Source organism: Osmerus mordax, chromosome 21, assembly GCF_038355195.1.
Source record: "Osmerus mordax isolate fOsmMor3 chromosome 21, fOsmMor3.pri, whole genome shotgun sequence".
NCBI classification, from domain to species: Eukaryota; Metazoa; Chordata; class Actinopteri; order Osmeriformes; family Osmeridae; genus Osmerus; species Osmerus mordax.
The window spans coordinates 5,281,072-5,398,792 of NC_090070.1; the positions used below are offsets into that span (position 1 = coordinate 5,281,072).

Consider the following 117,721-nt stretch of genomic DNA (forward strand, 5'->3'; position numbering starts at 1 on the left):
CAACTGTATACGTGCAGAGGGACTCGATTCTCCTGAATATGTGCCAGTGTTTACCAGGCAGGTGTTCCACTTAATTTAATAATAATCCCAGTGTTTTATTGCAGGGTGCACTGGAATTTCAGGGAAAGGTACACAACCTTTCACCAATCTCTATGTTAACTGGGTGAGTGATTTATATGACAGTGGTTCTTTGTTCCAAACTAATTAGATAACTAGTTTTGATCACATTATCGATTTATATTAGGTGTCTATGGTATGGGACCATAATAATGTAATAGCCGTCTGTAGGCTATAACCAGATTTCATACCAAAACAGACCTACTGTAGTCTACAAATGCCTTTTGACCTCTTGATTATGAGAGCACTGTATTTAATTGGCATTGTGACAGTTAGGCTACAGATTACTGTTTTTTAAATGTCCGTTAGGTCTTTTTAAACGGTGGGCTTGCAGTATGATAACACTGAACACACATCAGTCTAAAGCCTCTTTTCAAATTGCTGTTATTTAAGATTAAGAATGGGTCCAGTGGCACCGAAGCTTGCCCTGCCCTCGTTGTGCTGACGTCAGGGGCTGGGTTACTTTGGACTACGTGTGAACCGAAGTTCAGGGGAAAAAGGGCACGGCGCCATGCGACTCGTCCAAATCTTCACTATGCGGCCGTGCTACACAACTATCCGGCAATTAGGTGTATGGATAACGAAACCCGAAAGAAGGGTGGTTTAACATGTGTGATGAAATTGTTTGACTGGAAAGCAGGGAGACTCCGTTTTTGCATGCACTGTTTTGGACACTTCTAAAAGTGCACTGTTTAGCAGCGTGTGAGACGAGGTAACCGTCTTTGGCCATGCAGAGGGACAGTGCTAAGAAAAGCGGGGAGGATATGGATCGGCAGTATTGTGAGCTTTGTGGTCAAATGGAAAACCTCCTCAAATGTGGAAGGTGTCGAAACTCTTTCTATTGCAGCAAGGAACACCAAATACAGGACTGGAAACGGCACAAGCGGATGTGTAATGAGGCCAAGAAACCTCTATGTCAGCCCCGACCACCCGATCCACAATTGCCAATTGGAAATGTTAAGGCAGAGCGAGAGCAGTTGTCGATAGAGAAGAGCACTGAGCAGAACAGTCTCTCACAGAACCCCGCGAACGCTGGACTTTCGGAGCTGTCTACTGACGGCGAACCAATGAAAGATTTGATCACATCAGAAGCTTGCTCCGGTACCTACAGCCGAGAACCAGAGGAAGATATTAACCACAATAAGCCTAACGGACGAACTAAACCTTCTCCGCAAAAACTGGCAATGGAATACATAGTGCCATGTATGAATAAGCATGGCATATGTGTTGTTGACAGTTTCCTGGGAGAAGAAACAGGACTAAGTGTATTGAAGGACGTGAGAGCCCTTCATAAGACTGGTAAATTTACTGATGGCCAGTTGGTCAGTCAAAGAAGCGACTCATCTCAAGATATACGAGGTGACAAAATAACTTGGATTGAAGGAAGAGAGCCTGGTTGCGAGAAGATAGCTTTCCTATTGAAACGCATGGACGAATTGGTCGGACACTTCAATGTTAAACTGGGAAACTACAAAATACACGAAAGAACGAAAGTAAGTAGCTAAACCCAAGTGAATGAGTTTCGTAAAAAAAAAAAAAGATTTCTCAAACTTTGCTTTCCTCTTTAAATGATATATTTGCTGTCATAAGCCTATGTTGTATAATAGCCTATCATTCTTCATTATAATCGATATTTTGAATGGGCTAATTGTCATTATCCCTGTTTATTTCCAACAGATTTCCAAATGTGCAGTTAGATTATAATACTTTCAGTCTCATAATGGCAATCATTGTGCAGAAGACTAGCCTACTGCATCAGAATCAGAACTTACAGAACTTTTTAAGTTTCATTAAAAAATATATATATATATATATCGTGAGCACGATATATATATATATATATATCTCGTGTATCGATATTTTTTTTTAACGTATTGATACGTATTGTATCGTACACCCTGTATCGCGATACGTATGGTATCGTGAGCTGAGTGTATTGTTACACCCCTACCTTTAACAGATAAATACAAGTATTGTTTTTCCAATACTTATAATCAAAAAGTCGAGTGAAAGTAATCACACTACATATTCACATTTGGACACTTGGCAAACTGGTATATCTAATTTTACAGATAGGCCTACTAGAATCAAAGACACTAAAATAGCAAAAGCTCAAACTTAACAAAAGTTGCCTACAATCAATGTATTGTCCATGGAATTGGTCAATTCCCATAATCAATTTGACCTCAAATTTAGTTTATTATAGCCATCTTATAGATTTATGTTTTTTTTTTTACATTTTGGATTTAATGTTAACAATAGAAGGTAAAAGTGAATTTGTAGTTTGATATATATCCTCAGGTCAGGTTTAATGAAAACATGGAACATGACCTTAAGGCCAAAACATACCAAGAAGTTGGGAAAAAACATTAAGGTCGAATTGTTTTGCCTCCAGTTTATCATTTGATTGGGTACATTTATGGGTGAAAAGGAACCTTCAGACTCACTTTCTGGCCAATGTAATGTGTCAAATCATTTTCGACCTTATGTCAGATTTCATCACGTCAATTTTGAATCAGGATATTTGTGAAAGCTATTAAGATAAAAAGTAAAGCTCAGTTAGATTTATAAACAATTCATTGTTAATACAAATATGAATACAATGTATTTTCAGAATTTTTTTAAGATTTTTTGCTTTTGTTGTGAAAATGGTAATTTGCTGCCTGGCTCTCGTCCCACCACTGAATCAGAATAAACAAGTACTGTAGTAAAAGGCATGAATATGAAATTGAAGCCCTGACAATAAGGTAAAAACATATAAGAACTGGCAAGCAGTATTTGAATGAAGTGTACAGCTGCCTGTAGGACTGTGAGCGATGCATCTTTCTGAGAGTGACGTGCATGTGAGAGTAAAGATCAATTCTGGCCAATGAGTAGACAGGAGTAGTCAAGAGCTGGGTTGGTGTGTTTTGGACTCCTATTTATTCCTCATTAACCCTGTTTAGTACACATCCATCCCAAAAGAAAATTATTCATGGATAGTTGTTTCACTAATAGAACCACTGACATGCGTGTTCTTAGGGTCATAGCATTGTGTTCCATCTGTTCCGTCTTTTGACTGTGGCCAATTTTTAATTACAGTTTTAGATAACCATACCATATGCACTGCTTTTAACTTGGTTCAACAAGTATAATTTGCTTTCATTAAATACAATGGAACTATATTGCCTTTATGAGAAGAAAATCAGCATTTATTCCACATTAATGAAGCATACATGTACAAAAAATAGCTTGAATGTTTGCCAGTGAGGAGGCAGATCTAGGGGTTTAAAGGTAGATACATAAAGCCCTGCACTGCTTTCTATTGTTTGGAACTCATAGTAGATTTTCAACATTTGCTTCCTAGTAGAGAAAACCCTATGTCAGTGAAAGGCCGTGTTTACGTCAAGTGAGCAACACCCTCCAACCCTAACTTTAGTGACACTTTTTTTTTTCGAGAGAAAAAGAAAGTCCTGGAATGATGTTTGTTCTTTTCTTTATAACCAACTGCCTGCCATGTTCTTTTGGGATTAAAGTATGTTGTCTGTTGCTGTTTTCCTTCTCAATAGCCTACACACAGATTTCTCATAATGTGACTTAAGTTTCTTCTGTCACACCTGATAAGTAGGACAACAGTTGATAGTTCAATGACTGTCTGGACTCATGTTTGAGATTCTCTCTTATCGGTTTACACACATACACAAGCACACACAAAGCTAAACTTTGTGTTCCACGAATACATGTGCTTCGAGACCCTTTCTGGTCACGCAAGCTCGACATTCAAGGTCCATGAACCTGATATGCATTTTCTTTATAGGGAAATCACTCACCAGCTCCTCTTGGAAATAGCTACTTTCTTCTGTGATTTATAAGACACTTTTTAAAAGTGCTGTTTACATTATGAATGCAAATAATGTTTATTTTATAGCTCGTTCAGGAGTGTAGACAGACAAATTAGAATGGGTGTTTTTTGTAAATCTTTTCCCAAACTTTGGCTGACATTTTTGAGACACACTGACTTAGAAGAGGTATTTTCAACTGAAACAACTAGACGTATAGTTTATCCAGAGTATGCTGGCCATTACAAATGTATTGGACCTAAGAAGTTCTCATAGCACCTGGTCAGTTTTGTCAGCCTTTTAGTTTATCTCCATTTGGCCAATACTCTAAACAGGATGGAGGATTAGCAATGAAACTAATTCCACTGCTGCATCAGCTCAGATCAGAAACACAACTGCACCTAATCGACCGAAATGATGACACGGTTTTATGTTATTGACATGTGTTGTGCCTTTTCTGGTTTAAAACATCCTGCATTTATACCAAAGAGACTTGTATAATTTCAAACAAAAAGCTGACTGATAACATAGATAAATACATGTACACAATTACTTATTCATAAAAAATGACTTTTAGACCTTAGTTGAGATCAGCATTTTCAGGTACCTGAAATCATTTCCATATTGGTCATTTGAATACAAACATTCCTTTACTCTGTTCAAAAGGCCTAGATACTTGTTTTCCCAAATAATATTGTTTTACTAAGGACTCATTAAAATTCCAGAAGTCTTTTGTTCTGATTTTTCTCAAAGACTTTTCAAAAAGATTTATTGTCAGTGACTAATTGATGTAGAGAACCATGTCCGGGAGCCATATAGATTAATTATGCCATTCTGGCTTGGTCTGGTAGCACTGCTAGTAGGTTGACCCTGGCAGGCTCAAGGAGTTAAAGGCTAATGGGCACTAAAATGGCCATTTAGGGGATGTAAACAAAGCAGACTGGGAAGAAGTTCAACTCCTAATGAGGAGACAGGCAGACACCCAAGTAACTTGCACGTTGCCTTTTCCTGAAGATGCCAAAACCTCACACAATACTCACATAGTAATATTGTATTCTATTCCAACATTCTTGTCTGCATTCTCGTGCTTTTCTGCCAAAACCAGGACAGAGGTCTTGAATATCTGGTGTTGTGATTAATTGGCTGGAGTTTTATCCATCAATGGTTTCATAATGGGCCCACAGTGGGGTGGAACAAATTAAGCTTAAGATTCAATGCCTACTGGGTACATGTGCGTTTGCCAAAGGAAATAACAGCATGATAGCTTACCATGCATCCATACCTTCTGCATTTTTCTCTAAGAATACTACAGATTGCAGTGTTAGAAGCATCGCCTGTCAGTCCCTTCAGGTTCAGCTTGGAGTTGAAGGTCAGATACCGTTTGAATGTAGTGTCAGCTATCTCAGGGCTCTCAGGAGACCTCTTGCTCACCTCCAAAACAATAGAAGTTTGTGCATGGGTAATGTCATTAAATAAATAGCGGTCGCGTTTATATTTTGTTGATTGATTTGGACTTTTTAAAATTAAGTTAACTGGTGATTTTCATTGTTTGTATTGTTCACCTGCTAGCTAAATTGCACGTGGCTGTTGATTCAATAGCGATTGCTGAACGCCCTTTCTCACCTTTGTATTTTAGGTGCATTATTATGCTGAAGTAGTTACACTGCATTAAGATAATGTAATTAATAGTGGCTTTATTGTTATTATTTACTAAAGAATGCTTAGCCTATATGTCAAGATCAAATTAAGCAGACTAAGCAGGGGTTGTTGTTCGGACAGACCTGCCCCCACTGCTAAAAAAAATCCTAAAGGAAACACTGTGGCCATCTAATCGGTTTGCGACCCCCCCCCCCCCCCCCACTACCACCACCCCCACCACCCCTCCTCCCTTCTCTCTCTCCCCGACTGGAGCAAAATGTGTTTACTCCTCTTCCAGCGGTCTTCACTACTGCCGGGGTCAGTATACGAGGAGCGCGCAGACAGCACCACGCACCACACGTAGCAAGATCATTAAAATACAGCCTGTCTGGATGCACTCCAGCTACAGCCCAGTTTAGCTCAGTCTTGTTTCCAGCTCTCTAAAACGGCCGCAGGGTTATAGTGAATGAAGGACATATATACTATTTCAATTCTGTCTGTACTGTGTATACTAACTATTTTGTTTGCCAACACATAGTTGGATGGAAATTGGAAAATTCCATGCATGAGATGACAATGCCCAGGCTAATCGGTGGGAGGTGGAGTCACTTCGATTCTTTAACACAGCACTCACACAGTGCGAAGCACATCTTTTTTGCAGACTCAGTTCCCTCTCTGTAAAGTAAATAGAGGAAGGATAGGAGATACACAAATAAATGTAAGGTTGTAAGGTTGCTGAGTACTTTTAAAGGGGGTGTCAACTTTCTGAGAGCACGGTAAGTTAGGACACATACGACACACATGCAACAGTATAACATACAACAGTGTATGTTGATTAAAAAAATATTGAAAGAGAATTGGTGGAAACTGCTCATATTATATACTATATTAATGGCAGGGTAGGCAATGTGGTTGAGAAGCATTTTTTGTCATATTTGCCAAAAGTAACTTCACATCTTGATAGCAACCAATATATCTAAAGGTTTGACGGTAATATTAAATTCCGACATCTGTGGGCGTCGCAGTACTGTAATAAACACGACCAATCATTAAGGGGTACCTTGACTATTGATTGGTCGGGCTACCTATCTGTGTACCTACCTGCCTGCACGCACTCTGCCCCTCCACTCAATGCTCGTTACTGTAGTTTTGTGGGAGTGGCTTTGAAGGGAGGAAGTGGGATATTTTAGTTTGAATTGTGTCAAAAATAAACTAATAAATAGCTAGCTTTGCGCACCTTGCCTACCTTGCCTTTAAGTCTCAAGCTAAATAGACCTATCTTTTTTGTTTTTTAACAAAGAAGTTCTTGACAGGTCAAGAAAGCCCAAAAGGACAAAAATATTCAACACATACAGTACTACACAATATACTAGCAGTGTAATGTACATGTATTTCTACCCCAAATTCACGGTACGGATGTCACGATTCAGTGCATGTCACAGGTGTTTCTAATTTATGGAAATGGGCTAAGAGGTTGATCAGATGAAATAAGCAAAAACGCTGCAAAATTGTTCCTCATCTGTCTGTATTTTATTGCCAGGAGTTGGAGAAATGCTCGCAGCAAGCTAGCTAGATAGAGCGAAAACATATATTTGAAGCTTGTTAGCCATCTCATTTTTTTTTCACTGGTCAAACTACATTCAAAGCCTAGTTCCGAAACATAGTGCTGTTGTATCGGGTCACCTGGACAGCGACATTTGTTGTGCGTTGTCAAAAGATTGAATGCATGCACATTTATTCATTAACATGTTGATCAATGTCACTGCATCTCTACTGAAACTAAAGTACCCACTTTATAATGTATTGTTGCTTGTTAGCTAGCCAGCATTTAATCCATAAAGAAAACTCTTTGAAACTAGCTGATTCAACAACTGTGTCAGTTCTATTTCGTGCAGCTCTGCCCCATAGGGGAGCTCTGCTCTTAATAGTTTACCCACTGTCTAGTGCAACCAGTGACTGAACATCAAATGTATCAGCATTTGTCTCACACAGGTGCCCTATATAAGGGGGTGATAGCTGTCACTCATCCTCCCCAAAAATGAAGAGGGGCTGTTGGTTATTCTGATATCCCCTGATCAATTTTGATTTTGCTTCTGTACTGCGTCTGGGCTAGAGGTACGTAAGTCAGATGTCTCCGGTTTACTTTCTACCTGTCCAATCAGCGAACAGAGGGAGTTGCTGAGAACGATGACGTTGTGCGCTAGTTTGTGTTGTAGTTCCGTAATGGTTTTCTCTTCCGTTCTCACCAGCCTGAGTCCCTTTGCCGAAAGTGCGTCAACACCCTGGGCTGCTGCTTTGTCCTGACTCGTCTTTGTTTTTGTCTGTACGTGTGTCTGTGTTTTTTTTCACCCTCGCACCTGCTAGTAGGAAAGGGCTAATGGCTGCAATCATGGCATGTTGATTGGGGTCTGTCATCCATAGCGTGGCATGACAAGCCTGTGTTTCGAGGTCACATTCACTGTTTCGGAATCTAAGCGGGCCCCTGTGTTGTGAGGGCAAAACGATCTTGATGAGTTCAACAGAAAAGGAAAACAATAGCGGTGTTGTCCTTATTTGTCCCAAGGTTCTATCCTTGGAATTCTTGTTCACTGATAACTATTTACAGCTCAAAGTGTGTGGGCTATGGAAAGGTTGTACATACTGTCCATGGTGTCCTTGAGCACACACATGAGTAACACACTCTTATTCTTTACCATTTTGTCACCAAACACAACAGAAAGACATGTTCATTCACACAGTTGGACCCCAGCACCATTGACCCATTTTGCACATCCTTCCTGTCTCTTGATCTCCCCATTTTTGCGTGCAGGGACTCTCTTAAATAACAGCCGGGGGATTTCCATACCCCTCCCGTCCTCCAGGTTGATTTACACCCAAAGGAAGTGGATCTCGGCCGTGATCGCAGAGCGCTACGCACGACATCCTGGAGGTTCCATGCCCCCCTTGTCCTCTTTCTCCTCTTTCTCCTGTTCCCCCTGTGGCTACTTTTCCATCACCTTTTCCAGATTTAAAAGAGATCATAGAGGGGCTAACAGGCCACAAATAAACAAGAACAAAGCCAAGCATTTGGGAGGAGGGAGGGATAAGGAGGCTTGACACATTCTGACCCTAGCAACTGTAAGAAATGTATTTTTCTGAAGTATGTTTGTTCCTTCTTTCCAATGGTGTGAGACAATCCTATTGGGGAATTTTCCAGAATTGTCACTCAAGTATGCCGCAAAGCCGCAAAGCACAATATTGTTGTTGGTTTATACAAAATTAAGATGTTATTATGTTGGTTGCAAGACAGTATATTAATTATGACAGAGAATGTTTTACTTTTCTTCTATTTCCTGCCTCCAGTTGAATAGTATGTTTTTGTGTATAAAAATAATGTCAATGGTTATCATGTTTTTTTCCCTTTTGACTCACAATGGAGGGGAGAAAATTACTTTATGCCAATGGTAGTCAGTCTACTGTTTCTTTACACTTTTAAGGGTTGAAGTGAGTCCATTCCTAATAGATAAATCAAACATACCAGTTGTTCAGATAGTATAAAATGTAGAGGGCAACAGTCTATTTTGTTAACAATGGACTTGTGCATAAGCAGCAAGTAACAAGAAAATGCTTGATTTTGCTAATTTGGTTGATGACTAACGTGTTTTTGCAAATAAATAATTGTCTGCAGGGCAGATGTAACCAGAACAGACTCGGATCCAAATGCAGAGGTATTCCCACCCACATATGTAGATAGATTCAACAGGGTTGTCCAGGAACAGGCAAAAGTCGGTACACAGGCAAACAGGGCAATAGAGGTTGTTCAGAATCGTGGTCGGATGACAAGCAAAAGATCGATATCAGAAATGGACTGACAATTCAAGAAAAGAATAGACTTCGCAAAGAAGCTACGAATTACAGGGGTTTAAATAGCAAACTAAAATGGGTCAAACAATCAACAGGTGAAACCAATAAACTCAAAACTCGGGGAAGCAGAGCGCAGCCTCTTTGCAGGCTGCGCAGAGTGCGGAGGCATGACAGCTGATTTCTTTATCCTTTGGCTAGACCTCTTTCATGACCTCTTCTAGGTCACACATCTGACATATTTTTTGCCAATCAGTATGTAATGCACATAGGAAGACTGAGCCCTTCCGTTCAATTCAGTTTGATTGGTTTGCTCCTCTCCTGTACTTCCGTCAATCTTATCAAAAGAGGGAAAAACTGGTTATATTTAGCGTGAGAATCAGACAAATCTGCAAGCTCCTGTTTGGTCTGTCGATGTCAAGCTATATGTTAAACATTAAGACAATTTGTTCATTGGTGTTTTAAGGAAACACACTTTTCAAAAGTATTTTTTTAATGATTTTCAATATGTACATGATGTCAAACATCATTATTTTGTGATTAAGCACTTGGACTGATATTTAGTTAAGATATCAGAATCAGAATGGGATTTATTCTCCATGAAAGTTAGCACAGACAAGGAATATAGATTGAGATATGTTTCTCCATCTTTTATTTTACAGTAATGCTACTATTTAAACAAACCCCAATTGTTAACCAAACCTCTTCCTCTTGCTAGGCGATGGTGGCGTGTTACCCTGGCAACGGGACTGGCTATGTACGGCATGTAGATAACCCCAATGGAGATGGTAGATGTGTGACATGTATATATTATCTCAACAAGGACTGGGATGCCAAGGTATGTAAACAGAAAAAATACAAAACAAACAATAATGCATTACTTAGATCAAGTGTGACCAAACTGACAAAACTACAAAATGCAAACACTTTCCTTTTCCACAGCCAAGTAAGCCAACAAGTTAGATGGAAAGCTATTGCACAATTTGATGCAATGTTTGTATGTATAATCTTTGAGATTTAATCACACCTTATTCTAAATGTAATATTTAAATGAAGCAGCGCCTGTACCCCTCACTCAAATATTACAAATCAGTGGATTGGTGTGAGAAAGAGCAGGTATGAGTTGTTCCCCAAGATTGAAGGATGTATTCACCAAAGAAGCCCATTTAAAGTACCCAAATCTGAAACCCACGTCACTTTGTTTTTGGCTGCCTTAATATTCCAGGCTAGTACAGCGTACTTGTCCTTGTGAGACGTCAAGTCCCAGCAAAAGATAATAATACTGGACAGATCATGCTTTTCAGATTGTTATTATGTTGCTATTTGTTGCTGAGTGCACATTAGTTTTGAGCATAAGGGTTGTCTGAAGAGCAGACTTTGATGTGTCAAAGAAGTCCTAGGGTTGTTACACGATTATGCTCATAAGAAATTAGGTACTGCTTATTGAGGTGTAACCTAGCACATTCTCACTATTAGCTATCTGGGCAACATCTGTTGTCAAACACCATTATTCTCATGAAAACTATGTTTTAGCAGGCAGATTTTTTTCTGTTGGATTATCAGTTTTTATGTTTTTGTGGCATGATTGCAGTGAAATCACATGAAACGTGTATGATGCAAAAACAAAACAAAAGTACACGTTATTTCAAAAATTTTAAGTAATTTGTAATGTGTAAAAGCAATGAATGAAAATCAAACTTCAAATTTCTCAATACTAAACTAATCAGAAAGCTCACCAAATACCACCCAAATACCTAGAATAGAGCAGAGAGCACAACAAAGTATATTGCCACATTTCCAGAATTACATATCACTTTTTAATCCACAAACTGATTTTATCCCCCGAAGGTAGATAGTGGTTTATCCATGTTGCCTACACAACACAGCCTGAGAAATTAGCATGCACACACCCTAACCAACAGAAGTACAGGTGCACTTGATTTATTTCCCCTAATGCAAATCAGTGCATTAGGAATCATCTAGACTCTAGGTTAGCAAATCTTGTTAATTATGTCAGGATTATGGAAACAGTATATTGGATGTTACAGTGTTCTGTATTTTTTATATGAGTATCTGTGCTCCAGAAAAGAGGGTTATGATTGTCTCTGAAAATATTTAATTCAGAAAGATCAACATTTGAAGTGTGTATAGAGTTAAGATTAATTGAATGAAAAACAGGGTTCCTATCAGATTTTCCCATCTCATAATTTTGGAGAAACCATAATCTTACCTCACAAAAATGTGGTCCTTGGTTATGGTTGTGCAGATGCTATAGTCCTCGGAACAGGTCAGACCCTTCACAGAAAACACCCATTCACCTTTCCACCCAAACATTCCTGTTGTGTTTTTGTAGAGGGGCTTATTTGATCTACATATGTGTTCATCTCACATTCCGTTATCTTTTTCATGTGTGTGTGCACATGTCTTTGTGTGTGTGTGTTAGTATATTGGTGATCTTTGAATGTGTCCTGAATGCATGTGTGTGTAGAACGAAAGAAGGGCTGCATTAATGGTTTTAGCAGAGCACTCTAGAGAGATACGGGTGTTAATTGCTTTTGTGTTTGCTTGTTTTAAATTCTTGGCAAACAAACAACGCCCCTTAGGTCTAAAATACACATGGTTCTCATTCCACCCAGGCCCGGTTCCAGCCCACTTTAGTAGAAGGGTTAATGAGACATTTTGGGGGGGGGGGCAAAGAAATATTAGTACGGGGGTCGGGGGGCATCCTCCGCTGGAATTTATTTTTACATTTTAGCAGTTTGAAGCTTCAATTTGGTGCAATCTGAGGGAACGTACACTATCATGTACGTTTTAGATGTTTCCCTGCTCCAACACACCTGATTCTAAATGGTCATTATCACGCTTCAGGAGAGCTTGAAAACATCCCATATATTTGAATCAGCTGTGTTGGAGCAGGTAAACAAGCCCTGAGGGTTGAAGACCACTTATCAATGTGATGCAATGTACACCAATGGGTTGAAACCTAGGTAAGAATACCTAGCTCCTCTTCAGAAAGAAGAGGGAACAAAATTAATGAACGGATACAGGACGAGGCACAGTACAAAGCACACATACACGGTGTGCTTTGTACTGTGTACAAAGCACGAATTAACACCACCAACACTCCACCAAACAGGTCTCTCAAGCATTTTCTCGGTATGCACAAAAAAACAATGTTTCTGTTTCTGATTTATTCAGGTACTTGGGTTTAAGGTGGGGGGTTAGAAGTGGTGACTTTCTATAAGGTTTCCATTAATGTACAGACATAAATCAATTAAGATGAATTAATCATATTTGTGCTGCAGGAACATGGAGGTCTCCTGAGGATTTTCCCTGAGGGTAAGGCTCAACTTGCGGACATCGAGCCCAAGTTTGACCGCCTCCTGTTCTTCTGGTCAGACAGAAGAAACCCCCACGAGGTGCAGCCATCTTACGCCACCAGGTGAGCCTTTTAGGCCCACAATTGCACATTTCAAGGAGTTTGAATGGGTTCCATATGCATGGATATGGCAGAATCCATTTATTTCAAAATGGTTGTGGCCGGTCCGGTGTATTTTGTGAATTTTGGACCAAGGACTAAGAGCTTCCTCCAGACCAAAGTCTTTTTAAGAATAACCATCTTTGGGAGGAATATTGTTTGTGTCACAAACAACCTATACATGACATTTAGACATATTACGAATTTGGTCTTTGTCTGTGCAGATACGCCATTACAGTGTGGTATTTTGACGGTGAAGAACGAGCACGAGCCAAGGAGAAATACCAAACAGGTAAAACCTTGTTGGTTTTTAATCCTGCAGATAACATAAAATAGAACAGACATTTACTCAGAAGTTTTTCATTCCTGAGATTGGAAATTCTGTTCGTTTTTGTAAGATTGTAGTTTCTTTGAAAAGCTTGGTTATTTGATGCATGTTAAATAAAATTTTGGGGATGCATGATAACACGGAAAAAGGTTTTGGTTATATTGTTCATGGTAGCATGCATTGTGTGAGCACTGTACAGCTGTTGTATGTACAACAAGAGCTACTTACAAGTTGTTGGTTGTAGTTGACTTGTTTCGTTGCCTCCTTTTTGTAGTACATACTGTTATGAGCATTGATGTAAATATGTCTGCATCTGTTCCCACTTCAATGTATTTTTCTATGTAGGTGCTGGAGAAAAGGGAGTCCAGGTGGAGCTAAACAAGTCTTCAGATCTGAGCTGATACAATAAAGAGAAAACGAGTGTGGGTGGTGGGACACCGATGGACCTTACTGCATACATCTGCTGAGTGGGACACACTCGGAAGGATGAGAAGAAGAGACAGAGGAAGTGGAGAAAGGAAATGAAAACTAGTTTGCTTTCTGAAACCTTCATGTTCCACATGGTGTTCCACACACACACACATAGTGACGTTTCTGGCCATTTTCGAGATCTGTACCTATCTCCCAAATTGTCCCTCCCAAAGGGTCATCTTCAGGGGAAATAACTCATTTTAATTTAACTATTATTAACACAAAATACATTAAAGCGTAACAGCAGATGTGCAAAAAAGGCCTCATGGCCTCGCCCCCCCGCACCATCTAATTTCACTCACAACACATAAATAAATGTTAATGTGTGTGTTATTTGTTGCTTATTTATTTATAAGGGGCGGGTGGGGTGACCACCTAGTTTGCCTATGCCTAGAAACACCTCTGTACGCACACACACAGATCCATAATGACCCTGAATGTTCCATCATTGTACAGCAGGGACTCATTATTGCCCAAGCTTCTCTATGGTTTATTTTTTGCTTTGTTACATAAAGAATAATTGCAAAATTGTGTGTAATGGAAAAAATATAGGTAGTCCCCTTAAAGACAGTGAAATTTGAGTATTTTGAGTTAAGTATCAATACAGAGTACAAGGTGATTTTCTTGAATTAAAAGGTACATATGTCTTTAACTCAAACAGTTTTGACACACTTCAGACAAATAATATGATTATGGAGGTTTTGTGGTGACTACTTGACAAAGTCACCACATTAACCTGACTGACTTTCACATCTGTACACTTTCTGTCTAATGCTGGCACGTTAAAGTACAGTGCTGATGCCTGGTAACGGAACACAGGGCCAAATCATACTGACCTGTAATTGTGATCCATCTGTTTTTGCAGACATAACCTCAACCGTCACTGTTGTAACTGTCACTGTTGTAACCGTTATCGTTGTAAAAACCAAAAGCTGATTCCAACTACAGTACCAACTGTGAAGTGGGTTTTCTGTGTAAAGTAGCTTTTTAATTAAATCAGTCAGGTTTTATATGAGCAGTTTGAGTCAGATATTGTATTTGTTGTGTGAATGTGTGACAGAGCGACAAACAGCATACACAAAAAATTGCCATCCAGCTGTTCTGAATCTGTTGTCAAATTCTGGCCAGCAGTATTTGTCTAGCATCTATAAAACTGATCTAACCTAGATGATCCGACTCCATATCAGATACCAAATAGTACATTTTGAAGTTCATGTGAAAAAAAATCTAATAGTAAGTGGTGATTCATTTATTGGGATTTAACAAGAACATTGACAAAAAAGAAAACAGGATTGTCACCAATTTGATAATACATAAATTAATCCTCTAGCTTTTGGGAAAAGTTATTGGGAAGCAATATACTATACATTCATTGAACATATTTGTTCTCCTTTTTCAATGTATTGTTATTGTTACTGTATCACTGTTGGTGTTACTGTAGATGGAAGGTCTCTCTTAAATTAAATTAAAGGCCCTCTTAACCTTCTCGAAGAAGCCACAACATTTCGGGCGAGAATCCATTTCCAATCTTCCTAATTCACCCTTTTTCTCTTCCTTTTCTTTCTTCTTCAGTTCCTTTCTTTCCTCTTCTGCTAACCTTTGCATCTCTTTCCTTTCAAGATCTTTCATTTTGCGTTTCTCCTTCTCCAACTTTATTTTAATCTCCATATTTCTTTTCTCTGCCTGCTCCAGTTGCTTCTTCTGTTTCTTCTCCATCTTCTCTTGTGCCTGCTTTTCAGCTTTCTTCTGCTTTTCTATCAACTCCCTCTCTTTCTTGGCTGGTTTCCCCTTTTCAGCCTTAACCTCCTTCTCCATTTTCTTCAACATCTCACTGTTTAATCTCTCCTCAATAGATGGATCCCGTACTTGCATCTTTGGCAGTCCACTCTCTGATCTTTCCTCCTCCTTCCCTTCATCCCTGAGAATGATCCTCCCATAGTCAAGTCTCTCAGCCGCCTATCAGGGCAAGGGAGATTGGTTATATTGATGGGAACAAAGCTTTGATGCAAGTCAAAATAACGACTATTTGATGAGTTAACCTTTCATGAGTATATTAAACGTATTATACAAATGTTTGCTTTTTTGCCTGAAGACTCACCTTTGTTTGTGCAGCAGACCGGAGGCAAAGCAAACTCTTTTGCTGCTGAACGCTGCTTGCTTCACAAGCCAGGGGAAGTGTTTCCACAAACTCTGAAGTATGGTAGGGTGAACGCTCCTCATCGAATGTATCTTCTTCCGAGGTTTCCTCATCTGATGTATTTTCAGATAACTGCAGGCCCTGGTTGGCCAAGGGGGGGATGCAGCTGTGAGTGGCCCGAGGAAGAGGTGTACAGGTGGGCTGCTGGTCCCCGTGGGAATGCCTGGCCTTAGCTTCCAGGGGTTTGGTGGTGAGGCCCATGTAAGATGTTCCATCTTTACCTAGTGGGAGGAGTGGGGTGGTTGGGGAGACTGGCTGATGGATGGGGGACATGGACGGAAGTTTGATATCCGCTGTCTGTGTGTGACACAAGGAGACTGTTAGCACTGTAGTGGAATACCTAACACAAACTATTCTGGCATTTGTAAATCCAGAAAACTTCGATCTTAACCAATGAATTAAACTTTTGTTTTGCTGGCCTTTTGCTGGCATATAGTCTTACCTCCTCAAGCAGGTCATCCATCATCTTCAACTCTTCCAAGATGGTAGGAGACTTAAGCACCTTTGTGTGAGGTGTCCTGGTCTCTTGCGGATCTCGTTTTTTCTTGGAGGTGTTGAACTCCTCCTCCCGTCTCTGCTCTAACTCCCACTGTGCTCTCTGCTTCTGCCTCCACTCTTTCCACCTCTGCTCAGCCTGCCTCTCATCTGCCTGCTTCTTCTCTGCTTCCTTTAGCTCTGCCAGCCTTTGTGCAGGAGGCTTCTGTAAGGCCTTTCTCTGTTCCACCCATCTTTTAATTATAAACCTCCGTTCTGCATCCTTCTGTGCTGCCTGCATCTGCTGGGCCCATCTGTGTTCTGCCAGTCTCTGTGGCCAGCTTTTTTGTGCCTGCTTGCGTTCTGCCTTTCTCTTATCCACCTGCTTCTTTTCTGGAAATCCGCTCATGTTCTCCCTGTTTTGTTATTTGGAAAAGAAAGTGAATGCTACACAGACGTTTATCATACACAAGTATGTTACTCATGTCGACCAGCAGATAGGACACATTAGAAATGACACATTGCTTTGTGACATCATTGCTAGATTGTGACAACATTCTGACCCCTACGCTCGACATTTCAATCTGACGTTTTTCAAACATGCAATTTCATTTCAAATATGTAACATGTCGCATTTACCGTCAAGTGACATAATGACTTGGTTTACGCCATATACCCTGCCTGAACTGCCTAAAAAAGTCCCTGAAAAGGCCATTCATTTTAACGGAAAAGTTGAAACGTCGCTGCCTGAATTTGCCTATAATCTATAAATGTACGAATCACATAGGGGAACGCATACTATAACCAGAGATGGCGCTAGATTGTTGTAAAACTGAGGCGCACACCGACAGAAGGATCACTTTTGCGCTTGTTCGCTTAATGAATATTAACTTTTTTATCAACGTTTTTTCAATCGATCTCAAACGTTGTGCTTAGCCTAAACATATTTTCTCGTAATCGAGTAACACAACGTGTAGGGTAGGCTATACGGATCATACTCAATCTGAATACATTTACATGATTAGCACATATCAAATTGATTATTTTAGCGGGACAATTATTTGTTTATGATGACGGTTAGCATTTTATCCATATTTTAAATATCTAATCAATTATGACTCAATGTTTGAGCACAACTCCTATGAATCAGTGGCATGTTAACAAACAAGAGCACATGAAAAAGGTATAGGCTTACTTCTAGATTCAGAATAGCATCCTGCTTGTAGACGTGTCTGTACAAATCGTGGTACAAATCTATAATGACATGCACAGACATTCAACTGTACTCATCTACTATGATGATGTCGTCATGGACCCCATTTGTGACATCATCAAAACAGGCAGGAAGAAGGAACAGAAAACCCATAGACATATATACATAGACGTCTATGTATATATGTCTATGCAGAAAACCTGCATAGTGAAACTGTCAATTAGTTAATGGCATTTTAATGGTCCAATAGAACAACAAGCTGTTTTGCCTACATCTTTCTACAGTAAACACTAGTGAACCTGTCAACATGTATAACAGAACCATGAACTTTCTGAAAGGAGTTGTGTACAAATAATATCAATGTTAGACATTGATGGGTCTCTTATGGCCTATATAATCTGGTGTGTATTTTTAAAATTCTCATTATGTTTATTGTATGCACCTGCCCCGCCATAGTAAAGTCCTTGTTTGTGTACACTTACTTTGCAAATAAAGCTGATTCTGGTGTTTGCTGTACCCCTTGAGGACATGGTGAGCACCACCCTTAATCATTTATTTTAGAAAGCTGGATAAAAATTTAGAAAAATACATAAAAGGATAAATTGCTAAAACATAAACTTTAGTAACTGTAAAGACTTATTGCAGCATTCCACACCATATCAGACAGTATACATAACTTGAACGTTATCAACAACATCAAACTTCTTTTTTTCTGTGCCTGCAAAAGCTCAATTCAAAATGAGAAAGAAAAATCGTTCCTCATTCGCCAGCATCAAAAGAGTATCGAAAGTGTATCTATGAAGAGGCAGCTGAATAGCCCAACCAAGTAGCAAACAAACCTTAAGCATATGATTGCTCACAACACAAACTTGCACACACACACTCGCCATTCTTGGGCCCTCTGTTCTCTTCTATTTCTTTATTTTACATTCTGAGTGTGTTGAGAGCCGGTACTAGAGTAGCAGGTTCTGGTCTGATGCTCCTTTGATCTGGAGGACCTTCTAGCGATGTACTTTCTCTTCTTTACATGCTGCTGGTCTTTCCGTTGCTTGTTGGACACCTGAGACTGAGAGAATTGAAAACTGGAGTTAGGAAGGTTGAACTACAGAGGATCAAACAAGGTGTTGGTGAAACTCTTCCTGTCATTGCTTGGTTGCACTGAACAGGAATAAAACTAAATGCAAAGTAGTCTACATTTACTTTATCTTTGTGGGATTTTCTTCACTCTGGTGGTTTCTTTGGTCTGCATTCTATTGGTCACCCTGACAGTTAGGGCAAAATCCCGAATAGGGTTGGAATTTTCCAAGAATTTTCACAGTTGAAAGTCCCTTTCCATGGGAACTAACAGGAATAAATGGGAATGAACTGGAAATTTGTCAAATTGCGAGTCAGCCTATAACTGGGAACTGAAATGCAGGTGATAAAACCCATCTTGCAGCATGATCTTGGTTAAAACAACCAGATTTAATGCAAATTTGGTCGAATTTCTACCGTGTCCATTCCTCAATCACATGCACACAACACATTACTTACTGAAATGTTATTGAGTCTCAATAATAATGTGAGACACCCCCTGCATGGACAGTGTATTCCAGACTATTGAAGCCACACCACTGCAGGTGAGCCAAAGGACTACATCCAGCCAAACAATTTTCTTGTCAATGAAATAATGGATTCAGGTTCTACTCAGAAAATACATCTAAAAAAGTAATTATATATTTTTTTACATCGGTATTAGTTTGCATGCATGTCTGCTTATAGCCAAACTAAATGTTTTAATTTATGTTTATCAAACAGTTTGTATAAATTACCCCGAATTTGAAATTAATTCCCCTTGAATTTCTTTTATTTCCTGTATTCCCGCGAAGTTTCCAACTTTTATTATTTCCTAAATTACGCTGCTTAATTAACTTCCTATGGAACGTTTCTGGTAATGTACCGGAAATGTTCTGCCCCTTTGCAACCCAAATCCTGAAGCACACTGGCCTTGGCAGGACTGGGCCATAAGCTCAGCTTCCACAAGCCACTCTGGTTTAACGATGGCAACACTCAGCTGGAACAGGTTGTCCTCTTTACCTGAAAGATGCAGTACAGAGAAATAAATTAATACACACTGGATTACCTGCAAATTCTCCATTGTGAGAGGAGTGGTCTTTGACCATAAGAGCATTCAAATAAGAGGTTCCCCTATCCCCCTTCAGTAGTTCAAAATGGATCCCTCTATTCTTGAGGGAGCTCAGGATAACATTGTCCTCTTCAGAGGGGCTGGGTGAAGAGGGCTTCCCCCTGTCCCTCTGACTCTTCCCAAACTCACACTGCTGCCCTCTTGCTTCCTGGATATTCTGAAAGCAAAAGATAGAAAATGAATTGTGCTTTTCTCATTTAAAAAAACAAAACATGCCGAGAACTCCATTCCTGAACCGCTAACTTGACATAAAAGTACTAGTAAATTGAAGGTCCACCTAGTTTTTAAGTTGTAAAAAGAACTACATACAGAAAATAGCAAGCCACCGAACATTCGCTGAGTCATGTAGTTTTATGTCTTAAACCAAATATTAGCATCATTATAATAATGGTGCCTCAGTGGAAGTTTGGAGTCACAATTACAGTTTATCTTGAGTCTTTCGAGATTGTAAACTTTTTATTATTGGTACATTTGATTACCATTTCTTATATAGGCACTTCCAGGCCTAACACGAAGCACTACTTTGTTACATCATGAGTTAGAGGGCCTACCTCAAAGTGCAGCAAAGCAGGGCTCTTAGAGTTGTCACCAAAGAAAGGGATGGACCTTCTGTAATAACTGGCCAGATCTAAGTACTGAGGTCTTGGTTGTGGGGCGAGGCCAGTTCTTCACCACCTCTACCTTCTTACTTTGGGCCGTAAGGAGCCCACGGCCAACAGAATAGCCCAGGTATTGTACCTTCCTTTGATCCGCAAAACATTTCCTATGATTGGCAACCAGACCCGCTTCACGATGGGCACTCAGAACTCGTCGCACCTGGTCCCGATGATCCTCCCAGTCCTTCTAGTGGACTACCACATAATCGAGATAGGCTGCCATGTTCCGCTGCTGGGGTCTAAGGACTACGTCCAAAAACTGTTGGACTGTGGCTGGGCTCTATGGAGGCTGAAGTGGGGTGCTTCCCTCCATGAATGCCAATTCAAAAGTAGGTGTGAAGCAAAAACTAAAGATCATAATCACACTACAAAGCTACCAAAGTCAGTTTGGATCATCTGGATCTGGCCAAATTGTCCACATCCAGAAGAAAAATAAACATATGGGGCTATCTTAAATGAATCACTGGTATGAAATGATATGGAAACTTGACTGAAAGAGAAAGACCCCTTGTCAGTAAAATTTACATTGTCATTTAGCAGACGCTCTTATCCAGAGCGACTTACAGTAAGTACAGGGACACCTCCCCGAAGCAAGTAGGGTGAAGTGCCTTGCCCAAGGACACAACATCAATTGCCACGGCCAGGAATCAAACTGGCAACCTTCAGATTACTAGCCTGACTCCCAATGGTCCAACTCCCACATTACCACTCAATCCTTAGCGCAATGATGAAGAATACGTTCAAAACTGGTAAACAAATCGTATTGGGTCCAACTACACATTGTAGGCCTATGTGTATCCTATGCTCAAAAACAAAATCAACGGCAAGCACCATGGAACATCCATCTTATAGAGGAGTGAGTGGCTCTGAAAAGAGCCTTTGGGTTGTTATTGAACTGTCAAATTGCATCCGTTTACTTGGAGCTGGTGTACTTGGTCACCGCCTTGGTGCCCTCGGAGACGGCGTGTTTGGCAAGCTCACCCGGGAGCAACAGGCGCACGGCGGTCTGGATCTCCCTGGAGGTGATGGTTGAGCGCTTGTTGTAATGAGCCAGACGGCAAGATTCGCCGGCGATGCGCTCAAAAATGTCGTTGACGAAAGAATTCATGATTCCCATCGCCTTGGAAGAAATGCCGGTATCAGGGTGGACCTGCTTCAACACTTTGTAAACGTAGATAGCATAACTCTCTTTCCTAGACTTTCTACGCTTCTTACCGCCTTTTGTAGCGGTTTTGGAAACGGCTTTCTTGGAGCCCTTCTTGGGCGCGGACTTCGCTGGCTCTGGCATGGTTTCCTATGAACGCTTCTTAATGATATAAGGGTGTGGAGGCTCAGTTCTCACTTTATATAGAGGGAGGATGTAAATTTATAAGGCACGCCTCCCGCTCTTCACAACGTTGAGGCGATAACTCTTTCTGGACTAGCCATGTAAGTTAAACGCGCATGCGCTTCACCTCCCGCCTCCTCAATTTACCTTCCCCCGGTCGGTCTTTTATCATCCTACTGAACCTCTATAATGTGCTTTAGCCGCTTAGGGCTGCTAGCTAAGCTCGCCTTCTTTCAACACTGCTGTTTTTCAAAAGTTGGGCCCTCTTATATTAGCATAGGCGCCAAGGGTGACGGGTGTTGTCTTGGGTCTTGACTAAACCGTCTGGTGTGTGCGGTCTTACGATTACATGGTCGTGATTGTGGTCTCCCACGTTTTAAAAATCGGTTAAGATTTGAAAATTCTCAAGTCTGCACCAAGCATAAGAGCGCGAAACAGTCGCAAAGGAAAGGGAAGTCGGTGACAAGCTGGCTCATGAATGTGCGCGCGCATCGACACCGGGAAAGGCGGAAGGAAGGCATAACCTTTCTCCGATTGGATAGGACCGCACCGACTTAATGGCCAATGATATTCAGTTCTGGGGGAGTATATATTTGTGGTGCGACCAACAACTTCAATCTAGCTTGAAACTTACTGATAGAACATCATGAGCGGAAGAGGCAAAACCGGGGGCAAAGCCAGGGCGAAAGCAAAGACCAGGTCATCTCGCGCCGGGCTCCAGTTTCCCGTGGGTCGAGTGCACAGACTTCTTCGCAAGGGCAACTACGCGCAACGTGTTGGAGCTGGCGCACCGGTGTACTTAGCCGCTGTTCTTGAGTATTTGACTGCTGAAATTCTTGAGTTGGCCGGCAATGCTGCCCGCGACAACAAGAAGACTCGTATCATCCCTCGTCACCTGCAACTGGCTGTCCGCAACGACGAAGAGCTGAACAAGCTTCTCGGAGGCGTCACTATCGCCCAGGGTGGAGTTTTGCCTAACATCCAAGCAGTTCTTTTGCCCAAGAAAACCGAGAAAGCCGTCAAAGCAAAGTAATTGAGGCTAGAACTCTCGCCGTCAAATCCCAAAGGCTCTTTTAAGAGCCACCCACTTGACTTAAAAGCGCATTATGTCCTATTGTGTAGAACCCTAAAGTAGGTCGACGGCGGACATGAGTGAAACGTCATGACACTTGGTCTACTCAAGGCCGCGTCCAAAATGGTTTACCCCAGTCAGGGAATCCCATAAACGTCACTCAAAGTCATGGTGGAATGACTCACCCCATTTTCACGAATCTCTTGGGACGAAAGGGAATTGTAGTGTACAGGTGTATTATTTAAAGTTACTTTTATAGTGCCTATTCGTTCTCCCATATTGGTATTGAATGTTGTATCATTAGTCTTTTGAACCGCACAATAAACTAATGCCAAAGGCATTCATTGATGGAACGGCATTAAACATGGATCCCTCTTTAAACTGTTGATGGTTCTGAAAAGAACCGTTGGGTTGTGCAACTGGAGGAGACGGACGGTAACCGCCAAAGCCGTGCAGAGTGCGTCCCTGGCGCTTCAGAGCATAGACGACGTCCATTGCAGTCAGTCTTCCTCTTGGCTATGGCGAGTGGAAAGGGACATGTAGAACCTGCCTAAGGAGACTGTCCTGTGACGTCTACTTATTGTCAGGACACAGGCCAAGTAGGCATATGTATTTTGGACATACGGTGAACCTCAAAGTCCATTGACACCTCTTTCCTATCTAAATCTCACTTGAAACTGCAGCTGTAAAACAATTGGTTTTGAAAACGCTGTATTTGTGACGTCACAAATAAGGCATCACCTTTGTCACGCCCCAACATTTACATACAGACCAACCCTCTGGTGTTCTGGGCCAGGATCTCAGACACTAGTTTAGCTGCGCGCTGCTCTGTGTACTTCCACGCGAACAACAAAGGAGAACGTTTTTAAAGTATATTGAAAATGGACCATCGTAAATGCAGTGTTCCAGGCTATTGGGAATGCTAACACTTTTCATAATCTTCCCAAGGATCCAGACACTCCACGGGCATGGCTGATGTGAACGTAAGGTCGGAACGCACCTCTTTTCAGCAACAGCTTCATAGCAAATCCTGCTTTAGCTACATTGTCCCAGGTTTTCAAAACCGTCCTTGGTGAAATGGTTCGAGCAAATGTGTCAAGGGTCGAACTGCACAGGGATCTTCTACGCTACGGTATAGACAAACATTAGCCATGCCCGTCTAGTCAATGATAGCTAGACTCTAGTTCATCTGCTTTTTAGTCAGGCTGATTTGCAAGGAATGCAAGAACAGCTAGATAATATGGAGGACTAAAAGTGCCACAATTAATTAAATAAATAAATGTGTTCTTAAATGTGTCATGAATTAATTAAAATACCAACTCATTTAATGTAAAATACATATATAATTATTTCACTATTTAAGTATTTCATGCTACATTTCATGCTACATTTCACAACGAGTTGTGTTGCAGAGCTTCATTAATTGTGTTAAACTCGCCCATCAAAGTCAGTGGGTGGGGCTAGCGCGAATCTAGTCTGATCCATTGCGTTGGTCTGAAGTAGAGTGCCTGGATAGAGACGATGGAGGATCTTCATGAACTTTCTAGGGAGTTGGTGAGAGACATTTTAGACTTAGCGGACGATGTGGAAGCAGGACCTGCTGACCCAGAGCATGTAGCGAGTAAAGCAGAGGAACTTCTTGAAGTTTGGAGTTATTTCCGCACTTTCCGACCAAGATAGTGACTGCAAATTTAGACTCTGGTACCGGGGTGCATCAGCATCTTCCTTCATCAAATTCGCTGCTTCTCTCAGCAGCTCCGGGCAAGTTTTAGACATTTGGTCCTGCAGCGTGCACCTCGCACGCTGTCTCAACATGGGGGCTAGCAGGACCGAGTCTTCCCCTCGATTAATATTAGCCGTAGCATTGCAAAGTGCGGAAATAACTCCAACTAGAGAGGGTACAATTTCTGGGGAAATTGTAGGGTGTGCTCGCTTGCGTCGGTTGCAGGTGGGTCCGTCCCCTTAAGTTTTTCCCATCTAGTGATATTTTCAAGCATTTAGCCTACTCGTAAGAGCGTCTGCTAAATGACTAAATGTAAATGTACTCAAGAACCCCCTTTGACACAAGCAAACCCCCTTTGAAACAAGCTACTGTAACAACGTTGTCACCGGCAGTATTTCCGATGGAATCGCGATTCAAACAGTACCATCTGCTAACTGAAAATATGCCCCCAAAAACTTTAATAATCTTTACATCTATTTAGGGAGAAATGTCTCATCCAAAAGAAGGCTAGCCAAACTTGACTGAGTGAGGGGATTGTTTTAAGCGCCGGAAATGAGAAAGTTTCTTTTGACAAAGTTTAGGCTGTGGCACTGAAGCCAGCGACGCACCACACAAGCTTGAGTTTAAATACATTCTTTAATGTGACATTACTTACTGTACATGCAAGTCTTGATTTGCTTAAATGTACATGTAATCCATGCGTCGTTGCTAACGTAGCTAGCAATGATTACCCTTCCTTGACTAAAGGCACTTTTTTGCCACAAAAATGTTGTAACCTCCTAAACCGTGCAACGGAACGTAAATAAAAATACAAGCAACGCAATCGAGACCAAGACATCATTTTGACACAGGCGTTGTCTATGTAGTCCAAATATAGACGGATCCTTAGGGGGGCGAAAATAAACAATAATATATACAGTTAGGTCCATAAGTATTTGAACATTGACACAATTTTCATCATTTTGGCTCTGTATACCACCACAATGGATTTGAAATGAAACAATCAAGATGTGCTTTAAGTGCAGACTTTCAGCTTTAATTTCAGGGTATTTACATCCAAATCAGGTGAACGTGTAGGAATTACAACACATTTTATATGTGCCCCCCCCCTTTTTAAGGGATCAAAAATAATTGGACAAACTAACATAATCATAAATCTAATTGTCACTTTTAATACTAGGTTGCAAATCCTTTGCAGTCAATGACAGCCTGAAGTCTGGAACCCATAGACATCACCAGACGCTGGGTTTCGTCCCTGGTGATGCTCTGCCAGGCCTCTACTGCAACTGTCTTCAGTTCCTGCTTGTTCTTGGGGCATTTTCCCTTCAGTTTTGTCTTTAGCAAGTGAAATGCATGCTCAATTGGATTTAGGTCAGGTGATTGACTTGGCCATTGCAGAACATTCCACTTCTTTGCCTTAAAAAACGCTTTGGTTGCTTTCGCAGTATGCTTCGGGTCATTGTCCATCTGCACTGTGAAGCGCCGTCCTATGAGTTCTGAAGCATTTGGCTGAATCTGAGCAGATAATATTGCCCGAAACACTTCAGAATTCATCCTACTGCTTTTGTCAGCAGTCACATCATCGATAAATACAAGGGAACCAGTTCCATTGTTAGCCATACATGCCCACGCCATAACACTACCTCCACCATGCTTCACTGATGAGGTGGTATGCTTTGGATCATGAGCAGTTCCTTCCCTTCTCCATACTCTTCTCTTCCCATCATTCTGGTACAAGTTGATCTTGGTCTCATCTGTCCATAGGATGTTGTTCCAGAACTGTACAGGCTCTTTTAGATGTTTTTTGGCAAACTCTAATCTGGTCTTCCTGTTTTTGAGACTCACCAATGGTTTACATCTTGTGGTGAACCCTCTGTATTTACTCTGGTGAAGTCTTCTCTTAATTGTTGACTTTGACACAGATACGCCTACCTCCTGGAGTGTTCTTGATCTGGCCAACTGTTGTGAAGGGGTTTTTCTTCACCAGGGAAAGAATTCTTCTGTCATCCATCACAGTTGTTTTCCGTGGTCTTCCGGGTCTTTTGGTGTTGCTGAGCTCACCAGTGCGTTCTTTCTTTTTAAGAATGTACCAAACAGTTGATTTGGCCACACCTAATGTTTTTGCTATCTCTCTGATAGGTTTGTTTTGATTTTTCAGCCTAACGATGGCTTGCTTCACTGATGGTGACAGCTCTTTGGACTTCATATTGAGAGTTGACAGCAACAGATTCCAAACACAAATACCATACTTGAAATGAACTCTAGACCTTTTATCTGCTCCTTGTCAATGAAATAACGAACTCCCTTTATGAGGGAATAACATACACCTGGCCATGGAACAGCTGAGCAGCCAATTGTCCAATTACTTTTGGTCCCTTAAAAAGGGGGGGCCACATATAAAATGTATTGTAATTCCTACACCGTTCACCTGATTTGGATGTAAATACCCTGAAATTAAAGCTGAAAGTCTGCACTTAAAGCACATCTTGATTGTTTCATTTCAAATCCATTGTGGTGGTATACAGAGCCAAAATGATGAAAATTGTGTCAATGTCCAAATACTTATGGACCTAACTGTATGTGAGAGAACAATGGTTGTGCTCGCCGAAGGCGTGAGCACACCCAATAACTTCAAGAAGTTCCTCTGCTTTACTCGCTACATGCTCTGGGTCAGCAGGTCCTGCTTCCACATCGTCCGCTAAGTCTAAAATGTCTCTCACCAACTCCCTAGAAAGTTCATGAAGATCCTCCATCGTCTCTATCCAGGCACTCTACTTCAGACCAACGCAATGGATCAGACTAGATTCGCGCTAGCCCCACCCACTGACTTTGATGGGCGAGTTTAACACAATTAATGAAGCTCTGCAACACAACTCGTTGTGAAATGTAGCATGAAATGTAGCATGAAATACTTAAATAGTGAAATAATTATATATGTATTTTACATTAAATGAGTTGGTATTTTAATTAATTCATGACACATTTAAGAACACATTTATTTATTTAATTAATTGTGGCACTTTTAGTCCTCCATATTATCTAGCTGTTCTTGCATTCCTTGCAAATCAGCCTGACTAAAAAGCAGATGAACTAGAGTCTAGCTATCATTGACTAGACGGGCATGGCTAATGTTTGTCTATACCGTAGCGTAGAAGATCCCTGTGCAGTTCGACCCTTGACACATTTGCTCGAACCATTTCACCAAGGACGGTTTTGAAAACCTGGGACAATGTAGCTAAAGCAGGATTTGCTATGAAGCTGTTGCTGAAAAGAGGTGCGTTCCGACCTTACGTTCACATCAGCCATGCCCGTGGAGTGTCTGGATCCTTGGGAAGATTATGAAAAGTGTTAGCATTCCCAATAGCCTGGAACACTGCATTTACGATGGTCCATTTTCAATATACTTTAAAAACGTTCTCCTTTGTTGTTCGCGTGGAAGTACACAGAGCAGCGCGCAGCTAAACTAGTGTCTGAGATCCTGGCCCAGAACACCAGAGGGTTGGTCTGTATGTAAATGTTGGGGCGTGACAAAGGTGATGCCTTATTTGTGACGTCACAAATACAGCGTTTTCAAAACCAATTGTTTTACAGCTGCAGTTTCAAGTGAGATTTAGATAGGAAAGAGGTGTCAATGGACTTTGAGGTTCACCGTATGTCCAAAATACATATGCCTACTTGGCCTGTGTCCTGACAATAAGTAGACGTCACAGGACAGTCTCCTTAGGCAGGTTCTACATGTCCCTTTCCACTCGCCATAGCCAAGAGGAAGACTGACTGCAATGGACGTCGTCTATGCTCTGAAGCGCCAGGGACGCACTCTGCACGGCTTTGGCGGTTACCGTCCGTCTCCTCCAGTTGCACAACCCAACGGTTCTTTTCAGAACCATCAACAGTTTAAAGAGGGATCCATGTTTAATGCCGTTCCATCAATGAATGCCTTTGGCATTAGTTTATTGTGCGGTTCAAAAGACTAATGATACAACATTCAATACCAATATGGGAGAACGAATAGGCACTATAAAAGTAACTTTAAATAATACACCTGTACACTACAATTCCCTTTCGTCCCAAGAGATTCGTGAAAATGGGGTGAGTCATTCCACCATGACTTTGAGTGACGTTTATGGGATTCCCTGACTGGGGTAAACCATTTTGGACGCGGCCTTGAGTAGACCAAGTGTCATGACGTTTCACTCATGTCCGCCGTCGACCTACTTTAGGGTTCTACACAATAGGACATAATGCGCTTTTAAGTCAAGTGGGTGGCTCTTAAAAGAGCCTTTGGGATTTGACGGCGAGAGTTCTAGCCTCAATTACTTTGCTTTGACGGCTTTCTCGGTTTTCTTGGGCAAAAGAACTGCTTGGATGTTAGGCAAAACTCCACCCTGGGCGATAGTGACGCCTCCGAGAAGCTTGTTCAGCTCTTCGTCGTTGCGGACAGCCAGTTGCAGGTGACGAGGGATGATACGAGTCTTCTTGTTGTCGCGGGCAGCATTGCCGGCCAACTCAAGAATTTCAGCAGTCAAATACTCAAGAACAGCGGCTAAGTACACCGGTGCGCCAGCTCCAACACGTTGCGCGTAGTTGCCCTTGCGAAGAAGTCTGTGCACTCGACCCACGGGAAACTGGAGCCCGGCGCGAGATGACCTGGTCTTTGCTTTCGCCCTGGCTTTGCCCCCGGTTTTGCCTCTTCCGCTCATGATGTTCTATCAGTAAGTTTCAAGCTAGATTGAAGTTGTTGGTCGCACCACAAATATATACTCCCCCAGAACTGAATATCATTGGCCATTAAGTCGGTGCGGTCCTATCCAATCGGAGAAAGGTTATGCCTTCCTTCCGCCTTTCCCGGTGTCGATGCGCGCGCACATTCATGAGCCAGCTTGTCACCGACTTCCCTTTCCTTTGCGACTGTTTCGCGCTCTTATGCTTGGTGCAGACTTGAGAATTTTCAAATCTTAACCGATTTTTAAAACGTGGGAGACCACAATCACGACCATGTAATCGTAAGACCGCACACACCAGACGGTTTAGTCAAGACCCAAGACAACACCCGTCACCCTTGGCGCCTATGCTAATATAAGAGGGCCCAACTTTTGAAAAACAGCAGTGTTGAAAGAAGGCGAGCTTAGCTAGCAGCCCTAAGCGGCTAAAGCACATTATAGAGGTTCAGTAGGATGATAAAAGACCGACCGGGGGAAGGTAAATTGAGGAGGCGGGAGGTGAAGCGCATGCGCGTTTAACTTACATGGCTAGTCCAGAAAGAGTTATCGCCTCAACGTTGTGAAGAGCGGGAGGCGTGCCTTATAAATTTACATCCTCCCTCTATATAAAGTGAGAACTGAGCCTCCACACCCTTATATCATTAAGAAGCGTTCATAGGAAACCATGCCAGAGCCAGCGAAGTCCGCGCCCAAGAAGGGCTCCAAGAAAGCCGTTTCCAAAACCGCTACAAAAGGCGGTAAGAAGCGTAGAAAGTCTAGGAAAGAGAGTTATGCTATCTACGTTTACAAAGTGTTGAAGCAGGTCCACCCTGATACCGGCATTTCTTCCAAGGCGATGGGAATCATGAATTCTTTCGTCAACGACATTTTTGAGCGCATCGCCGGCGAATCTTGCCGTCTGGCTCATTACAACAAGCGCTCAACCATCACCTCCAGGGAGATCCAGACCGCCGTGCGCCTGTTGCTCCCGGGTGAGCTTGCCAAACACGCCGTCTCCGAGGGCACCAAGGCGGTGACCAAGTACACCAGCTCCAAGTAAACGGATGCAATTTGACAGTTCAATAACAACCCAAAGGCTCTTTTCAGAGCCACTCACTCCTCTATAAGATGGATGTTCCATGGTGCTTGCCGTTGATTTTGTTTTTGAGCATAGGATACACATAGGCCTACAATGTGTAGTTGGACCCAATACGATTTGTTTACCAGTTTTGAACGTATTCTTCATCATTGCGCTAAGGATTGAGTGGTAATGTGGGAGTTGGACCATTGGGAGTCAGGCTAGTAATCTGAAGGTTGCCAGTTTGATTCCTGGCCGTGGCAATTGATGTTGTGTCCTTGGGCAAGGCACTTCACCCTACTTGCTTCGGGGAGGTGTCCCTGTACTTACTGTAAGTCGCTCTGGATAAGAGCGTCTGCTAAATGACAATGTAAATTTTACTGACAAGGGGTCTTTCTCTTTCAGTCAAGTTTCCATATCATTTCATACCAGTGATTCATTTAAGATAGCCCCATATGTTTATTTTTCTTCTGGATGTGGACAATTTGGCCAGATCCAGATGATCCAAACTGACTTTGGTAGCTTTGTAGTGTGATTATGATCTTTAGTTTTTGCTTCACACCTACTTTTGAATTGGCATTCATGGAGGGAAGCACCCCACTTCAGCCTCCATAGAGCCCAGCCACAGTCCAACAGTTTTTGGACGTAGTCCTTAGACCCCAGCAGCGGAACATGGCAGCCTATCTCGATTATGTGGTAGTCCACTAGAAGGACTGGGAGGATCATCGGGACCAGGTGCGACGAGTTCTGAGTGCCCATCGTGAAGCGGGTCTGGTTGCCAATCATAGGAAATGTTTTGCGGATCAAAGGAAGGTACAATACCTGGGCTATTCTGTTGGCCGTGGGCTCCTTACGGCCCAAAGTAAGAAGGTAGAGGTGGTGAAGAACTGGCCTCGCCCCACAACCAAGACCTCAGTACTTAGATCTGGCCAGTTATTACAGAAGGTCCATCCCTTTCTTTGGTGACAACTCTAAGAGCCCTGCTTTGCTGCACTTTGAGGTAGGCCCTCTAACTCATGATGTAACAAAGTAGTGCTTCGTGTTAGGCCTGGAAGTGCCTATATAAGAAATGGTAATCAAATGTACCAATAATAAAAAGTTTACAATCTCGAAAGACTCAAGATAAACTGTAATTGTGACTCCAAACTTCCACTGAGGCACCATTATTATAATGATGCTAATATTTGGTTTAAGACATAAAACTACATGACTCAGCGAATGTTCGGTGGCTTGCTATTTTCTGTATGTAGTTCTTTTTACAACTTAAAAACTAGGTGGACCTTCAATTTACTAGTACTTTTATGTCAAGTTAGCGGTTCAGGAATGGAGTTCTCGGCATGTTTTGTTTTTTTAAATGAGAAAAGCACAATTCATTTTCTATCTTTTGCTTTCAGAATATCCAGGAAGCAAGAGGGCAGCAGTGTGAGTTTGGGAAGAGTCAGAGGGACAGGGGGAAGCCCTCTTCACCCAGCCCCTCTGAAGAGGACAATGTTATCCTGAGCTCCCTCAAGAATAGAGGGATCCATTTTGAACTACTGAAGGGGGATAGGGGAACCTCTTATTTGAATGCTCTTATGGTCAAAGACCACTCCTCTCACAATGGAGAATTTGCAGGTAATCCAGTGTGTATTAATTTATTTCTCTGTACTGCATCTTTCAGGTAAAGAGGACAACCTGTTCCAGCTGAGTGTTGCCATCGTTAAACCAGAGTGGCTTGTGGAAGCTGAGCTTATGGCCCAGTCCTGCCAAGGCCAGTGTGCTTCAGGATTTGGGTTGCAAAGGGGCAGAACATTTCCGGTACATTACCAGAAACGTTCCATAGGAAGTTAATTAAGCAGCGTAATTTAGGAAATAATAAAAGTTGGAAACTTCGCGGGAATACAGGAAATAAAAGAAATTCAAGGGGAATTAATTTCAAATTCGGGGTAATTTATACAAACTGTTTGATAAACATAAATTAAAACATTTAGTTTGGCTATAAGCAGACATGCATGCAAACTAATACCGATGTAAAAAAATATATAATTACTTTTTTAGATGTATTTTCTGAGTAGAACCTGAATCCATTATTTCATTGACAAGAAAATTGTTTGGCTGGATGTAGTCCTTTGGCTCACCTGCAGTGGTGTGGCTTCAATAGTCTGGAATACACTGTCCATGCAGGGGGTGTCTCACATTATTATTGAGACTCAATAACATTTCAGTAAGTAATGTGTTGTGTGCATGTGATTGAGGAATGGACACGGTAGAAATTCGACCAAATTTGCATTAAATCTGGTTGTTTTAACCAAGATCATGCTGCAAGATGGGTTTTATCACCTGCATTTCAGTTCCCAGTTATAGGCTGACTCGCAATTTGACAAATTTCCAGTTCATTCCCATTTATTCCTGTTAGTTCCCATGGAAAGGGACTTTCAACTGTGAAAATTCTTGGAAAATTCCAACCCTATTCGGGATTTTGCCCTAACTGTCAGGGTGACCAATAGAATGCAGACCAAAGAAACCACCAGAGTGAAGAAAATCCCACAAAGATAAAGTAAATGTAGACTACTTTGCATTTAGTTTTATTCCTGTTCAGTGCAACCAAGCAATGACAGGAAGAGTTTCACCAACACCTTGTTTGATCCTCTGTAGTTCAACCTTCCTAACTCCAGTTTTCAATTCTCTCAGTCTCAGGTGTCCAACAAGCAACGGAAAGACCAGCAGCATGTAAAGAAGAGAAAGTACATCGCTAGAAGGTCCTCCAGATCAAAGGAGCATCAGACCAGAACCTGCTACTCTAGTACCGGCTCTCAACACACTCAGAATGTAAAATAAAGAAATAGAAGAGAACAGAGGGCCCAAGAATGGCGAGTGTGTGTGTGCAAGTTTGTGTTGTGAGCAATCATATGCTTAAGGTTTGTTTGCTACTTGGTTGGGCTATTCAGCTGCCTCTTCATAGATACACTTTCGATACTCTTTTGATGCTGGCGAATGAGGAACGATTTTTCTTTCTCATTTTGAATTGAGCTTTTGCAGGCACAGAAAAAAAGAAGTTTGATGTTGTTGATAACGTTCAAGTTATGTATACTGTCTGATATGGTGTGGAATGCTGCAATAAGTCTTTACAGTTACTAAAGTTTATGTTTTAGCAATTTATCCTTTTATGTATTTTTCTAAATTTTTATCCAGCTTTCTAAAATAAATGATTAAGGGTGGTGCTCACCATGTCCTCAAGGGGTACAGCAAACACCAGAATCAGCTTTATTTGCAAAGTAAGTGTACACAAACAAGGACTTTACTATGGCGGGGCAGGTGCATACAATAAACATAATGAGAATTTTAAAAATACACACCAGATTATATAGGCCATAAGAGACCCATCAATGTCTAACATTGATATTATTTGTACACAACTCCTTTCAGAAAGTTCATGGTTCTGTTATACATGTTGACAGGTTCACTAGTGTTTACTGTAGAAAGATGTAGGCAAAACAGCTTGTTGTTCTATTGGACCATTAAAATGCCATTAACTAATTGACAGTTTCACTATGCAGGTTTTCTGCATAGACATATATACATAGACGTCTATGTATATATGTCTATGGGTTTTCTGTTCCTTCTTCCTGCCTGTTTTGATGATGTCACAAATGGGGTCCATGACGACATCATCATAGTAGATGAGTACAGTTGAATGTCTGTGCATGTCATTATAGATTTGTACCACGATTTGTACAGACACGTCTACAAGCAGGATGCTATTCTGAATCTAGAAGTAAGCCTATACCTTTTTCATGTGCTCTTGTTTGTTAACATGCCACTGATTCATAGGAGTTGTGCTCAAACATTGAGTCATAATTGATTAGATATTTAAAATATGGATAAAATGCTAACCGTCATCATAAACAAATAATTGTCCCGCTAAAATAATCAATTTGATATGTGCTAATCATGTAAATGTATTCAGATTGAGTATGATCCGTATAGCCTACCCTACACGTTGTGTTACTCGATTACGAGAAAATATGTTTAGGCTAAGCACAACGTTTGAGATCGATTGAAAAAACGTTGATAAAAAAGTTAATATTCATTAAGCGAACAAGCGCAAAAGTGATCCTTCTGTCGGTGTGCGCCTCAGTTTTACAACAATCTAGCGCCATCTCTGGTTATAGTATGCGTTCCCCTATGTGATTCGTACATTTATAGATTATAGGCAAATTCAGGCAGCGACGTTTCAACTTTTCCGTTAAAATGAATGGCCTTTTCAGGGACTTTTTTAGGCAGTTCAGGCAGGGTATATGGCGTAAACCAAGTCATTATGTCACTTGACGGTAAATGCGACATGTTACATATTTGAAATGAAATTGCATGTTTGAAAAACGTCAGATTGAAATGTCGAGCGTAGGGGTCAGAATGTTGTCACAATCTAGCAATGATGTCACAAAGCAATGTGTCATTTCTAATGTGTCCTATCTGCTGGTCGACATGAGTAACATACTTGTGTATGATAAACGTCTGTGTAGCATTCACTTTCTTTTCCAAATAACAAAACAGGGAGAACATGAGCGGATTTCCAGAAAAGAAGCAGGTGGATAAGAGAAAGGCAGAACGCAAGCAGGCACAAAAAAGCTGGCCACAGAGACTGGCAGAACACAGATGGGCCCAGCAGATGCAGGCAGCACAGAAGGATGCAGAACGGAGGTTTATAATTAAAAGATGGGTGGAACAGAGAAAGGCCTTACAGAAGCCTCCTGCACAAAGGCTGGCAGAGCTAAAGGAAGCAGAGAAGAAGCAGGCAGATGAGAGGCAGGCTGAGCAGAGGTGGAAAGAGTGGAGGCAGAAGCAGAGAGCACAGTGGGAGTTAGAGCAGAGACGGGAGGAGGAGTTCAACACCTCCAAGAAAAAACGAGATCCGCAAGAGACCAGGACACCTCACACAAAGGTGCTTAAGTCTCCTACCATCTTGGAAGAGTTGAAGATGATGGATGACCTGCTTGAGGAGGTAAGACTATATGCCAGCAAAAGGCCAGCAAAACAAAAGTTTAATTCATTGGTTAAGATCGAAGTTTTCTGGATTTACAAATGCCAGAATAGTTTGTGTTAGGTATTCCACTACAGTGCTAACAGTCTCCTTGTGTCACACACAGACAGCGGATATCAAACTTCCGTCCATGTCCCCCATCCATCAGCCAGTCTCCCCAACCACCCCACTCCTCCCACTAGGTAAAGATGGAACATCTTACATGGGCCTCACCACCAAACCCCTGGAAGCTAAGGCCAGGCATTCCCACGGGGACCAGCAGCCCACCTGTACACCTCTTCCTCGGGCCACTCACAGCTGCATCCCCCCCTTGGCCAACCAGGGCCTGCAGTTATCTGAAAATACATCAGATGAGGAAACCTCGGAAGAAGATACATTCGATGAGGAGCGTTCACCCTACCATACTTCAGAGTTTGTGGAAACACTTCCCCTGGCTTGTGAAGCAAGCAGCGTTCAGCAGCAAAAGAGTTTGCTTTGCCTCCGGTCTGCTGCACAAACAAAGGTGAGTCTTCAGGCAAAAAAGCAAACATTTGTATAATACGTTTAATATACTCATGAAAGGTTAACTCATCAAATAGTCGTTATTTTGACTTGCATCAAAGCTTTGTTCCCATCAATATAACCAATCTCCCTTGCCCTGATAGGCGGCTGAGAGACTTGACTATGGGAGGATCATTCTCAGGGATGAAGGGAAGGAGGAGGAAAGATCAGAGAGTGGACTGCCAAAGATGCAAGTACGGGATCCATCTATTGAGGAGAGATTAAACAGTGAGATGTTGAAGAAAATGGAGAAGGAGGTTAAGGCTGAAAAGGGGAAACCAGCCAAGAAAGAGAGGGAGTTGATAGAAAAGCAGAAGAAAGCTGAAAAGCAGGCACAAGAGAAGATGGAGAAGAAACAGAAGAAGCAACTGGAGCAGGCAGAGAAAAGAAATATGGAGATTAAAATAAAGTTGGAGAAGGAGAAACGCAAAATGAAAGATCTTGAAAGGAAAGAGATGCAAAGGTTAGCAGAAGAGGAAAGAAAGGAACTGAAGAAGAAAGAAAAGGAAGAGAAAAAGGGTGAATTAGGAAGATTGGAAATGGATTCTCGCCCGAAATGTTGTGGCTTCTTCGAGAAGGTTAAGAGGGCCTTTAATTTAATTTAAGAGAGACCTTCCATCTACAGTAACACCAACAGTGATACAGTAACAATAACAATACATTGAAAAAGGAGAACAAATATGTTCAATGAATGTATAGTATATTGCTTCCCAATAACTTTTCCCAAAAGCTAGAGGATTAATTTATGTATTATCAAATTGGTGACAATCCTGTTTTCTTTTTTGTCAATGTTCTTGTTAAATCCCAATAAATGAATCACCACTTACTATTAGATTTTTTTTCACATGAACTTCAAAATGTACTATTTGGTATCTGATATGGAGTCGGATCATCTAGGTTAGATCAGTTTTATAGATGCTAGACAAATACTGCTGGCCAGAATTTGACAACAGATTCAGAACAGCTGGATGGCAATTTTTTGTGTATGCTGTTTGTCGCTCTGTCACACATTCACACAACAAATACAATATCTGACTCAAACTGCTCATATAAAACCTGACTGATTTAATTAAAAAGCTACTTTACACAGAAAACCCACTTCACAGTTGGTACTGTAGTTGGAATCAGCTTTTGGTTTTTACAACGATAACGGTTACAACAGTGACAGTTACAACAGTGACGGTTGAGGTTATGTCTGCAAAAACAGATGGATCACAATTACAGGTCAGTATGATTTGGCCCTGTGTTCCGTTACCAGGCATCAGCACTGTACTTTAACGTGCCAGCATTAGACAGAAAGTGTACAGATGTGAAAGTCAGTCAGGTTAATGTGGTGACTTTGTCAAGTAGTCACCACAAAACCTCCATAATCATATTATTTGTCTGAAGTGTGTCAAAACTGTTTGAGTTAAAGACATATGTACCTTTTAATTCAAGAAAATCACCTTGTACTCTGTATTGATACTTAACTCAAAATACTCAAATTTCACTGTCTTTAAGGGGACTACCTATATTTTTTCCATTACACACAATTTTGCAATTATTCTTTATGTAACAAAGCAAAAAATAAACCATAGAGAAGCTTGGGCAATAATGAGTCCCTGCTGTACAATGATGGAACATTCAGGGTCATTATGGATCTGTGTGTGTGCGTACAGAGGTGTTTCTAGGCATAGGCAAACTAGGTGGTCACCCCACCCGCCCCTTATAAATAAATAAGCAACAAATAACACACACATTAACATTTATTTATGTGTTGTGAGTGAAATTAGATGGTGCGGGGGGGCGAGGCCATGAGGCCTTTTTTGCACATCTGCTGTTACGCTTTAATGTATTTTGTGTTAATAATAGTTAAATTAAAATGAGTTATTTCCCCTGAAGATGACCCTTTGGGAGGGACAATTTGGGAGATAGGTACAGATCTCGAAAATGGCCAGAAACGTCACTATGTGTGTGTGTGTGGAACACCATGTGGAACATGAAGGTTTCAGAAAGCAAACTAGTTTTCATTTCCTTTCTCCACTTCCTCTGTCTCTTCTTCTCATCCTTCCGAGTGTGTCCCACTCAGCAGATGTATGCAGTAAGGTCCATCGGTGTCCCACCACCCACACTCGTTTTCTCTTTATTGTATCAGCTCAGATCTGAAGACTTGTTTAGCTCCACCTGGACTCCCTTTTCTCCAGCACCTACATAGAAAAATACATTGAAGTGGGAACAGATGCAGACATATTTACATCAATGCTCATAACAGTATGTACTACAAAAAGGAGGCAACGAAACAAGTCAACTACAACCAACAACTTGTAAGTAGCTCTTGTTGTACATACAACAGCTGTACAGTGCTCACACAATGCATGCTACCATGAACAATATAACCAAAACCTTTTTCCGTGTTATCATGCATCCCCAAAATTTTATTTAACATGCATCAAATAACCAAGCTTTTCAAAGAAACTACAATCTTACAAAAACGAACAGAATTTCCAATCTCAGGAATGAAAAACTTCTGAGTAAATGTCTGTTCTATTTTATGTTATCTGCAGGATTAAAAACCAACAAGGTTTTACCTGTTTGGTATTTCTCCTTGGCTCGTGCTCGTTCTTCACCGTCAAAATACCACACTGTAATGGCGTATCTGCACAGACAAAGACCAAATTCGTAATATGTCTAAATGTCATGTATAGGTTGTTTGTGACACAAACAATATTCCTCCCAAAGATGGTTATTCTTAAAAAGACTTTGGTCTGGAGGAAGCTCTTAGTCCTTGGTCCAAAATTCACAAAATACACCGGACCGGCCACAACCATTTTGAAATAAATGGATTCTGCCATATCCATGCATATGGAACCCATTCAAACTCCTTGAAGTGTGCAATTGTGGGCCTAAAAGGCTCACCTGGTGGCGTAAGATGGCTGCACCTCGTGGGGGTTTCTTCTGTCTGACCAGAAGAACAGGAGGCGGTCAAACTTGGGCTCGATGTCCGCAAGTTGAGCCTTACCCTCAGGGAAAATCCTCAGGAGACCTCCATGTTCCTGCAGCACAAATATGATTAATTCATCTTAATTGATTTATGTCTGTACATTAATGGAAACCTTATAGAAAGTCACCACTTCTAACCCCCCACCTTAAACCCAAGTACCTGAATAAATCAGAAACAGAAACATTGTTTTTTTGTGCATACCGAGAAAATGCTTGAGAGACCTGTTTGGTGGAGTGTTGGTGGTGTTAATTCGTGCTTTGTACACAGTACAAAGCACACCGTGTATGTGTGCTTTGTACTGTGCCTCGTCCTGTATCCGTTCATTAATTTTGTTCCCTCTTCTTTCTGAAGAGGAGCTAGGTATTCTTACCTAGGTTTCAACCCATTGGTATACATTGCATCACATTGATAAGTGGTCTTCAACCCTCAGGGCTTGTTTACCTGCTCCAACACAGCTGATTCAAATATATGGGATGTTTTCAAGCTCTCCTGAAGCGTGATAATGACCATTTAGAATCAGGTGTGTTGGAGCAGGGAAACATCTAAAACGTACATGATAGTGTACGTTCCCTCAGATTGCACCAAATTGAAGCTTCAAACTGCTAAAATGTAAAAAATAAATTCCAGCGGAGGATGCCCCCCGACCCCCGTACTAATATTTCTTTGCCCCCCCCCCCAAAATGTCTCATTAACCCTTCTACTAAAGTGGGCTGGAACCGGGCCTGGGTGGAATGAGAACCATGTGTATTTTAGACCTAAGGGGCGTTGTTTGTTTGCCAAGAATTTAAAATAAGCAAACACAAAAGCAATTAACACCCGTATCTCTCTAGAGTGCTCTGCTAAAACCATTAATGCAGCCCTTCTTTCGTTCTACACACACATGCATTCAGGACACATTCAAAGATCACCAATATACTAACACACACACACAAAGACATGTGCACACACACATGAAAAAGATAACGGAATGTGAGATGAACACATATGTAGATCAAATAAGCCCCTCTACAAAAACACAACAGGAATGTTTGGGTGGAAAGGTGAATGGGTGTTTTCTGTGAAGGGTCTGACCTGTTCCGAGGACTATAGCATCTGCACAACCATAACCAAGGACCACATTTTTGTGAGGTAAGATTATGGTTTCTCCAAAATTATGAGATGGGAAAATCTGATAGGAACCCTGTTTTTCATTCAATTAATCTTAACTCTATACACACTTCAAATGTTGATCTTTCTGAATTAAATATTTTCAGAGACAATCATAACCCTCTTTTCTGGAGCACAGATACTCATATAAAAAATACAGAACACTGTAACATCCAATATACTGTTTCCATAATCCTGACATAATTAACAAGATTTGCTAACCTAGAGTCTAGATGATTCCTAATGCACTGATTTGCATTAGGGGAAATAAATCAAGTGCACCTGTACTTCTGTTGGTTAGGGTGTGTGCATGCTAATTTCTCAGGCTGTGTTGTGTAGGCAACATGGATAAACCACTATCTACCTTCGGGGGATAAAATCAGTTTGTGGATTAAAAAGTGATATGTAATTCTGGAAATGTGGCAATATACTTTGTTGTGCTCTCTGCTCTATTCTAGTTATTTGGGTGGTATTTGGTGAGCTTTCTGATTAGTTTAGTATTGAGAAATTTGAAGTTTGATTTTCATTCATTGCTTTTACACATTACAAATTACTTAAAATGTTTGAAATAACGTGTACTTTTTTTTTGTTTTTGCATCATACACGTTTCATGTGATTTCACTGCAATCATGCCACAAAACATAAAAACTGATAATCCAACAGAAACAAATCTGCCTGCTAAAACATAGTTTTCATGAGAATAATGGTGTTTGACAACAGATGTTGCCCAGAGAGCTAATAGTGAGAATGTGCTAGGTTACACCTCAATAAGCAGTCCCTAATTTCTAATGAGCATAATCGTGTAACAACCCTAGGACTTCTTTGACACATCAAAGTCTGCTCTTCAGACAACCCTTATGCTCAAAACTAATGTGCACTCAGCAACAAATAGCAACATAATAACAATATGAAAAGCATGATCTGTCCAGTATTATTATCTTTTGCTGGGACTTGACGTCTCATAAGGACAAGTACGCTGTACTAGCCTGGAATATTAAGGCAGCCAAAAACAAAGTAACGTGGGTTTCAGATTTGGGTACTTTAAATGGGCTTCTTCGGTGAATACATCCATGCTCTTTCTCACACCAATCCACTGATTCAGTCACAGTTGTGACAGGTGTAAAAGTCACTCCTGTCTGTACAGTCGTTGTGGGCCCAGGCTTTACATGACCAGCATTGAAGCCAGACTTCCCTTGACTTGGAGTAGCTCTCCAGGCATACGATGCAGAATTCCTCTTCATCAGAGGAGTCCTGAATTTTCTGCTTCTCGCTGGGTTTGGAGTTTTTTTTTTGTAATTACTTTTTCTTTTTGGTTAAGACCTGATTTTCTCAACATCCAGTTTTTCTTTTACAGGAGTATCTGTGAGAAAAGCAGTTTCTCTTATTTTCCTGAGCCTTGATCTAAAGGTTAAATTGGTAATACATCGGCAAAGAAAAATGCTAGACAATGAACTGCAACAATCGTCGAATGACAATGTATTCGTAATATCGCCCAACCCTACTGTGAAGCCCTTGAATGCGACTTCCTCTGAGGAAAGTATACCTTTTAATGTCCCCTAAAACTTTACAGGAACAGCAGGCTGAAATCAATCCAGAGACCAGCCCACTGGTGAATAAACAGAGAAGGGTGGAGAACCTCAAAGAGAGGAACCTAGACGCAGCAGTGAAGGGAGGGTCTACAGGTAGTGTAGAGGCCCAGCAACATGTCGAAACCCTCCTTGATGTTGAATCACAGGATGGGGTCAAGATACAAGGGAAAGCTCTCAAAGATATCTGTTGTCCACCCTGGGACTGGAAAAGAGTTCCAACTCATCATTGAGGCCCTCCCAGTGATTCCCAGCCCTCCGTCTGCAGACTGGGCCGTGCTCCATGTGGAGACCTCTGAGAAGAAAATCCTGTGTCGCACAGGGGATATGTTTCCATCCGAGCAACTCGCCCAGGCGTTTGCTTTGGAGAACCTCCCTCCATATCAGTTCATGGAAACAGAGTCAGAGTTAGGAAATGGAGAGGAGCTCTGTGATGGGGCATGGAAGTGGGAAACCATTCCCCTGGATGGTGAGTACATCTAGCCCCTGTCCAGCTCGACTAGGGTCTTCACCGATGAGATGACTTCAATGGACCTCTCAGCAAATCACTGAGCTCTTTTCCAATTGGGTTTCTCTTTCCACCAATGGTGCAGGCACAAGTAGTTCACCATCTTGAGGTATCTTGCTCTTTAATGTACAGCACTGAATAACCTCTTGGCTCCCCGGCAAAGTACTCACTTAAGTTGTCTTTACTGGGTTTACTTTGTTAGGTGTTAATGTTAACAGTCATTATTCAGAATAACAACAAAGCAGGACTGACATTCCAATGCTTTCTGGATGCGGTCACCCTGCTTTATTTCTAACACGTGATTTTAGTCACGGATACCAATTTTGTGATTATTGAATAAAGTTAAATCTTTGTCTCGATCTAAATCAACTATATACATTGACTCAGTAGTGCTTCAGTGTGTGGTATTCCATGAAACAAGGAGCAGCACACAGAGCTACGTTGCAGGCTTCACAGACATAGTGAGTAATTTTGCACTGGTTCTCACACCTATTCGTGTGTGCACATACTGTGCAGTGACGCCTTGTGTTTTTCCCCTGCTGTGCCGTTTGAGGAATCACACTGGGGAAGTGCCTGTGTTGTCCACACAGGGACGGCCTCCAGCTGAAGGACAACGTGGTGTTTTGTGCTCCTGCAGGAGCTGTCGCATGACGTTTTCCCTGTACCTCGCACATTTGCACCCCAGGCAAGATTTATCACCAGCAGCAATCTTTATTTCTTACGTGCGTTTCCCGAACATGCTCGTAGGGAGTAGGCCAATCTACGAATTTTCAAGAGCCACTTTAGCTACGATGGCTTTGGGAAACGGCACGTAAAACTAAGATCCGTCGTACGATTGATTCTACGATAAACTTAGCCTTACGACGCTTTCGGGAAACGCAGCCCTGGCCTGTGGTTCTGCGGTGGATTATGAAGCCATACAGAACAGCGGCATCAAGCAAGTGAAATAAATGGAGTTAGGCCTGAAAGGGTTAACTAAAGTTCGGGAGGAAGGTGGCACACCAAGACTCCTCCTTCTCCAATCAAACTAATACGCATCAGCCCAGTAAAGCACGGAAGAATGCGACCAAACTCCCTTTGGTCAATTAAGAGTTCTGTATAAAGTATCTTCCATTCCTCTGGTCCCTGTGCTAGCATGTTGTGGTCACTTCGACCTTCCGTGCACCCTGTTGTTGCTATCACCCTGCCTGCCTGTAGGGATGGGCAAACGATGCCTTGTGAAGCTTTGGTGGTTTCTTCCGGATTGTGCCGAACCAAAGAGCCGAACTATTGGCGCATTGAAATTGGACCGGGCCTTCTACCTGGCATCGCTCCGGGTGTCGCTCCTGGGCCGGTCGGCTGCCCTGCTGGCCCCAGATTCTCCTCTCCTCGGCGTTCCCGTCCTCGCCTCCTCCGCCGGCTCTTCACGCTGCTCCCTGTCTTCTGCTTCGCGGCGACTGGCTCCGCCCGCTCCACGCCTCCCGGTGCTGCCTTCAGTTTGGACCGTCACCGGCCTGCGGCGCCTCCTCCGGGCTCGGGGGATCCATTCCGCCTGTCTGACGGCCAGGCTGTTCGCCCTCTGCTCCGGGGAGTCCGGGGGGCCGGCACGCCTACCCACTCGCCGCTCCGCCCTCTCCTGCTACCGGGTGCTGAGCCGCGCCTCGTGGGTTCCCGCCCCCTGCCTCGCCTGCCTCTCCTGCCCCAGCTTTGGCTCTCGCCCTCACTGTCCTCTCGGCCCTGTTCGCGGCGTTCCTCGGCTTCTTGGTGCCCCGCACCTGCGTGCTCTGTCCCGGCCCCGCCTGCTCCGGGCCACGCCACCCCTGACCGTGTCCTGTGCTTTTCTCCCTGCAGGTGGCTCAACTCCGGCTGACCCCCCCCCCCCCCGCCTAGGCTGCTGCTCCGTATGGCCCCCCATCTCCTGCTCCGCTATCCTCATGGGCGGCTCTGCTCTGGACCGCCCGCACCTTCCGGCTGCTGCCCATCCCGTCGGTGCCCTGCCCGCTCCTGGCCTGCCTCTCCCGCTGCTGGGCGCCGGGCCGAGCCTGGCAGTTTCCTGCCTCTTGCCTAGCCCATGCCCCCTGTTCTCCTGCCCCGGCTACTGCCTTTGCCGGCCTTCCTGCCGCTGCGGCGTTCGTCGCCTCCCGTGGCGCTCCGACCCCGGCCCTGTTCCTGCCCCTGCTCGCTCCGGTCTGACCCTGCCCCCTCAGGGCTGCGCCCCTCTAACCTTGCCCTGTGCCTCCTTCCTGCAGGTGGCTCTGGGCCGCCCGCCCGCTCCGGCCGCTGCCGTTCCCGTCGGCTCCCTGCCTGCTCCCGCCTCCTGCTCCCGCCCCGCCTCTCCCGCTGCCGGGCACTGGGCTGTGCCTGGCGGATTGCTGCCTCGCCCCCGGCCCCTGTTCCCCTGGTCCGGCTCTTGCCCTCGTTGACCTTCCTGCCCTTTTTGCGGTGTTCGTCGCCTCCATGGGCTCCCCACCACCCCTCTGCTCTGCGCCTGGCCTTGCCCCGCCCCACCACCTGTCCCAGCCCCTGCTTGCTCTGGACTGGCCCTGCCTCCTCTGGGCTGCGCCCCTCTGCCCTTGCCCTGTGCCTTCCCTCCTGCAGGTGGCTCCGCTCCGGCCATCCTGCCCGCCTCGGCTGCTGCCTTTCCTGACGGGGCCCTGTCACCCCTGCCTTTTCGCCACCAGCGGCGCTGCCCGCTCTGCTACCGGCCTCCTTCACACTGCATTAGGTTTGGCTCTGCTACCAGCCTCTACCTCACTGCATTGTGCTCGGCTCTGCTACCAGCCTCTACCACACCGCATCAGGCTTGGCTCTGCTACCAGCCTCTACACTGCATCAGGCTTGGCTCTGCTACCAGCCTCTACCACACTGCATCAGGCTTGGCTCTGCTACCAGCCTTTATGAACCGCAACAGGCTTGGCTCTGCTACCAGCCTTTATGAACCACAACAGGCTTGGTTCTGCTACCAGCCTCCACACTGCATTAGGCTTGGCTCTGCTACCAGCCTCTACCTCACTGCATTGGGCTCGGCTCTGCTACCAGCCTCTACCACACCGCATCAGGCTTGGCTCTGCTACCAGCCTCGACACTGCATCAGGCTTGGCTCTGCTTCCAGCCTCTACCACACTGCATCAGGCTTGGCTCTGCTTCCAGCCTCTACCACACTGCATCAGGCTTGGCTCTGCTACCAGCCTTTATGAACCGCAACAGGCTTGGCTCTGCTACCAGCCTTTATGAACCGCAACAGGCTTGGCTCTGCTACCAGCCTTGATGAACCACAACAGGCTTGGCTCTGCTACCAGCCTCCACACTGCATCGGGCTCGGCTCTGCTACCAGCCTCTACCACATTGCATCGGGCTTGGCTCTGCTACCAGCCTCTACCTCACTGCATCGGGCCTGGCTCTGCTACCAGCCTTTACCACACTGCATCATGTTCGGCTCTGCTACCAGCTTCCTCCACCATCAGGCTTGGCCTGCTACCAGCCTCCACCAACCGCCTACACCAACCACATCAGGCTCTGTTCTCTACCAGCCCCTCCTCGCTATTACACCAACTCCCCCTCCCGTCTCTCCATCCAGAAATTGCCTCTTGGCACAAGAGGGGGACCACTTCCTATTTCCGGATCCTCCGTTTTCCTGTACCATCATCCCATGACGGCACCCTTCCACAACCTTCACTCCACACCCAAGAGGCCATCCTCCAAGCTTCATTCCACGCACACATACACCTCTCCATCCACACTTCCACTATCCTGTACCTTGGCAGCATCGGCTTCATCAACTTCTTCTGCAAGTTGCTCTCCCTCTGCACGGCTCCCCCTCACTGCCGACCTGCTAGCCGCCTGCATACACACCGCGCACTGGCTACTCCTCCCCTTCCACCGATTCCACCCAAGAGGCCATGCTCCTCCTGGCCTTCTTTGGCTCCCTGAGGTGCTTGAGTTCATGTCCACCTTCAACCCCTACGCTCACCCATGCTTCTCTGGCATCACGCTACATTCCCCAGACAAATTCATCTTCACCCTAAAACGCAGCAAATCAGAACAGGCCGGCTGTTTCCTTAACTCTCCCCTCAGCCCCTGTGAGTCCCTGGATAATCTGTCTCTCTCCAAACCAAGAAGCCATGCCCTCCCCTCCCGCTTCTGGTGCCACCATCATCCTCGCCAAATCAGGTATTGACCCTTCACACTTCCGCACATTCATTCAGGATCGGTACGGCCTCCTCTGCTTCCAGCCAGGGCGTTGCTGACCACACCATCCAGCTCCTGGGTCGCTGGTCCTCCCCAGGCATACCGCTCATACGTCACGACCAACATCCCCAACCTTCACCACAGTCAGGCTTGCATCAGCCTCGCTGCAGCCCGTAGGTGAGTCTGTTCCTTTTGGGGATCTGCTTGAGCTGCTGCTCGGCCGTGACCCATTAGGACTCTCCGCCACACCCCGAGTCCATGCCCGGACACCAGGCCCGACTCTGCTACCGGCCTCCACCAACCGCTCCAGGCCCGGCTCTGCTACCGGCCTCCTCCACCATCGGGCTTGGCTCTGCTTCAATAAAAGCTATCTATTCAATCTATGGTGTGATTACTGAACTCGTGAAAAGCTTTTAGTACAATTTCATGGACTTCTTGGCACACTGGACAAAACAGTTTTGCATGTCCACCTTGTCTACTGAACCCATTTTTTTAATTATATTCGAAGCAGGTAGCTTCATCTTCATTGATCCTGTAGAAAAATCTATTTTCCCACTCTCTACCATTTGAGAGCTGTGTACTGTCGACAGGTCCCTTTTGTGACGGAACTCCACATCCCCTTTCTTAATTTTCTTCGTGAAGTCGCATCCACCATCCCACAGGCTCCAGTCTTCTACTACAGAAGGTACTGGAATAATGCTGGGCTACTTTACCAGTTGTCTAGGTGTGCCCTTTGCTGAGGTGAGGCTCCAGCAGGATTGTGACCACAGAGCCAGAGACACCAAGGCCCTCCATATGACTGATGTCTGTCGTGGACCTGGTGTAGATGATAAGGTCCTGGATATAGCCTGTCAGCACATCACAAAGGGCAAATGACTTTATGCCAAACCTGTGGTGCTTTGAGGGTATGTACTGCCTGAAACCTAGCCTGCCTTGCCATAGCAGAAGGGACTCATCTATACACAAGTCCTTATGAGGTACACACACTCTTCCAAAGGCTGTGGTCAAGCTTGTCAGTACATTATGGATTGTGTGGAGGGGATCAGCAAGATTTGCAGTAGCCTTGTTAAAGTGGAACACTCTTAACAGGACAAGGAAGCTGTCCTGAGAGAATAATGTTGAGAAGAAATGGGTCAGCATCATGAGATCAATGGACCAGTACTCCTTTAGTGTACCTTTTTTCACCTGCCCCCTTAGAGTTTTTTCTTGTGCTTATCACACATATCCATGAGCAGGGTTGCCACTCTTTTGTAATGATACATTTCAAGCACTTTTCAATAATAAATTATTTCAAAATGAAGGGCCATATATGTTCACATATACCAGTCATTCAAAGACTTGAATGGTTTATTTATTTACCTTATGAGCCAGTGGTTAATCAACAAGCTGCACAGATAAGTTTATCGAATCATGTTGTCCCCGGGATGACGACGGATGTTGACCGGCCGATCATCTCAGAAGTTGGGCTGCTAGCGGCCAAGATGACCGGTGTTTCGGTTTAACGAGTGACTGTGTTAACTGGTGACTTAAAGCCAAATTTTACTTTTATACATTTGAAGTACATACCCATCTGTGTTTATCTATGCTAACTGTTTACGTAAGTTAAATTGTGTTCAGCAAGAAGCATGAGCAACCACAAACTCATTCGGCTGATAGTCACCATTTAACACGATCACTCGTTAAACCGAAATATCATCTCAGCCGTTAGCAGCCCAACTTTCCTTATCCAAATCGAGGGTTTCATGGACAGAGGGTGTGATACGCGGTACAGATTGTAAAGCCCCCTGAGGCAAATTGTGATTTGATATTTTGGGCTATATAAATACAATTTGACTTGGATGGGGACCTGGTTAGAAAATAAGCTAGCTAGCAGCTACATTAGCAGAGTTCAATCTTTTTTTTTGGCAGGAACTGCATTTTGCCAAGTAAATATAATTTGGCACTTTTAGCAGCCATTTGGGTTTTGCAACCATGAGTCATTGAACCGGTATTTGCCAGGCATGTTTGACAGTACTCAAATTAATTTAGTGGAAAAAGGCTAAATCCAAGCACTTAAGGACCTCATCATTGCTCGGTAAATCCAAGCACTTTTAAGGTCTTGATTTATTTTCTTCAATCAAGCACTTTCAAGTACTTTCCTGACCCATGGCAACCCTGCATGAGACATAGTAAACAAAATCTACCACAATACACAATCGAGTAGATAAAAATACAACTCTAACTTCTCCCTCCTTTTCTTTTCCTCTACAAACTGTGCCTCGTCCCCTCAGGAATGCGGCGTCGAAGTTCTGGCATCTCTGTTGGCTTTGCACTCTACCAGAAAGACAGGTTCTTCAGGTCAATGGGTTTCAGAGCCCACTAGGGCAGTCGTAGAAGGGTCATCTCTGGAAATGTGAAAGGAGCTGGAAGGATGGGGGCCGACCATGTGGAAATGGTCTTAAGGCCAATCGTAAAATCCCCTGCAGACCCGTGTTTTAAATTAGCTTTGCTTGATAAAGCAGAGTCATGGCACTTGTTCATGATTCGTGGAGGTTGGATGAAACGGAACTGCTGTGTAATTACAAAACTTTCCACAAATTACAATGGGATAAGTTACCCATGAACTTCTCTTAACAATGGAACAAGGAAGTCCTAGTATACCAACTGTACAACAGCATTCATCCATTTCACCCACAAATCTAAATGTCTATTTGTGTTTGGTTCTCCGGCTATGGTGATGACAGTGATTTGTTTCTTTTCTCAGAATGTCCCCAACACAACCATCTACGACTTTACTTGCATGTGTGTTCTGGAACTACACCAAAAGTGGATGGATCACGGAAGGGTGCTACAAAAACATTTCCAATGAGGCCCTGCGTTGTTTTTGCAATCATACCACCAACTTTGCTGCGCTAATGGCAAGTCTCACCTCTGTCTTTACTGCCCTCAGATGTGAACTGCGGTTTCCCAAACATCCCTATTACTTCTAGTCCTACAGGGTTGATTATGTCAACGCTGAAGCCCTGGACTGGATCACCTATCTGGGGTGTTCCATGTCTGTTGTGGGCTTGGATATCGCAATCGTTTTTCACGTCATGAACAGGTGAGATTCAAAAATTCGATCTTTGCTGTGCCTTGATTTGGCAACCCTCACGAAAGCAACCTCCGTAAAGGGCGCAAATTGGTACGTTTACTTTTTTAATTGTTCCGTTTCTCAGGAAATCCGGTAACAGCAGCCAAGCAATCCTGATGGTGAGCCTTTGTGTCTGTCTCCTCATCTTTACCCTCCTCTTCCTGCTGGGGATCAACAACACCGTCCCACAGTCCCGTGAACCTGAAGACAGTCACGCCAATGTCATGCTTTCCTCTGACACGCACGTCGACCCAGACCATGGACCCTGCACTGCCGTGGCAGCCTTTCTGTAGTACTTCCTGACGGCCACCTTTGTCTGGAACTCTCTATGCCTGTCACATGTTCCTACTGCTCTGGAATCCAATGAGGACATTTACATTTATTCATTTAGCAGACGCTTTTATCCAAAGCGACTTCCAAGAGAGAGCTTTACAAAGTGCATAGGTCACTGATCATAACAACAAGATAGCCACAAAACATGGGAAACCCCCATCCTACCTCCCGACTATCACCGTGGTCACTGGATGGGGTATGTAGGTAGCGGCGTAAAGTAACAAAGTAGAAAGTACTATTTGTCACTGTACCAATGTTTTTTTTGTTTTCTTTTTCTTGGGGGGTGGTTTCTGCTCTTTACTTTAGTATTCAACTTAATTCTGCTACTAAACAAAATGTCTAACAAACAGCAGATGGGTGATACTCACCTTCCCATTATGTATGACCTCTTTATTTCATTTAAAAGAATTCTAGACAAACACACTAAAATCATTATGCGTTACACCCTCTGCAGAGGCTCAGGCAGGGATACAGGTGAACTGCAGGGTTGCTGCAGCAGGCCTGTGGCAGGGTGCACCCACTGCAGGGTTCTGCAGCTACTTGTGCATCAACACTGTCTTCTCTCTCGCAGGAGTTCCTGCTGTTCTCATTTCCATCACATTGGGAGTCACCTACAGAGTGGACGATCCATTAAACTACCGACAGGAAGAATTGTTCATCAAAACTTTTTGTTGTGGTTGTTTCATTATTACTTAATCCAATCCAATCCAACTACCAACATTTAATACACAATCTGTTTATATCTTTTACTGTACCTTTTACTTCTAACCTTAAAACACACTACCAGGACAAAGAAAGCATAGTATGGAAGTAAATCAGTGACACATTTTTGGGGTTTGAATTCCACAATTCGATTCAATTTGAGCAGCCTGAATTTTGTTGTATTTTCAAATTCGGTATTTAAATTTCTATTTTAAGTATACAATGCCTTTTAAAATTCAAAACTGTCAACCAGGCCTGCACGATCTTCTCCCTCCTGCCCGTGGCTCACGGATGTTGTTCGTGACGAACGGTCCGTCCTTCGGGCAGCTGACAGGAGATGGCACAAGTCCAAAGACGGTCTGGACCTTGATAAGTATAACTCCCTCCTTAAATTCTTCTCTGCCTGCATAACTGATGCTAAAATCCACTACTTCCTGAACAAAATGAACTCTGCTTCAAACCCTCACAAACTTTTCTCTACCTTCTCCACCCTTCTTAAGCCACCTCCCCCACCCTGACAGCAGATGACTTCTCCTCCTTCTTTGAGAAAAAAGTTGCTGACATTAGCAGTCGGTTCCCTGAACCCACCTTTCCTATCCACTCACCCTCTATGACTGACCCTACTAAATGTCTAAACTCTTTCTCTCCCCTGTCCGAGGCAGAGATCTCTGACATCATTCTCTCTCATCGCCCCACCTCCTGTCCCCTTGATCCAGTCCCCTCCCCTCTCTTTCAAACCATCTCTCCCTCCATCATAACTTTTCTTCTCCATGTCCTTAACTCTTCTCTTGCTTCCGGCACTTTCCCCTCTGCCTTCAAACAGGCCAGAGTTAGCCCTCTACTCAAAAAACCCTCCCTTAACCCAGCCGTCCTCCAGAATTACAGACTAGTATCACTGCTACCCTTCTTTTCTAAAACAATTGAACGCGCTGTATCTAACCAACTGTCAAACTTTCTCTCTCAGAACAACCTGCTTGACCCCAACCAATCGGGCTTCAAGACTGGCCACTCCACAGAAACTGCCCTCCTGTCAGTCACCACTGCCCTCCAGTCTGCCAGAGCGGCTTCGAGGTCATCCGTCATCATTCTGCTGGACCTTTCTGCAGCGTTTGATACGGTTAACCATCAAATCCTGCTCGACAGACTTTCTGAGATGGGCATCACTGGCACTGCAGTTCAGTGGATCTCATCCTACCTGTCGGGAAGATCCTACCAGGTCTCCTGGGGAGGCAAAGTGTCAGGCACACGTCAGCTCTCCACTGGTGTCCCACAGGGCTCCGTCCTTGGACCCCTCCTCTTCTCCCTGTACACCACCTCGCTTGGACCAATCATCACCTCCCATGGCTTCTCCTACCACTGCTACGCTGACGACATGCAGCTGTACCTGTCGTTCCCCCCGACTGATCCGGGGATCTTAGCTAGGGTCGAGGCCTGCCTCGCAGACATCTCCGCTTGGATGACCAAGCACCACCTCCAGCTGAACCTCGCAAAAACAGAACTCCTCATCATCATCCCGGCCAAACCCTCCATCTCCCACGATCTCTCAATTACCCTGGGATCTGCAACGGTGACCCCTTCATCCTCTGCCAGGAACCTCGGGGTGACCATGGATGACAAGCTCTCCCTCACAGCCCACATTGCTGCTGTCTTCCGGGTAGATTCACCCTCTACAACATCCGGAAGATCAGGAGATACCTGTCTGAGAATTCCACCCAGCTGCTAGCCCAAACACTCTCCAAGTTGGACTACTGCAACTCGCTGCTCGCCGGTCTCCCAGCATTCGCAACCCGCTCTCTCCACAGGATTCAGAACGCGGCAGCCCGTCTGGTCTTCAATCTACCCAGACGCTCCCATGTTACCCCGCTCCTCATCTCCCTCCACTGCCTTCCCATCACGGCCCATATCAGATTTAAGACCCTGGTACTGACCTTCCGAGCGGTGAACGGGACTGCACCCGACTACATCAAGTCTCTCCTTCAGCCTTACACCCCCACCCGCCACCTACGGTCTTCTTCTGACAACTGTCTGGTGGTCCCACCTCTCAAGAGCGCCCAGTCCCAACACAATCTCTTCTCCTGTCTGGCCCCCAAATGGTGGAATCAACTCTCCACCTCCATCAGAGACACTGACTGTTTCCCCACCTTCAAAAAAAGGCTCAAGACGCACTTGTTCCGGGAGTACAACGTTACTTAGGAATGATGGACCTGATGTTAGTTTCCTCCAGGATCACAATGTCTCTTATTGAGAGCTTTTATTGTTTTGTGGGTTTGTTGTAACTGTCTTAAAATTATTGTACTCACCATGAAATATATTATTGTTGCTTGCTTTTTTCTACAGGTACACTCTTGCACTTTTGAGGTTCTTGCTGTATAATTGTAACTTGTCTAACTACATGCTCTTATTGTTCTTCCCTTTGGGACTTGTTTTTCACAATGTATGCATCATGTTTGGCTATCTCGTTGTTATGATCAGTTACCTATGCACTTTTGTAAAACTCTCTTGGAAGTCGCTTTGGATAAAAGCGACTTCAGCTTGGGAAGCAGACATCTTAAAACGGGTGCACACTGCAGTTTTTAATAGTCCTTTGCGACTGTTGCCTGTCAGACTGTGCGAACATGATCCCTGCTGTAAACCATGTCACACTGTAGGATCTCAATTGTCATTCATGTCGGACTGTATGACAATCAAAACACGGAAAACAGACCTATGGTAATTTTTTTAATGTCATCCATCCATGACATGTTCGGTGATGGTGAGCTGCATTCACCTGAAAATGTACAATGGTAGTTAGCAGCAAACAAAAAAAATCTGTAGCATTAATTTTATTACGTTTCTTTTATTGCGGTGTCACAACAGTGGTCCACTTTCTGTAGGGGAACATCGCCATGGTGACTTATTCTGCACACCTAACCTGAGTAAGTGATGTTCGAGATAATAGATCAACAAGTATAAAAGCACTGCCAGATCAAATTTGGAAATGATAATTAGACCAACGCGGTGTCAATATTGTATTCTGATTGTTGATTGGTTAGGGAGGACGTCCGCCTCATGTGGAGCATCATGTTATGTGTTTTAGCCAATAACTAATGAGAATGAAAAAAATGAAGTATGATAAATCGATGTACGAGATCCTGCCCTAAGGAGGACAGCAGGATCCCCCTCCTCCGGCCCCCATGCTCCACTAACGCTTCACATAGACTTCCCCTTTCCACTCTTGCCCTGAAGGTGTCGCTGTTAATTTAAAGCATTTTAATCAGAGACTTTTTTGGATTTGGATTGATTTGCAGCTATTAAGCAAGTATGACATCCAAGTATTAAAATAAATAAATAATATCAGTGAAGCAATTGTCTAAAACTCACCATAGCATGGAGCAAATTTAGATTTTGACGATCAAATCATTGGGAGAAAAGCCTGAAGTCAGAAGCAGACATTTAAGAGCTGGGTGTGATGCTGTTTACGCTTTACGTAAAAAGTTTCACCTTGGCCTGTGACACTAGTTATCAGCACGAATGCTTGTCATTTGTATGGAATCCCAATAGCAAAAAAAGTCAGTGAAAGGTTATCTCATGATTAAATTAATTCTAGAAAACCAAAAAAGGTTTTAATAATTTATTGTGCCTCCCATCAGTCAATAAAATAATACCAAAAACTAGGAATGCGGCCTTGCTAAATAAATACGAGTACAGGTTCACAATGACATTGAATTTTGTGATTTTAAACCCCACACACGATGCTATTTTGTGAAAAGGGGAAAACATGTTCGTATATGTGGGGCATTTAATAATACATTTGAGCATTGACACAGATACCATAGTAAAACATGTTTGAACTTTAACTCATTTCTAGATCTAGTACTTTTTTTCAACTGTACCTATATTTCTAATATGTCATTGATAGGATAAAATATACTAGGTATTACCAGGCGGTGTTATCCATTCTCCTCTGCTTCTATAAAATAAATATTTGACATGGTACCTCTACTAATGTTTAGTCCACCAGGTGGCAATAAAGTCCATGTGAATGTAGGAGTATAGACTATTTCATGAGTTTCACACCCTAGATGCATCATGCAATCTCGGGCAAACACTGATAATTCATTCCATTTTATGTAAAACACCAGTAATAACCCAACATTTTACAGAATTATTTGTTTTATTTTTGTAGTTCATGTAAAGATGCTCTGAATCGCATTCTCCACCACATTTCAGCCCTTTTTCATTCACCTATTGTACAACCATGCACATACGAATAAATGCGTCTGACATAAAACACTATTATTTTCAATAAATGAGTTTAACATACTGTATATACATGTATATATACACTATGTACAGTATATATACATGTATATACATGTAATTGTATATTGATGTATATAATCCAAATATATGACAATGTACTGTACATATTAATGAACTAATGTGCATGTACATCTAAGCTGAACTGACAAAAGCTAAAAGACCTGTTCTTTAAGGTTAGCCTATATCCACACAAATGATGTTACACTGCTCTACAGATTATACTGTAATTACACTAAAGGGTTTGGCACAGTGCTGTAACTCTCCTTATGTAATGTATAGAAATAAATTAAGGAATAACAGCAGAATGGAAAGCAGGGGAGGGTAGACTTCATGACAATCTGCTCTTTGCATGTGATGCCATCACTGACACAAGAGGATGGGAGCAGAGAAGAGGTCTCCCAGTATGTGTATTGAAGTACTGTCAATGTGCACCTTTCTCTTTCCCATTCTCTCTTTCTGGCTCGATCCATTTGTTCAACACCTCCCTCCTCCTCTCCCCTCCCCTCCATCCTCTTCGTAGGCATCACAGCCTCCTGCCAAGCCCTCAGCCAATAAGGGGGTCTGAATTGGTCAGGTGACCACAGCTTCCAACCATTCTCGAAGAGGCACCGGCAAAAAGAGGGGAGTGTCCCTTCCTCACTCTCTCCTTTCCTCCCAATCTCTTTCTCTCTGTCTCTCCTGTGTTTCTAAAGCAAGACTCGATGAAAGGAATGTATCAATTTTACATACACATTTGATCCTACACATAGACTTTACAATACAGCATTGCTTGAAAAAGAGAGCCTGGTGAATACCCTTTTGTCTCTCACTGGGGACCAGAGAGATGAATGGAGGAGCGATGGAAGGATCCCTGGTAGAGGAGCAACGTGAGCTGGGGACATCTGCAGCCGGTAACGGCTCCATGCTGCCACCGTCTCCGACCATCACGCCGGCCATCCCCCCGTACGTGAAGCTGGGCCTCACTGTGGCCTACACCATCTTCTACTCCCTTCTCTTCGCCTTTATCTATGCCCAACTCTGGCTGGTCCTGCGCTACCGCCACAAGCGATTCAGCTACCAGACAGCCTTCCTCTTCCTGTGTCTGCTGTGGGCAGCACTGCGCGCTGTCCTCTTCTCCTTTTACTTCCGCGATTGTGTAACCGCTAACGCGCTGGGGCCCTTTGCCTTCTGGCTGCTCTACTGCTTTCCTGTCTGTCTGCAGTTCTTCACACTTAGCCTCATGAACCTCTACTGTGCCCAGGTGAGGGGTTGTGGAATAGGGGTGTGTATGAGACAGAGAGAAAGGGAATGGGTTTTGTGTGTGAAAAGAGGGAGAGATAATATGTTTTGTGGTCATATTAAGGTATACATTTGGGAAAAAAGAATGTCCTTGAGGAGGGCCTCAAAGGACCAAATTTGCATTGATGTGGTTCTTCTTGGTCAATTGGGCTCCAAATTAAGCTATGGTGCTTTTAACTATTCAAAAATAGATGTTTTCCAGCCAACTGTGAATGTGGGAGGATTGTGTATAAGTGTGTGCATGCGTAGGCTGATGGAGGTGCGGTTTAGGGGAGGGATGAAAAAGGCAATGTTATGGAAATGGGGGGTGGCAAGGAGACATAGGAGGGGAAAGATTAAGCAGTTCCATTATTCAGTGGCGTAGCACAGATGCCTCATTGAGCAATAAGAAAATTATTTTTGACATTATAAATTGATAAAGTGGACTTCAGGTGACGACGACATAAAGATGAGATCCTTGCCTAGTAAAATATGGGCAGACATTAGAGACCCTCCATCAAGCTGGAATTAATACTGTATCAGATTTAAGAATACACACAACACACTGAGTGTCCAGCTTTGAGTGGTCGCGTAGCAAGGGAATGCTACATCTACATGCAAAATTAGGCTTCTGTCCTACAGTCATTAAACACTCTTGTGTAACTCAAGTCAGCTTCCTTTGACTTTACAGTAGGTTCGTTTTGGGGATAGGTCAGCAAGTACTAATAAAAATCTAGAGTTTTATAGTATCAGATCTGTCGACAGATCTGTCATCGGAATCAACGTATTGACTCTTGGATATCAGATCAGCACTGTCGCATTTGTTGTTGTTTTGTATGGAAGCTCTGGGAAACGGTGGCATGCTCATCTTTCTTGAGAAAAACTGCTTTCTATGTACACGGTGTACATTGTTCTTTCTTTGAGCCCATCAGGTCTACTTCAAGGCCAAGTCCAAGTATACTCCTTCCCTTCTGAAGTACAGGTAAGATGACTCCAGAATATTATTTAACAGTCCTTAACCTCAAAGTCTGAATCACCACATATGTCCTATAAATCCAAGAAATCTGGACTTTGTGGATGCAGAATAATTTTAAATGAACATTTCATTGTGTTAACAATCCTTTTGCTGGAAAGCCCCTAAGTATAATTTCGCACGAGCCAACAACTCTTTTTGACTCACCTCTCTTCCTGTTTCTTCCCATAGGCTCCCACTCTACCTGGTCTTTCTGGGTGTCAGTCTCCTCTTCCTGGTGGTAAACTTGGCCTGTGCCCTATTGGTCAAAATAACTGCCACCGAGGTCAAGACCATTGTCCTGGTGCGAGTTACCATCAATGACACACTCTTTGTGCTTTGCGCCATCTCTCTGTCCGTTTGCCTCTACAAGGTGGCTAAGATGTCTCTTGCCAGTATTTATCTAGAGTCTAAGGTAAGAGCCCATATGCTTACTTTATTCCAGAAAGAAGAAACTGCATTCTATGTATAACAACAAGCTGATCGTTTCTAAGCAAGTCGTTTTTGTTGTAGCCTATTGGAAATGGATAAAAATGAATGCCAATTATACAACGTCCTGCAGCCTGGTAATTCCAAGATCTCTATTCTTTTGGGTTATAGGGGACGTCTGTGTGCCAGGTAACTTTGATTGGCGTGATGGTGGTTCTGTTGTATGCTTCTCGCGCTTGTTACAACCTAGTGGTGCTAGCTCTGACAGACATCGAAACCATCAACTCCTTTGACTACGATTGGTACAACGTTTCTGACCAGGTAACAGTGGCATAGATGTTTATAAATGGATAGACACATGTATTTAGAAAACAATCTTTACTCCATGCCAATTATCATTCATGGTGTAATTCTCAAGTACGTCTCAGAATGAATTATTCATTTACAAACCTCTGTCCAGGCGGACTTGCGATCTTCTTTGGGAGACGCGGGCTACATCGTGTTTGGGGTGATTCTATTCGTCTGGGAGTTGCTGCCCACCTCCCTAGTGGTGTACTTCTTTAGGGTCCGCCGGCCACCACAGGACAGGGTGAGCGTTTGTGGGTTGCTTTCTGGATGTGTCTTGAGAGGGTCTGAACTTTTTGCTGTTGTGTAATACCCTGTATGAAGCAGGGGACGGATCTACTTTCACTAATCATAAGGGATGTTTTTCAGAGCGGATCCGTCATCCCAAACCATGTGCTCTCATCAAGAGGCTATTTCTTTGACAACCCTCGGCGGTATGACAGTGACGATGACCTGGCTTGGAGCATCCCTCCTCAGAACAATACAGCCAAGTAAGTGACATGCCGAAACATTCTCTCAAGGCTACAGTAATGTTGACCAATTGTTGATCAACATTTAATTATTAGCAGGTTAGGAATCTGGTGGGTGGTTGATTCCAAAAGTTATTTAGTTAAAATGTAAGGCTTCAATGGTCTATGCTCGTAACAAATGCTATACGTTTATTTATTATCTTCTCCCTTTCCAACAGTCTATCCACAGACTGCTATGATTGGGGGAGCCGAAACAGCAGCTTTACGGTACACACCAGCACTGACGAGCAACGACTGACAGCGACAACGGGGGAACTATACTCATATCCATAGCACAGTCTGCACCTCAATGTAGGCCTACATCACCGCATAACACACTTTGGCGCTTTTCATCATAAGAGTAGGTCAATGTGTCCATTAGCACAATGTGATAAGTGTGGCTAATTTAGAAATAGAAACTTGCAAACATTCGAAGAACATAGACCATTTATGTTTATTGCAGATATTGTGATAAATGAATGTCTCACAATATTTCAAAGAAACTTTGTACTGTGATGTTGGCACAGATTAGTTAAACTTCATATTTCAAATCTGAGTTGTATTGAGGTCCTGTTACTGGACAGTGGTCACTGAACCGTACATTTTTACTATTGAGAAATTAGATTAAAAAGCTGAATTTTGAAAATGTTAAGCCATTTCTAAGGTTTTGTGAATCATTTTTGCTTTAGTGTTTCAGGGGGGCAGAATTATCCCTATTGGCAACTTTCATAGAGAGAGCCAACATGGTTGACTCGCAATAGATTTGTACAGTGCCTGTCAAGATTTTGGAAACACCTAGCCATTTATAATTTTTGAGACACACGCACCACCTGTTTTTCATTGTTTTTAATGCATGAATTCAATCACTCAATCAATCACGGTCTGTAGGGCATAATGAGTTAGCATGTTCTCCAAATATTGCCTAAGGTGGCAGTTTGATGCAAATTAAGCTTTATGTACCTCTATTTTGGTCAAAGTAAATCTTCATACCTTTAAATTACCTAGTTTGTTGCAAATGCATGTGTCTCTCAAAAACGATAAGACTGTTTCCAAACTTTTGCCAAACGAAGACCCTGTTGTGTAAGACACTGAATGAAATGTCTTTTGATAAAGTTGATAACTTTGTTTTCTGCTGCTTTTGCTCTGTGAGAAACGGCAGTTGTACCTATTACGATGTGAGATACTGATGTGTGCAGTATGTCAGCCAGTACAATTTTAAACCGCACTATTGCTTGTTAGTTCAAACATGTCGTTCATATTTAGAGGATACACATGTCATTTCTTGTAATCACAGAAGTATTGTACAGATGAAATCACCATCTGGAGCTTTCTCATGAAAACAGTCTGACTGAACGTATATTATGATGATATGGAAAGATGAGATTATATATTTCTAAGGAAGGTGTGTTTTGTATGTCATTTGTAATGCAGTTTCACTTAAATGCTATATATTTTGTGTCTGTTTGTGGATGTGTTGTGGAATGCATATTGACACATTAACATGACAAAAAAACGATTGAGTATTCAATTAAATAAACATGAGTTTAAGCTACTAACCTAAATGTATGACCCTTTGAAAATTAAACTATTGAACATCCCCCTCTCCCCAGCCTAATGACACACACAAAAGTTGGAATGACAACCAGAAATATTTAATCCTCTGTTCAAATAAATATACTCAACAAGTACAGTATACACATCAATATATATAGGTGCAACTATATATAATCATACATTTGAAAAACAAAGTTCTGTATTTATTTCCTTTACAAATTGTTATGCGTCTTACAAAGGCAGAGAGGAGAAAGCTGGGAATCAATAGTGACAAAATAGTTTGATGTACATTTTGTCCTATTGAGAAGGCTTTTTTTTCATTCTAAAATTACTTTTGGAAACTTTTTTTAAGGCAGACAAGTGGATTGCACAGGACGATCTGGTGTTGTAGACAGCATGCAAGGCTTGGAACACAAATACACACACACACAAACAAACCGTACACTAACTCCCGCACACACAAAAAATCTACCAAGCCGCCAAGATATTATGTCCATGAGATACCTTTCATTTCAAACAAAAGATAAGAACACATCCCATGCTGTTCACATTCATGGTGAGAGTAGCATTAGATTAGCTGTGCTCCATTGAGTAACTCAGTCTTGCTTACTAAAAGTCCTTTGGAGTTTTTTGTTTTTAAACATGGTTGGAAAAATCATGTTTACATTATGTGGTGGTAATGAAAAAATATTATGATTAAGTCTTCCTTTCCAAATCCTCAGAACATAAACACTGTATGGGGTCAAAAGGTTTGGAAAATCAGCTGTAACACACAAAAAAAAAACACAAAAAAGGCAACATAAAATCTTTGGTCCAATTCTAAATCCATTTCAAAGAAAGAACAACAAAATAACCGCTCTCACACTGGTATCTGGAATAAGTATCTCATTTTTCATATCAAGTAATAACCATAATAATGTCAAATCGCTGACACTTGTAGGATAGCTATGACAAGTCATTACCAATATTAAAGTCAAATTCCAAAAATATTTAAATCTGAATATTAATTGTAGAAACTTAAAAAAGCTTGTTTTCAGTTGTGAATACAGAAAATACCATCCTTGAACTTCTCCTTCAACAAGATGGCAGCTGAACACCATTGGTCAAAGAGTTTGACTTCAGACTTAATATTCAACAAATACTTGAACATCTATATTAAGCAACATTTTAGTTGCAACAGAATTCCTTCCAGATATCTTAGAAGGGGGATTTATTCATTTTTATCTCAGGATTCAAGAAAAACTATTAAACTGAAGTCACCAAAAACATGTATATGTAAACATATACATAAATATGTAAAATGAGTGATTAGGCATGATGACCAACATTACATTTATAAGGATATACCGCACAGTTTTTCATATAATAATGATCTAATTTATGCATGTTGTGCAGTAAGACTATGTTGGGACACCACTGAACATCAAAAATGTGCGTACACAGACATTCCCTCAAAGACACATGCGTTCGGATACAGAAGAAATTACTCCTACAATAGCGAAAAGCTGTTACAAGTGTCAAGATAACGGTTGTAAAAGTTTGGGGAATTAAAAAACAATTCTTATATAGCTGCAACTGTGTTTTCCACATGCTCAATCACACATCAACACACATGACAATCACGCGTACGCACCCCAATGTTCTAGCTAGATTACAACTAGTATGCCTGAGATGGTGAATGGGGGGGGGGGGGAGAAAATAAAAAAAGAATGGAAGGACAGACTCACGGGCATTAAGCATTTATGCAACACAAATGCAGGGAAAAGGAGGTAGCTAAAAGGGGCAGGCAAATAGCCAGAGTACAGCATGGATTGCAGACAGAAAACAAATGTGCAATCAAATACTTGCAAACTAGGAACTCTTCAGAGCTCTTAAGCGAGTGCTGGGATAGTAATGCTCACAATTTGAATGCAAACATCAGTAAAGGAGATCTTTCAGACCTAAATCTTGAGGAATATCACACACAGGGATGGGAGATGTTGAAATGGGTGGGAGGGGGGTCAGTGTTGACTCTGAAGTCCCTGAAAGTGGCCTCATCCTGGGTAAGATAAGACTATTGCAGTTTCCTCTTCGATTGCTCCACCAGGTGGCCACATTGTCTGTTACCTCTTGCCATTAAGTAGGCTTCGGAAGTTATGGAGCTGGTGTATGCTTGTGGATAGTCTAAAAGAAGGTAAGGCGAGAAAGATCAACAGCCTTGTTAACACCTCTTGACCCTGTATCACTGGGATTCAATTGCTTTGAACTGAGAATCAATTGTTTTGCTTTTATATTTAAGGTTCTGAAAAACATTTTAAAAGGACCTTTCCTAAAAAGAGGGGTAACACCAACCTTCCGAAGGCATTCAGTAAGGCGACAATCTCCTGCCGCGTCAGCTGGAAACCCTTGGAAGGGCTGTGTTCCGGAAGGTTCTTGATTTCCTTTTCAGAGAAGAGGATCTTCAGGGCTGTACCAAGTCCTTCGATCTGTAACGTGAGTGGAGAGTTAAACAGGCCAGCGTTTGCCAGGACACCATCAAAATATGATTTTCTTTCTGAGCAGTTTTTGATACATAGATCATTGAAATGATCTATGTATCACAAGAGTAGACTCATTTTACAAATAGATAAGCGTAACTCAAGAACTGACAAATGTGTCAATCATACATTTATAAATTAAGCTCTTTTTATTAAAAACACTGCATAAAACAACCTACCTGTAACTTTCCCCAGAGACGACACTTACTGCAGCCTACACAGTCCATGATCCGGGAGATGTTTTTGAAATGGAGACGGAATTCCTCCTGGCAAACAATAAGGATGCAAAGACAAAAAATCAGGTGTCCACAACTGTAAAAATGTATATCAATACCTAATTTAAAAAAATAAGAGAAGTGGACTATTTTAAAGCCACAAAGAAAGACGTGCAAAAAATGTATGCACAATTATACCCACTGTTTCACATTCCAAAACGTGAGAAGATAATTTGTGACAAAATGTGTAACTAGTGCATAAGAATCATTAACTGGTATATAACATAGCTGACCAGAAACTTGCTTGTCTGGTTGACCAATCATGCATTGAGGCAGCACTAAAGCTGCGGCTCTCTTCTAACCGCAAAAACACTCCACCTTTCAAAGTCTTGAAAAAAAAAATCTTGTCCTTTTTTAGGATATATGTTTTGCCTTTTGATGGCTTTATTAGACAAATATAGTTACAAAAAGACAGGAAATTTATGGGAGAGGAAGACATGTAAAAAATTCTCCACGCCCGTATCCATATTTAGTATTAAAGCTTAAACTAACTATGAGGTGGAATCACCTTCAAAATCTTTGCTTCAATTTTGTGGCCCGCAAACATTGACTTCTCATCAAAGTGCATTGGGAAGGCTCTGAAGAAAATGAGAAAAACAATTGGTGGTCAGTGGGAGGTTAGTAACAAATTGTTAACATGTGTAATTGATGTAACTATAAACATGGGTGGTTATACTGTATTTTTATGTTACATGTTTGCTACAATCCATCCTCATTCTCTACATACTGGGTCTCATTGAACAACTGCAGCAAAAGCTCCTTGGTGCCAGTGTCCTCTTGGGTGTTTCCTGTGTACAGGTTAATGAAGGCACGGTCGAAATACGGCGCCAACTTGGAGAGTGCTCGCAGCTCAATTAGATATAGGAAATAAAGGTTTTTGAGGCGCCGTGTGCCTTCGCCCTTGGTCTCAGCCGGGTCGAAGCGTTGACGGAACTCCTGCACGTTGGGGCCCCAGAGTGACTTGCCCCAGGCCTCTGAAGTAAAAGTAAAGGCTTAATGAATGGTTTCATGGTGTTAGAAATTGCAAATATTAACATACTGCAGGGAAAATATTGTGCATCGTCAACACCAATCCAACATTGGAGCAATCATCCTCATATGTCATATTAAAAATTTTCACATTCACATTTATTAAATAGCAAGGAAGTTGGGGGGGGGGGGGGGGGTGTCCTACCATCCAACAGGTATTCTGCACACAAGTGAATATTGATGCTACTATGGAGACCGGAGATGAGCCTGTAAAACACCCTCTTTTCCAGACACAACCCTATTAAGGAGAGAACAACACATTTTCACATTTCTCTTCAAAAAGGAGCTGAAAGTCCTTTCACTGTATCTTTTTTGTTGGGTATATTGGGCATAGCCCTGTTAAGCCAGGGGTGACAAGAATGTAGTTGTTCCACAGCATCCTCACCCATTACCAAAAGGTTTGGGAGTTTCGGTTTACCACCTGCTGTATATGACTGTCATGATGTTTGAGGGCCTCGAGTCTCACTAAGTCTCAATAATGTAATCTTTGCATCACGGGACATGCATGACAAAGACTTATTTCATAAAGTCTACAGTGAAGGGAATAGAACTCTGTGTGGCTTCTTTGTAACCAAACCCAAGAGGTTTCAACAGCCTCTGTCTGCCTAGACAAAACACTTCAAAGCAAGCATAGAAATACATAAGAGGGTGCGCTTTTTAGGATTGCTTTGACGTGACAGAGATGTTGAAATAACGGAGAAGAGAGGAAGCTTGAAAGATATTCCAGGGAGAGTTTGATGACTTGAAATAGACACATGCAAAACAACTACGATAAAATGACTGTGTCAAGCTGTTTGAATTTCCCTCTCAAATTTGATTAGAAAATTCAAAATAATAATTTTCATTGTCTCACCAAACCATAACAAATGACAAATCTTACAATAAAAATTAGGGTTTAAATATTTTTTTTTTAAATTACCTTCAAGCCAGTCGTAGAAGCCCTCTCCTGAATGCATGCAAAACATAAAGATTTACGTTTTTATTATCATAGGAGTCTTGCTATTAATATCCCAATAAAAAATAGATACATTAAAATACATAAACTAGCACTTACCATCATCATCTCCTAGGGGTCCAAAGGATGACAAGGAGAACAACAGCATGTTACAATCATACTATTAATAGTATACAATAAACTGACTGCAAACATAACTCGTTTGTGGGAAAAACATAATATTTGAATTCAAAATCATTGTATTGATCGTCTTTGCTGGCTTCTAGAAATTCTTAGGCCACTACGTTTTTATTTATAAATAAATATAGAAAATAGACTATACAAAATAAGATTTTCCCAAAACGTTATACAACAGCATAATTTATGAAAAATCTATGAAAAGGCCGACAAGAGAGTTCAGACACGGTAAGCTAAAAAGTAAAAAAACATCACTAACCTCTGCTCGGAGCCAGTGGGTTAAGTGGTCGATACACTGATCTTGGCCTGCAAACAACAAATACTTTCATGTCACCAAACACAATGCACACACACAGTTTTTGTCATCATCATGTGATATTTTAGGGTTAGTGGCAATACTTTATTAGATACGCAATTTATTTATATAAGTACAAGAGTACTAATAGTACAAGATAGCGAAAGCTCAAAAGTAGATAAAAGTATTTGATAAAGTGTGGGTATGTGTCTCTCACTTGAAGCAGTTCTCCTCGTAGATGCTGTTCCACACTCTCCATGCAGACGGTCCCTTATAGCCAGTGTAGCGCTCAGGGTTGAGGAGAAGGTCTACATACTCGGCATCTGGGGACGTCTCATCTGAAAGAGAAAGGAGGAGATAATGAATGAGTGAAACAGATGGACTGGTGGGATTTGGTGGTGTCTAAAGCTACTTAATACCATTTCAAAATTATTGGGTTGACATACTTAAAAATAAATTATTTTTACCTTTGCTAATTTACTGCAAATGAAAAATATAAATAGATTTTGTATTCACACCAATGATTACATCTACAAAATACAATGTTTTGTTTTTTAAACGAGTAACGTTTCCTACAGTTTAAAAGGTTGAATAGTTTGAAAGGCTGTGAATACTTCTGCAAGGCAATGTAAAATAGTTTGAAGCCAGTGTATACTTTATAAAGCCTGACGTGTGAAAAAATAGATCTTTGAAGTTTGAATTTATGTTTTCACCGTCTAGCAGGCAAAAGTGGTCCTGAGCATCATCGTGACGAGCCCAGTCTTCAAAGGCCTCTTTACTCTGGTTGCTGGCAAGAGAAACAGTAAAACAGTTTGGCCAAAAAAAAAAGACTGCTCATTTCTAACTAACAAGCAAAGAACTGACAAATAATGTACACCATCATGAAATGTCAAATGATATGATACATCAGACATTTTTCATTAAGTTATAGGCACCACTTTGGGAATAAAAGTTAAATAATAACAATACATTTAAACCTGAAAGAAAAGTACATTATGCTATTACCTCAGTGTGCTGTTAATAGCTCCAAGTTCATGGGCTTGTTCACAGTCCACAATGTTTGTTATTGTGTTGGGTGCCTGGGAGTACTATGCAGCAGGAAAAAGAGCATTGTTAAGAAAAACTGACTCAAAAGGTCTAAACTGCATTAATCTGCCTTAAGGGGCACTCTTCCTCTCTAACTTGGCCAAAACAGTCATTTTCAGACTTTTCCCCAACTCACCCTGGACATTTTACACGAGAAGTCCAAAAAATCTATAGCAAAAGACCAGAGACAGAAAATGATGTTGTCCAGGTCTCAGTATCAGGACAGAATGCTTAACATCAAACAGCAAGCCAGTCATGAACACATACCCAGGAAGGCTAAACAAACTAGTAAAGCTAACTGCCTTCTAGCCACATAGCTAATTAGAGGTGAATAACCACTGTGTGTGGCTAATGTACCTCTCCTGGCCTTACAGGCACCTGCTGTGCTTTTCCCCTCTCACTGCCACGTTGACTTGCATCCCCCACACTGCCCCCTCCCTGCCCTGAGCTGTGGAAGAACTCTGACAGAACGCTAATCTAATCTTCCTCAAATGTTTCAACTGGCAAATCATGAGGCCAATACCAAACTGTTACATGACAAATCCTAACAAAATAACATGGGAACAGGGAACATAATAATAATCTCTTTTGGGGATAGGTGTAGCTCTGTGGTATAACTATTTACTGCAAATAAAGAGGTTGCAAGTTCAAATCCCCCTGATGTACACTGCTTTGGCTATAAACATCTGCTAAATTAACACATTTTTTATTTTTTATATTTTATCTCTTATTACAATGGGATATTTACACTACAACACTGCTTCTGTACACCTGTGATATCCTTTATTCATAATAGGCTACAATATTTGTGCCCAAAACAAAGCAGCTGAGTGCAAAAGCCTTGAGCCCACAGAATAGACAAATAGTTCAAACTTTAAAAGGATAATTAAGCATAGACACAAAGCTGTTGAAACTCTCCGCTTGACTCAGTTATTTGCAAGATATTTACTCCGACATTTTACAAAAAAAAACGCACTAAAATGACTGGATTGACCTTCAATTCTTGTCGGTCCACATGTCCAAACGGCTCATTACTAGACAAACAATAGGAACTAAGCCAAGTTTTTCCTAACAAACAGCAAAGGGGGCACTAAGTGCTGAATCAGCTGCCAAGATGCAAAAGACTGGTACAAATGCTGCAGAAGCACGCAGGCCCTAAACTCCATTTCAGTATGTGACTAAGCAAATAAACCAATATGGTTTATTTGCATCTGGATGTAAGGTATACAGCTTACACGACACAAAAGAGGGCTCGGTTAATGGAACATATCCCATCAATCCTAGGTATCAATTTACAGAGCAAACATCCATTGTTATGTTATACACAGCTTTATAGTGTTTTGAAGAGACAAGTTTGTATAAAAATATACTCCACCCTCTTGTCTGAGCATACACCTAGCATGTTTACACTCATTACATTTTAATGGATCTGCTGGGAACGGAGGCTTACCTTATTGTAGTTACCAGACTTAATTCCCACTGGGATCTTGCTCTAAAGAGACACCACCAGAAAACAATAGGGCAGGTGAACATCTCATCACATTTACCTTGATAAAGATGGCAAACATACTCAATACCATTCCAAACTTCCCAAGCAGTAGCTTTTACTTATGTACCAGAGCCTGAAATAAATGGATGGGCATCATCCTGTATAACAATAGCCACAGATTAATTTAGCCCACGTTGCTCATAGCTGTACAAGTACAACACCTACAAATCAGGAGACAGTAATGGGTGATTTGGAATGGGCTATTGCTTAATGCAAGTCACTATAATGAAAGTTTGGCTAAAACAATTGCATTCTGCATGAACTCTGACCTCCGGGCAGGGCTCAACGTGGCAGTCCTTGATGGAGCAGTGTCCATCGTCTGGCCAGAAGGGACAGGGTCGCTTGAGGTTGACCTTCAGAGATACCAAAAGAAAGCAAGGTGATCCAGCTGATAAGTGTCACCTGGCCATCCTGTAAGTAGCTAATGATATACCTATCATCTTGCTCAGGCTGAAAACAAGGCTTTTCTGGATGCTGTATCAGAAATGACTTGTCTCGGTCAATTAGACAATAAAAAAAGTTAGATGTATATAGAGCCAAAACGTTTTTGGTGACATGTGTTAATTTGATTTCATGGACAGGTCAACCATGCATGACAACAAAGAGCTTATAAAACTCTCTCTTTCAGGAAATAAGACCATCTCTGCTGTCTACATCACTATATCCGTTTATTGAGTTGTCATCCAGGAGGGCCACATCTTACTGACAAGTCATTGATGCAGTACAGATCAGCACTGCAGGATCCAGATGCTCCTATTCACTAAATGAATAGTGTCCCAATGTGTATATTCTTCCTGTTTTGGGTTATTGATTAACTGTTGATCGAAGCGGATAGCTTCACATCAGGTATTTTTGATTTTGTGTCCACGTGCATTCAGTGGATAGAGTCAAGCAGAATGAGATTTTCATTTTTGGAACCATCCTTGATGATGCAACGCATAGTCTTGGCAGAATTGCCACGTCACCTTGCTAGTTATCACAGGACCTTCAGTTTCCTACAGTTACATAATCTGCATCTTTATTTTTGGTAGGCTAAAATCTCATCGACTATAGGGTGTATTAAGCATGCATACATCGTGACAAAACCAACACTTGATTTTCAAAGATTTAATTAATGGGCAAATCCAATTTGGGCATAGCCCTAGGGGGCTAACGTTCAGTGGTATAATATGGATGAAAGCGTCTGCTAAATTAACAAATTATTAATTAGTCTTTTATTGGTTACACATTTTTCGAAATGGAAAACATGGTGTACACAGGACCTTTGCTTAGCTGATTTGTTTGAGATTAGACTATCAGAATAAAGGGGTGTCTATCATAAATAATCTACTAGATGCATTTTGACAAGGTGACATTTTTATAAAAGTTTAGCCTGTTTACTGTAAAAATTGTCAAGAATATAATTTGGTTAGTTAAAGGCATTATAAGTGAAGTTGGACAATTTGGTGTACAAAGGGCATTGTTTTTGCTTATTTGCTTGAGATTAGCATGCCTCAGATTATGGGTGTGATTATGGGTGTCTCTATTGTAAAGCATTTAATACAACAATTTATTTGGTTAGTTCAACACATAAGATGTAAAGTTGTTAGTTGTACAACACTAGTCTGTTGACCTCTGACACTTCTTAAGCACTGTTACAGCCCACTTACCCTGTAATATCTGAAGTAGTCTCTCTCATTCAACTTCTTAATGCGCGGGTAAATCTTGAAGTTGTTGAAAACATCAATGCTTTCAATGTCACAGAAGCAGTCGTCCAAGACACCAGTTAACTAAGGAAACAAAAATGATAGTTCCTTTTGGTATAAAAAAAATAGGGGCATTTGGAAAAACAAGTTGAAATCACTTCTTGGAATTTATTTAAAATAACAAAATAGGTATGGTTAGAGCTAGAGCGAGTGGCATCTCAAAATTCCAGACTCAATCTACTTTTAGCATGTAAGTTGCCAGACTCGTTTTCAACATGTACAAAAAGCACAAGACGCAAAACAAATTGAAGTTACGCCACATCCTGAAAAAACTGATTTCAACAACAGATACCTGTTTTGTAACTTGGCTGACAAGTCTGCCCACTGAAATCTGTCACACTTTTCATTTTCATTATCCAATAGTGGACAGCAGGGTTTATCCTCACATGCATTAACGAAGAGACAGCTGCTATGTGAAATGAAAACTGTATTGAGCTAGTTAGACACCTGAGCCCTCACTCAGTATTAAGGTCTCTACCTAACCAATGCAACTTGTCACTAAATGAAAAAAGTGAGATGAGTGGCCAATTAGACTGGTTTCATGGCCAAAACTTGTGTATGTGGCACCAGAGGCATGTTCCTTTGGAACATATGCAACAGCTTTCCTTAAAATTATGCAAGGCTTTCTCTAAGCACTAAATAGACTGTAAATGCTTTTGTTAACAAACTGTTATTTACAATATATAGTCACGTGTCTGACCTCAGAATACAATAGTCCACTTATCATGAAGAAAAGTTGTGAAGCCGTCCATATGAAACCAATTCCTCTGAGCATTCCGGTATTTAATGGTTTTGCAGCTAAAGTCCTCAAAGGGAGCCACTCACTTTTTCTAAAATGCTATTTTAAGCTTATGCAAAAAAACACTTGAACTAATAACATGCTGGTATGATAGCGTTGATAAGGCAATTTAAAATAAGTAGTCTGAGAGAGCTGATGTAGAGGTTGTGAGAGCTGTCATTTCAGACCACTGACTCCTCGTGGGTATATCCCGCTTGGACCCCGCCTCCAAACAAAGCAATGTGTCAACAGCTGTCAAATTACAGCTGTCAAATTAGCCCCCGCCTCTTACAATTGTAGTCTTCACTTAACTCGAGTAAACGTGATTTTGCGGTACTTACACTGCACGGGACTACAAATCCCATACTGTATTTTTTACGAACCCGAAGTTTAACCAATCAGGGTACACCACGATATTTTCTTGTATCGTTCCTGGTTCATGTATGCAAATGTCATTTTTCCATTCTACATATGTAAAGAAAAGTAGTATAATTAAACCCCTTTTCTGATTGGTTTCGCCTTAATCGGTAGCAAATAAACGTGACGTTTGTCTTGAGTTTAATATTCATGGGGCAATAGAGCTCAGACACTTCTCGTGGTTTACGTACGTAGCCTACAATAAATGTATATTGTTGAATGAATATTATTCAGCACAATCTTACTATGAAATGTAAGGTATTGGAGACAGCGTAGACAAATTGTACAGAGTTCAAATGAGAGGACAAAGATTTATTTCTGAAGGTGTGACGTCAAATTAAGGTGACAGTAGTAAATGCTAGAGGAGCTGGATCATAGGCATACGGTAAATGTTTATAAACTGGATGCCTTACAAAGACATCACACCATCTGAAAATAAAAGATTATTGAAATGACAATGAACATTGCCATTTTAAATTTGTGTTATACTTACGTGGCAAAAGCAACTCTGGTCTTGATTGTCAGGTGTACTTTTTCTAGAATATTCATTCTGTGACGTTTTGGTCTTGGCACTGTTGTGAAACCAACCCAGAACAAAGTCCCCGAAGAACAACCATACAAAAACTAAAAGTCCAGCAGTCTGTATAGTTACCTTTATCATCATTATTCAGTGGTTGCAATAAGTACGAGGAAGGAACTCTGCGGAAATATATCTAGATAGCTGGCTAGCTAATCAGCTAGTGCTAGCTGATGCGCACTAATGCGAACACAGCTAAAAAAATATTGTAGTCACAATCAGTACGGTTATTATATTGACATCCTCGATGATATCCTATAATCTCAGTATTCCGTACTCACAAAGAGTTGTTGGAATGTATGAAATCTAGTTAAAGTGGATACAAAATTACATTCCCAGATGTAGGACCAAGTTTTGACATCTAAACACACGACTTTCGGTCGGTACGGAAAGCCAAAAGGTTGAAAATACAATCGGTCAGCATTAAATAATATTCTTTTTAGGAACGTTTCACGCATATTGTATTTTACAATAAATAGACATTATTAAGCCATTTAAGGCCACTTTACAAAATCGTAATGTAAAACGACATATCACTACAGGTGGTGAACTACTTAACTCCGTAATTCGACTTTTGGCCTGGAATTGAACCTAACCTAAATATTTTAGTAAAGGTTTGCAATCGGCTGTTCAAGAGATGCATACTTTGGGTTGTGTTTCTAGTATGCTTCTAGAAATTGAATCTTTTAATTTTCTACCATATGCAGGCTAGTCTAGCCAGGACAATTGCATTGAGAAAATATATATGTGCCATTGTGTGACACGTGATTACAACAACTGAAATATTAAATATTTAGGTGAGCCTACTCACCTAAATATTTAATATTTCAGTCGATTTTCCACATTATTTGACAATTGTCTCAATTGAATACGTAATTGTTTAAAACATGTTGGCTATGGCGTAAAGAAGGTCAGTTTAAAGCATTAGGAAGACTGCTAGTAAACACCGCCCTCTTTGTGACTGGTGACAGGAATTGTCGGGAACTTTAGTAACAATAACATAGTCTACAAGTTATCGAATTAAACTAGCTAGTAGCTAGCTAGCTGGATACTTATGCCCATACAATACATTTCCATGCAACAAAATACGACTATAACTTGGCAGCGTTTAAGTGGATAATTAACTAGTTGATTCTTTGTCTTGCTGGCGTCGTTAGAAACAACAACTACTGTAACGAGCTAGACTATAGCTACAATTGAGAGCTAGCTGGCTGTGTGATGGTGACATCATTACTGTGTAGTAACTAGCTACAATGTGCACAACCTAACAGCACATCGCTATATCGACTAGTACAGCAGTAGGTGCATGATTGGCTTGTGGAACCAGGTAAGTAGCTAAAGTATATTGTAATGACACCAATATTTTATCTGCAAGACAGAATGGCTAGCGTTACATGCGTATTGTTAGCATTGCTACCTGGCTAGCAATCTATTAACGTTGAAAACTCAGTCAGATAGCTACTGTACAGTAGCTTACTACAGTAGTTTGGCAGCTGAAATTTGGAGAACTGGTAGAGCTGTGTTGTAGCAGATCAATTCAATTTTGGTGTTGCATAGTATTGTAATAGTATTTATAGCTGGCAATCGTGACATATCAAAGCAAGGGGCCTAATTATCTTGCCAGCTCGGCTATCTAGTCGGTTAGCACTACCTAGTTAGCCTAGCCAGTTTGTCAAGATAACTTCCCAATTGCCTGCGTATTGATCACAATAAAGCAACCCTATACACAACTAGCTAGAATACCTGGCTGATAAGATCGTCGATTTACTGCTAAACACAAAAACTGACAAGACTGGGAATGAGACTTAAAGGCAGGGTAGGCAATGTTGTTAAGATGCACTTTTTGTCATATTTGCCATAAGTAACTTCACGTCTTGATAGCAACCAATATATCTACACGTTTGAACGTAATATGAAATAAGTCCGACATTAGTGGGCGTCAGAATACTGTAATAAAAGACCAATCATTAAGGGGTAGCCTGACTATTGATTGAATGGGCTACCTGTTTACCTACCTACCTGCGCGCACTCTGCCCCTCCTCTCATTGCTCTTTACTGTAGCTTGTGGGAGTGGCTTTGAAATGAGTCAAATATTTTGGTTTGAATTGTCAAAATGAAGTTGCTTACCCTGCCTTTAAGAGCTAAACCGTAGTACCCTCTCGCCCAAATTCAGGAGAACGTTTGCTAGACTGGCTACAAAAACAAAGAAATCTGATTCTACTGACTTGGCCTCTTTTCCGAGGAGGGTTAGTGACAGATGCCTGCTATAGTAGTTGTTTATACAGTACATCTGCACATTTTTATTTTACTTCTCTATATTGGGTATCAATGATCATCTTTAATATCTGTTTAGCTTAGTAATTGCTCATGTTCCCTTGTGCTTACAGAGGCCTGGATCCGAAATCTGAAAGATCACCCTACATTAACACCAATATTTATTGGCCCCAAGTCTGCCATGAGATCACTCATTTAATCAAACGTGGGAAGAAGATGGCTGCAGAGCTTTTTCCCACTAAGACGCCGGTCACTTGTGCCTCCGCTAGTACATCTGTTCAGCAGTACCAGCAGCAGAATCTGAACAACAACAACACAATACACAGTTTTAATTGGCAAGGACTGTATCCTACCATTCGAGAAAGGTGTGTGCTGTGCCCAAGTATTGTCCCCTGCAGCTATTGATTGCAGTCCAAATTGTTCTTGTAACTTAAATGATGAGAACGCATGTACTACTACAAAGCCTCTCACATGCAGGACAATAGGCACAAAGACTATGATTGAGACAGGCTGCTTATAACAGATATCAATACCCTCTATATTAAGTTAACTGGCTGAAATTGAACCCTGTTGCCATTGCATCATCAGGTGGTGTAGGACAGTAAAAATGTTACTGACATGTTTAACTATTTTTTTAAATTGTATTTACGTCTTCTTACCAATGCCACACCTTCATCATATGATTCATTCACAGGAACTCAGTCATGTTCAACAGTGAGTTAATGGCAGATGTTCACTTTGTTGTGGGCCCTCCAGGTGGGACCCAACGAGTCCCAGGGCACAAAGTAAGCTTGTTCTTCTTTTCCAGTTGCAAATTACTGTAATGTCTAGATATTTTGTTTAAAAAAACACCAATACATTATTTTTTTTCCTTCTGGTTCACCTACTACCTATTTATTTTCTATGTTGCTTCTCAGTATGTTCTGGCTGTTGGAAGTTCAGTTTTCCATGCCATGTTTTATGGTGAACTGGCTGAGGATAAGGAAGAGATCCGTATACCTGACGTTGAACCTCCCTCTTTTCTGGCGATGTTGAAGTAAGTTTATTTTCTCATATACAAGATCCAAGCATGTGGATCTGACTGTTACGGACGACTACTATGTGTTTCTAAGAGAACATCACGTGAGCCTCCATTGGTTTCTGACAAAAGATGTTCAGTTGAGCAGTTTTTTTCTATCCTGTGATTGATGTGGACATTGTCATCACAATAGCTGATGACAGTTAACTTTCATTTTATGGGTTAACCCTTAATGCTGAGTTTTCTTAGAGGTCACATAACAGATATTATCCATTTCCTGCATGACTTCTACAAGTTTTGTCAACTAAACATATCTACACTTGACATTACAGGTACATTTACTGTGACGAGATAGACCTGTGTGCCGACTCTGTTCTGGCTACCCTCTATGCTGCTAAAAAGTACATAGTGCCTCATTTGGCACGAGCCTGTGTTAACTTCCTGGAGACGAGTCTGAGTGCCAAGAATGCCTGCGTGCTGCTGTCCCAGAGCTGCCTATTTGAAGAGCCCGACCTAACACAGCGCTGCTGGGAGGTGATTGATGCCCAGGCCGAGTTAGCACTCCGCTCGGAGGGCTTCTGCGACATCGACGCACAGACCCTCGAGAGCATCCTGCGTCGCGAGACCCTCAATGCGAAGGAGATGGTGGTGTTCGAGGCGGCACTGAGCTGGGCCGAAGCCGAATGCCAGCGGCAGGAACTGCAGCCCACCATCGAGAACAAGCGCCTGGTGCTGGGCAAAGCCATCTACCTCATCCGTATACCGACCATGGCGCTGGATGACTTTGCCAATGGAGCAGCGCAGTCCGGTGTGCTGACACTCAACGAGACCAACGACATCTTCCTGTGGTACACAGCTGCCAAGAAGCCCGATCTGCTCTTTGTCAGTAACCCCCGCAAAGGCCTGTCTCCACAACGCTGCCATCGCTTCCAGTCATGCGCCTACCGGAGCAACCAGTGGCGCTACAGGGGCCGCTGCGACAGTATCCAGTTCGCCGTGGACAAGCGCGTCTTCATTGCCGGCTTTGGTCTGTACGGCTCTAGCTGCGGCTCGGCAGAGTACAGCGCCAAAATCGAGCTGAAGCGTCAGGGAGTGTCCCTGGGCCAGAGCCTCATCAAGTACTTCTCCGACGGCTCCAGCAGTACGTTCCCCGTGTGGTTCGAGTACCCGGTGCAGATTGAGCCGGACACGTTCTACACGGCCAGCGTGGTGCTGGACGGCAATGAGCTGAGTTATTTTGGTCAGGAGGGTATGACCGAGGTGCAGTGTGGGAAGGTGACCTTCCAGTTTCAGTGTTCCTCAGACAGTACCAACGGAACAGGTGTGCAAGGGGGTCAGATCCCAGAACTCATCTTCTACGCCTGAAATGTTAAATGCCACTTTTAAAATCCAGGGCGATTTTTGTCTGATACTGCCATTTTGGAAGGGTAGGAAAACCGATGGAGATGGGATTTATTCTCAGGATGTTCTCATGCATCAAGTCTTGCGTATTTAACATGTTTCTGTAAACCGAGTGGAAGAGTTTGAAATATTCTGCCTTAAAAGTCAGTGTGAAGGACCAGGGTTGTGGTGACCAAAAGCAACAAAAAAGTAACTATTTCTGTCAAATGAAGGATAATGTGCAAAGTGTTTCACTCCGTATAAATGTTGTCCTTGCAACCTAACATTTAATCAAAAACAGCACAAGTATGCAGTGTATTTCCCCCCCACTCTTACATTCCTGATATGTGTTACACTACAAATGACAATGACTCAAGATATGACTTTAGTACAAAATATTTCAACAGTTTCGAGAAACACTACATATATTTTTGTATTTCTAACTTGAGAAATTGTCAACAATTTAGATGGTGCAATTTCTAAGGTTTTGTATTCAAAAATGTTGTTGAACGTCAATCCGTTGTCATTTGTGTGTCTTCAGATTAAACCAATGTTTTATTTAATCATTAAAAGGTTTTTATGTAAATACTAACCTTTTGTATGTAAGCATACACATAATCTACTCATGGTCCAGTATAACTTAATCATATGCTGAACCCCCTATATGAAAGGGGAACGTTTTTTGTATCCCCCCCACTAGCTTGTGTTTAGGTGGTGTATTCTAACAGGCAGTAAAGAATCAAAGAATAACTTTGTACTGTAATTGTGACAGTGCTGATGGACCTATGAATGTGCCATGTTTGAATAATGACAAAGCTATCTAATTCTGTTATTTTTTTCTTCTGTTTTTCTATTTACACTTATTGACGTTGTTAGATACTATTAAACATTATATGGAGATGTTGTCCAGAGTATAATATATTTCTGACTATTTCTCCCAAGTGCATCTCTATCACAAAGAAATGCAGTGACATGGTCCTGGAAATGGCTCAGAACAGGCCATCGCTTTTTATAGACAGTAATTCACTACAGGTAAATCCTACGTGGTCTTCGGCTTCTTTTTTGCTTGGAACTGCTCCGTTTTGTTTTTAATCGATTTAATAAGCATAGATAGAGCCGGGTCAATGGCCTTCTTAGAGGGATCGAACACAGCTGAGCAGCTGCTGTCAGCTTTTTCCTGTTTGTTTGCCCCCATTTCATGTTTCCTGGACTCTAAGCTCTTTAGCGCCACCTGGTGGCAGCTCTGCTGCTGCTCCCTGCGGCGCTGCTTCTCCTCTAGGATGCTCTGCGTGGCCTTGGTCTTCTTGTAGCCAGGGTCGGACGGGTCCAGGTTGTACAGGTGGGAGGTGAACATGGCCTGGAAGCGAGGATCTTGAACGTCCACCTGTCAAAGACCATTGGGTGGAACAGTTACATCCTTTTGCTAAACATTCAAACTAAATCAAACTACTCAAAGCAAATCCAGAAAAAAGAACAGCAAATGAAACAAATTGTACTTCCAATTCAGAGTAAACTATCTTATTTTACTATATTCTTTCTCACACAGTAAATCTGTCAGGTAACAAAGTGTTTTTCTAAGTGCTGCGATTCTATGGGTCCAGACGACCCACCAGCAAACCTATTGATTCTCTGACCTGAAAGTTGTCCTCTTCCTGGGCCGTGTCCTTCTTCAGCAGTCTCTTTCTCTTAATCTTGCTGAGGTTCTGGTCCTCCACAATCTTGTCGTAGTTGAAGTGTTTGTGCTTGTCGTCGTCCTCATCGTCCATGAGCAATGCCATCTCAGCCTAGAGACACCCAAGAAAGCGAAGGCTCCAGTCATTTGAAAAAGGCTCACTTTAATTTGAGTTCCCTTGTGACGGAGACATTACCAAAACACTTCAAGAGTCCATTTTAAGAGAGCATTGAAGTGAATTGAAAAGGACTACATTAAAGTTTCAGTCCGCAAAACTAGCTGTATCATTACCATGCTTATTGCCTTCCGATGCATCTATGTATCGATCTAGCTATCTGTCATGCCAATACCAACCTTTCTCTTCACCAACGCTTCTTCCTCTTCCGGCGTTCTCTCTTCCTTTTTGTTTTTCTTTGCCTTTGTCTTCTTTTTCAGGTCTACTGAAAAGCACAGGTTGAGAAAGATAAGTAAAACAAATAGTAAATGGTAAAAATCTTTTGTTATTTTTGTATGTATGAACATGTTCAATAATGGTGGAATAGCACCACTCGCATGGCAATATCATTACTGCAGGTTACACAAAGGATATCAATTAAATTTAAAAAAATCATTATTTAGCGAGCTAGTGGATTCCATTTCACGTCACATTAAAATGATGGCTGACTAAACAGAATATATTACAGTTTCCTAAATATGTAATAACAAGGGCACTTACCCACTGATCCAAGCTCCTCAGCAAAGAAGGGGTCATCGAGATCAACATCTGGAGGAAGCTCATCGTCGCTGAGGTCCAATTCAGCCGCCTGACAAAAAGACAATTCCATCTAACAAAGTATATTGTGTGTATGTTTGCTTCAGAAAATGTGTAGTTTTGTTGTTCTTGTAGCAGCTATTTCCTTGATGCTCACCTGCTTGTTTTTTGTCTTCTGTTTTTTCTTGTCCCTTTTCTTTTCAAGGAACTCTTCCCAGGGTGTCATATTGTCTTTTCCTTCAAGCTTCTTCTTCACCAACTGTTCTGTTGTTTCTTTGAGGCCTAACAAAAACTAAAATGCTTAAATCCCAGCAATAAACTGCCCCGTACACATGCTCAATCATCTCCCCCATAGTTTGGGCCTCCTACCTGGCACCCACGTGATCTCCATCTCCATGTCTTTGTCCTGGTGCTTTTTGTTCTTGTCCTGGATGTTCTTCAACATCTCTCTGTATTTGCCGATCTGCTCGGCACTCTTCTTTTTCCCCTTTGCAGGCTTTTCCCGCACTTCCTCAACGAAAGCTTCTTGTTCTTCAGCTAGGTTGTCAAAGACAAAAAGCAAACATACAACAATTGGAAAAAGGCAACACAGTGTTCCAGAAGGATCCTTTAACTGTTAAATGTGTTCTGTTCATACCTTTTGGTAGTTCCTTCTCCTGTACTTTCATCTCAATCAATCCCTCCCCTTCTTCTTCGTCCTCCTCTTCACTGGAGGAGGCCAGGTAGGCGTTAAAGTCCATCTGCAGCAATTCTTCCTTGTTGAACTTCCTGTTCATGGCAGTGATACGCTCATGGTCCGTCTCATCCCATGTTAACTCCACCTGACAATTGAAAAGTGAAATTTAGCTCAAAATAGCCATTTGTGTTTTTTGAGTCTTATAAAACATGCATTTAAGCCAAAAAACATCACTCATAGCCCAGACATAACCGTGCTTCTTAAAGTCTGTTGTATTGCTAAATTGAAAGTCAACGTAGATTAATTAATGAAAGTTTTTGTCAGTTTGCCTAACCTTGGACGTGGCTGATGCTGTTGAGGTGAAGCATTTTGGAGTGTACACAGACAGGTCAACATCTGTGGCCATGTCCTTTGGCTCATCATCAAACATCATATCATCAGGTATGTACCTGTCAGGATTTATGTGACACAGGATTTACAATTTACTATATAGCAACAAAAAGTGTATTTTATACAACTTATAGTGTACTATTTTACAATTTGTTATTGATTGACCTCATTCCTTTTACCTAAGGTCCAGGATGGAGCAGCTGCTCTCATACTCAAAGCCATCACACTCCTCGTATATCTTGGCGGCAGTATCCAACGAATCACACTCCACCACAGCGTAGTAATACTTAAGCCGTTTGAACTGATAGTCTCGCATCTTCTCTCTGTAAATCCTGGGAGACAAACACACTTAAAATTATAATTTTTTGGTATCAATCCATAGCAAGAATTTTTACTTAACAAGACGGTTGTATATCAGCTCTTCACTGGCCAGGTAGACGACCCATACTTTTATAACTTTTATTGTAAAGGAGTGCATGAAACGCGCAAGTTCGCTAGGTCTGGTACATGCTTGTCTCTCATGAACTAAATTAACAGTAATGGTTACTAAATTATCTACGATCGTTTTTTTCAGGTCCCCATGACAGTTATAGTACAGCCGAGGCAGATTGTTAAGGCAGATTTAGATACTAAAAAGTCTGCAAAGTATATAAAAATAAAAGCACCTTCACACTGATTGGTTTGCGTGTCTCAAGTGACCACCCCTTAACACAGTATAGTCATTCAACCTGATGTTTTTGCAGAATAGTGTAGGGCCTACTTTTCCTCCTCTGTGTCTTTCTCTGGGTCCTCAGGCAAAGCCATAAGCTCCAACGGACCCTGTGTTTGTTCCGTCTGTATCCGCTCTTTCCCAAACTCAGATGGGTAGATCTGGACAAATCAAATGCAACAAAGCATTGAAGTAGTCACCTGCTGCATTCAACTGAAACTAAAGGAGTGCATCTAATCCAGATCAAATACAGATTAATCAGGGTAGCATTACCTTCACAGAGAGAACCACACCTCCTTTGGGCTTGAAGGAGTTGAACAACGCAAGCAAGTCCTTGGCTTTCATTCTATCCCAGTCCATGTTACACACAGCCAGTCTCTTGGTTACCTGATTGGTCATAAGTATTTAATGCCAGTTCAAATTCAAAGGCAGTGTGGAAACCCTTACATTTCAAAGTAACTTTTGTTAAAATAAAAGGGTTTATCTCAGGATCATTTTTTAGTTCAGTTACTGAAATCTTTGCTTACTGAGCCTTTTTACATGATCACTACACAATTAGAATCCACAATATTCCTACAGTTTAACTTACGTCCTCAGTCCGTGGTGCATCTTTGCACAACTCGCCCCAGTCATGTTCGATCTCCTCTTCCTCGTGACGCAAGATGGCCTCTACCTCGTCTTCCTCGTCCTCGTCTGAACTTGTTTCCACATTACCTTTCCCTCTGGCAAGATCTGGCCCGCTGTCACTGTCATCGTCTGACTCCAAACCAGACTCGTCCTCTGACTCGCCCTCGAGGTCACTTCCTGCCTCCGGTTCATCTTCATCCACCTTGTCTTCATCGCCATCCTCACTTGCATCTGACATGCTGTCTCCCACGTCCACCTTTGCCAAATCCTCATCATCTTCATCAATACCTGGCTCCTCATCATCATCTTCCTCACCTGTCTCAAGAAAAAACAATTATTAGCATTACTGAACCTAGTGAGTTCATATGACAATGCACAGTCTCAATTTAGTTCAAAATTCCAAAAACAAAACATCTCCAAGGTTTTGAGCATTCACTTCACTCCTCTTCAACACAACACCAAAAGGTTGTCATGAACATCTTTCACTTACCCTCCATAAAGACTTTTACTCCTCTCACAGTTTGGGCTCCTTTGAAGTCACAGTCTTTGGGCTTCACATTTTTTCCCGTCTCTAAAGGTTTTTCACTTTTGTCTGTGTCCTTTCCCACAGCAGAATCCAACTTTGCTTTGGTCTTCTCTTTCTTCTTCACCTGCTCCTTCTTTTTCTTATTCTTCCCATCCTCCTCGTCGGACTGCTCAGAGTCAGAGAGGTTGTAGAAGCGCTTCAGGTCTTCCGTAGAGGTGTGGTTAACGGGTCGGCCACGCTTGTCCACCGTGTACTTCAGCTTAAACCGCTCATCGTGAAACATGGACTGGAAGCGTTTGTCAATCTTGATCTTGCGCTCCTTCTCTGGCATTTCCCAGAAGCGCGGGTCCTTCTTCACCTTGAGGAAGCGGTCATCACTGCCGTGGTGCTTTTTAGAAGCCATGATGGCAAGATTCTCCAAGCACTGTATGAAACAAAGAGATTATGTTTATTACTAACTACTTTAAGATGTACTGATTACGTTTCATATAAACATGGAGAATAACATTCCACCCCACTTTTTCTACTATGGGCATTCACATATCATGTGTACAAAAGCAAAAATATATGGGTTAACTACACGACTAATCTTTGTGTTTCTAGGTAAAAGCTCTAGGAGCTCAGGAACTATGATGTTTGCTAGTCAAGTAACTGCGTACTATGTGGCTTGTTTGCTATATGTAGCTAACGTGCTACTCAATACACTTATCTGTGGGAAACAAATGCCACTGCTTACACATATCCTTGGACTTAATATTTCACCTGGGTTTTCACCTAAGTGTTGAGTAAACTAACTAGGTACTAGCTAGAGTCAGAGCTAGCTAGCTCCTTATAAGATAGCTCATAGTCATATTGACACACATGTTAACAACTCCCAATGAAGATTGATTAAGGACGACAGTGATAAGATAATATATAAAATCTATCTCCAAATTAAGACAATCCACTAATAACTGAGAATATTGGCAATGTAAACGCTTACCAAAACAACCACAACGGTTTCTGTGATATCCTCAGGATCCACGTGTTGTCCCAGCATGCACTTTTCCTACGGTGTCTGAAGTGGTACAATGTGGGGAATGGCTCAGAATTAAAATAAATAAAGTCTGCATTTAATTTATTTGTATTTTATAATAACATTAATACTGACTAAATCAAAGCATACTTTCATTATAATAGAACATGTGTGGATTGCACAAGTAAACATTTTCCCACATTTTCTCTGGAGAATCCAGTTCCGCTTTATTCGCGTTTTCTGTTATTGAGGTCATTCAATGGGGACGACAGGAAGACAGGAGAACTTTAGAGTAGTCTGTTGTGCAACGCGTTTTCAACATTATACTTACCTTTAGCGCGTTAATTATTTTCCATCATGAACAGCACAGTAGGTAATTGTTTTCTCAATCGAAGCTGTGTCTGCCGGAGAATCGTGAAAATGGGTAGCATGAGGTTCCTTGTACCACGAAAACATCCAGAAGCTCTTTCTAGCAGGAATGTCATGACAGTTCATTCAAGGATATCCTCATTAAGCAACTTGATAGCATCCAAATCTTGGAGTTCACAGTGGACTGATTTCAATAGGCAGCTGTCAAGCAGGTCTGGAACTACAATGAATATATTTGACCGGACAATGAAAAGAAAACAGAAGAAATGGGCAGCATCACTACAAGATGCTGACAAATACGACTACCTGAGAGATGAGGTGGGTGGTATGTTGACCATGCACAATGTACAGCTAACACATATCTGACTCGGCATACTTGGTGTGTTTCCTCTTGGCAGGTTGGCAGCAGAGTTGCGGATAGGGTATACGACATTGCAAGGTAGGACAAGCACATTTTAAATTAGGCCTTCTATAGGACACATGTCTGTAGTTTACAAAATTTCAGTTGATGTGAAGGGAAAGTATTCAAAGCGAAAGGCTTGGTGTCTAACGAAAGTAATGCACAATTCCGTTTGCGACTCGGCATCCAACAGAACATTTCCCTTGGCTTTGGACATTGGCTCTGGAAGGAGTCACATAGCTGAACATTTGAGCAAGGTACAATGTACTCTATGTCTATAGACAAGGGAATTAAGCTATGAATTCATTATGCCTAGATATTGGACGTTTTCGGAATTTATAGTGTATAGATATTACATACTGAGTGAATTTTAAGATTTTGTTTTTATTTGCAGGAAGTGGTTGAGTGTCTCTTTCTCACTGAAATCTCAGATAATGCTTTGGTGGGTAAAGTTGTGAAATGTCTTAAGCACAAGAAAAAACTTATGCTTAATATGTGATAGGCTACTTCTAAGTAATGTGTTGTAGGAAATTAACATGGAACAGGAACAAGGTTCCTGAATGATTTGCATATTTTATCCCCAGAGACAAACGAGAAAGATTGAGATCCCCACACACTGTTTCCAAGCAGATGAGGAGTTTCTGCCATTCAAAGAAAACACATTTGACCTAGTGGTCAGCAGTTTGAGGTAATATGTGATAGTTGGCAGTTGTTTCTTTATTTTAGAGATACAGCAATTGGCTATACATTTTATTGTATCCAACTTTCTGCTTCCTATAGTCTACATTGGATCAATGATCTACCAGGAGCTTTGAGACAGGTGATATTTGACTAAGAGATGTTCATATATCCATGCTCACTTCGTAGATTTCAGTGGGTGGAGATGGGAAAATTGAATGGGTAGGTAACAATTGAACATGGTCATTATCTGTCCCTCACCAGATCCACCAAGTCCTGAAGCCTGATGGAGTGTTCATCGGGGCCATGGTGGGTGGGGAGACCCTCTACGAGCTGCGGTGCTCCCTGCAACTGGCTGAGCTGGAGAGGGAGGGGGGGTTCTCCCCACATGTGTCCCCCTACACAGCGGTCACTGACCTGGGCAACCTGCTGGGCCAGGCAGGCTTCAACATGCTCACTGTGGTAAGAGCTTAGATGGCAACATGTTGATTTAGTGTTAGGTTAGAAATTCAAATTTATAACCACAACATAGGATTTAGGTCAAACTGATAGGAAACTGTAAAGGAGAGCAGGACCCAAGATTACAGTGTACGTACAGTTAGGTCCATAAGTATTTGGACATTGACACAATTTTCATCATTTTGGCTCTGTATACCACCACAATGGATTTGAAATGAAACAATCAAGATGTGCTTTAAGTGCAGACTTTCAGCTTTAATTTCAGGGTATTTACATCCAAATCAGGTGAACGGTGTAGGAATTACAATACATTTTATATGTGGCCCCCCCCCTTTTTAAGGGACCAAAAGTAATTGGACAATTGGCTGCTCAGCTGTTCCATGGCCAGGTGTATGTTATTCCCTCATAAAGGGAGTTCGTTATTTCATTGACAAGGAGCAGATAAAAGGTCTAGAGTTCATTTCAAGTATGGTATTTGTGTTTGGAATCTGTTGCTGTCAACTCTCAATATGAAGTCCAAAGAGCTGTCACCATCAGTGAAGCAAGCCATCGTTAGGTTTGTTTTGATTTTTCAGCCTATCAGAGAGATAGCAAAAACATTAGGTGTGGCCAAATCAACTGTTTGGTACATTCTTAAAAAGAAAGAACGCACTGGTGAGCTCAGCAACACCAAAAGACCCGGAAGACCACGGAAAACAACTGTGGTGGATGACAGAAGAATTCTTTCCCTGGTGAAGAAAAACCCCTTCACAACAGTTGGCCAGATCAAGAACACTCTCCAGGAGGTAGGCGTATCTGTGTCAAAGTCAACAATTAAGAGAAGACTTCACCAGAGTAAATACAGAGGGTTCACCACAAGATGTAAACCATTGGTGAGTCTCAAAAACAGGAAGACAAGATTAGAGTTTGCCAAAAAACATCTAAAAGAGCCTGTACAGTTCTGGAACAACATCCTATGGACAGATGAGACCAAGATCAACTTGTACCAGAATGATGGGAAGAGAAGAGTATGGAGAAGGGAAGGAACTGCTCATGATCCAAAGCATACCACCTCATCAGTGAAGCATGGTGGAGGTAGTGTTATGGCGTGGGCATGTATGGCTGCCAATGGAACTGGTTCCCTTGTATTTATCGATGATGTGACTGCTGACAAAAGCAGTAGGATGAATTCTGAAGTGTTTCGGGCAATATTATCTGCTCAGATTCAGCCAAATGCTTCAGAACTCATAGGACGGCGCTTCACAGTGCAGATGGACAATGACCCGAAGCATACTGCGAAAGCAACCAAAGCGTTTTTTAAGGCAAAGAAGTGGAATGTTCTGCAATGGCCAAGTCAATCACCTGACCTAAATCCAATTGAGCATGCATTTCACTTGCTAAAGACAAAACTGAAGGGAAAATTCCCCAAGAACAAGCAGGAACTGAAGACAGTTGCAGTAGAGGCCTGGCAGAGCATCACCAGGGACGAAACCCAGCGTCTGGTGATGTCTATGGGTTCCAGACTTCAGGCTGTCATTGACTGCAAAGGATTTGCAACAAAGTATTAAAAGTGACAGATTTATGATTATGTTAGTTTGTCCAATTATTTTTGGTCCCTTAAAAAGGGGGGGGGGGGGGCACATATAAAATGTATTGTAATTCCTACACCGTTCACCTGATTTGGATGTAAATACCCTGAAATTAAAATCCATTGTGGTGGTATACAGAGCCAAAATGATGAAAATTGTGTCAATGTCCAAATATTTACGGACCTAACTGTAACCCTTAACGTGTTGCAAATGGCAAATAAACGTTAAACTTGGAATAGTTAAAACATAAAACAGCTGTCTAATGAGCAGAGGCCTGTTCCATAAAGTGAGTTTACAGAATAAGCCAGGTTTATGTCATAGTCTGATTCTTTTCTAGTTGATTCCAGTCGGTTCCATAAAGCCAGCTCAATGTAGTTCAAGCTCAGTTACTATAGCAACTTATGCTGCAAAACTAACCTGGTCCGGGGCAAGCTAACGGTCAGGCTTAGCCCATGTTAAGAATAGAGTGCACCTGCAATTATCTTGACTACTTGAAACAGGATTAGTCGGATTTCATGAATTAGAATTGGTCTTTTTAGCTCCGATTGACTTGTTAAGTTTATTCAAGTCAGGCTTGGGACTTTAATCCCATCTTTTTTTGAGCGGGCTTTATGGAATAGGCCCCAGCTCGATCTGTCATAAAATGTTTTCCTTTTTCATAGGACATTGATGATATACAGGTTCTCTATCCTGGAATTCTTGAGGTCATGAAGGACTTGCAAGGTACTGTATATGGCTTACTGCTATGGAAACATGAGGCAGTGCTTCACTGTGTGTCCTGTACATTTTCTTAAGAAACCTAGTAATTGTTTGTATTCTCTTCATAATGTCTTAACAGTAAAATAATTACAAAATAAAAGTGTATAAATATACACACACACACATTCACATTTCATATCTTTATAGGTATGGGTGAGAGCAACTGTGCTTGGAACAGGAAGTCACTACTACACAGAGACACAATTTTAGCTGCTGCAGCAATTTACCAAGGTAAAAAGAATACTTCATTACACTCACATTCATGTTTACTCATGAGCCATAACAAATTCTACTCAATGACCCAACATCTGTCCATTTGGCAATTTTCTAATTTCCTCCAAAGCTAAAGGGGTGGGTTGTGTGATAAAGTTTCTCCTAATACTATTAAAACTGTCATGCAGAAGTACAGAATAACTATTTTTAATAACACCACACATGCAAAATTAGTTATACTCTTGCTCTTATGGAAAACGTATGGGTCATTTCAAAACATACCATTGAGATAACAGTAAAGTAGTAGCATGGTAATAGTAAAGACTAAGCTGAGATGTACCCTTTATGCTTCTACATTTGTTTTTGCAACTGTGCTGAACAGAATATGGACCAGTGTAGTTCAAGACAGCACAAAACAATTAAAAGTTAATGCCACACTAGAAACTAATAAATTAAGTCCATGATCAGCTTTTGTGACGAATCTGTCTTGTTAATGCTGAAATTGAACAAAAGACTGTACACTCTGCAGTCACTCGAGACTTCAAGTCTTGAATGCATCTTTAAAAGCTTGAATGAGTGGTATTTTCCACAGAGATGTACGGAAATGAGGACGGCTCCATCCCTGCCACCTTTGAGATTCTTTACATGATTGGCTGGAAACCTCATGACTCACAGGTATGATATCACATGTTGCAGATTTTTCATTGTCATTGAATAAACAGAATTTCTTTAAGATTATATTTGTCTTCAATGTTTTTTTGTTTTGATTCTGTATGGCAGGCCAAACCACTAAAAAGAGGCTCTGCAAATGTGTCTTTTGCGGACCTTTCGAAGATTGGCCAGCCAGCTACCAAAGACAAATCATAGAGAAGGATCAATGGAGAGTGAAATATGTTTCTTGTTGTACTTGAACATTATGGTAAAAACAGAATGAAAAAGAAAAGACGCCAGACAGTCAGATCGCAGAGACCACCCAAACCAAAGTGTCTAAGTTGTGCAACCAAACGGTTTCAATATCTTTCACAAGTCCACTTATTAACTATTAGTTGAGACGTATATATTTTTTGCTTTTGGTTGTTACCTCAGAACATTAAAGACGAATGCACCACTCACACCAGGAATTTAATACACAGAATAAAGATGGAAGGCTAAATGTGCAACAAACTCATTTGTCTGGTGACAGGTTTTGGGATGACTTTAACATCAAGCTTAAATAGATAGTTCTGTAAACAACTGAAGTGGTAGCCTCTCTGTAAATTCACAAATATAAAAAAAACTGGCATTTAAAAATAAAATCGGTCTACTTGCCTGTTGTTTCCACACAATAAGTTCACTCAGTCATGGTAATTTCATCTATATTTTGCTGGAGCACAAAAACAAATCACAACCCTCTGCTCTGGGGGCAGTCACACTAATGACACGAAAACCCACATTCACTGGATGAACATTCTGGATAAACAGTCTGTATCAATAGTGACACTCCTTATTCGTAGTTGAAAAAGTTCTGTGGTTAAAAGTACTCCAGTCGTCTGATTTCTACTCATCATTGAGAGTCTAGATGTTTTTAGCTAAGTCTGTATTCCAGTCTTGAGAAACTCTGGGTGTCTATGCAATGCCTATGACAGTAAATTCATCTTTTCTTTAAGGAATGACAACTTGTCAACAGTGTTTCACTGAATTAGAATATTTCTGTAATTAGTAATTTAAGTAGTAAAGTAACCATTCAGTGTTACTAATATACAAATGTAAAATATATATATATGCACACACACACACAATGGAAAGTTGGTGGACCTCATCATTGTTATAGATGGACTGTTTGACTTATCAGAACGTTTTGGCTTAACAGGAGACAAAATGTCACTAACAATAAGGGTTTCACAATTGGACTCAATTGCATTTACCTCTGCAATTGTAAACCATCTGTCTATCTGAACTGTTCTGCATCCAACCCACCACAAACCTGCGATTCCAATGACAATGTACCAATCCAGCCAGGAAGTGATACTACACACAACGACATACTAAAGATGAAAAAAATTGAATTAAGAAAATAACTCAGACCACTGGATTCTAACATTTGGGCTTGTCATAGGAGCATTGACATTTACGTTGACCATTTGAACTAAGATATATTTTTCAAAATGGACAACTAATTAACTAAATGGCAACATTATTAACATGGCTGACCACACCTATGAAGAAATTCTGTATGAAGTGTGCCAAATGAAAGGAGAACCCAGCATTGAAAATTCCACACCACTTGAAAGTGCACCAAAACTGCAAGGAGATACCACACCAAATAATTTGGAATCCCCATATTATTGACTCCAGAAACCACAATTTGAACAGCCATCTTTAAGTGCTAACAGAAGGTATTTCTGGAGATTCTGTTAAATGTATTCTTTCGAAAAGTGGTTCTTGGAAACATGCAGCCATAGAGATGTAGTCATAACGTTTGTGAATTCTTATGTATTTTCAGTCTGTGACCTTGACCAACATTTGTTGTAGTTTCAGTGAGGTAGTTGAGTTTTAGGCACTCTTGCATATTCAGTGTTGTGCATTATCATTCCCCACTTTTGTAAGACAAATTGAAAATAAAACTGCATTTTATACAGTCGCATGTAGCATGTACTGCCTTTATGGTACATGGTAGCATGTCCATGACAAGACCATCCTCCTGCGTTGCATTAGTTCAATCACATATATTGTATTAATCCAATAAATGTATGATACAACTGTCATAAAATGTAATAATAAAAACTGGTAGACAGAGGTGTTGTGTACGTTTTTAGTCACTTGTTTCCCAGGACATAAATACAAATTCACAAGTTGGAAAAATCTATGCTTTCATAATAGTTCTTTACCTGTCAAATTGGAAAAGGCCATTATTCAATTCATATCCATGATGTCAAACCCACAATCTGAAGTCTGTTCAAAATATACAGTAATGGAGTGAACCTTATCACAAAACAATTCAACTATGTATGACAAAAAAATAATATATAGAACAATCCCTTTTATGATATTCAGTGTAAAAAAAATTACATCGCATGTGTACACGGCTTTTAAGAAGAATATATGCACACTGACATTCAATTATACATTTTATGTATAAAGTATGGCTTACAAATAGTGATTTGAGTTATTTTGGCAATTGAGGCAATGCCCAAATGTCTTTTAGCAATCATTTATACAAATGTCTTAATATGAGTGGACTTCAAGAGAAAGACATTATACAACTTGGTTTTCTTGGTTCAGCTTTATGTTATTTCAAACACCCAAAATCAAAGGAACCCTGACTATATTTGCTAGAAGCCATATACAATCAGAGATTGGAAGACATAAGAAAAGCTATTACCTTCTTCACTACGCAAAAACAACAGCTTCCAGGAGTAATCTATAATCAATGATTTTCTAACCAGGTAATTCTGTTGTTTGTTTTTTACCCCACTGAACAATCAAATGTCTGTACCTAATGCCAAGCAGTTTAGATTATTTTTTATTGCACAGGAACAGGAACTACTCAAGCTATAACTGTGGTATAAAAGATGACTGTAGATAAATGTTTTACTGCATTGAGTCACTGGCATACTTGCAAGATTCATTGAGTAATATGCTAGCAGCAATGGTTGAAATTAGTATCAATGTAAAACTGGCAGAACATTCTTTTCAGTAAGCTTGTGAGGCCAAAAGCTTCAGCAGTTTTGTCACCCTACATCAATCACATAAGTATGTATATCTATTGCGTATCAAGAAAAGGTTGCCTACTGACCATAACTGCCGTTGAGTGAGCGACAACAAATCTTTAGAAAACAACATCAAGAAGTAAAATGTTATGATAAACATGCTACAACTAAATGGCTTGACTATTCAATTTCTATGGAAATGTATATTTTTGGACAGAAGAGAAAACTGCTGTGTGTATACTGTAACTCAGCAGAAAAGAGAAGCATGGTGGTGAAAAAAACGGGTGAAAGGAGTTACTTGTGAAGGCACTACTAGTGCATTTTGGTTTTAAGATTACAGCTTCTTGAAAGTTAGTTGTCCAAAAGGGGTCAGCCAGTGCCATGGCTACTGTAGTCAAAAACACCCTTTTTGAAAAACGATGAGAACTCACAAATGGCGTGCTTGGATAAAGGCAGCCTGCCCTCAGAGTCTGTTCGGAGAGGTGAACCAGAAGACGATGACATCACCCTGAAGAAGTTCCTCAAATACCTCTGTGAAATCAGTCAATTAATTAAATAAACATAACTATGTAAAGGAAGTTTATTTGGTTTTACTCAATAAGTTAACCCATATTGGTATATTCTTAAATTACATATTTCCGTGGATATATTCAGACAAATTGACTGCACCTACCTCTAAGTGACCCCGTCGTTCAGCAATCATTCTCTCATCTCGGTTTCCAAAGATTTTTTTGGGAGGAAATTCTAGAGCTGTGAGCTAGAATTGGAGACAAAGATTTAAACACATGAGCAAAACTGGTTTGTAATACACATTTGCAAGGGGCATGTGTGCTGGAACAATTTATAGTTGGGCATCTTACCTCTGGATATTTCAATTTTAGACTTTTGTGCATTTCTCGAAATCGGCTGTATCGTCTAAACACGGTCCATGTTTCGTCCATTACTGTGAGCTATAGGTTTAAAGGAAAACAAGTCAGTGCAAAAAAGCTGTATAATTACATTGTTACATTAAGACATTAAGTATGATCAAATGTAACATGTCTACATCAAAAATGCTGGTAGCCCCCTAAAAATAAGGGATCAGGAATTTAAATCATGCTAAATAGGACAAACCTTCACTTCAAATTCAAAGTGCTCATCTTTCCCCTGGCCTCGGAGAACGTAGCGAGGAATGCAAATTTTAACAGGGTCCAGGCAGTCAGAGTTGGTTCCAAGAGAAAAAGATGTGACTCGCTGCTAAAGAAAACGTGGAGAGAGGGATGAAGAGGAAATAGATGTGGAGGGAAAGATATCCTCTAATTCACGGAATACATTTTTTATACCTTGACTCAAAAGTAGCTTCATGAACAAAGACAAAGTTAATCATGCTAGTACAATCTTTATTTGTTTATTCTTTTGTCAACAAATCTTTGGAGCAGCAATCATAGGTCTCATTAAATATATTGCACAAACATATTCCCTCTTTCATTGATATTGCACACCCTAATATTTGACTTTTCATATTTTTCCTGATATTATATACTGCATATTAAATAAAACAGTAATTTCCTCTCAATTTCCATTAACCAATGTGAAATTAATACACTTTTGTAAGATACCTTTGTAAATATTATCAAATATTATCAAATTCTGAACTTTGATCCTTTTAGTTAAATGAACTGCATAATTGGTTTGCAAGAGCAACAACATCTTTACATATAAAACATTTTAAAAAGCAACAGTAGACTTTCAAAGTCAAATTCTTTAAAACTTTGTCATTTGTTCAAAGGTGCTCTTTAGGAATTGCAGACAGAAGGTAACCTTTATATCTTCAGTTTGTATTGTGTTAACAGTTCAGATAATTCACTATATCCTTGAGCAGCACACCTATACACACTGAAAGAAGAACTTTGGGTTTCAAAACCATAATATGCTTAGAGCCTTGCTGCTCTTGTTGGTTAGTGGTAACTGCAAATTGGTAAATTGTTGAAATATTTTTACTGTTGCTTGCTTTTCTACAGGTACACTTGCACTTATAGCGATTCATGTTGTTTAATTGTAACTTGTTTAACTACATTCTCTTGTGGTTCTTCACTTTGGCACTTATTTTGGTTGTTCACAATATGTGCTTCATGTTTTGGCTACCCGCAATGTTTTTGGGGCTATCTTGTTGTTATCAGTGACCTATGCACTTTGTACAGCTCTGTCTTGGAAGTCGCTTTGGATAAAAGCGTCTGCTAAATGAATAAATGTAAATGTAAATATAGTGACCTAATACTGAGAACAAGTATAAGATAAGATTTTTTAACACCCTTGGCGTGACTGGCTTGAAATGATCATTGAGGCATTTTTTGTTCTTAACTCACTCATGTGCTTAGGTAGACAGATTATTGATTAGAATCATAGCTTCTGAGATGCAACCAAATTTTAACTTCCAGGAATCTGCTATGCGGCCCCCATACAGGGGATCAGAAACTTCATCTTTGCTTTTGGTCTCAGCCTGTAGTTTACAAGCCTTGGAATACAGAATGTCTACAACCATGCAATTATCATTTTGCCTGACAAGAAGACACCGGATGTCTGAACGTCTGCGAAGTTCAATTCCCCGATATTGGGACTGGATGGGAACCAGGTCGGAGCCTTGTGGCACGGCGTGGAACACACCCTCTTCCTGCAGCAGGCCAACATGAGTGTCAGTGAGAATGAACTGAGATAGGACATCTCGACTTTGGTTAGAGGAGTCTTCAATCTTGACACAAGTGTAAAGAAGAAGGGAAATGTCCGCTAGAGAGGGTTTGCCACTCCCTTCCATGTTGCCATGTAGGATATAGAGCAGGTCAGCATGGTCTTTCTTGAATCGGGATGTGATGCGAAGTTGGTTGCTTAGAAGGAGGTCTGGGACATGGGACCTCCAGTCCAGTGAGAGAGACATGAGGTCTTCTTGGAGCAAAGGGTGGGCACTGGTACCTTCAACACCCTTTGATACTTTAAATATGTTGTGGAATGTTCTGCATAACGTCTGGGTAAGGTCTTTGTTGTGAGTGAATGCTACCAAGAGAGTTTCTTCAGAGGAGCCAATGAATCGGACTAGCTGTCCAGCAAAACTCACTTGAATTTCCTGGATATCCAAGAGAGAGGATTTGTGAAAAACCTCCAAGGCCTGGTCATCTTCATTAAAACCCATTCTACTGGAAATTGCATACAACTCTGTTTCAAATAAAAGCAAACAACCTGGTTGTGATGTAGGCCTCTTGAAGTTAGCAATCCTCAGCCAGTAGATCCCCAAAAGCTGGTCAGAGGTGGCAGCGACCTGGGGCAATAATCTGTTCAAATGCTGTAGCATCTCCAAGAGTGGAAGGGACTGTAGCTCCAAAAGACACTCTGGGAATTGCACAAGCTTCTGGAACAAGACTTCTGGATTTCCAATTTTCCCTGACAACACAGAACCTTCTGGCCATCTATTGGTGCTTTGACCAGAAAGCACACCGATGTTGTCTGAGGAATTTAAAATATCACAATCTGCCAAATTAGCAAAAGAAACTTCCTTAGCTCCATTGCTAAATTTTGGTTCCAACTCAAGCTGCAGTTGCTGAGGCTCCCTACCTATCATTGTCAGGTATGAGCTGATTAATCTGTTTGCATCCCTTTGTCTAACCTGACGGATAATTTTCTGTGTGCTTTGCAAACATTTTCCAGCATCCTTGTAAACAGCAGTTAGCTTTCCAGCAAAATATCCGAGAATGTAACCCTGTTTTGCTCCCAGCATTCTAGTGATCAGATCAAAGGTCCTCTCATTTGGCTGTTTTTGATGGCGTGTTGACACTAAGGTCAGATTGACACCAAAGTAGCCATTCAGAGAGATTTGAGTCTGTGAGCATTGTCTTATTGGGACTTTAGTAGCTTTATCAGGTACAGGATCCCTTGCATGACTTTCAGTGTGCAAAACAGATCTGTCCAGAAGCTTGTTTTCTTCTTCAGTTTCTTTGGATTGGCTACACGTAAGATGTTGGTTCTTGTCAAGAATGTAACAACCTAGGTTGGTGTCTCTCTTTCCAGGGACATCGTAATACATGTCATTATTGGTTGTGACAGCTGTTGATATGTCTATATATTTGGTCCCAATGTCACACTCATAGTGCTTGGTCTTTGTTTGATCCAGTTTTTCTCGATGTACCATCACCCCTACATGCCACCACTTGGCTGTGTTACCTTGTCTACAAGGTAGACTCTCGTTTTTGATTGAGTCTTTGGTTGTCTTTTCTGGATTGTCTGCTTTATCTAAATCTGAGTGATCTTCCCCTTCTTTTTCTTCTGAATATGTTTTACTGCCATTCAAGTAGGTACTATTCTCATGCCAAGGAACATGCAGGAAACTCCGCCACAGCAAGGGCATGGAGTTTATCTGTGTGGACAAGGGGGGTATCCATAACTATAATTTCAGAAAAGAGGTCAGGGCTCTTTGAATTGTAATACATTTGGTTTAAATTTCCACCCCAATTAGGTCCTAAGAATTAATCTCCTTCAATGAACACACTGCAATTCAAGCAGCAGCAAAAATACGGCACTTTTGAAAAATTATAAGAATGAAGGGATTCCTCTGAATTAAATGTAAAATTAGATGACAGAGCTGCTACGGCAGTAAAACAAATACAAATAATCCCAAAATTGCTGATATAGTATACAAAGTATACAATTAAAGTTCTCAAGAAAAACAAAAAAAAACAAGAGTATGCAATAACTTAAAAGATGTAACATACAAATTAATTATGCACGATAGACAATTTAAGTTCAAGGACTGGTGACAAAATTATGATTACGGTTATCCACAGCCAAACTGTTACAGAACTCTTACCTCATATTTCAGTTTCCTTGGATTTACATGATTTTGTTGCTTGTCATCATCCTGACAAAAAAAGACAATCTTAGATTTCATTGACCCACAACAATCAAAACACTATCTACATTTAAGTTGGATTTCAACATGTAGGAAAGGTTGCAAGTCAAAAAATACTGGTTCCTGTGATAAATACAAAACAATTACAAATTAATGCAATTTTCTAACAGAATAAACATTTTAATTGTGAGCCAGTTTGGGGAAAGGAAATCAAAGCTTGTAAATAATTAAATACATATAAAATGTGACCCACGGGAACTTCAATTGGTCAACGTTCTTTACACATCCCATAGTGCAGCTTACCTCATCGGTTAGTCTTACAGACCTAGATTCATTAACTTCTTCCTCCTCCTGTAGAATTGCATTTTGAAATTTGTTATGCAGTTACAGAGGGAGTGGGACCCATGTTAGCATCTACGATAATATTGTATCTAGTTTTAACTGAGGTTCTTGAAAATATTGGAGACTTACACCTTCATCCAAACACTGCATGGAAATTTCATGTGTCTACCCCACGTCATTGATACTAACCTTCAGTGACTCAGATGAAAATGAAAGATCAACGGTGTCCCCATTCAGGAGATTAATCTTCTGTAATCTTCTTTGAACCTCCTCCTCAATGTATGCATTGATCCTGTCATAGAACAAGGCACGTAATAAGGGTTAGCAACAATTTAAAAGATGACAAGTTCACAAAACCTTGCAGGTACCAATTGTGTCAAATGTCATTTGTTGCAAGTAATGACAGTGATGAAACCCATGACCATTCATAATAGTTCCAGAACTCAACATCACAGTTACACAAAGTGCAAGTGCTCCTTTACGAACATAGAGGACCGTGCTCACCTTTCGTCTGCAATGGGCAGTACACCCGGGAGGCTTGCGATGATGGGGCTGACTGGAGAGTTGGTGTGACTGCTCTTGTCATCGCCGCTCACCGAGTGGCTCCTCCCACTCCCTTCACTCTCACTGATCCTCTGCTTCAGCTTCAGGATCTCACGCTCCACTCTGAGGACAACGGTGGATCACACTGGGTTCATATATCCAACAGAAAGACTCTGTATCTAGTAAGTAGGTATTTATTACTTAATTACCCATTACTAAATCATTAAGTTAAGAAATAATAACTTAAAAATAAAGTAATTGGTGGCCAGGATGTGACTACAAAGCAGTAAGCAACTAAATTGTCCCCCCAAAAATAAAATCATGCATCAACTTACTAAAATCCCCTCTATTCCTTCTATTTGTTTATCTTATGGTGAAATTCAAGTGACGAGTTAAAGTCAGACTACAGTCAATAATAGGTTACAGACCTTTCCTGGTCTAGCTCTGGAGCGGCCCGTGCCGTGTTCAGGATTGACCCTTTATGTTTCAGCTCCTCGTTCTCAGGCTCCAGTGAGATGCTACGCCTCAGGGCACAGTGCCTTCTCTGGAGGCGTGCCACAGCCTGCTCCAAGGCCTCTCGCTGCTGCTTTCCCCGCGACTCTAAGATCTCCTTCTCCTTCCTTCGCACCTTCTCCTCCTGCCGCGCCACGTTGGACGTGAACTCGTACGTGTCGTGGAGTTGCTGGAGCTGCTCGGCGCTAGCACAGTGCAACGTCAGCTGCTCCTTCTTCTCCTCGAGCTCCTTCTCCACCTGGTACAGTGTGTTGTCCAGGGCCGGGGGGCTGTTGCGGCCGCTGTCCCCGCCAGTGTTGCCTCGTTCGAATAGCTCGGCAGCTCTTTGCCTCTCCTCCGCAACTGCTGGCAGGTGGCTGTCTGCCAGAGTGGCTAACTGGCGCTCCTTGAACTGAAGGCGCTGCTCGGCCTGCTTGATTCGCTGCTCCTCCTGGAAAAGCACGGTGGCGTCCTGTGCTCCCTTCTCTTGGGTTTCCCGTAGCTGCCGCTGACGGTCCTTGTGGGCCTGGACCAGCAGGGCTAGGGTAGCACGTTCGGCTGCAACCTCCTTCTCCAGACGCTCCTTCTGCATTCGAAGCCCCTCCTTCAGCTGGCTTAGCTCCTCTACCTGGGCGGCCTTAAAGTCTGTATAGCTTGCCTGGGCGGCGCGTACCTCATTCCAGGATTCTTCACCATCAGGGCGCTCACAGGCCTCCTTGGCACGGAGCAGGACCTCACGGATCTCGGCAAGGGCGCAGGTCTCGTTCTCCAGGCGCCTGCGATCCTCGCGGGTCAGGAGTGCGGCGGCAGTCTCGTGGCGTTCGCGAAGCTGCTCCTCCAAGCGCCCGACTAGACTCAGCTGCTCGCGCTCCTGCTCCTCCAAGCGCCGGCGCTCCGCTTCCAACCTCACCTCCTGCTCCTCGCGCTCGCGTTTCAGCCGCTCCAGCTCGCGGTAGATTTCCGTCTGCTCTGCGCGCTCGACCGCCTCCTGCTGGCGCCGCACCTCCACGTCCTGCGCCTCCCGCTCGTTCCACTCCTCCTGCTGCTTTCGCTGCTGACGTCTCTGCAGGTCCAGCTCTTGAGTGTCGCGGCCTCGCTCCTCCTCGAAGCGCTCCTTCTCGGCCAGGAGGTCGCGGAGGCGGCTCTCGATGTCCTGGCTGCGGCAGCGGAGGCTCTCTTCTTGGCGCCGGATGCGGAGCTGGACCTGCTCCGACTCCTTCCGCTGGGACTCCACCTCCTGCTGCAGGCGCTCCAGCTCGGCCTTCTCACACTTCTGCTTCTCCTCCATCTCCTTGATCAGCCTCCTGTAGCCCGACCAGACACAGTGTGAAAACTCACCAGCCATTTTTCCTCAAACTGGTGTTATGTCACTTAACTATATATTTCTATAGCAAATCGCCTTCAGTCCAGTTTAAGAAAAGATAGGAACAGTGACGGCTGGTGTTGATATTGGTGGGTGGGCTAAAAAAAGTGTAGGTTATTATAACATTCATCAATAGTTCGCAGTGCAGAAAATGCATTATTACATCTGAGATACCAAGTTATAACAACAACTAGAGAGGGTACAATTTCTGGGGAAATTGTGGGGTGTGCTTGCGTCGGTTGCAGAGGGGTGTGTTTTTTACTGACATTTTTACAACTGATATTTCAGTATATTTTATATAAAAATGCATACTTATTATTTACGAAGATTGCATAGCTTTAAAAGCATACATTTGTTGCTGCTCAATTACAACTCAAAATACTAAGAGTGACGTATAGAATGAAACGGTTGTCTTCTCATTTAACCTGCAATAGGGAATGCTGATCGGCTATATAGAAGCCTCATAGTTGAAAAGTGAACAGCAGTGCAGAAAATGCATTATTACATCTGAGATACCAAGTTATAACAACAACTAGAGAGGGTACAATTTCTGGGGAAATTGTGGGGTGTGCTTGCGTCGGTTGCAGAGGGGTGTGTTTTTTACTGACATTTTTACAACTGATATTTCAGTATATTTTATATAAAAATGCATACTTATTATTTATGAAGATTGCATAGCTTTAAAAGCATACATTTGTTGCTGCTCAATTACAACTCAAAATACTAAGAGTGACGTATAGAATGAAACGGTTGTCTTCTCATTTAACCTGCAAGAGGGAATGCTGATCGGCTATATAGAAGCCTCATAGTTGAAAAGTGAACAGAAGAAAATGGGCAATCCGGTGTAAAAACGGTCCTAACTTCTATGACTTAAACATCCCTTAAGTTTTACCTTCTAGTGATTTTTTCAAGCATTTAGCCTGCTCATATTGAATTCATTCATTAATAAAGAACCCCTTCTGAAACAAGCTTATTCTAACAATGTTGTCACCGGCAGTATCTCAGATGGAATCGCGATTCAAACATTACCATCTGCTGACTGAAAATATGCCCGCAACAACTTAAATAAGCTTGACATTTATTTTGGGGGAAATGTCTCATTCAAAAAAAGCTTACTGGAAGCGATGATTGTCAGTAACAATGCCAAATGTGACCATTTGAGCGAGCACACCCAATAATAGAAAAGAAGGCAGCCAGACACCTGTCACTCACAAGTCCCCACTCTTGTACAGTAGCACCCCCGGCAGTCATTGGTCAAAGGTCAGTGGTCTGAATTAATTGAGCTCAAACTAGCAGCAAATCAAGGGGGCGTGCCTCAAAACCTGTCACACACACTGAAGATGAGTGGTAGCTGATATGCCCATTTTGATCTTTGTTGTTTTTCGTTTGACTATTTGCAGGCATGAAAACGGGTCATGGGTGAAAAAGGTGAGAAGGATATTACCCCTCTAAGGGGGTCCGGGTGCATGCTCCCCCATAAGAAATTTTTTAATATTCCATATTTTAAAGCATCAATCTGATTCATTTTGAGATACTTATTTTGCCAACCTGGGGAGAGATGAAGAAACGTAACTTAAGCCATGAGTCAAAAATTATTATGGCCTCCTTACTAAGTATTATGCAAGCCATTTCATGCCAGCCTGTCACTGGGTCTAATATTTACAGTATATGATGCACAATGTGGTAAGGGTACCACAAATGGGTTAATGCATAACCCCCACAAGAGATGGTGGACATGCTGTAACTTGACTTGTCTACTCGTCCATCATGATTGACAGCCAATACAAGTACCAGCGTACTTTGAAGTCAAAATGCGTATCCGCTACACAAATTGCGTACAAGTTGGCAGGTCTGCTTATTGATAGAACGGCAGGGAAGGACTGGGAGTAAAAATAGGCCCTGGACTTAGATCCAGACCGGCCCACAGCGAGCGCCCTGCTAATGCATGCAAATTCTGCCTGATGTGATGCTAGCTATGGACTTCCATGCTTAATGCGAGCGCGCGAGCGAATTTTTCGGGGTCAGATTTGAGCACAAAATAGTTTTTGGAGCTTGAAACAAACATACATAGCCGTTTGTCCAATTGGTAAAACGTTGTCTAGTGAAAGTAATTACGTTTACGTTTCTTAGCCTGGTTTTCCATCTTTATATTGTCTCAAATTAGATTTTGATCTGTCAGTGTCATTGTTGTGTGTAAGCGGCACTAAGGGCTGCATACGTTCATTTGGAATTTTCCACCGGAGCTTTAGCTAGCTGGCTAACGTTGCGTTCTCTCCTGTTATGTTCAATGAGTCAATTCATCAAGCTGTAGCTAACATTAGCTAAGTCTATGTCTATGTCTCCTGGGTAACTTAACTAAGATATACCAGAAAATATAAAAATGATTGAAACCATTATTCACCAAATTCAGTCAGGTAAATCGCCGCGACCAGTGCTTTCAGCTTCTGATGGTGGTCTGCACTGGTGATGCAAGGCCCTTAGCGATAATATTTCCATGCACTCGCGCTCCCTTCTGACACGTGCACCTGTTCGCAGTTCACTGAATGAATATCCCCCCCCCCCCCCCAAAAAAAAAAATAAAAAATAAAAATTCTCATTGAATCTACACGATTCACGTAGGTCACCTATTTTGGTTTCAAAACGGCGAATTTCGCCGAAAGGTGAGGGATTTTCATGTCTGATTTGGTGTTCCTGCTCTAGGTGCCACCAACATTTTAAACAATTAATTTTCTCAACTTTATTTGAAAAGATAGGGAGGGACACCCCTGGATAGGAGAACATTAAATTCTAATGCCTTTTTTGAGCTTATGTGCAATTTTTTTAATGTTATAAGTATGTAACAAGGGAGATCAGAACCCACGCACAAGACCATGCAACGAACACAGTGAGCTGCTATTTCAGGTTTGTTTCCCGCTATTCCTTCGACTGCCTGCGAACTGTTGCTAGTCTACCGCCATGCTACATATATACACAAAAAGTAGGCCATATCTCAAACACAAGAGAAAGACAAACATTTAACATATGAGACATGTGAACAGATGATTGTCAAAAAAAAATCTAATGATTTCTTCACAGACCTTTTATGCTCCAGCTTTTCCAGTTCTTCCCGTTGCTGTCTCTCAAACTCTAACCTTTTGTAAGAGCAGATACAAATTACTTACATGAAGATAAAAGTTAGGAGGCACACAAACTAAAATGGACTTCGAGGCTTGTGAGCAATATACAAAGGTTGCATGAAAAACCTGATGTGACTGGTTTCATACAAAGCAATGGACGTCAAGCTCAATCACGTTATTAAGCATCAAAATAATGATGATAGCAAGCGGACAACACAATGAAGACTCATAATAAAACCGAGACTTGTGTGTGTTCAACACGGCAGACCAATGAGTACATTGTTAAAAAAAAGCTATCAACATTGAACACTCATGGAGTCTACCTGAGAAAGATGGGCCCCCTTTCATTGAAGAAACTGCTAAAGAGGGGGGGGTTGGAAAAGGGTAAAGATAATTTATAAAAAATATATTTGCTTGAAAACTGACAAATTATACCACAGATTAAACCAACAAAGCATCCTATTAGTGATAACAATATGGTGTTTTCCACCATTTATGTTCAACTATTATTTTAGCTGTATACAGTGAGGGGAAGAAAAAAAATTGGCTCCCCTGCTGATTTTGTACGTTTGCCCACTGACAAAGAAATTATCAGTCTATAATTTTAATGGTAGGTTTTAACAGTAAGAGACTGCATGAAATGCATGTCAAAATTGTTATAAATTGATTTGTATTTTAATGAGTGAAATAAGTATTTGACCCCTCTGCAAAACCCTTGTTGCAGGGGGACCTTGCGGGCGCTGCAGGATTTCAGTCCTTCACGGCGTAGTGTGTTACCAATTGTTTTCTTGGTGACCATGGTCCCAGCTGCCTTGAGATAATTGACAAGATCCTCCCGTGTAGTTCTGGACTGATTCCTCACCGTTCTCATGATCATTGCAACTCCACAAGGTGAGATCTGGCATGGAGCCCCAGAACGAGGGAGATTGAAGTTATTTAGTGTTTCTTCCATTTGCGAATGGGAGTTTGGAATCTGATTGATTGATTGCTTCTGTGGACAGGTGTCTTTTATACAGGTAACAAACTGAGATTAGGAACACTCCCTTTAAGAGTGTGCTCATAATCTTAGTTTGTTACCTGTATAAAAGACACCTGGGAGCCAGAAATCTTTCTGATCAAGAGGGGGTCAAATACTTATTCCACTCATTAAAATGTAAATCAATTTATAACAATTTTGACGTGTTTTTCTGGATCTTTTTGTTGTTATTCAGTCTCTCACTGTTCAAATAAACCTACCATTAAAGTTATAGACTGATCATTTCTTTGTCAGTGGGAAAACATACAAAATAAGCAGGGGATGAAATAATGTTTTCCCTCACTGTATATTAACCACTACATTTTTGATGCTTTAGTGGGATGTCTATTCTTTATCCATTCTACATGTGAGTATAATCTACATTAGTAGTTTAGTATGAGTTTACATTAACTATTCATGTATCCCCTCAGCTATAAAGCTTTTAAATTATAGGTAATGTTTATAGGAATAAATTAAATTACTTGAAATGTTTTTGTCTTGGTTGTATGGGATGGATTGTTTTGTTTGTCATGTTGTATGCTGCAACCAAATTGCCCTCAGGAAATAATGAAGATGATCTGAACTGAACTTTGAAAGACTAAAATTACATCACTGGTATTTATCAAAACAACGTAAATGTACCAAGTTCTCCACAAGGCGGCAATAAAAACCACACTTTTGCTTGTATTCATTTAAAAAAAATTAAGACAAAGATGAAGGCCATACAGTTTGAATATAGAGGTGAGAAGCAGTCCTTTTCAGCTCATACTATTATGGTTTCTGTAATAGCAGAATACAATGTTACAGAATTTAATGGGTTGAGCTACAAATCTGGGACGTCTTTTTGTCCAAATACTGTAACACTGCGTATTCATTAAACCATGTTTTAAAAGGCATTAAAAACGAAAACCAAATCCCTGAATGTGATTATGAACAGGTGAGTAGCAATGCCAGAAAGGAACGTCAGCATATGGGGGTGGAAGAGAACTAGCAACTCCCGAGAAGGTAAGGGCTGTTTATCAATCCACTTTTTTTCCCGTTCTTGTGTTCTTGCGAACTAGTTTGATGTAATCTTTAATTGCCCAAGTACGGTTCCAATCCAAAGAACACCAAAAATACCCGGAAATGATCTTGATCCGGCTCTTTTATCGAGGATGCATCGGATGGTGACTTGGTCTGCGAGGACGCATCTGATTTCCCAGAAGTCATTGCAAGAACACACGCATCTCAAATCGTTCCCGGTCTTCGCGGTCTTCTCACAAGACGCTTGGCAAGAACGTTATTTTCAAGAACGCAAGTACGTTCTTAGCGTTCTTCGGATTGATAAACAGCCAAGGTGTTGCATTACATAGAGGGAGCTGATGACAGTCCAACAAGCATTTGATTGCATATTGTTTCTTCTCTCTTGTACATTTCTTTTATTTTTTGGGTTGAAAAAAAACAAAACAAAGACACTCACCCTGGGTTGTAAAGCATGACGGTGGAAAGGTTCTCACATGACTGGGAAAGATCTGTCATTGACAAACTGAAAGAGGAGAGTAGCCCACTCTACAAAAATCCAGACACAAAAATGCAGTCAGTATGACAAACCTGATCTATTATTAGCGAACAGTATCCTAGAGTACCAAGATCATGCTAAATGTTTTGTTCCCCATGATGCTAATCTACCTCACTAAATATGCTACACGACATCTGGAGAGAGAGAAATAAAGAGAAATAAAGAGAAAAAGAGAGAAAGGAACAGACGAATTTGAGGGTACCTTCTATGCCTTACCTTCCTTTTTTCCCTTAATTTAGCTGCCTCTTTAGGGTGGTTGAAACGAAACATGTTTGTTCTGCCTAGCAGGATGACAGCACCTGACAAACAAGCAGAGATGAAAATCACTTGTAAACGGCCAGGGACCAACCACCATTCACCGACTGTCACTAGCGTAAATGCGTGGGGTAGCCCGGTCCATAGTACCTTGATTGAGCGGTGCTGGCTCTGTCACTTGCACCCCATTTACTGAACATTGGGCCCCGTTGAGCGGTATCAGGGTGACTGTGCCGGTCTGGTTCTCAAACATGCAGTGTTCGCTCTCCAGGTCCAAACCATGGAGAACTGGCAAGAAAAATAGAGAAACAGGCAAAAACAGAGAAGCAGAGAAAGAGATGAGAGTGAGACACTGAAATGGCATCAATGGCATCCCCATATGTTCCCTTTCCCCAATGTATTGTGTAATGTTAGTCTTTAGCATTTCCGACAGATTTCCCTGCCACATGTCAGCATTAGGCTTATCAAGAGTAGCCACGTACTGATATCCTGCTCTGTTGATGCATCATCTCGGCCAACATACGTTCTGCCCTCCTGAAAAAACAACACGTAAGCATGTCAAATACAAGTGGATTATAGCTAAGTTAATAAACAAAAACGTGACCCAAACACAAGAATTGATTTCACGGGACGGGGCCAAGATGTTAAATCAATCAGTGGGTTAGCTAGGATGGAGCATTTAGGAACACATAACACAGAAAAAGAACATTGATGTCACTGAGTTTGCCTCTTGAGAATCAGACCTTTAGATGGTAGAGGATAATCCCAGTGCTAAGGAGGTCATCGTCAATTCCGATAAGGTGCGGCAACTCGGAGTCTAGGACCACACCGATCCCCTCTTTTCTTAGGGCAAGGGTCTCTTCCTGTGAGATGATAATGCAAGGAGGAAAATCAAACAGAGGTGTTATCTTTCGCTCAAGTCAATTCCATCACTGAGTTGCATCAATGCATTCAGGGTTAACTACATTGATTCAAGGTTTGGTACAGAGATGTTAGTTTTGACCTATTCTACTGTGTCTGCTGACCTTCAGAATGTTCTGAGTTTCATTCCATTTGTTAGTCCACTCCTTAGTCAGCTCTCGTACCTGCAGAAGATAAACTGATGTCATCATATTCTCAGGAAAGGTTTCAGAAATTTACTTTATACTAAATCAACATTTACTTAAGTGTTCACTAAAGTAAAGGATCCTTTCAAATACAAGAGTCTTACCCTTGCTTCATTCTGGTGCAGTTTCTCCTCCATGCTCAAGGCGGTGGGCGAATCTAGCAGAGCAATCTGGATAAACAAACAAGATTCAATGTATTTGTGGACTGCAAACGTATACCATAAGGGAGACCAGGTAAGGTCTAAAATGCCTGAGAAACCAATAAAATCACAAAGACAATTCTACAACTCGCCATACATAAAATGCCTAATTTTGCAACTAATATTTGTAGAGCTCAATATCATATCTGCTGATACATTGCTGCAAATAGACAACATTATCATTTAGTGATTGATAAATAAGTAACATTAAATCCCTACCTGGTTCCCCTGGATGAGGAGTGCTTTTAGTCGGGCGATTTCTGCCCTCAGTTCCCTGATGAGCTTAACGTTGGAATCCTCGTTGATTGTGGGCTTGTTGATGATGTTCTTGGCACGGTTGGCGTAGCGAAGTGTGCTCAGCGTCTCTCCATAGTTGACGTCAGCAGGTGAAAGGGCTATTGCGACAAGAATTTGAAAAGTAACTTTGCTTGCTTGTCATGTAATTTCCAACATGTTTTCAATCTTTATTTGATTAGGTTTTTGACTCACTTGCGATCATGATGGTCTTGGAGTTGCCTCCAAGACTGTCCTTCAGCAGCCAGGTCAGCACCGAGTCTCTGTAAGGCACGAACACCTGCTTCTTCTTCAGGTTGGTGTTTACTGCATCCTGGGTGAGGTCAGCTGTAGTACGAGAGGGTGTGTTGGGTAGGGGTGCTCAACAAGCAATAGCTAGAACAATTCATTGCTACAAGATGAATACGGACACTTGAGTGAAATAATTCAATTACGATTGATGGACAATTCGTTAAAACGCGCCCATTTATGATTTCATGACGCCACCCTAGACATAGTGAGACCCACTCAAGGGACCCACCCAAAGCGGAGATGACATTGCCCAGGGTAACCAGAGATTTGTTGATGTTGCCTCCTTCCTTTAGCCTGACACCTGTGGCTCCCGTGGCGTCCGCCCTCTCACTGCCCGCCAGGTCCACCAGGTGGATCTTACTGACCGTCTCACAAGGCATCTCTGCATCAAACTTTGCCTACAAAGTCATTCAAAAATGTGAGGTTGATTATTAAAGTAGATGCTGACCCAACACTTCTGTTGTTTTATTGGTTTACCATTTAAAAATAACTCAAGCAGAGCCATGGAAAGTGTGACAATGTGGAATTACTGGTTTTGAACATTACTACAGCAATACAGTATATCCTTTCAATTATATAAAATTATCTTTCATTTGTTTATTATCTTATTAACCAAGAACAATAATGTATTCCCATGGTAGCCAAGAGTAGTAGTTTGTTTCTACAGTGAAGCTAAAGACTCGGGCTGAGTGACAAGCGTGACGTCCCACCTGAGTGAAGTTGATGGTGAAGATGGCGTGCGAGCGGCTGCTGGTGTCGTTCATGTCGGTGCTTGCCGTGGTGCGGTTGATGTTGCCTGCTTCCATCAGCTCCTCCACGTCACTATAGTTCTGCACCAGATGCTTTGACAGGTCTGGGGTCACCATGCGTGTCAAAATGTTATATGTTAACAGACAGCTGTATATCGATTAATTATATTCAAGTGTCTAACTATCAATATGAGAATTCCAGTGGAATATGATGTGTTATAATTAATTTATAATTTTGTAAAAAAATAATACAAAACACATCTTTTAGTACACATTGGGCAAAGGGTTTGAACTGTTAGTAGTGACTTCTCTTCTGGCATTTGTCTGAAAATACCACAATAGAAACCTTTATAAAAAAATACCTTTATAGAAAAATGAAATAATATGAATTGCAGCCTTGTTGTCATGTTGTGTCCTCTCTATTGGGCTAGAATTCTTTCAAAAAGCCCGGGACCTTTTTCTTTTTTTTTTGTGAAAAGGCAGATATGAATCATCTAAAAGTACAAGCCTAGTGTAGTAAGTGACCAGTGCAATCTTACCCTCCACATAGGGTCCATCTTTGGGGTGCTCCCTCACCCTCAGGTTGTAAGTCTGTGTGGACTTTCTTCGGAGCAGGTCTCTGACACGCTCATTGTAGATCTCCAAATAACTGAAAAAGATGCAGTCCAAAAGATAGCCGTCATGGCTAAGGTTGGTGCACTGATAAACTGAAGATAACCGGAGCCACAAGTCTGTTTAATCGTCTCAAGTTGGCCTCAAACCCAATGTCTGAGCTACAAAGTCTGCAGTTGTTTATTTTTGGAAGATAAGTGATCGACTGCAGACTTGCTCATCGATGTCTTTGCTCCAAGTCTCAGATTCCCTTTCCTTTGCTGTATTGATATCTAATCATCCAAAACCACTTTTACCCCGTTTGTTCTCTCACCTGACTTCCGTGCGGAAAGAGGCCTCGTCCCATCGTGTCATCCCAGCAATGCGGCTGAAAAGACCCTCACATATTCTTGGGATGAGTCCTGCATCTTCCTAAGAATAATTGGACGTGAACCAAATTGTGCCATCAATTATAAGTACTCCATAGGGTGATTATACTAATGTGGAGTAGCTTCCGATTCAATGACAGATAAGGAACATCATTTCGAATAAACCCAAGACACCTTGCCAACACCAGACCACCCCCCATCCCAATTCCTGAAAAGTGAAACAAAGAAAAGACAGAGCCCCGTTTACAGACAAATGTTTGTTTACGTCAGCACATCTTATTGGAGTCCCAATAGCAAAGTTAATGATGTATGATTTTGTATCAGTGAGTTCATAGTTGTCTCACTGGATTGCCCATCATGGTGTAAGACTTTCCAGAGCCCGTCTGGCCATAGGCGAAGACACAAGCATTGTAGCCTTCGAAAGCAGCCTTCAGGACATCAGAGCCCAGATCTTTAAAAACCTGCAAACAGTAGAGTACAGATGTGGACACATTGGTAATGTAATAAATAGAGCTGCATTCAGTATGTTTCAAAAGTTAGACATGCTTTCCCTCTCTGCTATCCGGTTTGCCACAAATGTCCTCTTCAAAACATATCGGTGCACACTGTATTCTCTAGTTATCTGGCCCTCCCCTGCCCACTCATTGAAATAACTGGTTAACTTATTTATGATAACTGGTTAGCTCTTTGGTGTCATCCCCTTACTTATGCAACTTGCTGCACCAAGCATCTGATACATACATACAACAGCTGGTCTTCTCTCCAAATTCATTTAAAAGTCCCCAAATCTAAAACATGCCTTGGTCTCTCATTTTGGTCTGCCACTGAATGGAAAACATTACTCAAGTCCCTGAAACTGGAAACATTTATCACCATATCTGCCTTGAAAGATTCAATCAAGGACATTCTCACAGATACATGCAAATGTTTTCACACCACATTGTTAAATAAATTCTGTCTCCATGTTTTTTGGGGAGATGCAGGGTATGTAATTTGCTCGTTTTTACTGTTGTTCTCTTAAAATCCTTGTTTTATGTGTTTTATCTTTTCCCCCATTTCCTGGAGAGGTTCTAGAATGGGGAGCCAAGCTGGTGCCAGCTGTACTGTTAGAGGGGCCAGTTGGTAGACATTATTGTTGTCATATAGTTATCTTCACTGCATTGCGGGTATTAACAGGCAAAAGATCGTGTTTATAATTATTCAGACTCTACATTTGGGAACCACAAGGGGGTCTAAGCTTGTTGTCACAGGGGCACAATTTCTCAAATGACTTTTGCCACTGTAAATACACATTTGTTCTTAATGACTTGCCTGCTTAAAAGAAGAATAAAAACATTTAAAAACTACTATGATAACACTATCAAAGGTTAATGAAAGAAGAGTAAAGACTAAACTAAAGATACTAAAACAAACTTCTAATTAGCAGCACAGGTTTTCTTATACCATTTAATGAGCCATTATAATAAAACAATGTTTACTGTAATGTTACAATGCATTGGAAAGTTATTTTCCTTAAAAAATAAATGGGATAGGATTTTCCACTCTATTTTAGAAAGGTTACATACTATTGATTACTTCATCAACATGATACAAGAAAACATGACAAGACACACTATTAGGTCAGAGTCTAGAATATCAACAGAGTGCTGGCAACCAACCAGCTGTGACTAAGAAAATAAATATGATAATGTAGATGCACATGCCTTCAAGCACCACAGCAATTGTTCTACCCTTGAAGTTGACAAGGGGCAAAGCACCAGAATTAAGATTATCTTGGAACAAAGGCACAATTTAAAGCAGCTTTGAGCAATAATCTGATTTGAACCCAACACACATTTCCTAGGCAGAACTGTTTTTCCTGACAAAGATTAAACTTTTTTTTTTTACCTTTTCTTGAGAAACGAAAGTGGTGCTTTTGCAGTCAGAGGAGTCATAGGAAAAGTCATATGTGAAGGTCTTGGTTCTCTCTCTCACAGAATCCCCAGTAATTCCATCTGTCATCTTATGAAATAATTGCATAATACAATTAAGCATCAACCAACACAGTCTATTCATTCGTTTAAAAGCAGGTTTTTATTAACAAAGTATACACATCAAGTAAATGTGATTATGCTATACATCGAGTATTTTGATCAGTTCCCTGCGATGCGTTTCTTTTAAAGCTACTCATGGATCAGGCTTGACCTGTAATCCTGAAATAAATCACCTTTAGGTTTGAAATAGTAGTCTTTGTTCCCTCCATTCCAATAATGCATTTTGCCGTCAGATCCTTCTCCCTGTGACAAAGAAATCAAACAAAACAATACTGACATCGCACATGTTTATCACATCAAGTTTATCAGCCATGCATTTTTTTCTGGGCAAGTGCATAATCAGATTCTCTCAAACCTCGAGAACCCCAAATAACCCTCAATTCTGGCCTGGGACGTTGTGAGTTAACCAATGAATCTGACAAATTACTATTCAAAATGCCTTAAGTTAACTGCCCAATGCCAAACTGTCTTAATTTATTATACAAGTTCCACGTGTTAAATGTTACTCTTTTCAGTAACCCTAACTTTCTTGAGATTTGGATATTAAGTTTTCTTTTGTTTCTATAAGCCTACTCACGTATGAACTCTAATAAAGTTAATGTTCAACATGTTATAAATCGGTAGCTTGCAGTATGATGGAAACTAAATAAATAACACAAGTCAAGATACTATTTATTTCCCCATCCTTTGTCATCATTGGAAAAATACCCCTATTAAACTCCATACTTTTTGGTGGGTCAGAGAATGGTTCATCTACTGAATTCGAATTACATTCCCTAGTTAAGTTTGCGAAGATGTTATATTCGCGTGCTCATGAAGTCTGTCATGTGACATGAATTGACCGAATCCATTTAAATGTAGTTATATTAAAAAAACATGTTGATGTTCCACTGCGACAATGTCACGAGCTAGTTACACAAATTAGCATTATTTACATTGTACATTTGGAAACACAGGAATCACCTCGAACAATAACCATGTTAGACATAATGTTCGTTGTTTCACTTACCGCCTGTTCATCGGCCTGAGCCGAACAGCTACCCGCACCGATGCCATTGCACATCCCTCTCGATTGTTGGCTCGTCCACGGTGCTTTATCCAGTTATTCTGGTGATTGATACGACTGCAACCTTGTTGTTGACAGTCGATCTGCGTTATCTTACTGCCAGGGTTAGCTCGCTATTTCACAACAGGTGAAATAGTTCCACTTGTTCGTTCATCACTGTGCACCCTCTCGTCCTCCCTGTGAACTCACTGCACATTTATAAGCTATCACTTGCTAGCTTTTAGCATTGCAGAAAGTAATCAAACTCCAGTGGCGTCACCATGCGTCATCACCTGCTAAATCGCAAAGCTGATACGGAAACTTGTAGAGGACATGTTGTTTCAAAAATATATCTTAGGTCAGTGTTTTAAATACTTTTGTCCACATGTTGCACTGTGTAGCGTTAAATAATAGGTTGAAACCCGAAAACAAGCTATATATTGCCCACGTTTGATCGCTTTAAATATAATGTCAAATGAATCTTACTCCTGAACAGATGGTGGCACTACATTCCAGCTATGTCTATCCACAATAGGACGCAGTCACATTCACTTCCTGTGTTCAGAAGCGCGTTGAGTGAACAGGTGAGTGTATTTTCTCATTAGCTGAAATGTATTTTGATTTAGTACTGAGTGGAGTTACTAAACATTAATTTGTGATGTTGATCATTCTGAGCCATACCAAGAGTATGGCGTTTGCTTTAACTTGCAGTAGCAACACAATTACACGCAAGCAGTGATGCACGCTAGTACTAGCTAGCTAGACTAGCATGTTTCATTCATGATCTAAATGCATGAACTAACGTTACTGCTGTTCCGATAGATAACTACTATTGTTTGTATCTACAGGAGCTGTTTTTGATCTAAACATGGATATAAGACCCAACCACACCATTTACATCAACAATGTAAATGATAAAATTAAGAAAGATGGTAAGACTGCGTCTGATTTTTTCCTACAATACCGGTAAAGGACAGGCTAGCTAGGCTATCTTGATAGCTGCAAGCCAATCATTGGACAACATTTTACTACACTTATTACAACTACAATTGCAGATCAAGTCTGATGCATGTTATCTGTATCATGTTATTATTTGCAGTACCCCATGCACATAACTGCTCTCTAGGGGAATTTTAGTGGATGCAAACATTCATTTAAGTGGCAAGTTTAGGAAAAGCACTAGGCCTTTTGAAAATAATATTTTGTTTGTTTCTGTTGACTTTCAGAACTGAAGCGCTCACTCTATGCCCTATTCTCCCAGTTTGGGCAAATTGTGGACATTGTCGCTATGAAAACAATAAAGATGCGAGGACAGGCGTTTGTTGTTTTTAAAGAGCTTGCTGCGTCTACAAATGCTCTCAGGCAACTTCAGGGTTTCCCTTTCTACAATAAGCCCATGGTAAGCTCCACCTTACACTTGTCCCTAAAGGGAAATGTTGAACATCAGCATATTAAACATATTTATTTTCCTATATCCAGCGCATACAGTATGCCAAAACAGACTCAGAGGTCATCTCCAAAATGAGAGGCACTTACAGCGACAAAGAGAAGAAAAAGGAGAAGAAAAAGAAGGCTCAAGAGCAAGTTGCCAACGTAACAAAGAAGCCAGCACTGGTGAGAATGACAATGAGTTTAAACCTGTTCAAATGTTAAGAGGGAAATTAAGCACACAGTCCAATACTGTAGACTAATTTTTACTTCCTTACCTCCTACAAAGGGATCTAATACACAGCCTAACACACAAGTAACCACACAGGTAAGCATTTAATTTAGCATCCAATGAATACTGTGAAGGCTGTGGAAATTGTTGATGTTCATAGTACAATGTAAAATGAAGTCAAAACGATTATTGTGCCGCTTTCCATTTCACTATGATGGTCTCGTTTTGTCTTGTGTTATAAATACAAAGCACCCCTTTACAGCAGTGTGCTTTTGCCCCTCCCCAAGACCCCAAACTTACTCAGCCCGGCTGAGGCATGTTATGTGCAGGCTGTACCCCCAACTTGTTTGTATGGGTTGTTGTGACTACTTTGCTAGTACACTGCTACAAATGCTAGTCAACAGGTAAACACAGGTACCATAGTAAGGTACCTGTGTTTATTTTGGTGGGTACATACACACATTCACAACACAAAAAACTCCCCCCAAAAAGAGAGCTGTGTGCTTTCCAATGTGCTTCTTTTCTACCTTGAGATTGGCAAACAGCTGTCCCTCCCTATCAGGATTCCTATCACATGAGACCCATTTGATGAGGTCTGCTTTCTTAATTTCCGCTGGATTCATGACATTTAAATTTTTTTTTGTATTCATTTTTCCATTTGTTTTCATTTTTCCATTAAAGTGCAACAAGATCCACAGTTAAAAGATAATTTATTTTTTGAGTTAAATATTTGCATCATGTTTCCAAAGTCAGTGAAGAATTGCGTTCATTAACCATGATCTCAATATTTACCAAAATAATCGTGATTGTGATTTTTTCCGTAATCGAGCAGCCCTAGCTCCTTGGTTATTAATTTGTCCCGTCCCTGTTTATTAAAAGAATGTTGTAAATTGACTAAATTGTGAAAGGGATAGGTGATGATAGGTTTGTGTGGCACAGTGACAGACTTGTCTCTCTTTTCTCATTCTAGGTTCCAGACAATCCACCCAACTACATTTTATTCCTCAACAACCTGCCTGAAGAAACAAATGAAATGATGCTGTCTATGTTGTTTAATCAGTGAGTATTTGTTCCTGATATGAGTTGACTTAAGCTCTGATGCCCTAAAAAGTGACTGGCAAACCAGCTCACAAAGAAAATGTATATATTTTGGATGTTGGAGGCTCCATGTGGTGGTGGCTACAGCACTTGGCTTGCATCCATGTATTAGCGACTGATTTTGTCGTCTTTTCATTTATAGGTTCCCTGGTTTTAAAGAGGTACGACTTGTTCCTGGCAAACACGACATCTCCTTTGTTGAATTTGAAAGCGAAGCTCAGGCAGGCGTTGCCAAGGATGCATTACAAGGCTTCAGAATTACAGCCACTTGCGCCATGAAGATAACTTATTCTAAGAAGTAGTCCCCAATGCTAGACGGGGGAAGTAAAGTTGTAGTCTTGTATTGGAATTGAATTTTGTACTTTTTTTATTTTTGATTGTACGGTCTTCTTTTGATTGTCATCTTTTATTTAGTAAGACAGAGCAATAAAATTACTTTGTTTAACTGTCATTGTGTCTGAAGCCCAGATTTTGTTTAAGGTGTTGCATTGGGATTCATCAAGAACTATTGCTGTGGGTCCCAATTAGAACCTATGATCAGTAGGAACTTCTTCCAAATTAATTACACAAGAAAATTACATTCTCACTGGGGGCACCCCGGTGACTTAACAAGTAGAGAACGTACCATAAATGTCAAGGCCTTACTGCAGGGGCCTGAGTTTGATTCTGACCTGGGCAATTTCTTGCATGTATTTCCCTCTCCCTGCTTTCCTGTCTCTGTGTATCAATATTAAATGTAGCTGAAAATGCCCAAAAATATATTTACAAAATTATATTTGCAAGTTTATTGTTGGAGAAACAGAACTCCAATCTCACATCTCGTTCCCACTGCAGGCATTCATAAAATGTGCCTTTAGACTTAAATTGCATGGCTAGAAATTGACATGTCATATATGACTTCATGTGTCTTATCCTTGTTCAGACTGCACAAACTGTATGTAATTTGTGTGATTAACAAGACTTAACAGACAACTTAACGCACAGCATATCATCAATAAGGACTGAACATCTTTCAAAAACCACATAACAAAATGGTAAATTTGACAGTGTTAGAAGGCACAGTGCCACAGTAACATCTCAAACAGTTAAAAAGACAACTAGCTGTATGGCTGCAGAGGTGGTTTGAGCAAGTACTGACTTGATGAATACTTGTCAGAATTTTTTTTGTTAACTACAGTTCTCTTCAAGAGGGCACTTCTGAGGAACTGTTAAGATACTATTCTGCAGCTCCTCCATGTGTCTGCTGTCGGTACATTAAATTTTTGCATTTCCACCATACTTTATCAATAACGTGTTCTTTACATTTATACCATGGAAACATTTAATAATGATGGAAAAATATGGTGGGATTGCATACAATATTGTCATGACCTTGTAAAATGAGAGGAGAAATATATTTTCTTCAAACAAAAATCAAAACAAGATCAGCTACATGGCAGAGGTGAGCATATTAGAATAACAAAGAATGGGATTTATTGGTGCCTATTACTACAACATTGTGGAACATTGCACCCTCTTGTGAATATTGCTTTATTTTTTTCCATGCTTTGATATCAGAATTCAATATAACATCATCTGATTTCTGAAAATAACAAAACACGTTTTATAAAGTTTGAATACGTTTGAATATGTTTTTTAAAATGGAAGCAATGTCTGTAATAAAAGATATGCATATCTTATTGTAATAATTTATAGAGACTATCAACGCTAACATCTGGTGGGACTGCTCCGATTTTTCCGTCCCTGGCCCCAAAGCGCCTCCTACGCACTTGTTGTAGTAGTCTTGTCATTGCAGGAAGTAAATCTTATGCAAAAACTGTCAGACAGGAGACAAAAATATGCATAGACACTAACTATTATTTTATTTTATGACCTAATACGTCAAGTCAGACTCTTGTTTGAGAAATTATAGCTTTTGGCGTCAACGTGTTTTATTTGGAGATATGTGGGGAATGTTTTGCACATCCAAACATTCATTTCTTCTGGATAAAGACCATCTGATTTAAGAATTCAATCTAGTGCAAGGTGCAAAACAGAAAGAGATGTGTTAGGATTGGAAATGAAATGTCACTTAATTGACATCACATTGCTTTGTTCAGAATCAGAATTTGGTTTATTTGCCATGTAGGTTTACACAAACACGGAATATACTGTGGCAGGAAGGTGCAAACAATAAACATATACAGATCTTAAATTAAAAGTACAATAGTCTAACTAATTCTAAGTACTTAACAATCTAAAAATAAAAACAATTTATATATAAAATATATATAAGAATATGAATGGGCAGCATAGTGCAAAAGAGGTCAAGGTGGCTCGTGTGCAATAGGTGACGGATGGACTTATAATAGATATTAGTTAAATGTCAGTTTGAGTCCTTGGCCTTGTTGAAGAGGCAAACTTCAAGAGTTTGACGGACGGATGACTGGAGGTGCATCTGTTGGTGTACCGGGAGAAGAGCAGAGGGGAAAGGACGCAGCCCTGAGGAGATCCGGTGCTGATGGACCGGGAGTCAGAGACTTGTGTTCCTAGCTTAACTCACTGCTTCCTGTCAGACAGGAAAAACCATATACTACTAGGTAATAATACCAAGTCAAAACATGATCATGAGCCTCAACTGATGATGATGATTCATTTTAATACAAACAAATAGAAATCAGCCAGTTCATTTTCAAGACTAATGTACAACAGTAAAATAATCATATTTTGTTATATATAGGCATACAACCATGACTTAACGTTGCGAAATGTAATAATCCATTACCTTCAGTTCTGTGGTTTGGTAATTCCCAAGTTTGGGCAAGAACAGTATGTACTGCAAACATTATAGCTTTTAAAGAAAAACATCTCTGTCAAGGCAATCCCTGTTGAGTACTGTAGAGAATTTTAAGACACAAATCTTTCATGTGATGGATACTACCAGTCATCAGACAGAAAAACATTTACGAGTTTAAAGAGCTGCCCAGCATAACAATTAATGATTTTGATGATTCTGTTTTACTTTTGCAAAGCCTGATGTAGCTCAACTTCTAAAGAAACAATATTTCAAGTGAATGGTGACCTTGTTGAATGTTTAATTGTCCATTTAACTTTTTCTTTAGGTCAAGACATTTTTATCTCTGTTCTTAAATCTAAAATGTGTTAGTTTGTTGATGTGTATGTGTGTGTATGACACAGAGAAAGATAGAGAGAGAGAAAGAGAGAGAAAGAGAGAGAGAGAGAAAAATAACCACCATTCGTAAGTCACAGACATTTATGAAATAGCCATCTTCCTGCATCAAAAAGTGACTAAATATTTTTTCACTTTCCAGACATCTCCAATACTATTTGCTTGCTTCCAGAAGCACTTTCTACTGACAAATAATGTCTATAGAATATAGATGGATCAGACAGATGATCAGAAACTAGTTTGCTTATTTGGTTTGACTTCAAAAGGGGTCATATTATGTTTAAAGGTCCCATGACATGCTGTTTTTGGATGCTTTTATATAGGCCTTAGTGGTCCCCTAATACTGTATCTTAAGTCTCTTTCCCGAAATTCAGCCTTGGTGCAGAATTACAGCCACTATGAGCAGTCCCACAATGAGCTTTCCTCAGGACGTGCTGTTTCTCTGTCTGTAGCTTTAAATGCTATGAGGACGTAAGAGGCGGGGCTAACTGCCATGCTTCGGTCGTTTGCAAGCCATGATGTCTGAGGAAAAACCAATGTCGCGCACGTAGCTAGTTTTTTCATCGGTGGGCCAAATTCTCTGTGCGGGCAAAGCAAAGAAAGGGGAGGTAACCTTCCCTATTGTGACGTCACAATAGGGGGATTTTCAAAACCGAGCATACCGAGAAGAATACCCAGGGCTTGGTTTACACCTATCGAAATTTCTAGCCACTGTGGGACCAAAGGCAGGCTAAGGGAACTCATATTAATGTTAAATAACCTCCTAAAGTGAAGTTTTCATGTCATGGGACCTTTAAAACCATTTTAAACCCGTTAAGGAGTAGCGTCGCTACATATGTGATCGTTCGAAAGCGGGCCGCACAGCGTAGTGTCGCACATGTGTTTGAACATTCCAACTGATTATTTTCTGATAGACAAAAACGATATGACAAACGGTATAGTATGGCTTCAACATTTACAAGGAGGAAGCTAACAAGTAACCATAGCAGGTAGCTAGTAGCATTGCAACAAGTATTATGCTAGGTTGCTAGGTAACGGAAGCTAACTAAAGCTGGCTAGCTTTAAAATAACTCACGCTGGTGGGAGCATCGGAAATAGAACTCATGCATCTAAGGGGAGTTACAGTTGTAAAGAAGACTTGGACGAGCAG

At 41.4% G+C, this 117,721-nt stretch overlaps 12 protein-coding genes and 1 long non-coding RNA gene across 30 annotated transcripts; 7 read left to right on the forward strand and 6 right to left on the reverse strand.

Moving 5' to 3' along the window:
• The first annotated feature begins 646 nt into the window (after window positions 1-646).
• LOC136965353 (prolyl hydroxylase EGLN3-like) lies at window positions 647-14,702 on the forward strand. 2 transcript variants are annotated; one of them, XM_067259473.1, is made up of 5 exons: window positions 647-1,610; window positions 10,132-10,251; window positions 12,719-12,855; window positions 13,116-13,183; window positions 13,565-14,702. In XM_067259473.1, the coding sequence occupies exons 1-5, from the start codon at window positions 846-848 to the stop codon at window positions 13,618-13,620; spliced, it is 1,146 nt and encodes a 381-aa protein (XP_067115574.1). In that variant the 5' UTR covers window positions 647-845; the 3' UTR covers window positions 13,621-14,702. The 2 variants fall into 2 exon arrangements, with proteins under 2 accessions (XP_067115574.1, XP_067115575.1); XM_067259474.1 differs by having other exon boundaries at window positions 13,579-14,702.
• Window positions 14,703-17,794: 3,092 nt separating this feature from the next.
• Window positions 17,795-21,745, reverse strand: LOC136965357 (histone H2B-like). 5 transcript variants are annotated; one of them, XM_067259480.1, is made up of 4 exons: window positions 21,333-21,745; window positions 19,889-19,916; window positions 19,514-19,650; window positions 17,795-18,640 (listed from the first exon to the last, which is right to left on the reverse strand). In XM_067259480.1, exons 1-3 carry the CDS (start codon window positions 21,701-21,703, stop codon window positions 19,624-19,626), a joined length of 426 nt encoding a protein of 141 aa, XP_067115581.1. In that variant the 5' UTR covers window positions 21,704-21,745; the 3' UTR covers window positions 17,795-18,640; window positions 19,514-19,623. The 5 variants fall into 5 exon arrangements, with proteins under 5 accessions (XP_067115581.1, XP_067115580.1, XP_067115579.1 ...); XM_067259479.1 differs by lacking the exon at window positions 19,514-19,650 and having other exon boundaries at window positions 19,697-19,916; XM_067259478.1 differs by having other exon boundaries at window positions 19,514-19,916.
• Window positions 21,746-22,377: 632 nt separating this feature from the next.
• On the forward strand, window positions 22,378-23,177 carry LOC136965358 (histone H2A). The gene has a single exon (XM_067259484.1). It carries the CDS (start codon window positions 22,389-22,391, stop codon window positions 22,773-22,775), a length of 387 nt encoding a protein of 128 aa, XP_067115585.1. The 5' UTR covers window positions 22,378-22,388; the 3' UTR covers window positions 22,776-23,177.
• A 5,271-nt stretch (window positions 23,178-28,448) lies between these two features.
• LOC136965359 (histone H2A) lies at window positions 28,449-29,248 on the reverse strand. Its single transcript, XM_067259485.1, has one exon. It carries the CDS (start codon window positions 29,235-29,237, stop codon window positions 28,851-28,853), a length of 387 nt encoding a protein of 128 aa, XP_067115586.1. The 5' UTR covers window positions 29,238-29,248; the 3' UTR covers window positions 28,449-28,850.
• A 632-nt stretch (window positions 29,249-29,880) lies between these two features.
• Window positions 29,881-33,831, forward strand: LOC136965362 (histone H2B-like). 5 transcript variants are annotated; one of them, XM_067259491.1, is made up of 4 exons: window positions 29,881-30,293; window positions 31,710-31,737; window positions 31,976-32,112; window positions 32,986-33,831. In XM_067259491.1, the coding sequence occupies exons 1-3, from the start codon at window positions 29,923-29,925 to the stop codon at window positions 32,000-32,002; spliced, it is 426 nt and encodes a 141-aa protein (XP_067115592.1). In that variant the 5' UTR covers window positions 29,881-29,922; the 3' UTR covers window positions 32,003-32,112; window positions 32,986-33,831. The 5 variants fall into 5 exon arrangements, with proteins under 5 accessions (XP_067115592.1, XP_067115590.1, XP_067115591.1 ...); XM_067259489.1 differs by having other exon boundaries at window positions 31,710-32,112; XM_067259490.1 differs by lacking the exon at window positions 31,976-32,112 and having other exon boundaries at window positions 31,710-31,929.
• A 3,092-nt stretch (window positions 33,832-36,923) lies between these two features.
• LOC136965485 (uncharacterized) lies at window positions 36,924-38,909 on the reverse strand. The gene is made up of 3 exons (XR_010879296.1): window positions 38,771-38,909; window positions 38,443-38,510; window positions 36,924-38,061 (listed from the first exon to the last, which is right to left on the reverse strand). It is a non-coding gene; the product is annotated as an uncharacterized lncRNA (long non-coding RNA).
• Window positions 38,910-55,392: 16,483 nt separating this feature from the next.
• Window positions 55,393-58,628, forward strand: LOC136965335 (G protein-coupled receptor 137Ba-like). The gene is made up of 7 exons (XM_067259447.1): window positions 55,393-55,951; window positions 56,901-56,950; window positions 57,173-57,395; window positions 57,581-57,730; window positions 57,870-57,998; window positions 58,124-58,245; window positions 58,443-58,628. The coding sequence occupies exons 1-7, from the start codon at window positions 55,535-55,537 to the stop codon at window positions 58,555-58,557; spliced, it is 1,206 nt and encodes a 401-aa protein (XP_067115548.1). The 5' UTR covers window positions 55,393-55,534; the 3' UTR covers window positions 58,558-58,628.
• A 1,271-nt stretch (window positions 58,629-59,899) lies between these two features.
• Window positions 59,900-71,584, reverse strand: ero1b (endoplasmic reticulum oxidoreductase 1 beta). 2 transcript variants are annotated; one of them, XM_067259422.1, is made up of 16 exons: window positions 71,133-71,584; window positions 69,349-69,468; window positions 67,969-68,052; window positions 67,601-67,642; window positions 66,070-66,152; window positions 65,778-65,851; window positions 65,282-65,402; window positions 65,028-65,075; window positions 64,692-64,711; window positions 64,557-64,583; window positions 63,783-63,875; window positions 63,336-63,582; window positions 63,117-63,186; window positions 62,513-62,599; window positions 62,149-62,282; window positions 59,900-61,980 (listed from the first exon to the last, which is right to left on the reverse strand). In XM_067259422.1, exons 1-16 carry the CDS (start codon window positions 71,301-71,303, stop codon window positions 61,920-61,922), a joined length of 1,482 nt encoding a protein of 493 aa, XP_067115523.1. In that variant the 5' UTR covers window positions 71,304-71,584; the 3' UTR covers window positions 59,900-61,919. The 2 variants fall into 2 exon arrangements, with proteins under 2 accessions (XP_067115523.1, XP_067115524.1); XM_067259423.1 differs by lacking the exon at window positions 71,133-71,584 and adding an exon at window positions 70,145-70,306.
• Window positions 71,585-72,236: 652 nt separating this feature from the next.
• Window positions 72,237-76,786, forward strand: btbd3a (BTB (POZ) domain containing 3a). Of its 3 annotated transcripts, none has more exons than XM_067259162.1 (5): window positions 72,237-72,543; window positions 73,604-73,855; window positions 74,185-74,275; window positions 74,408-74,526; window positions 74,841-76,786. In XM_067259162.1, the coding sequence occupies exons 2-5, from the start codon at window positions 73,707-73,709 to the stop codon at window positions 75,871-75,873; spliced, it is 1,392 nt and encodes a 463-aa protein (XP_067115263.1). In that variant the 5' UTR covers window positions 72,237-72,543; window positions 73,604-73,706; the 3' UTR covers window positions 75,874-76,786. The 3 variants fall into 3 exon arrangements, with proteins under 3 accessions (XP_067115263.1, XP_067115264.1, XP_067115262.1); XM_067259163.1 differs by lacking the exon at window positions 72,237-72,543 and adding an exon at window positions 73,378-73,462; XM_067259161.1 differs by lacking the exon at window positions 72,237-72,543 and having other exon boundaries at window positions 73,556-73,855.
• Window positions 76,780-82,269, reverse strand: esf1 (ESF1, nucleolar pre-rRNA processing protein, homolog (S. cerevisiae)). Of its 2 annotated transcripts, none has more exons than XM_067259159.1 (14): window positions 82,222-82,269; window positions 81,204-81,663; window positions 80,676-81,028; window positions 80,360-80,473; window positions 80,138-80,247; window positions 79,557-79,709; window positions 79,322-79,436; window positions 78,949-79,132; window positions 78,681-78,848; window positions 78,469-78,593; window positions 78,276-78,363; window positions 77,915-78,000; window positions 77,523-77,672; window positions 76,780-77,272 (listed from the first exon to the last, which is right to left on the reverse strand). In XM_067259159.1, exons 2-14 carry the CDS (start codon window positions 81,640-81,642, stop codon window positions 76,928-76,930), a joined length of 2,430 nt encoding a protein of 809 aa, XP_067115260.1. In that variant the 5' UTR covers window positions 81,643-81,663; window positions 82,222-82,269; the 3' UTR covers window positions 76,780-76,927. The 2 variants fall into 2 exon arrangements, with proteins under 2 accessions (XP_067115260.1, XP_067115261.1); XM_067259160.1 differs by having other exon boundaries at window positions 77,915-77,997; window positions 82,222-82,249.
• Window positions 82,270-82,531: 262 nt separating this feature from the next.
• Window positions 82,532-88,007, forward strand: ndufaf5 (NADH:ubiquinone oxidoreductase complex assembly factor 5). Its single transcript, XM_067259367.1, has 11 exons — window positions 82,532-82,941; window positions 83,022-83,062; window positions 83,217-83,280; window positions 83,418-83,465; window positions 83,608-83,711; window positions 83,804-83,843; window positions 83,966-84,163; window positions 86,391-86,451; window positions 86,635-86,718; window positions 87,293-87,375; window positions 87,481-88,007. The coding sequence occupies exons 1-11, from the start codon at window positions 82,612-82,614 to the stop codon at window positions 87,565-87,567; spliced, it is 1,140 nt and encodes a 379-aa protein (XP_067115468.1). The 5' UTR covers window positions 82,532-82,611; the 3' UTR covers window positions 87,568-88,007.
• Window positions 88,008-89,477: 1,470 nt separating this feature from the next.
• Window positions 89,478-110,830, reverse strand: kif16ba (kinesin family member 16Ba). Of its 5 annotated transcripts, none has more exons than XM_067259345.1 (27): window positions 110,609-110,830; window positions 109,773-109,842; window positions 109,454-109,567; window positions 107,911-108,027; window positions 107,512-107,609; window positions 107,126-107,235; window positions 106,548-106,690; window positions 106,067-106,235; window positions 105,742-105,873; window positions 105,472-105,647; window positions 105,157-105,222; window positions 104,972-105,031; window positions 104,690-104,809; window positions 104,429-104,480; window positions 104,097-104,234; window positions 103,908-103,990; window positions 103,593-103,681; window positions 101,080-101,133; window positions 96,576-97,943; window positions 96,109-96,270; window positions 95,794-95,896; window positions 95,566-95,613; window positions 95,221-95,271; window positions 91,503-91,622; window positions 91,250-91,339; window positions 91,063-91,146; window positions 89,478-90,920 (listed from the first exon to the last, which is right to left on the reverse strand). In XM_067259345.1, the coding sequence occupies exons 1-27, from the start codon at window positions 110,653-110,655 to the stop codon at window positions 90,759-90,761; spliced, it is 4,026 nt and encodes a 1,341-aa protein (XP_067115446.1). In that variant the 5' UTR covers window positions 110,656-110,830; the 3' UTR covers window positions 89,478-90,758. The 5 variants fall into 5 exon arrangements, with proteins under 5 accessions (XP_067115446.1, XP_067115445.1, XP_067115448.1 ...); XM_067259344.1 differs by having other exon boundaries at window positions 91,503-91,625; XM_067259347.1 differs by lacking the exon at window positions 95,566-95,613.
• Window positions 110,831-111,191: 361 nt separating this feature from the next.
• Window positions 111,192-113,853, forward strand: snrpb2 (small nuclear ribonucleoprotein polypeptide B2). Its single transcript, XM_067259404.1, has 7 exons — window positions 111,192-111,228; window positions 111,493-111,576; window positions 111,871-112,043; window positions 112,124-112,258; window positions 112,362-112,400; window positions 113,275-113,363; window positions 113,545-113,853. Exons 2-7 carry the CDS (start codon window positions 111,513-111,515, stop codon window positions 113,702-113,704), a joined length of 660 nt encoding a protein of 219 aa, XP_067115505.1. The 5' UTR covers window positions 111,192-111,228; window positions 111,493-111,512; the 3' UTR covers window positions 113,705-113,853.
• Window positions 113,854-117,721: the final 3,868 nt, after the last annotated feature.

Bases quoted from the DNA above. Each gene is read 5' to 3' on its own strand.
- LOC136965353 (XM_067259473.1), top strand. From the start codon at position 846: ATGCAGAGGGACAGTGCTAAGAAAAGCGGGGAGGATATGGATCGGCAG. The intron at 1,611-10,131 runs GTAAGTAGCTAA...TCCTCTTGCTAG, and splicing joins AAATACACGAAAGAACGAAA to GCGATGGTGGCGTGTTACCC. The intron at 12,856-13,115 runs GTGAGCCTTTTA...TTGTCTGTGCAG, and splicing joins CAGCCATCTTACGCCACCAG to ATACGCCATTACAGTGTGGT.
- LOC136965357 (XM_067259479.1), bottom strand. From the start codon at position 21,703: ATGCCAGAGCCAGCGAAGTCCGCGCCCAAGAAGGGCTCCAAGAAAGCC. The intron at 19,917-21,332 runs GTAAACGGATGC...TTTTGCTTTCAG, and splicing joins ACCAAGTACACCAGCTCCAA to AATATCCAGGAAGCAAGAGG.
- LOC136965358 (XM_067259484.1), top strand. From the start codon at position 22,389: ATGAGCGGAAGAGGCAAAACCGGGGGCAAAGCCAGGGCGAAAGCAAAG.
- LOC136965359 (XM_067259485.1), bottom strand. From the start codon at position 29,237: ATGAGCGGAAGAGGCAAAACCGGGGGCAAAGCCAGGGCGAAAGCAAAG.
- LOC136965362 (XM_067259489.1), top strand. From the start codon at position 29,923: ATGCCAGAGCCAGCGAAGTCCGCGCCCAAGAAGGGCTCCAAGAAAGCC. The intron at 30,294-31,709 runs GTAAACGGATGC...TTTTGCTTTCAG, and splicing joins ACCAAGTACACCAGCTCCAA to AATATCCAGGAAGCAAGAGG.
- LOC136965335 (XM_067259447.1), top strand. From the start codon at position 55,535: ATGAATGGAGGAGCGATGGAAGGATCCCTGGTAGAGGAGCAACGTGAG. The intron at 55,952-56,900 runs GTGAGGGGTTGT...TGAGCCCATCAG, and splicing joins TGAACCTCTACTGTGCCCAG to GTCTACTTCAAGGCCAAGTC. The intron at 57,396-57,580 runs GTAAGAGCCCAT...TTTGGGTTATAG, and splicing joins GTATTTATCTAGAGTCTAAG to GGGACGTCTGTGTGCCAGGT.
- ero1b (XM_067259422.1), bottom strand. From the start codon at position 71,303: ATGATGATAAAGGTAACTATACAGACTGCTGGACTTTTAGTTTTTGTA. The intron at 63,583-63,782 runs GTAGGACACCCC...CTTTTACTTCAG, and splicing joins TGCAGAATACCTGTTGGATG to AGGCCTGGGGCAAGTCACTC. The intron at 62,600-63,116 runs GTGATTCCACCT...ATTGTTTGCCAG, and splicing joins TTGAAGCAAAGATTTTGAAG to GAGGAATTCCGTCTCCATTT.
- btbd3a (XM_067259161.1), top strand. From the start codon at position 73,584: ATGTTCCCTTGTGCTTACAGAGGCCTGGATCCGAAATCTGAAAGATCA. The intron at 74,276-74,407 runs GTAAGCTTGTTC...GTTGCTTCTCAG, and splicing joins AACGAGTCCCAGGGCACAAA to TATGTTCTGGCTGTTGGAAG. The intron at 74,527-74,840 runs GTAAGTTTATTT...TTGACATTACAG, and splicing joins TCTTTTCTGGCGATGTTGAA to GTACATTTACTGTGACGAGA.
- esf1 (XM_067259159.1), bottom strand. From the start codon at position 81,642: ATGGCTTCTAAAAAGCACCACGGCAGTGATGACCGCTTCCTCAAGGTG. The intron at 78,594-78,680 runs GTAGGAGGCCCA...AGTTTTTGTTAG, and splicing joins GGAGATCACGTGGGTGCCAG to GCCTCAAAGAAACAACAGAA. The intron at 78,364-78,468 runs GTGAGCATCAAG...TCTTTTTGTCAG, and splicing joins AGAAGACAAAAAACAAGCAG to GCGGCTGAATTGGACCTCAG.
- ndufaf5 (XM_067259367.1), top strand. From the start codon at position 82,612: ATGAACAGCACAGTAGGTAATTGTTTTCTCAATCGAAGCTGTGTCTGC. The intron at 83,281-83,417 runs GTACAATGTACT...TTTTATTTGCAG, and splicing joins TAGCTGAACATTTGAGCAAG to GAAGTGGTTGAGTGTCTCTT. The intron at 84,164-86,390 runs GTAAGAGCTTAG...CCTTTTTCATAG, and splicing joins GCTTCAACATGCTCACTGTG to GACATTGATGATATACAGGT.
- kif16ba (XM_067259348.1), bottom strand. From the start codon at position 110,655: ATGGCATCGGTGCGGGTAGCTGTTCGGCTCAGGCCGATGAACAGGCG. The intron at 104,810-104,971 runs GTCAGCAGACAC...ATCATCTCACAG, and splicing joins AAACTCAGAACATTCTGAAG to GAAGAGACCCTTGCCCTAAG. The intron at 96,271-96,575 runs GTCTGTAACCTA...CGTTGTCCTCAG, and splicing joins CCAGAGCTAGACCAGGAAAG to AGTGGAGCGTGAGATCCTGA.
- snrpb2 (XM_067259404.1), top strand. From the start codon at position 111,513: ATGGATATAAGACCCAACCACACCATTTACATCAACAATGTAAATGAT. The intron at 111,577-111,870 runs GTAAGACTGCGT...GTTGACTTTCAG, and splicing joins TGATAAAATTAAGAAAGATG to AACTGAAGCGCTCACTCTAT. The intron at 112,401-113,274 runs GTAAGCATTTAA...TTCTCATTCTAG, and splicing joins ACACACAAGTAACCACACAG to GTTCCAGACAATCCACCCAA.